The sequence below is a fragment of the Phocoena phocoena genome, chromosome 7 (assembly GCF_963924675.1).
Source record: "Phocoena phocoena chromosome 7, mPhoPho1.1, whole genome shotgun sequence".
Lineage (NCBI taxonomy): Eukaryota > Metazoa > Chordata > Mammalia > Artiodactyla > Phocoenidae > Phocoena > Phocoena phocoena.
In genome coordinates, this window is record NC_089225.1 from 41,349,854 (window position 1) to 41,494,032 (window position 144,179).

General features: G+C 37.0%; 1 protein-coding gene across 4 annotated transcripts; it reads right to left on the reverse strand.

The window, feature by feature from the left end:
* Positions 1-23,610: 23,610 nt before the first annotated feature.
* Positions 23,611-108,182, reverse strand: ACVR1C (activin A receptor type 1C). Of its 4 annotated transcripts, XM_065880360.1 has the most exons (10): positions 70,038-70,055; positions 68,821-68,827; positions 62,598-62,828; positions 41,529-41,768; positions 36,548-36,778; positions 33,792-33,959; positions 32,297-32,453; positions 30,198-30,322; positions 27,925-28,055; positions 23,611-23,736 (listed from the first exon to the last, which is right to left on the reverse strand). In XM_065880360.1, the coding sequence occupies exons 3-10, from the start codon at positions 62,749-62,751 to the stop codon at positions 23,611-23,613; spliced, it is 1,332 nt and encodes a 443-aa protein (XP_065736432.1). In that variant the 5' UTR covers positions 62,752-62,828; positions 68,821-68,827; positions 70,038-70,055. The 4 variants fall into 4 exon arrangements, with proteins under 4 accessions (XP_065736432.1, XP_065736430.1, XP_065736431.1 ...); XM_065880358.1 differs by lacking the exons at positions 68,821-68,827; positions 70,038-70,055 and adding an exon at positions 107,876-108,182; XM_065880359.1 differs by lacking the exons at positions 41,529-41,768; positions 68,821-68,827; positions 70,038-70,055 and having other exon boundaries at positions 62,598-62,751.
* Positions 108,183-144,179: the final 35,997 nt, after the last annotated feature.

Consider the following 144,179-nt stretch of genomic DNA (forward strand, 5'->3'; position numbering starts at 1 on the left):
AGGAAGGATGTCAGGCACTTGCCACTCCAACCCCCAATTCCAGAGAAGAAAAACTTGTAACTGTCAGAAATAAGATGGAAGTGTCAAAAGTATATATAATTACCTACATTCATTTAGAATAATAATCAATGGTTTTGTTCTAGCGTTCTGTAAAAACTGCAAATTTCATAGCGATCTAAAACTAAAGATCCAAGTAACATAGGCATGCTAGAAAATATTATTTTCAAGCTATTTCTACAACGAAATTGAACATTGCAGAGACAATTTTGGAAATGCTTGCCTGCTTACAAGTAGTCTGTACCTCAAAGTTATTATTTGCCACCTCCCACCATCTGTCTATACTAACTCCTCAATATGAACAAATGATTGTGACGCCTTTGTGATCTCCCTCTCTCTCTCATTCCCTGTTCCTGCCCCCTTTAGTATAAACACGGCTTAATGAATTGTACCTGCCCAAAATTTTATTGTAGTTACTCTACTTGATTCAGTTTCAAAAGACCTAGTCCACAGAATAGACAAGCTTATTGATAAGTAATTTGAAAAACACATTTAATACATCAAAAACTTAAAAAATAAAAGTAGATGCTTCTGCTTCCATCCATGACAGACCATCTGGTGCTATAATTGCCATAAAGAGTTAAAAATCTGAAATGAATGAAATATATGCACAATATATATGTGAAATAGATATGCAAATATACTTGTGTAATATACAGTTGACCCTTGAACAACACTGGTTTGAACTGTGTGGCTTCATTAGATGAGGATTTTTTTCACTAGTAAATATTACAGGACTACACCATCTGTGGTTGTTGGAATCCCTGAATGCCAAACAGCAGATAGGGAGGAACTGCATATATGAAGGACTGATTATAAGTTATATGCGGATTTTCAACTGCATGAAAAGTTGGCACCCCTAACCCCAACATTGCTCAAGGGTCAACTATACATGCAGTATTATATATTTTATATTATATATAATATATTTACATATATATATTTCAGACATCCAACAATAGGAAGCACAGGATTATAATTGCTAAAATGAGGGAAACACATGAAACAGGCAGCCCCACCATTGCCCAGGATATTTTCCTAGAGGCACTTCCCAGAGGATTGTGAGGAGAGAGGAGGAGCCAAGCTCATTAAATTGAGGAGATGGAGTTTGGAGTTTGAGAAGGCTAAGATAACTCATACTGGCAGAACAGGAGGGAGCTTCACAGAGAAATAGCTTCAAATGTCTGCAGTGAGGTACCCTTGAGTCTTTTGCCAAATATAGTACAGTGCATGCTTAGGTGAATCTTAATGAGAAAAGTCAAAGAACAATTATCGAGAAGTTGTAAACTGAACAATTCCCAGAGCTCACACAGGACTGGGAAATGTTTGAGTACTGACCAGGCAGTGTATAGAGAGCTTACTGAAATCTGGGGCATTCAGTTGAAACCCCAGGAGGGTCACACCTTTGTTAATAGTGTTAAACTAGCCCTAGAGTTAGGCTACTTTAACAAAAGTAGCTAGATTAACAAAACAATCTTGAAAACAAGATTTGAAAGGATAAAACTATTCTCCAAGCCCCTTAAATGCCTTCTAAATCAAACTTCAACTCTCCTAAAAGGATGAGAGTAAAATCCAGACACTCACTAAATGTAGCCTTTACAATGTTCAGCTTCTAATAAAAAATTACTAGACATGCAAAGAGGAAGAAAAACATAATCTACAAACAAGAGAAAAAGCAGTTAAAAGAAATAGACCCAAAGGAAGACAAAGATTTTAAAACAGCTACTATAAATATGCTCAAGGACACATAAAAGTACACATGAAAATAGTGAGAAAAGAAAAGGTGTATAAAAAATCCAAACAATACTTCTAGAGCTGAAACAAGCATAATATCAGAAATGAAAATTTCACTAGAAAGGTATATAAGCAGATTGGAAAATGCAAAAGAAAGAGACAATAAACTTTAACTCATAAGCAATAGAAATGAATCAAACTGAAGCACAGAAAAGCAGCAGCAGAAAAAAGATGATTAGAACCTCAGCTACCAATGGAACAACATGAGGTTGTCTAACATAAACATACTTGAAGCCTCCTATTTGAAGAAGAAAGCAAAAAAAGATCATAATACAGAAGAAGACAAGAATTACCACTGACCTTTGTATCAGAAATAATGCAAACTAGAAGATAACACAACAACATCTTTAAAGTGCTGACAAACAAAACAAAGCAATTTAGATTTCTATGTCCAGTGAAAATATTCTTCAAAAATGAAAGGTATTTTCAGATTAACAAAAGCTGAGAGAACTTGGTGTTATATAAGAAATGTTAAAGGAAAACCTTCTGACTGAAGAAAATAACCTCAGATTAAAACTCAAATCTACACAAAGAAATCAAGAGCATCAGATATAGTAAATATGATGAAAAAATAGTGCTCATTTAAGGATTTTTCATTTATTTAAAACAAAACCGACCATTTAAAGTGAAAATTAAGTCAATATATTGTGAAATTATAACATACAGAGGAGTAAATTGTACAACAGTAAAAACACAAAGGAGGAAGAAAATGGATATATATTTTGTAAAATTCTTACATTATATGTAAACTGATATGACAGTATTTGAAGGAAGATTAGGATAAATTAATTAAGGTTGCATATTGTAAAACCTAAGTGATCCCTTTAAAAAAAAGAGATGTCGCTAAGTTATAGAGGAAATAAATTAGAACAGTAAAAGTAGTGAACTAGTTCAAAATAAAATAAGAAGAATAAAAGTAAAATTTAAAAAAGATGAGAAAACTACAAAAAAATAGCAAGGTAATAAATTAAAATTAAATATATTGATAATTATATTAAATATAAATGGTCTACACACTCCAATTTTGTAAAGTCAGAGGTTATCAGACTGGCTAAAAATGTAAGACCCAACTATATGCTGTCTACAAGAAATCCACTTTAAATACAATCTACAGGAAAGCTGCATTGGCTATATTAATATTATACAAAGCATATTTCAGAATAAGAATATTATGAGATTTTAAAAGAGATATCTCATAATAATAAAGGGATTCATTAACAAGAAGACATAAAACTAAATGTGAATGCACCTAAAACCAGCTTCAAGATACATAAACAAAAACCGACTGAGTGAAAGCAGAAACCAACAAATCCACAATTATATTTGGAGTTTTCAACATCTTTCTTTCAGTAACTGATAGAAAATAGAAATCAGATAGTTTAAAAAGACTTGAAAACTCTATCAAATAACGTGTCTTTGTTTACTATTATAGAACGCTATACACAAAACTACAGAATTCATATTGTTTTCAAGTGCACACAGAGTACTCACCAAGATAATCCATATTCCAGACCATAAAACTATACATTGAATAATAAGTTAAAAAGGATAGAAACCATTTGGAGTATGGACAACTCAGGACAAAACTATCAGTAAACTAGATTTGGGCTCAGAAGACTGATTCCACTAGCAAGGACAACATGTCATCTGCAAAGGGGGAATACTGCCAACTTCTGGAAAGATGTTCTTTTTTCCAAGAATCTATTGGTCAAAGTATATAGAACATGCTTATTCCTATTTGATAAGTAGAAAGAAGGAGAATGAGATTTTGCCCCCTATTTTTTATGACTTAGAGCCATCATACTTATGTTTTAGAACTATTGCTAATGTTATCTGAAAAGGAGGAAACATAAAGAGTAGAAATGAGCTAAAACAGTAGTGGCATAAAGATGAAGAGGAGGAATAGTCACACTAAGGAACTAGAAACAATAGGACTTGGTTACTGGGTGAAACAAGAGAATCATAGTCAAGAGCACAGGTTTGTCATGAAGCAAATGAGTTCATTTTGACAAAATATTTGTATCTAGTCTATATAAAGAACATTCACAACTCAACAATAAGAAAACAAACAACCGATTTTAAAATGGGCAAACTATTTTAACATACCTCCCAATATAGGAGTTAATACTCACAAGAAATGAAGCTAAATATCATTAGCCATCACAAAATTGCAATTTAAAATAACAAAGAGGGCTTCCCTGGTGGTGCAGTGGTTAAAAATCCACCTGCCAATGCAGGGGTTACGGGTTCAAGCTCTGGCCGGGGAAGATCCCACATGCTGCAGAACAACTAAGCCCGTGTGCCACAACTACTGAAGCCCGTGCGCCTAGAGCCCGTGCTCCGCAACAAGACAAGCCACTGCAATGAGAAGCCCGCGCACCGCAACGAAGAGTAGCCCCCGCTCACCACAACTAGAGAAAGCCCGTGCCCAGCAACGAAGACCCAATGCAGCCAAAAATAAAATAATTAAATTTTTAAAAATAACAAGGAGATACTACTGCATTGTCACTAGAAAGGCTAAAATGAAAAAGTTGGGAGCAACTATTACCTCATACATTGACAGTGAGAGTATAAAATGGTACAAATACTTTGGACAATGGTTTTCACTTATCATTTGATCCAGAAATTACACTCCTAGGTATTTACCCAAGAGAAATGAAAATACATATCCACAATAAAACTTTTGCATGAACGTTCATAGCAGACTTATTCATAATAGCTCCAAACTGGAAAACCCAAATGCCCAAAGGTAACTGGATAAACAAATTGTGATATGTTAATACAACAGAATTGTATCCAGCAATACAAAAGAACAAGCTGCAGATACATCTAACAACATGAACGATTCTCAAATACATTATGCTAAGCAGAGGAAGTCAGATACAAAAAGGACATTTGAGTCAAGTAACTGTAGCACATCAGAGTGGATACATCAGGAAGCAACTAAAAATTAGGACTGGATCTTAGAAGAGAAGTCTGGAACGAACATGTAGGTTTGTTAAAGAAAAAGAGCAGATGAGATCACCAAAAGGGAATTTTTAGGCTGAAAAGAACCAAAGCCAGAATCCTGGGTAAATATTAGCATTTTAGGGATACACAGAGAAAAGAAACTTTGTGGAGAACACTGAAAAAGAGAAAAAGAGGTAGTAGGAGGAGAACCAGAAGAAAATGATATTTCAGAAAATAAGGAAAAATAATTCTGGGAGAGGACATTCTGTGTCAAAGATCTTAGAAGGACTAAGAAAGAAAAGGGTAAAGTGTTTTCTGCACTAGGCTATATACGGTCATTCCTGAGCATAGAGAAGGATATTTTAGAGGAGCAATGAGAAAAAAGGTCTATTACAGTGGACTGAGGAATGGATGAGAGGGGAGATGGGGACAGAGAATATATCCTACAGAAGTTTGTTTCAGAAAGGAACGAAGAAATAAAGAAATAGCTACGTCTATGTATTTCTATGAATTTCTGTGAATGTAATCTTCCTACCTGATTATAAATTTGGGCTATTTAATAAGTACTCATCAGCAAATGGCTTCTCAGTAAGAGGTTCATGATATCACCCATGCATTTTCTGATAAAGGAAAAGCTGACTTAGAGAAAAGCACATTTTATAAACTAGTTCACATATTATATAAAAGCAAAGATCCAGATTGTGGTATAGAATTGAAAGTCTTGTTTTTGCTCTGTGAAGAAAACTAGGCTGTATTTCCTTGTTTCTGGTTCACTTGTATCTCATGATTGTGTCACCTTGTGTTTCTCCATTTGAAAATAAAAGGCAAACTCAGCAGTTCCTTTTTTCCTAAACTGCTTCAGTAACCAGCAGTTGCCACATTAAAAGCTTTAGCTGGAAGATTGTAAAAATAGTCTAATGCTTCCTAGCAGGTAACTACTTTTGAACAAACTCTCCTTTCAGGGATGTAGTGAGGTCAAATCAAATGGCCTAGGAAGGACAGGTTGTGAGAGAGAAGCGAGAGCTGGTTGAGATTCAAATGGCAAAAGTGCATTGTGCTTGGAATGTTTTGTGTAAATGTTAAACAGCACCCACATTTAACCACCTGCTTCTTGTTTAGAAGAGTTCAGATGAACAATTTCAAGCACAATTGAGTAACACTCAAAAGAAAATCAAGTGTAATTTCCTAAGTTGTTGAAGCAAGTGTTCTTCTATGAAATCACCATTAGTATTTCTAAACCGAATTTGATTATATTTGAAATTTACTGTACACAGTTCAGTGGCACCTGGAAATTTCTTCATGCATAGATAAAATTACAAGAAAGACTATTTAAGATGATTGTTTCTGTGTGTGTGTGTGTGTGTGTGTGTGTGTGTGTGTGTTTTAAAATACCCTGGGTCATATTTGTGATAAAACTAAATTACTAAAGATGAAATCTTTAATTATGTTTAATAATTTTTCATTTAATTTTTCTCTTCCTTGTGAATAAAATTTGCTTTTCTTTTAAGGCACAGTAAAAAGTAGGAAAAAAGTACCATATAAAGACACCTACATGACACCAACCGTACAGCTTATCTTGAAATTCTTCACCTGTCTGCTCTCTCTAAATATTGACCAATTAGGGAAGAAAGGTAATGGCAGGATTTTCAGGTTACTTTGATAAATCTCCTAAGAAGATAACTCTTTTACTGCCTTTATTAAATACCAACGTCCCATTATCTTTGCTGTTTTAAACACTTCAGTCTCCCTCCAAGGCAGAATCAAATTTAAATGTTGAACCTCATCAGACCCTCCATTCTAGTTCCGTGGTTACTCACTGCCATGAGCATTCCTGACTTTCCTACCAAGGACTTCTCTGTTTATTCCACTTATACAGATGGTTCCCAACTTACAGTATCAACTCAGTAATTTTCTTGCCTCTTACAGCTTAACTCATACTTCATTTCTTTGTCTTTGTTATCATTTTTTACCTGTACCCACACTCAGCCTTAATAATTTTCTTCCTTATGACATCTCTGTATTACTAGCTTCTAAGGCTAGACAGCAATTCATGCACATGCTTTGTCTTCCTTAATAGATTATCTTATTAAGTGCAGGAGCTTACTGGTTTCTTAGCACCACCTACAATGACTCTTATGATACTATGCAGCAGCAATATTTGACAAAGATTTGTTGACTAATATATGAGAGGAAAATAATTGTAACTTTTAATTATAGAAGCGATTGTAATTACAACATTGTTAGATATAGCATTAAAAAAACTATAGAAAAATGTTTCTCATTAAATAATTTTAAAGAAACTATTCAAATTAAAGTTTTCATAACCCTCCTTAACTGAACATACATTTATTTCCTCTAAAAGTCATAAAAGTCATCAATCTCTTCTAGAACATCCCATAAAACAGCCTTGATTTAGTAATTCCCTGATCTCCAGGAATCCATCCTAAGGGAAGGAAGGTAACTCTTCATTTGTTAAGTTCACTCATTAGGTAAATCATTTCATCAGCATGAATGTTCAACTTTTGCATACATTAGTGCTAAAAAATCAAATGTTAAAAAGTTATTACAAAATTAGAGCTGAGGATAAAATACTAACACTAGTGCTGCTGAAACTAAACCATTTGTTTTATTTATTGCATAGGTTTCACAACCTAGGTTGATGTAAAATAAATATATTTTGCCTTTCTCAACTCCAAGAAGAAGCTAATGATGAAGCCAGATGAGAACCTGATTTAATGATTGCTGAGCAAGAATATTTGGCTTGTAAATCTGGCTAGTACCCACTTAATGCAAGACGAGGACACATCAACAAAACTGCCCCCCAAATGGAAAAAAAATGAAGAAGCAAAAAATTTCAGAACCCACACCAAAAATAAAACCCACGCAGGGTTCTGCTTCTCTTATGCTAAGTCCTAGAAAAATCTTTGTAGGGTTGGAAATATAAACCAAACAACCTAATTTTCTCATAATGTCAGTCTGGAACAGCCACTATGAATTTGGCTAAACTATTCTTGACTGGGTTTTACTACCGACATTTCTGGGGGAGGGGGGAGTTAATGCATTCCATAAAGTATTACTCACTGTGCAAAACAATATATTAGTCTTAATGTTTTAAAACTACATCTTCAAAAAACACCCGATGGCGGAAGAGTAAGACGCAGAGATCACCTTCCTCCCCACAGATACACCAGAAATACATCTACACGTGGAACAACTCCTACAGAACACCTACCGAACGCTGGCAGAAGACCTCAGACCTCCCAAAAAGCAAGAAACCCCCCACGTTCGTGGGTAGAGCAAAAGAAAAAAGAATAAACAGAGACAAAAGGATAGGCACGTGACCTGCACCAGTGGGAGGGAGCTGTGCAGGAGGAAAGGTAGGAAGCCACTTCGCGGGCGGAGACTGCTGGTGGCGGAGGCGGAAAGCTTCGGAGCGGAGGAGAGCACAGCAACGGGGGTGCAGAGGGCAAAGCAGGGAGATTCCCGCACAGAGGATCAGGGCCGACCGGCACTCAGCAGCCCAAGAGGCTTGTCTGCTCACCCGCCGGAGCGGGCGTGGCTGGGAGTTAAGGCTTGGGATTCGGTCAGAGGCAGGGAGAGGACTGGGGTTGGCAGCGTGAACACAGCCTGCAGGGAGTTACTGCGCCACGGCTAGCCGGGAGGGAGTCCGGGGAAAACTCTGGACCTACCGAAGAGGCAAGAGACTTTTTCTTCCCTCTTTGTTTCCTGGTGCGCGAGGAGAGGGGATTAAGAGTGCTGCTAAAAGGAGCTCCAGAGGCAAGCGCGAGCCGCGGCTAAAAGCACGGACCCCAGAAACGGAAATGAGACGCTAAGGCAGCTGCTGCCGCCACCAGGAAGCCTGTGTGCGAGCACAAGTCACTATCCACATACCCCTTCCGGGGAGCCTGTGCAGCCCGACACTGCCAGGGTCCCGGGATCCAGGAACAACTTCCCCGGGAGAACGCACGGCGGGCCTCAGGCTGCTGCAACGTCACAGGCCTCTGCCAACTCAGGCCCGCCCCGCACTCCGTGCCCCTCCCTCCCCGCGGCCTGAGTGAGCCACAGCCCCCGAATCAGCGGCTCCTTTAACCCCGTCCTGTCTGAGCGAAGAACACACGCCCTCCGGTGACCTACACGCAGAGGCGGGGCCAAATCCAAAGCTGAACCCCTGGGAGCTGTGAGAACAAAGAAGAGAAAGGGAAATCTCTCCCAGCAGCCTCAGAAGCAGCGGATTAAAGCTCCACAATCAACTTAATGTACCCTGCATCTGTGGAATACATGAATAGACAACCATCATCCCAAATTGAGGAGGTGGACTTTGAGAGCAAGATTTATGATTTTTTCCCCTTTTCCTCTTTTTGTGAGTGTGTATGTGTATGCTTCTGGGTGAGATTTTGTCTGTATAGCTTTGCTTCCACCATTTGTCCTAGGGTTCTATCCGTCCGGGTTGTTTTCTTTTGTTTTGTTTTTTCCTTAATAATTACTTTTAATAACTTTAATATATTTTATCTTTATTTTATTTTACTTTATCTTCTTTCTTTTTTTCTTCCTTCCTTCCCCCCCTCCCTCCCTTCTTTCTTTCCTTCCTTCCTTCTTTCTTTCTTTCTTTCTTCTTCTACTAATTCTTTCTTTCTACTTTTTCTCCCTTTTATTCTGAGCCGTGTTGATGAAAGGCTCTTGGTGCTACAGCCAGGAGTCAGTGCTGTGCCTCTGAGGTGGGAGAGCCAACTTCAGGACACTGGTCCACAAGAGACCTCCAAGCTCCACATAATATCAAATGGTGAAAATCTCCCAGAGATCTCCATCTCAACACCAGCACCCAGCTTCACTCAACGACCAGCAAGCTACAGTGCTGGACACCCTATGCCAAATAACTAGCAAGACAGGAACACAACAACACCCATTAGCAGAGAGACTGCCTAAAATCATAATAAGGCCACAGACACCCCAAAACACACCACCAGACGTGGACCTGCCCATCAGAAAGACAAGATCCAGCCTCATCCACCAGAACACAGGCACTACTCCCCTCCACCAGGAAGCCTACACAACCCACTGAACCAACCTTAGCCACTGGGGATAGACACCAAAAACAACAGAAACTATGAACCTGCAGCCTGCAAAAAGGAGACCCCAAACACAGTAAGATAAGCAAAATGAGAAGACAGAAAAACACACAGCAGATGAAGGAGCAAGATAAAAACCCACCAGACCTAACAAATGAAGAGGAAATAGGCAGTCTACCTGAAAAAGAATTCAGAATAATGATAGTAAAGATGATCCAAAATCTTGGAAATAGAATAGACAAAATGCAAGAAACATTAACAAGAACGTAGAAGAACTAAAGATGAAACAAACAATGATGAACAAACACAATAAATGAAATTTAAAATACTCTAGATGGGATCAATAGCAGAATAACTGAGGCAGAAGAATGGATAAGTGACCTGGAAGATAAAATAGTGGAAATAACTACTGCAGAGCAGAATAAAGAAAAAAGAAAGAAAAGAACTGAGAACAGTCTCAGAGACCTCTGGGACAACATTAAATGCACCAACATTCGAATTATAGGGTTTCCAGAAGAAGAAGGAAAAAAGAAATGGACTGAGAAAATATTTGAAGAGATTATAGTTGAAAACTTCCCTAATATGGGAAAGGAAATAGTTAATCAAGTCCAGGAAGCACAGAGGGTCCCATACAGGATAAATCCAAGGATAAATACGCCAAGACACATATTAATCAAACTGTCAAAAATTAAATACAAAGAAAACATATTAAAAGCAGCAAGGGAAAAATGACAAATAACACACAAGGGAATCCCCATAAGGTTAACAGCTGATCTTTCAGCAGAAACTCTGCAAGCGAGAAGGGACTGGCAGGACATACTTAAAGTGATGAAGGAGAAAAACCTGCAACAAAGATTACTCTACCTAGCAAGGATCTCATTCAGATTTGATGGAGAAATTAAAACCTTTACAGACAAGCAAAAGCTGAGAGAGTTCAGCAACACCAAACCAGCTTTACAACAACTGCTAAAGGAACTTCTCTAGGCAAGAAACACAAGAGAAGGAAAACACCTACAATATCGAACCCAAAACAATTCAGAAAATGGGAATAGGAACATACATATCGATAATTACCTTAAATGTAAATGGACTAAATGCTCCCACCAAAAGACACAGATTGGCTGAATGGATACAGAAACAAGACCCATATATATGCTCTCTACAAGAGACCCACTTCAGACCTAGAGACACATACAGACTGAAAGTGAGTGGATGGAAAAAGATATTCCATGCAAATGGAAACCAAAAGGAAGCTGGAGTAGCAATTCTCATATCAGACAAAATAGACTTTAAAAAAAAGACTATTAGAAGAGACAAAGAAGGACACTACATAATGATCAAGGGGTCAGTCCAAGAAGAAGATATAACAATTGTAAATATTTATGCACCCAACATAGGAGCACCTCAATACATAAGGCAAATACTAACAGCCATAAAAGGGGAAATCGACAGTAACACATTCATAGTAGGGGACTTTAACACCCCACTTTCACCAATGGACAGATCATCCAAAATGAAAATAAATAAGGAAACACAAGCTTTAAATGATACATTAAACAAGATGGACTTAATTGATATTTGTAGGACATTCCATCCAAAAACAACAGAATGCACATTTTTCTCAAGTGCTAATGGAACATTCTCCAGGATAGATCATATCTTGGGTCACAAAACAAGCCTTGGTAAATTTAAGAAAATTGAAATTGTATCAAGTATGTTTTCCGACCACAGTGCTATGAGAGGAGATATCAATTACAGGAAAAGATCTGTAAAAAATACAAACACATGGAGGCTAAACAATACACTACTTAATAATGAAGTGATCACTAAGAAATCAAAGAGGAAATTAAAAAATACCTAGAAACAAATGACAATGGAGACATGACGACCCCAAACATATGGGATGCAGCAAAAACAGTTCTAAGAGGGAAGTTTATAGCAATACAATCCTACCTTAAGAAACAGGAAACATCTCAAATAAACAACCTAACCTTGCACCTAAAGCAATTAGAGAAATAAGAACAAAAAACCCCCAAAGTTAGCAGAAGGAAAGAAATCATAAAAATCAGATCAGAAATAAATGAAAAAGAAATGAATGAAACAATAGCAAAGATCAATAAAACTAAAAGCTGGTTCTTTGAGAAGATAAACAAAATTGATCAACCATTAGCCAGACTCATCAAGAAAACAAGGGAGAACAGTCAAATCAATAGAACTAGAAATGAAAAAGGAGAAGTAACAACTGACACTGCAGAAATAAAAAAGATCATGAGAGATTACTACAAGCAACTCTATGCCAATAAAATGGAAACCTGGAAGAAATGGACAAATTCTTAGAAATGCACAACATGCCAAAACTGAATCAGGAAGAAATAGAAAATATGAACAGACGAATCACAAGCACTGAAATTGAAACTGTGGTTTAATACTCTTCCAACAAACAAAAGCCCAGGACCAGTTGGATTCACAGGCAAATTCTATCAAACATTTAGAGAAGAGCTAACACCTATCCTTCTCAAACTCTTCCAAAATATAGCAGAGGGAGGAACACTCCCAAACTCATTCTACGAGGCCACCATCAGCTTGATACCAAGACCAGACAAGGATGTCACAAAGAAAGAAAACTACAGGCCAATATCACTGATGAACATAGACGTAAAAATCCTCAACAAAATACTAGCAAACAGAATCCAACAGCACATTAAAAGGATCATACACCATGATCAAGTGGGGTTTATTCCAGGAATGCAAGGATTCTTCAATATATGCAAATCAATCAATGTGATACAGCATATTCACAAATTGAAGGAGAAAAACCATAGGATCGTCTCAATAGATGCAGAGAAAGCTTTTGACAAAATTCAACACCCATTTTTGATAAAAACCCTGCAGAAAGTAGGCGTAGAGGGAACTTTCCTCAACATAATAAAGGCCATATATGACAAACCCACAGCCAACATTGTCCTCAGTGGTGAAAAACTGAAAGCATTTCCACTAAGATCAGGAACAAGACAAGCTTGCCCACTCTCACCACTCTTATTCAACATAGTTTTGGAAGTTTTAGCCACAGCAATCAGAGAAGAAAAGGAAATAAAAGGAATCCAAATCGGAAAAGAAGAAGTAAAGCTGTCACTGCTTGAAGATGACATGATACTATACATAGAGAATCCTAAAGATGCTACCAGAAAACTGCTAGAGCTAATCAATGAATTTGGTAAAGTAGCAGGATACAAAATTAAGGCACAGAAATCTCTGGCATTCCTATACACTAAAGATGAAAAATCTGAAAGTGAAATCAAGAAAACACTCCCATTTACCACTGCAACAAAAAGAATAAAATATCTAGGAATAAACCTACCTAAGGAGACAAAAGACCTGTATGCAGAAAATTATAAGACACTGATGAAAGAAATTAAAGATGATATAAATAGATGGAGAGGGGGCTTCCCTGGTGGCGCAGTGGTTGGGAGTCCACCTGCCGATGCAGGGGACACGGGTTCGTTCCCCGGTCTGGGAAGATCCCACATGCCACGGAGCGGCTGGGCCCATGAGCCAAGGCCACTGAGCCTGCGCGTCCGGAGCCTGTGCTCCACAATGGGAGAGGCCACAGTGGTGAGAGGCCCGCGTACCGCCAAAAAAAAATGGAGAGATATACCATGGTCTTGGATTGGAAGAATCAACATTGTGAAAATGACTCTACAACCCAAAGCAATCTACAGATTCAATGCAATCACTATCAAATGACCACTGGCTTTTTTCACAGAACTAGAACAAAAAATTTCACAATTTGTATGGAAACACAAAAGATCCTGAATAGCCAAAGCAATCTTGAGAACGAAAAATGGAGCTGAAGGAATCAGGCTCCCTAACTTCAGACTATACCACAAAGCTACAGTAATCAAGACAGTATGGTACTGGCACAAAAACAGAAAAATAGATCAATGGAACAGGATAGAAAGCCCAGAGATAAACCCACGCACATATGGTCACCTTATCTTTGATAAAGGAGGCAGGAACGTAGAGTGGAGAAAGGCCAGCCTCTTCAATAAGTGGTGCTGGGAAAACTGGACAGGTACATGTAAAAGTATGAGATTAGATCACTCCCTAACACCATACACAAAAATAAGTTCAAAATGGATTAAAGACCTAAATGTAAGGCCAGAAACTGTCAAACTCTTAGAGGGAAACATAGGCAGAACACTCTATGACATAAATCACAGCAAGATCCTTTTTGACCCACCTCCTAGAGAAATGGAAATAAAAACAAAAATAAACAAATGGGACCTAATGAAACTTAAAATCTTTTGCACAGCAAAGGAAACCATAAACAAGATGAAAAGACAACCCTCAGAATGCGAGACAATATTTGCAAATGAAGCAACTGACAAAGGATTAATCTCCAAAATTTACAAGCAGCTCATGCAGCTTAATAACAAAAAAACAAACAACCCAATCCATAAATGGGCAGAAGACCTAAATAGACATTTCTCCAAAGAAGATATACAGACTGCTAACAAACACATGAAAGAATGCTCAACATCATTAATCATTAGAGAAATGCAAATCAAAACTACAATGAGATCTCATCTCACACGAGTCAGAATGGCCATCATCAAAAAATCTAGAAACAATAAATGCTGGAGAGGGTGTGGAGAAAAGGGAACACTCTTGGACTGCTGGTGGAAATGTGAATTGGTACAGCCACTATGGAGAACAGTATAGAGGTTCCTTAAAATACTACAAATAGAACTACCATATGACCCAACAATCCCACTACTGGGCATATACCCTGAGAAAACCATAATTCAAAAAGAGTCATGTACCAAAATGTTCATTGCAGCTCTGTTTACAATAACCCAGAGGTGGAAACAACCTAAGTGTCCCTCATCAGATGAATGGATAAAGAAGATGTGGCACATATATACAATGGAATATTACTCAGCCATAAAAAGAAACGAAATTGAGCTATTTGTAATGAGGTGGATAGACCTAGAGTCTGTCATACAGAGTGAAGTCAGAAAGAGAAAGACAAATACCGTATGCTAACACATATATATGGAATTTAAGGGAAAAAAATGTCATGAAGAACCTAGGGGTAAGACAGGAATAAAGACACAGACCTACTAGAGAATGGACCTGAAGATATGGGGAGGGGGAAGGGTAAGCTGTGACAAAGCGAGAGAGAGGCATGGACATATATATACTACCAAATGTAAGGTAGACAGCTAGTGGGAAGCAGCAACATAGCACAGGGAGGTGAGCTCGGTGCTTTGTGACCGCCTGGAGGGGTGGGATAGGGAGGGTGGGAGGGAGGGAGACTCAAGAGGGAAGAGATATGGGAACATATGTATATGTATAACTGATTCACTTTGTTATAAAGCAGAAAGTAACACACCATTGTAAAGCAATTATACTCCAATAAAGATGTTTTTTAAAAAAACCTGTAATACAAAATTTCGTGTTTTAAGGTTCTTATTTCCAAGAGTCACACGTGCTACCAAGTGTTCTCTATCAAACAATTTGAGAGAGAAAAATGATAGCTTAAGGTAACCACTCAGGAATTAAATGTCCATCTAAAGTATGTGATGAATTGGGAGGTTTTGATTGACATATATACACTAATATGTATAAAATGGATAACTAATAAGAACATGCTGTATAAAAAATTTTTTAAATAAAAAATAAATTTAAAAAACCTACATCTTCAAACTTAGCTGAAATTACCCCTAATTCTAGTGCTCAAGGATTTAGTCACCATGGTTCTATATACTACAAGACACATGATATAATATAATGCCAGCTAATGCAGAATGCCATAAAGAAAAATAAAACAGACGGAGTGGATAGAATGACAAAGGGTGCTGCTCTAGAAAGGGTGGCAAGAAAGGCCTGTTTGGTGTGCTGGTTTTCGCACAGAAACTTAAGCCATACAAATGTCTAGAGAAGGAACAGGCAGAGGAAATAGAGCAAATCCCTTGGACAGGTATGTGTAGGGCAAGTTCAAGGAACAGCCAGATCAGGCATCTCCAGAACAGCTGGGGCTGGAGATAAGAGGATACCGGAAATAAAGGCAGAGAGGTTGTCAGAGTCCATATCCCCAAGGTGCTTGTAGACCTCGTGAGTGTTAGGCTTTTATTTTAAGTGTGAAGGAAGCCATTTTAGGCTTGAAAGCAGGACAACCCAGCTCAAATATTTTTCCTGTTACTCTACAGGAAAAATAAAACAAAGGCTATTGTCCTAAGTCTCATGTAGAGAAATAGCTGTTGAAGAAGCAAGTGTCACTTCTAGGAAGGAAGGAAGGAAAATTCCAGTGCCCATAGAGCCAGCATTTAAATTCCCAAAACCCCCTCCATATACTGCATGCAAATATAAATACAATTTTAAAATAATAGAACATAATTGTATAGAAACTGGAATATGACACTTTTTCTTTTTATTTAAAATAGAGCTCTATATGCTTCACAGAAACAAGTTCAAGGAGTGCTTAATTTATTATTTTTGCCACTTTACAAAACAATACTTTTTTGGAAAATGCATACATAAAAATATAACATTTAGGCAGATACCTATTTACATCTGGAGGCAACTGAAAGTTATGCAATAATATTTTTAAAAGCTTTAAAATAAATACTTTTATGACTTGCTTTTGGTAAAGTTAAACATTTGGTATGAAGGCTATCACTGAGTTCATACTAAATTCTAAAATACTGTTATTTTTAAACAAAATAAGTATACATATATTACTATAAAATGCATATTTCCACCGGCTAGAAATTAATGAAACCTCTGAATATCATTCATTTCTCTTTGGAATTTGGAATTCTCTTCAGCATCAATGATTAAATTGCAACTACTAAAATTTCCATCTACATATATTTTATACAATTTATTGCCTACTTCTCATTTTAAAACCTAATTTATTTCTTCATATTTCTTATATACATTCATTTGTGCCTGTCTGTTGAAAGGTAATATCTTTTTACATTCTTAAGAATTTCAGCTAGCCTACAATGTCTTCACAACAGTGATTCTTTTCACAGTAGTTCAAGAGTTCAAGGCATGCTTTGCAATGTCAAAATGCAATGGTTTTGACATTTGTAATATGTTCTTAGGTATAAGAAAAGTTACACTACCAAAAGAAAAGTATAATTAGTATTAGTACTTTGAAAGTCAATTCAAAATTACTTTTTTTGAGATCTGAATCTAATTTTCTGTTTTTAGGATATTTTAAAACCTGAAACACAGATTAAGTTTGAATAATTTTCTCCAGTCTAGGATCAGAAGAGTACAAAAGCTGAACACTAGTCATTGTGGAAATGAACTAGAATTTAGTATGTTGGCTAAAATAACCTTCCTTTATATAAAGAGAGAAAAGAGTTGGATTTTCAAAAATATTTAACTACTTGTATTTAGCCTACTGGAGGAAATGGAGATATCGGTAAATATCACTTTAATCCTGCATTAGTTAGAATTTAGGCACGTAATTGCCTTTTTAAAGGCAAAGTCAGCAAATAGGTTTGGGTGTGGAATTAAAAACTCAATGGAGATATCAAAATTAGGGTCCATGTGTCTTGCTACCTATTGTCTGGGTTGAAAAATTAAATCAACAAGATAAACATGCAATCTCTTTTGCTCTCTTGGGAATGTAGGATGAAAATCTAAAGTATTTTTTTTTCCAAGTTCTCAACTTGCAGATATCAGGAACCATTTTGAAGTTTTAGTTCTCATTTTCTGAAGATGTGTAAGCAGGCCCGCTTCTAAAGCTATATAAGCTAATACGGTGCTTTTCTGCAAACTATAAAAATATTTCTGCAATTGCAGGTTGGAGTTCAGCCCCTACCTACCCCTCACCTGAGAGGATTCTAGCAAAGCACACACCCAGCTGGATCTGGTGACACTCAGCATAAGGTTAATTTCCCTAATACAGTTGGATTCTTAGTGGCTATGCTAGTATTCATGTTCATGTAGCCCAGAGTAAAAATGTAGCAGTTAAAACTGTTAGTTATGGAGAGAAAAACTTCTTGTAGGATAACATTGACCAATGGTTAAAAAAAAATTAGTCATATCTGAAAATATTAAAATCTAGGATTAGATAGAGCTCATATTCTCCCAAATGTTGTATTAATCTACAACTTAATTAAGAAGTATCCTAGGGCTTCCCTGGTGGCGCAGTGGTTGAGCGTCCACCTGCCGATGCAGCGGACACGGGTTCGTGCCCCGGTCCGGGAAGATCCCACATGCCGCGGAGCAGCTGGGCCCGTGAGCCATGGCCGCTGAGCCTGCGCATCCGGAGCCTGTGCTCCACAACGGGAGAGGCCACAGCAGTGAGAGGCCCGCGTACCGTAAAAAAAAAAAAAAATCCTGGAAGTTATATTAATAGAGGGACTTTTTAAATGGGGATTATTACCTAACATCAATATAATATATTCCAAACCATATAGCATAATGGCTTACTTTTAAGACAGTCAAAGCAAAACAAAGCAATAGTATGAAATATAGCAGAAAGAAATTTAGCAATCACATTATGGGACATATATTTCACATTCTCTGTCCAATCTACGTCTTAGGTGGAATTTATCATTAAGGCAAAAGTAGACATCCCTTGTATGTTAGCTAAAAGCTAGAATATACCTAGACTGCTTAGTCTTTTTAAAACTTAAAAGAAAGTCTTCTCTGCCGTTAACAAATACACTCTTCATAATGCTAATGAAAAAGTACCAGAGAAGGCATGAGATGAAAGTTCTCATATGTGGATACGGGAAATTAAAATCTTGTTAAGAGGTTCAGTGTGTAGTAATCTGGACAGGAGCTAGAACACTAAAAGAACAGTGATTGGAATTGATGAAATCTGGCAAAGATATTTTTTAATGCACTGAAAGAATGTGAATGCCGAGGATGAACTAATGAGAAACTAGGAAAGAAGTAAGATAATGTGCTACTACACATGGTCCCACGTTCAACTACCAAATCGTCTTTCCCTCCCACTCCAGTGCATATAAAGAACAATCCTTATAGAAAGAAGTCATGAAGCATCTCTTGCACTACTTGCACTAAGAAATTCTGTATTCTCACAATTTCTAAATTTTATTCAGCACTCCAGTGGTCACCTACCTAGCTGGACAACTATTTTACAACTCTTCCTTAGATTATTTTAGTTTTACTCACTGATCTCACCATGAGTGAGCAGAATATTTTAGCAGAAATAAAAAGAGAAGAGGGATTGGATCATCACCATTAAATGGCATGTTAGTTTACATTCAACGTAGGTGTAGGTGGATGCTAATTATTTTTTAATTAGTAAATGTTGGATGTGGCAGGGCAGTGTGGTAGGTGTCACCACTGGTTTCTCACATTAGTTCTGCTAATAATTAGCGGTCATTTAATCTCTGATCTTCAGTTTCTTCATCTAACAAAATATGGGAATTGAATTATAAAATCTCTTACATCCTTTACAGTTCCCAAATACTGGGTTTGGTTTTTGTCTGTGACACCACTAAACTAATTTAGACCACCAAGGGATTCTCCCTTTATTAGAAGGCTAAACAGTAAAATGATTAAGGTAAATAGTAGCTAGTTTGTTTTTTTTTTTAATTAGAGACTAAAGATAATTTTGGGAGACAGGGAATATTTTAAAAGGAGGTGAGAAAAATAATGAAGCATAAAAGAAAAGCTAGAGGGAGAAAAGAAAGCCAAATACCTGAAAATTTGTATTAAAACACTTTGAAAAATTGTCTATACTATAGAAATTCTATTTAATATTAACATTTTAATGAAATTTTTGTATTCCAACTGACATTTTTTCCGTTTAGAAGAAGCCCTCAGGAGCAAAGGGATTACTGTCGTCACTAAATAATGCATCCAGTCCATGTAGGTATTAGCTTGTGGAGGGAGCTAATACAAAACATTATCAAACACAGAAGAATATGTTTCACAAAAGAAAAAATATTTAGAATCTCTTCAGAAACCACAATGACACCATTTTAAGATACTAATTCTTAAACATTTCCAAATAACTTAAAATGTTGTACTTGTAAATTTATTTAAAGGAACAATTATTGAAGACATCAACTGCCTTCGCTCATTTGCTATTTTTACTTTCTTAATTTCCTGGTGGGAAATAAAATGTCCAGACTTTAAATAAATTTTTGTAAATGAATTACATTTCCGTATTTATTTTAAATAATTAATCAGAAACTATTCCCTGCTAAGTAATTTTAAGTTGAACTTTATATAATGGCAAATGTGAGCTCCCTGCCTTCAGATGATTTGCTAAGTAGTTTCCCTGGTACTTTTGCGTAAATTCTAAGACAGCCCTGAGTTTCCTCTGCCCCAATAAGTCACATGGTGGCAAAAATCCAGCATAGTAGAAGTAGTTTTCTTTTGTTTTATTTAATAATTCTACTAAGGTAGAAATATTACAAATAATAAATTTTTATGGAACGTCTAACCTAGTGAATCTATTGTAGATTTTCATTTTAAAATAAAAGCTGATTTTGAAGTCTTCAGACACTGCAATCAGGTTACTATTTTCATATAATCATGGAAATTTAAAATGCAAAGTTAATTGAAAGTATAAAGATGAGAAGCAAGTGCTATACCTAAAATAGTGCACGACACAGTCATGTTTCACTTAACTTTCAAGTCAGAACATAAATTAAGAATTCTAGATGTGACATGCCAAATATTTTAGACAGAAAGAAAGCACACAACAGAATCTGTACCAATTACACACTTAAATGCGTAGCTTATAAGGCAACAAGTTCATGCTGAAATATTGACAACAAATGATGTTTCCCTTAGTTTAAGGAAGTGATGCTGCATATAAATCCCATCACCACTTTATACAGTACTGAAATTTCATAAATAGCATTTTCCCAAGCTTCACGTTATACCCAAAGCCAAAATATTTGAAAGGAGCAAAGAACACTGACACTTTGAGCCTAAGAAGAATATTTTTTGCTTGTAACACAATTCAAAAGAAATAAATATTACACAATGACTCCATTAAAAAGAAATAATGAAGTTTAACAGCATAGGTTATATACAGTAAATTTGCCTAATGCTCTAAACTGTATCATATTTCTGTAAATGAGCATTTTCTATTTATAATCATTCTGAAAGTTAAGGAAAAATTTAAACTTTTAACTTTTTCTTATAATTTATGTTAACCTACCCTCTTTCTTTAAAAATGCATTTGGAAATTGAAATATAAGACTATTCATTTAGGAGTTATAGCTAACAAACACAAAAACAAGAAAAATATCTCAAAATGTACAGATTTCTCTACAGTGGAAGTTGACTCAATAAAAATATGGAATTATATTTGGACACCTTCAAATAGATTATAAAACATAATGTCAAGGAAAATGGGAGATTATAAAACACCTTCTCACAAAAATTAAATAAGTATATTCACCCATCATATGTGAATAAAAGAGGAAATATTACTCTTGCTTTTATGAAACTATAGTACAATCATAGTAAATAAATAATTTCATTCTCATATATGCAGAAACAATCTATGAGAAACCAAGGTAACAAGCACAAGCAAGATTACTCCTTCACAGAATCTCTTTTTAGAATTCTTTCCCATATGCACTTTAAAAAATTGATTACATAATTCAGATTGTCTCGAATAACCAATAAAGATACTTCCTACATGTGCTGCAAATTGAGAGCAATTTTTGAAACCCACGGTCATATAGAATTCAAGACATCCTCCCATTTGTCAACTTACTTCCCCTACACACCCACATCCCTGTTCCCATTCCCAAATTAGACTTTAAAATCCCTGAGGGCAGAACCTATCCACCTTTTAATTTCCCTGTTGAACCCAAAATTGTGGCAAGGAAGATATGCAGTGCCCCACATTTTTTAATGAATGGATAATTGCATGAATGAGAATGAAGGTCTATGTAAACCACAGCTGTCAGATTTTTGCCTTTGATATCTCACCCTAGTCAAATGAAGATGGGTTTAGTAACACATTTCCATAGTGGAATGAAGTGTAATCACTAGATTGTGCTCTATGTGATAATACACAGGTATATCCTTTAGAACATTGTTACCCAAGTCGTGCTTTGTAGAAACTAAAATGTGGGCTAGTAAAAGGTTTCCCGTTTTTTATAAAAGAGTTCCATTGGTCAAATAATTTGGAAAATCCAGTTAAAGAAATTCAAGTAACATTTTTTTACTGCTAGACTCCTCAAAGCACATAATATACTAATATGCGGTATCACTTTCTAAAAATCTATCAAAGAACACTTTTGGTCTCTGATCATCTCAGAAGAGCATTCTAAGGAACAGAGTTTAGGAAACAATGTTTTAGAACAATAAACAACACCATGTTAAATCTTCCTTCACCAAAGCAGAATTACAGATTTGAAGGAAATATTTAATGTTCCATGTATTATTCAGAATGCATCACTTTTGTCTCCACAGGAAATAGAATAAAAGCAAAATTATCATGAGCCTTCTGTACCCATTGCTCATTTTGAAAGGGTAAGGGAATATCTCTTTACTGATAACCCTTGCTTGGGTTTGGTTATCATATTTCATTTAAGAGTTTTCTTAATTTTTCCTCAAAATATCCCCTAGTAGCCTCTTCCTTTTCCATTCTTCTCTTTCTAAATGTATATGTACAAAAGTAGTAGGGACCTCTGCAATACATCTTAAAGACATCTCTGACAATTTATGACCTTATGACTGATTAATGTCTGGAAGTATTCAGAGAACATTAAAACTCATCTGACAAATAGGGTGACTATGGAATTTCTATGAGGAAAATGTCAGTGGATATTGTCCTGAGAGTTCATACAGATCCATTATGATTCTGCAAAATAACTTAATTTGTCTTCCGTTTGACTAAACCACAAATTCCATCATGAAAGATGTTGTTTCTCCATAGGGAGAAAAAATGCTATGGGAATTAAAGGGAAAGTAGGAAGCTAGCTAACAATCATGTGGATTATCATAAGATTTGGACCTAGTGCCAGCTCTATCACTAGCTATGTGACTTTGGGACATCTGTCAATGTCTCAAGGTGTCAGGTGTCTCGTTTGAAAATAAGAGAAAGTAACAACCTTGTGACTTCCCAACTGTTTGCCTCAGGGGCTGCTGTGGTGGTGGATTATGAAGAGGAGAACAGGGAAGGAGAAACCAAGGAAGTGATCTGATCTCCCTTCCATCTTCCACCTGAGCAGTACTACTTTTACATGTTTTGTATACTAAAGTTCAGAGAAATATTTAATTTTTAAAAGATCCCGTTTAAAGAGAAAACCACAGATTCTATGATCTAAAGTTTTGTTTAGATATAACATCCTCCAGGCCACATTTTTAATAAACGTGTTTTCATCTCAGGAGAAAACAATGGGCTTTTATATTTTCTTTTCTATTCATTCATGTGCTCCTGATTCAAGTAAAATAAAACCTTAATAACTTTCATTATTTCATATAGCTTATTTTACACTTTTGTAATATGTTTCTTAAATAAAAAGATGAGTTGATGTGTTGCTTTTCAAAATAAAATTAAAGACAACATGGGGAGTGGATGAAGTCAACTCCAGCCCATACTTGACTTTAGTTATTTTTTTCATGGTGCCTTTGGGCACTTAAATACTGCACTGCATTATCTTTGAGGTAGAACAACAGCAACGATGACAAAACAAAGGCCAAAAAATTCACATAAAAAGGAAAAATGAGAAAGAAAGATGTGAGAGGTTTCTTTTTAACACAGTTCTCATCATCAGGCTTTGCAGTCTTCTTTGACACAAAGTTGAGAAATAGTCTTCTTAATCCGGAGGGCGGTTAGGCGGGCTGCCCCATTGGCATACCAACACTCGCGCATTATTCTCCCCATGACTCGGAGTGCCTTTAAGAGAGAAAATATCAAAGTCTTTAGCACAAAACACAGTACGAGAGAAGAAAAGCCACAAACACAGGAATCGATGCTAAGCTCTGATACAGAAATAGTAAACTTAAATCAATATGAGAAGGAGATCAGGGCCAAATCACTTCAAAAATCCTGTCAAGAGTGTCTCCTCTAAGACAAGGAACAGGGCATCTCCCCCCAGACACAGACCAGGCGTCTCCACTCAGACAAGGACCAGAGCATCTCCCCTCAGACGCGGCCCAGAGCATCAACCCTCAGGCAAGGACCGTGCCTTCTCCTCCCAGACAGAGACAAGGGTGACTTCTCTCAGAAAAAGACCAGAGCATCTCCTCTCAGAGACCAGGGTGACTTCTCTCAGAAAGGGACCAGGGTATTTCCCCACTGACAGAGACCAGGTCATCTCCCCTCAGAGGGACCAGAGCATCTCCCCACAGAAAGAGACCAAGGTGACTTCTCTCAGAAAAAGACTAGAGTGTCCCTTCTCAGAGACCAGGACATCTACCCTCAGACCAGGACTAGGACATTTCCTCTCAGAAAGGGACCAGACTGTCTCCCCTCAGACAAGGACTAAGGCATCTCCCCTGAGAGGGACCAGAGTGTCTCCCCATGGACAGAGACAAAGGTGACTTCTCTCAGAAAAAGACCGGGCTCTCCCCTCAAACAGAGAAAAAAGTTTCTCCCCTCAGACAGAGACCAGGTCAACTTCTAGCATAGAAAGACCAGGGCTCTCCCCTCAGACAGAGCCCAGGCCATCTCCCCTCAAACAGAGATCAGGGCACCTCCTCTCCTAGGGAGACCAGGGTGTCTTCTCTCAGACAGGCCAGGTGTCTCCTCTCAGAAAGGGGCCAGGCGAGATGATCTCCTCTGGCTTCAGGCAGAGGCACAGGGCCCACTGATCTGCTAGATGATTTGAAGCCATCATTTGTGGACCTTGAAGGTAGCTATAGGAGATGATAGGGAGCCTTTGCTCAGTGGCATTTTGGTTTATGAAATTACACTATCATTTTTAAGGTCATGTTTGATTAGCATAATGTGAAATGATGGACCAGTTTCATTTGTTTTAGTCTTTTCTGTTTAGTGATTAGTTGTTTATTTGTCTTCCACCTACTCTGTTGAATGTAATTTTAGGAAAGAGAATATGGCCACCTTACACAACATCCTTTTAGAGTAAGTGAAATCAATTGAATAGCTTTATCTTCTTGAGATGATCAATAATTTTGAAACAATTAATCTTTTATGCATTTTATGTATGCATTTTATGAAAATTTTCCTCTTCTTTCAAGCTGCATGAAAATAAAATGCTTTCAATTAAGAAATTATATATGTTATGTATAAAAAAGCTAACAATTTCTGCCCTTGGGCTTTCAGAATATGTAAACTTTCTTTAAAATCTTTGTAGTGGAATTAAAATATTTTTTAAAATCCTGTCAAAACACAGATATTAATCCTATAGAGGGAGGCTATTAATCCTCTTTTAATTGAAAATTCTGGGAATATGGTAGAATGACACTATCTCTTAAAATATTCTAAGAAAGGGCATGAAAGACAAAAATGGATAAGGGATGGGTTGGAAATTCCCTGTGTTGCTCTGGATGGTAAGTACACACATATACATTTTTTTTTAAGTCATCCAACTATATACTAAGATTTATTCGTTTTATCATATGTAAATCATGCCACAATAAAATAATGATCTAAATACTAATATCAAAAATTTTGAATTAAAAAAAATCAGTATAAGTGAACTGGTAAATAAATAAGATAAATACTCAGAGGGGAAAACAATGAGAATGCATGAATCCAGAGAGGTATAAGAAATCACTGAAGCAAGGCATTGCTCTGATGGCATTTGCTGATCTCACAGTCTAGAATTTCAGAATTGATGGACCATATGTGAAAGACAGGAAATACAGCCCAAAGCACACAGAAGGTGTCAGATCAAGACATTTACAAAGTCCAGACTGTAAGGATGAATTGGTCTTAGAAGGAACTTTGTGAAGAAAATTGTCTAAATCTTTGATCTTGGTAAAGAAAAAAATCAAACCTTAGCCTTAAAACATTGCAGTAAGCCTGAGCTCTGAAAATTCACAAGAAGATGAGGAAATAAAGTATCATAAGCAAGAGTTAGTCAAAACAACAAACAGGAAAATCAACCTATCAAAACATTAGATGCTAGAATTAAATGATATAAAATATTTTAAAAATAAAGTACATTTTAAAGAGAAAAGTCTAAACATAAGTAAAAAGCAAAAGTATATTTAAAACAGAACAAATAAATGGCATTTTTCACAGAATCAGAACAAAAAACAAAGAAAATTTTAAAAAGAAAACAAAAACCCCAAAACAAACAATAAAAAACAAAACTAATATAAAAAAAAGGTGTCAAAGGTAAGACATGCAAAGTTTTAAGGGGCAAAACTATCATAACTTTCACACAACATTATACTGGAAATCCTAGAAACTGCCAATAAGAAAGGTATGAGTCCCCGGACTCTCATTATTTGGGGATATGATCATCTATGTAGGTACCCCAAAAGAATCTATAGTTTTATACCCTAAAGAAATAATTTTTACACACACACACAGCAGTATTGTTTTAAAAGAAACTAAAAATCACACATGTGACAATCAACAGTAGAGTGAAAAAAAGAAATTAGATACATACAATGGAATACTACACAGATATGAAAATAAACAGATTATAGCTACACATATATAAGGTAAAGTAAAAAAAATTAAGAAGAATATCTATAGTGTCATTAATATATTTCACAAATAAACAAAAGTTAGCCATATACACGTACATATATATATATATATATATGTATGGCTAAATTTTAAAGCAAAGCAAGGCAATAATAAAATGATTAGTTATAATAGTAGCCTCTCAGAGGGGTGAGGAATCTTCAAAGGTACTGGAAGTGTTCTATTTTTTAAACTTGGTCATGAATTCTATTATCTTTACATATAATTTTACATATATGTTAATATCCTCTCATATGCATGAAATGGTTAATATCAGAAAAAATTTTAATTTAATTTCAATTTGCTTATAAATGCCTCAAATTCTCTTTTCAAATGAGCATATAGGTAAGCTATCTACACAAAATAGAAATATCAGGACATAAATCTTGCCTTAAATAGGAAATGAGTTGAGCAAAACATGAAGGAGAGGAAAAATGAGGAAAAACGTAACAGTATAAGATATGACATATGACAGAGCCAAAACTAAAAGATGTCACCAAAAAAATCGCCTCAAGCATTACATTTAAATATGGCAGAAGACAAACAGTCATAATTGGGATGGGGGAGATTAAAGCATTAAAATAGTTGTGGAACTAGTTAGATGATTTATAGTCTTTCCTCCACCTTCCCTTTTACTTCCTGTGGGAGCTAGAGAAGTCTCTCTCTTCACACAGGCAGAACAAGCATTGCAATATGTCTGCTCTATGATGGTTACTACATGCGTGGTACAAGATGAGGAGATAAACAACAATGGTCCCTGCCATGGGGAAGCTTTTCTGATGGAAGAGAATAAACTCAAACTTCAGCAAGTTAGGGATTAGGAATAATTTATTGACTCTAAGGATGACTGAAATTGTAATACTCTGTGTAGCACAGACATCGACTACGCACCGAATATGCCTGTGTTCCCGACATTCCCAGCTCCCTTCCAGCTGGATGGGACTGTGTGGCTCGTTCTGGTCTATGAACCATGAGTGGAAATGAAATGTGTCACTTGAGCCAAAGTATTAGAGAGCCAGTGTGCGACCCTCCAGCTCCTCTCTTCTCCTGACCTAGACCTCTGGAAACTATGCGTTTAGATAGCAGCATCGCAAGATCAAAGTCACCTGGATTACTGAATCACCACAGGGAGCACAGATTCCAATGAAAGCTGCCCAACCTATAGGGGACTTGGCATAGCAAGAAATAAAGTCTTGTGTGAAGTCACTGGGATGTCAAGGTTGTTCCTGCCACATAACTTAGCCTTATGATACTGACAGCTAAAGGGAATGAAATCCTTCTGAAGCTTATATGAAGACATATACCTACATACATGAAATGAATTGGATGCCTAGATAAAGAGGACTATGGCCTCTGAAAATCCACCCTGATACTTACCTCAAAATTATAATGGGAAAAATATACATAAGAACATAGCCTTACTTCACAGCTTTGCCACTGGTTCGGAATACTTGGTCGGAACTTCTGGTCACAGACAACCTTCCTCATTTCCTCTATTGAGGGATCTGAAGGCACCATGTCATAATAAGGCAACTGGTAGTCCTCAACAATTCCTATAAAAAAGTTACGTAATAAATTTCCCAGTGTGAATAATAAACAAAGATGTTTACTTCAAGATAATACCAATTAAGTTTTCTAGGCACTAGTGGTACCCTGGAAAACTGGAAAATCAGGCTTATTAAAATTAGGTATCATTGTAAAACCAAAGATATAAGTTTAAAGCACTAAGTTGAATAGTTATATAAGTTTATGAAATTTTATACTATGAAAATTTATATAATTTTAATAATTAAACAAGTTATATGAGACGAAAGTATATGTAAGTACTGTATAAAATATATAATTTTATATAATTATACATATATAATTTTATATAAAATATGTTACATTTACATAACTTAATTATAAACATATAATTTTATATTATGAAAATTATGTAAATTTTGATTTTTGTAAAATGCCGTTGTGCAGTACAGAAGTAATATCTAATTACAAAATTTACAGCAAGACTCACTGATCTGTGAATGACGTATATTTCTCCATGAATGAAGTATATTTCTCCTTTTCAAAACACAATAGCTTTCTCTTTTTGAAAATTGTTAGGCAATCTTTTAAGAGCTGAGTTTTTTACACTTGGATTTTACAGCTACTAGATCTGAGAATGTTCCAGAGAAATGGCCAAAGGTATTTGAAGATGAACAGTTCAACGTGAAGGTTAATATTTAAAGAGTCTCAAATAATAGACAAAGATTTGACTTTAATTATCAGAATGTTACCTGAGTTCAAGAATTTCCTTACAGAATCAACTGAATTAAACTATAGTTCTTTTAATTTAAATATTTAAGATTGGCATAATTTAGAAAATGAAATTCAAATCATGTTAACTAAATTACCATTTCAACTGTTGAAGAAAACTTAAGGACAAAAATCTAAAAGCAAATCTAGACAAATATCAGTATGAAATTAAAAAAAATAATAACATGTTTGAATCTTGCTATTTACCAAGCACCTTCCTAAGCCTTTTACATGTTTTAACTAATTATTCCTCAAAAGCACTGACTAAAGAAAGTACCATATTATCCCATTTTTACAGAATCAGGAAACTGAGGCACAAAGAGTGTCATGAATTTTCTCAAGGTCACATAGCTAGTAAGTGGCAGATCTGGAACTCGATCCCAGGCTTGGGGATTCCAGTGTCCATGTTCTGTTTCTGCACCACTCTAAGTCTATTGCTTCTGTGAATAGTTTCATCTTCCTGAATATTTTATTATCTAACCTAGGAATAAAAGGGGGAAAGCATGTTTTCTCATTCAAATATAATTTTAAACTTTTAAGCTTTTCATTTTTTTAAATATGAGATTTATGTAAGGCAAAATGACATCAATACAAAATGCAAAAACTGACAGTGGTTTAATAATGACAGTTCTTTCATTGAATGTTTACTATGAGCAGGCTCTATACAAAAAGCTTCACGTGAATTAATTGAATTAGTCCATTAAATCCTTAAAGCCCAAGAGGTCAGTTTTATTATCTTCGTTTTACAGATGAGGAAAGTGAGACCATATAACTCACCTAAAGTCAGACATTCAGGAAGTTGCTAAACCAAGGTTTAGGACTAAGTCTGTCTCACTTGAAACTGAAAAATCTAAATCATTTTCTACCAGGATTTAACTTTTCTCCACTGATGAAACAACTTCATCAGACTGCATTTACAGGGTTTCATCTTCCCAAATTCTTCCTCTCATTATTAATCTCTAAACTGCTGGGAGCAGTAGAGTCAGGAAGTTAGTTTTTGCTTACCTCTGTCCTCCACTTTAATCCCCACACATACATCATTACCGGAAAGAAATGAACAAGAAAAGCCAGAGAACCAGAAGACTTCAATTTAAGTCCTGCGGCCTTGGCAAGTCATTTAGCTTCCTTGGGTTTAATTTCTGATATAAAATAGGAATACAGCTCAAAGAAGAAAATTTTCAAGTGCTTTGCAAAGTATTATTATGGAAATCAGAATTATCAGGAGAACTAAGCGGTAATCACAACCTAAAATCTCCATTCTGTTCAAAATGCTCCACTTTTGCCACTGGAAAGATATCGCCAAAAGGTAATCTCTTAAATATTTAGAAATGATTCAATATAGTGCATTGAAGTAGCACATCAAGGAAAGGCAGACACAAAGAATATTTCCAAAATCTTACCTCCAACTGAACACCTCCGGGCTATTTCCCAGTAAACCAGACCAACAGAATAGATGTCAGCTCGTTTGAAGGACTCAAAGATATTCACATTTATTGTATCATCAAGCATTTCAGGAGCCATGTACCTTCAAAAACATGCACACTTCAGATTCTGTGTATGATTTTATAGCAGTCCAGTAACACACAATGTTAATAAATCCTGATATACAATATGTTAAGGCAGTTTACATCAAATCTACAGGTTGATCTGAGCCACTATAATAGAATAAAATTAAGTATGATGCTAACTGGACTTCCCTGGTGACACAGTGGTTTAGACTCCGTGTTCCCAATGCAGGGGGCCAGGGTTCACTAAGTGTGATGCTAACTGTAAGTTTTTTGTAGGAGTCCTTTATAAGATTAAGAAAGTTTCCTTTCATTTCTAGTTTGTTGGGAGTGTTTATCAATAATGGAGATTAAATTTATTTAAATGTTTTTACTGCATCTATTGACATAATTGTGTGTTTTATTTATTTATAAATTTATTTAATTATTGAACGATAATTTTTAAAATATTTTAAATAGAACTAGAGATCATCCTAGTGTTAAAGCCTGTGGGCCAGGAGCCAAATACTTGGAAAGCACTCAATAGGAAAGATGGAACTCAATTCCCCGTAGTTTGTAGCCAAGAAAGCTCCTTGAGGGCAAGGAGTATGTTCTATTCATCATGGTGGGCCCAGTGCTCCAACACAGTGCTCAGCATCATTCCACAAATACCTGCTCTGAATGAACAATGTTATTATACATTGGCTCCAAAACATATATTCATATTATATATTGGCTCCAATAAAATTACAGCCTTGCTTGAATAGGACTAAATAAAAAATTCTACAGTCCCTGGGACCTGACTGAGCCTAGCTGTCTTAGGGATATTTCGAGGATTTCTCAGAATATTGAGGTGAGGATGCAACACTCTCCCCAATATTTTAAAAGCTTTAGATTCTCTGAAGGAATCCAGCATCCCAGACTTCCCTGACGGACAAGTTAAAACTTGCTTTTTAAAGGGAAAAAAGAAGAGGTCCCTTAGGGCTGCCCAGTCTGAATAAATTGTCCTGAAGTGTTTCTGGGGCCCCATTAAAGTCTCCCAGGGAACAAAGTGAAGGACTCAGAGGGACTGGCCTGGAATCTCAAATATGGCTTATAGGCTAACTATACCAGCTTAGAAATTCTCTACTCTCAAGGGCCTTTAACAACTCCAGGAAAGTGTTTTGGTTATTTCTGATTTCAAGGTCAAGAAACCTGGAATTATGCCAAAGTAGCACAGATCCTGAAATTCAAATGAAAGGAAACAGAAGTATGCTGGCCATATGGCCACAGTCTGGCTATAATAAGAAAACACCAGGAATCCCATTACTAATGGGTCTGTCCTGACATACGTGTGGTATGCTCTATATAAATCATGCTTGTTCTTAACTTTCAGAGATTCTGTTCCTTGAAAGTGGGAATTGTGTCCAAACTCATATTACCTTAATACACATCAACTGGGCAGACTTACGGATAAGTACAACTATAGGTAAATATGTTACATAATATTTTTAAATATTGAGAGAATATTATATATATATATATATCACCTATATTATATAGATATATATATTATATCACCTACCTAGTTCAGTGTATTGATTCTATATCTGTTGTTAGGACCTGAATGTATAGAACTAGCCCTGAGTTTCAGTTCATTTACGAGGTATTGAAGTATTGATATAAAGGCTTTGGAGGAGCTATACACTGCTAACATTTTTTTCCTCCTCTCTGTAGGAAAACTATTCTCAGATGTGGCACGCTAAAAATAATATATCACCATCACTTCCACCATTCCTTTCCACTGGACTCGCCACACAAATAGCTACTTCCTATATGACCAAATGCCAACTCTTCTTGCTTTATAACCATTGTGCCACTGATTTCTCGGTGACCCAGAGAAGACTTCTTGCTTTCTTGGGCCTAATGGTTTCCCACTTTGGATTTGCACCCACCTCCCTGTACACATATCCCAGGCATTCATGTTTATGGGGCAGTCATAAGTCTCAGTATGCTACCAAAGTAAGTTATCTTACCTTTTGGTTCCTACTTTAGGATTCTGAGGTATGTCAATAGTGTTCAGTATTGAATCATGCTTCACAGCCAACCCTAAGTCTGCTATGGCACAAGTTTCACATTTTTTCACTAAGATATTCTTTGATTTTATATCTCGATGAGCAATAGCAGGTTTACCTAGGAAGCATAAGGTAAACATATTCACTTTTTTCATTACTGGAGATTGAACCTCTCTGAAAGGAGTCATCTTGAAGACTTGGCTCAAATGTTATCTTCTAAGAAAGGTCTTCCCTGACCCCCATTCTACATTCCAAGTCATTCTCCATCAGACTATCCCATTTTGTCTTCTTCATAGCCCTTATCACTATCTAAATTATCTTACTCATTCATATGCATTATCTGTCCCTCCCAACTAGACTGTAGGCTACATAAGGGCAGTGGCTATGTCTTACTCATCACCATGCCTCCAATGCTTAGAACACTAGGTGACATTTAGTAACCACTAGTAAATATTTGCTGAATAAGTAGGGAAAGTATTAGCATTGCTACGTCCACATAAGAACACAGCAAATATTCTCTTACAAAACATGTTTCAAACTTCTACTACCCTACACCGGCAGTTCTCAAATGGGGCCCAAAGATCCCTGGGGGTCCTTAAGGCTCTTTTCCAACTACATATCTGTGTGATGTCACATTTTCTTCACATACTTCAACCAAAAACAACATACTGGGACAGACTGAATGAAGAACAGGTATGAAAATCCAGACATTAAGGAGATTTGCAAAAGTGTAAAATGGCATTATTTTAGCTAGATTGGCTTTTGCACTACAAAAATTATGTAACTTTTAAAAATTATGTTATTTATTTTAATATTTAATTGGTTAATTATTATACTTTAAGTAAATTAATACATACTTTAAAATTTCTCAATTTTAGTTTCTAATATAGTAAATATTAATAGATATAACCCACATATACAAACTTTTGGGGTCCTCAATAATCTTTAAGAGTTTAAAGGGATCATGAATCCAAATCTGAGAAGCACTACAGTGACTAGACTGACTTTCTAGAGTCAATTCTCTATTAACTCAATAAACAGACGAGACAGTGTGTATTATTTGGAGTTCAAGTACATGATATATAAGTATTTTTTTAAGGTCAGAATAACTCTTTCTAATTATTTTAATTATCAAAGGTAAACAGTTAAATCATTTGTATTCTCTGAAAATAGAGCATTTGCCACTAAAGCAAGATCTCTCAGGTACATATTGTAAATAGCAAAGATAGAGCCACTAGGAATAAAAATATTATTATGGATAGTATACAAAATGACAAGTATGTAGATGAGAGTTGGCTATATCATGACAAAACCTTCAGCTTTATAAAATACCTTTAGTGTTTCTTTACATTTGATAATTGTTTGTAATAAACTAAAACACAGCTGAACACTAAAATACTTAGTGTTTCTTATCCTCATATTCAAGGAGAAAAAAAATTAGAAAGAAAATACATACCTTGTGTACCAACAATCTCCATATGAAGGTGGGCCAGACCACTAGCTATTGAAAGTGCCAGTTTGATCATTCCAGCCACTGTCACTATGTTTCTATTCAAATAGTCATATAAGGAGCCCTGTTCATGATATTCAGAGACAAGCCAAAGTTGAGTCCAAGTTCCATTATCTAACAGGAAAAAGTTATTTTGTTGCTGTAAGTTTATGTTGAGAAAGAAGCCAAAAGCTTTTAACAAATGTCAGTGTTTAAAGCAAATCTGTGTTGTTAACAAAGCAAAGTTAACTCCTTCTGTGATAATACTTACAGTCCAAGTTGGTAGGGTGAAAATTCTCAACGAATTCCTACTGATATATTAGAACCTGTTACGTGTACCCACCATCGCTATAGGAAGCTGTGAGGCAGTGATTCTACCAACTGAACTACTCCTTTCTTATTCCCTCTGTATCAATACCTGCTGGTATTATGGCAACCACATTATGGCAGAAACTACTGAGAGATGCATTTAGGCTCAGCGTTGTGTTATAAATTATTCTTGAGCTTTTAAGAAAGATTGTACCAATAAAAAACAGAAATATAACAAATTTACACAAAGTATTATTACTATCACAAAAGCTCTAACATTCCAAGGATGGTCATACTATTCATATTTCAAAATATGAAATTTATGATTTCCCTCAAAGCTTAATATAAGTGCCAAACACAATTACTAGACCTCTTCAAATAATTTACCTTATTTAACCAAAGCTAATCCAGTTTATAAAAGATTTTTAGCAGACGAGAAATTAGCCTAAAATTTCTCTAGGTATTAGAGTCCCTAGACTTAGCTTTAGCTTTCAGAATCAGATGTCTACAATAGCCCTGGGAAGTCCTGACCAGTTTTGATCCTCAGTGAAAGGGAACTATAATTAAAGAACATTTGCTAAGGAATTTTTGTACCTAGTGCTTTATGTGCAAGAGCTCCTGGTTATCCAAGTATTTAATTTCCAAATCCAGGTAGTGATAACATTTCCTAGGAATGCAAAAATCAACATAACATGATAAAGTTCACTAATAAACTGACCACATATAAAACTAACACTTACACCTCTCTCCCTGCTTAACACCAGTGGCTATCTTTGCCCTCTCGTATCAATGTCTTTGTCAGACAGTTGACTAAAGAGTGAAACTGTAAATGTTGCAAAAGATATAGAAATGCATGAAAATGAAAGTGACGTTACAGACCACTTGGAATCAAAGCCACTAACAAGTAAGCCATTGACACAGGTAGACCAGTTAAACTGAAGAAGAGACAATCAAGGGTGATCTTTGCTGTGCATATTGTTTTATAATCCAATAGATGTCATGATTAAATTAGCTCTATCAGGATGATCCATATAACTGCAGTCATTACTGCTTTCATAACATTGCGAATGAAGCTAACCAGTAGATAGTTTAGCTCAATGTTACGAAGAAAAAGTAAAAGTTCTTAACAGCTTAATAAGAAATGTTTCATTTTCAATAGTATAGTTAAGAATTTGGAAAGAACCTTTTCCTTTTTTAAGCTCAGTTTCTCCCTGGCTTGACTTGGCTTTATTCAGTTTCTCCCTGGCAAATCAGAAAAGACAGATCATCAGCAAACATAACTACGGCCAAAATGTATAATAGCACTAAACTTCTCTTTGGCCATCTAATTAATCATAAATACTTTCATGATCAAGTTTATATTAAATAGAAATAACCATAGATTTTAAATTTTCCTAGGTAATGGTAGGTTTCTGATAGCCACAGATAATTTGTGGCTAGATAGATGTTATAATCTCCACCTCTCCCAAGTTCTTCATGAGTATAACTGATACAAATAAAAAAATAATTGACTGGATCAAGTTTTGCTCACCTTTGTTCCCTGTTTCCCTTTAAGGGAACTGTTGCACAGCTAAATGAGTAAAAGCTATGCAAAAAGAAGAAAGAGAGCATAGGTAATCCACAAACTCTATTATCTAGTTCCTGATTACTGGGCATATGCACAAAATTTTATGACTATTGATTTAAATACCAAAAAGTTGATGGTCTGCTTATTCTACAAATCTCATAAAGCAGTGTTATTTGGGGTTGTTAATGTTAAACCTCACGATATAAACCATACTCAAAGTACATTAATTTCACTAAAATTATCTTGTTTGCCACCCTTCTAATAATGTTCATAGAAAACTAGAGTCCTGGAGTTGAGGTCTGTTGTACAGATGAAAGTATAGTCCTAACAAAGATGAATATTCAACTATCATTCATTGGTATCTTTGTACCAGTTATCAAAATATTGAAATATTTCTATCCTGTTTAACTAACAGCTGCTATTCAAAACGTCCAATGGTATTCCTTTGTCCTAGACACCCAAAGCAACTCCTGAACCCTCAAGATGCCTCCAGATCTTTTTATGACCCAGCAACTAAAGGGATAAAACCTAGCATGGCAGGGTTCTCCCAAAACTCTGCTCCAGTTGAAGCTTCTGTTCTGGTTGGTTAGCTCCTGTGCCATACCAGTCATCAAATATTTTAAATATCAAGCTGGCTATAGTGTCATCATGACTTCATATCACTCGTCTGCCCTGCTTTATTTTACATTTATTGCACATTTATCTGTGGAGAAGAGGAAAGCATTTTCTTTCCTCAAAAAAGAAATCAGACTTTTACGTAGATTTTATTAAAACAAAGAGATTATTTATTCTCCTCTGATAGTAGACATAATATCTTATTTGCTGGACCCAATTAGACTGAAAATACCTTTGTTGTCAGCAGCAATGAAACCAAGGATGTTTTCATGTCTCAGCATAACGGTCTGATAAATTTCTGCCTCTCGAAACCAAGATCTTTCATCTCTAGAGGAGAATATTTTCACAGCCACATCTTCCCCGCACCATCTTCCGTGCCAGACCTCACCAAATCTACCTTTTCCTACTATTTCCTGAAGTACAATCGTCCTTGCAATTGTTCTTTGAACCAACAGAGGCAGACCTAACCAAAGAAAAGATGAAATTGATGATTAAAACCAAGTAATTGCCAGAAAATAACCGTCATGATGACCATTATTTTCACATAAAAAAGCAAACATTTAACCACTTTAGTAATTTTACTGATTTCGAAGAAATAAGCACCATTATACCAAACTTTAATTTAGTCCAAGCATGCTCAAAAAGTACTCCAAATTCTTACTATGATTTCTCTTCTCACATTCACAAATAAAAATTTCTTGAATATAGCCTGCCACTGCAGATATCTAATTTTCCAAAATTGTTGCAAATCTCTCTGATTTGCACATTGAAGCCAGTCAGTTTGCTAAATACACAAAGGTTAAAAAGCATAAGCAGTTAGCCTCTAAAATAAAATATATGATTCCTAGTACAACAGAGAATGCTTTATGAATTTTTTAAAAAACCAAGTTAAAACTGGAAAGTGAAGAATCGAATTCAATGATGAAGTGAGGCAGTCATGTTACACTGAAAGCAAGGTACAGTCATAGAAAATATCAAATGGATATTTTCTGTGGAATAAAAGAAAGTCAAAGAAAATATATTCTGAATGTATGTAAAATGTTTAGGTTCTTTTGAACCAATAGCTTTACCTCTAGAACTCTATTCTAAAGATTTAATGAAAAATGCAGAAAATTTTATATCAAGATATTTAATACATTATTACTTATAGAAAAAGTAAGGAAAAGTGTCTGATAATAGAAAAATTGTTAAGTACAGTGCAGAGGTTGAGACCACAGATAAGAAAGGCTTGGGTTCAGATTTCATCTGTGCCACATGGTAATCATGGGCAAATTATTGAACTTCTCTGAGCGTCAGCTTCCTTGCCTGAAAACCTGTGGGCAATAATATTACCTATATCATAGGGATACTTTGAGAATTAATAAGCATGGTAAGCACCTAGCACGGTATCTGGCCTATTACATGCTCAATAATGGTTTGGCGCTTAACATTATGTCTAAGGATGGATTACTTAGAGCCAAAAATAATGATGCTGTTTATGAAGAGTTATTTCTTAATGACATAGGAAAGTACTTCTGCTATAATAAAAACCATACCTTGTTAAATGAAAAAATACTTTTGTTAAAGACAAATAGCATAGCAAATTCTATCCATCTAAATAAGTGTATCTAGCTATTGAAAATATTCACGGGAAAAAGACTGAAAAGAATATATGCTAAATGCTATGATGGGTATTTCTATTTAGTGGAATCGGGGTGAAGTAAATTGTGATATTCTCCTTTCTAATTCTTTACATTTGCTTAATGTCCACAATAGTCCATAAATATTTATTACTCTTATAATTAGAAGGAAAATAGCTAAAGAGGTCACAGTATAATTTATTTGGGAAAGTCATGTTTAGTTGTCATTGTACTCAGATGGCTGGGAAACCCTTATAGCAACAACCCTGTAAGCTCCTGTAGGCTTCGACCTCTACTCCTGAAATGAGCCAGTTTATTCAGATGTTCTCATGTTCATGAGAACCACCCACCATGACTAAATAAGCACAGACTATAAATTTGCTATTATGGATCTCAACAATTAGTCACAAAGCCTCACAGCCAGAAAGTTCTTCTGAGATCATCTGGTTCAACTTTATCATTTAGAGATGAGAAAATTGGGGCTGTGTGGTAGTCAAAAACTTGCCCAGGAATAAGTGGAAGTCAGACCTACAACTAAAACACTGTTTTTCAATCCAAATTCTTATGCTGTCACCATTCAGTGGATATGACTACAGTCCTCCCCAGCTGGAAAGATTTCTAGCAGCAAACTATCCAGGATATTTTTGTAAGCCATGGTCAGTTTCACTACTTGCCACACAATGGAAGTTGTACTAACAATTATTAAGCCAAAGTACAATTTCAATCTCTCTCTTCCCTCCCCTCATCTTGCACACACAAACTCACAAAAGCATCACCACGACCAATCACAACAACGATGACAACGACAACAATACCAACAATACAACAACAACAATTGGCTAGAGAACTAGATAAGCCAATGTTTTCAAACTGCAAATCGATTAGACACATAATCAATGCCTCAGGCTGGGGACAAAGAAGGATTTCATCTAAGGTACTCAGCACAGCAATTAAGTTGAGGCAGTAAAACAATGAAAATTGCTTCAGCATCTTTCAAAGCAACCACCAAAAATAAGCTGAGTAATTTTTGTGTTACACACTTAGAGATTTCCTTTGAAGACATATGGACTTTGGCTCTCCCTGCTATGTTACTCTTTTTTACCAGGGGCTGTAAAAGCTGATGCCTGACTTATGGAAATGTCACCATCTATCAGTAGTGTTATATCACGACAGGAAAGCAGAAACCTACCAAGCCTCTTAGAAGTCACTTGAGACACCATGATCTCTCAAAGACCACCCAGTCAAACACTAGTCCATTTTCCTCTCTTGTGAACATTATATCTCTTCGTAATCTGTCCCTGACCAGGTCGGGATATGCTTCATAATTTTTGTCTCTCAACATCTGACAAAGCTGCTTCTTGCTTAAGGTCGCTGTCCAGGGAAGAGAAGCAGAGGAGAAGCAGAACTCCTGATTTCCTTCCTATGGGTGGTGAGCTTTTGTGACAGAAGCCTTGCTACACATGGACCCGTTCTCCCTGATGATCAAAGGCAGTATGGCCATCCATTACTGTTAGCCAGTGGTCACTGGCAAACATATGCAGCTGGCTTTGGAGAAAAGTGCCTAGAACTATTTTAAGTTGATCATTAAAGAAATCATCCATGCTTGGGTATATTCACGGCTTTCTTTTAAGAAAGAACTTAGAATAATCTAAAGAGGAAAGGGTCCAGCAGTCAATAAGTCCAGATTTAGGTTTCAAGATGCACAAAAATACCAAAAAACTTAACGTTAATTTTAGATTTTATGCCCTGGCTCACAACTGCTTTCTTAAACTAAATATCCAGTCTCCAGTTATAAAATCTTCATTACTTTTATTTGAAAGGGAAATCCTTGGTCAATCTTAAGTATAGTCAAGAAGTAGCTCCAAAACACATATTTCTGCCTTATCTCTTCATACGAACTGAAAGGTTTGGTGGGGATTAAATAGATGGTTATTTAATCACTTGAACCTTTTAATAAATTGTATAAGGTTTCAAGGAATTTGGCACAAATCAGAGTTTTCTGTGCCTATATTCTGAGCCTAGAACATTGCCAGGGCTCAGGAAGTTAGGGAGCAGTGGCCCCCAAAAGGTAACACTCAAGGAAGGAAAGAGTATTAAATCCTAGTAAGTTTTACTTCTAAAGAAAAAATGTCAACTTTCTATCCAACAATTTAATCTGGATTTCAGTTTTATAAACTTCGCAGTTTGGAGATACTCTTTCCAGTATTCCTCCTTTGAAAACATGCCACCTGATTTGTGCAGTGATGTTGTAAACATTGAGGCTTTGGTCAGTGAGCAAGCGATCTTGCCCCCAAAAGCAGCCAACTATCTGGGTTTTCTGGATGACATAAGTAGGCCTCTCTTTCCTTTCTTTTTTGTTTTTTTGTTTTTTTTGCGGTACGCGGGCCTCTCACTGTTGCGGCCTCTCCCGTTGCAGAGCACAGGCTCCGGATGAGCAGGCTCAGCGGCCATGGCTCACGGGCCCAGCCGCTCCGCGGCATATGGGATCTTCCCAGACCGGGGCACGAACCCGTGTCCCCTGCATCTCAACCACTGCGCCACCAGGGAATCCCTAGGCCTCTCTTTTCTGATAAATACTTTTGAGTCCAAAGCTGCTTCTTGTTAAATATGGATGCCCACATAGATGCTACCAACCCTCTGTCATCTGCCCTTGTTAATTGTGCCTGCCTGGACACTCCCAAAGGCCATGGGCAAGGGAGTTCCTCAAAATCTGTTTGGGGTAATCATCCTTAATGATCTTTCCAAAGCAAGATGGGATGCAGGGGTGACTGAAATGACTCAATTAGTCTTACCCTCGTTCATGCTTCTGCAACACCACATGCTGACAGGATTTCTGGAATTATACATGAAAGTTGGGAGTCCTCTGCCATTTTAGGGAGTTTGTTATTACGGGATGTGGGTTGGGGGTCAACGCTCTTCTGTCACCGGAAACTCAAAAAGCCCTCAGATGCTTTGTGCTATGAGAAAGGCTCATTTAAGCCATAATACAGCCTGGTATTTTGAACTGCTTCATCAGGGGTTCTGAAGTTCCATTAAAGAGGGAAAGAGTTGTCATATAACCTTAGGAGCACAAGCCAGCCCAGGAATGCTGCGCTGTTCCCTTTCATCTTCCGTTTCTATGCTTCAAGATCACATTCTTGATCCCAGGGGTTGCCTACCGATTCCAAAGACCTTTCTAATCACAAGCAAAGAACGCTACTTTGCATAACTAATATGCTTTCCCCAGAACTCAACTGCTTAAGCCCCGTAACTATTTTGTGCCCACGAAACATGACCAAGACGGCAACCATGATTATTACTAACCATAATGTGGGAGAGGGCAGAGAAAAAAAACTCTTTCTGGCTTCAGAAATAAATACTGAAGGCATGTGAAAATGAGAATCTGAACACCTAAAGGCACAAAAAGCAATTCATTCTTTAGGCCAGGACAGTTTTTACTCTTCATCAAATCCTGAAAGGAGTTTCCATGCCAGAATGTACCATATCAAGCATTTTAAACAATGGAATTAAGAATATTTGGGCCCTTTCTTGTTAAAATGGGTGTTACTTTTAAGTAGAGTTTTTCTTACTGAAAAATGAACAATAGGCACATACCAGAGCCAGAGCCAGAGGCAGTCACATCATAAATCAGATCTTTTAGAGTTTTCCCAGCATTGACCAGATTGCACTCAGAAAGGGGCTCCTCCACGTTTGGTCTCTTTTTCTTTCTGTAGGTGCACAGTCGACCTTGGCATGCCCATACTGTCAGCAGTGAAGCTATGGACAGGAGGCAAACTGGCACAGTAATAATAATGGTCAGCTCCATGGATCCGAGTTTTGGGGCATTTGGTGATGCTGTAATCAAGAAAAGAAAGAACATGACCATATGTTAACCCACGTTAAGTATTTTAGAAATTGGAAATGCGATCACCAAAATTTTACATCTATAATGCACAGCTACACAGTATGCACTCATGTTAGTTGGTGAAGACTCTCTGCGATAAAAGCAAAGGCGGGGAAAGGGAGTTGAGGCGAGGATGCAGTTGCAGTTCCGTTCTGCTAGGTGACAATGGAAGACAGAATTAGGATCGTGGAAAGCACTAGCACCTGCGATCCTTTTTAAAACCTCCAAACCATTTGACATTTTATTACTATTTTCCCCCCATTTTTCAGCAATCCATACTTAAGGCACATTCATTCTTTTAGCCACAGATAATTACTGAGCTCTTGCAATATGCTGCCACTATTCCAGGTGATGGAGATATAGCAGTGAGTGAGAGAGCCCAGATCCTTGCTCTGTGGTGCTTATGTTCTCATACAACCACAGATGGGTATGTAATACAAAAGCAAGAGATCATAAGTGCTATGAAGAAAAAGAAAACAGAACAAAGAGACAAAGTGATGGTGGGACACTACTTTAGAGAGACTGGTCACAGAAGGCCACTCTGAGGAGGGGGCAGGGAGCTACAAGAGAAGTATCTCAGGGAAGCATGTTCCCAGCAGAAGGAAAGCAAGTGCAAGGTGCCCTAAGGTGGAGACCTACTTGGAGTGTTCAGGAACAATCTTTGCCTCAAGTGCAGTAAATGAGGAGAAAGGTAGAAGGAAATGGGGTCAGGGAGGTCAAAAAGAAAAAGATCATGTGGGGTCTTGAAGGCTAAAAGAACTGTGAATTTTATTCCGGGTGGAAGCTGGCACAGGGTTCTGAACAGACAAAAGATAGGATCTAACTTATATCTTGAGTGACCGCTGTGTGAACAGACACTAGGGGCACAAAGTAAAAGCTAAGAAACCAATTACAATGTATCTGGTATTTTCATGGTAAGCATTTTTGCTGCAAATATTTTTGCTGAATAACTACTTGGCCATAAGGCAATTCTGCTGTAAAAGATAAAATAACAAAAAATAAAAGTGACATTAAAAAGGAAACAATGGGGCTTCCCTGGTGGCGCAGTGGTTGAGAGTCCGCCTGCCGATGCAGGGGACACGGGTTCGTGCCCCCGTCCGGGAAGATCCCACATGCCGCGGAGCAGCTGGGCCCGTGAGCCATGGCCGCGGAGCCTGCGCATCCGGAGCCTGTGCTCCGCAACGGGAGAGGCCACAACAGTGAGAGGCCCACATACCGCAAAAAAAAAGGAAACAATGAAACAGTGAAAAATGAATAACAAAATTTAAAAGACTTTATAGTGAAATACAAAACATTTGAATACATTTAAAATGTGTAAGAGCTTCATGGTGATACTGCATAAATAACTAATTTTATTTAATGAGTTGTACCTAAGCACTTGTCTTCCAAGTCTTTCGTTCATAGTATTTTATACCTTTGGTTTTTGCTTGTTGATTCGTCTCCTCATTCAGCATCACACCTTTTTGCTAAAATTTATTCCTTAATTAAGAGAGGTATCAGTTTCCAAATGCTAGGGTGCATACTTGCAACTGAGCTTTGTATTGCTTTACGAAAGCTTCTATGCTGTTGTTTGTTCTTGGCAAATTGTCACACGTCTACTGATAGACATTCCAAAGTTGCATAGGAAATGTGGGTTCAACTCTGCACCTTCAAATCACCGAAGGATTTGCAAACCAATATGTTATCATTTTCTAGTATTGTATGCAATCTGGCTTTACATTCTCTTATTTCACACTTCCAGTAATTTATTACCGTCTTTTCTATCAAGTCAATATAATTGTTATCATCCAGTATTTTAAGATCGCCACATCTACTCATCACTGTAGAGACCATTATGAGGGCTAAGATTTATCTAATATAAAAATAGGAGTACTCCATCAATGCAGAAATGAAACCAAACTGTCAACCAGTTATTTCATCTTTCGTGGCAAAATTACCTTACGGCCAATTAGTTATATGGCAAAAACTGTTTGCTGCAAAAATGTTTGCGGCAAGGATGTTTACCTGGAAAATACCTACAACCCAATTAGAAGCCTGATGCAATAATGCAGGCAGAGATGATGGTTTTGGCTGACAACTCTATCTAAAATAGTACTTCCTTCTCACTCCCCGTTTACTCTCTATACCCTTGTCCTGTTTTATTTAACTTCCTGGATCTTATCACCACCTGGCACATCATAGATTCACTTATTTATTATCTGATTTCTTCCAAAAAACATATGCTAGTTCTTAATGAGAGGAAGAATTAAGTCACCCCTCAGACTTCCTTCTTGGTAATGACAACCCAGGAGAGCTTATTACACTAAATGTACTTGAATTTTACTTACAACATGTTAACCAGAATATGTGAACATAATTTGAAAACAAATATTATTTAATTCTAAAGGAAAAAGAATCAAATTCCTCAAAGGCGTGTTCATAAAAGTTTCACTATAAGCCTAAAAATAGTAGTCTATCTACTACCAATGAGTAAAATATTTAAAACTGTTAAGTGAACTTTGGAAACAAACATATTTCATGCTCTTCTACTTTGCCAGGTGAATTTTGGCAGATCACCAACTTTCCTTCTCCTGAGTGTTGCAGGATTCCTCTGAAATCATTAGAAGTTGTACAGGTGCATATGAGGACAGCTTGGCCTTGAGTGTTCTTAGGACAAGGTGCTACAAGAGATCTCAGACTTGCTTTGAATGAGAAATCATTAACCATGGAAGTTGCACTTCTGAAGTTTGCTGTTATAAAAAAGTTTTATAATCCACTTCATAATAACCTTTCAAATCTACATTTCAAGTTGCATCCATATTTTTATATCCTCACAAAGGTATTCCAGGAATTCTAAGAAAGCCACAGAATGTACTTAACCATTTGCAACTTACATAAACATGTACCTAAACATGTTTTTAAAAATAAAACTCCACTATTGGATACATTTATATGGCTAAATTTTATTTTGATACATGTTATTAGGAACTATCAATATAAACATTACTGTTAAAAAGCTTATTGATTGTCTTCATTTTAGTAAAGCTCTATTAAGCAGAGCTCAGATCATCACTATGGCAACCAATAAAGAGGTGAAAGGTCAGCAAGCCTGAAAACTGAATAATATCTATAAAAGTGCATGGCTCTGGTGATGGCTACTGCTCTCACGGATGTTTATTACAGATGGGCAATGTTTCTACTTTTGTGAACAATTTACTGAAAGGAGTTAGTAAGAAAAAAACGATGACTCGGCTAGAAAAAGGCTAGCAACACCATCCAGAAAGAGCTCCTTAAGCACTGAGCGACTTTTAAGGCAAACATTTGTAAAACTATTTTCTAAACCAAATGTTGATTGTAATCTCTACAGGAGACAAATGAAGAAAACTGTGGTCTACACCCAATAAGTCATGGTAGAAAAAGACAGTAGTGCAGTTAAGAATACATTTTAATAAGTTATCTCGGATGAAAATATTAATTTTCCCAACAGATTTTACATTCTTGTTTGTTTGTTTTGTTTGTTTGTTTTTGTTTTTGTTTTTACGGTATACGGGCCTCTCACCGTTGTGGCCTCTCCCGTTGCGGAGCACAGGCTCTGGACGCGCAGGCTCAGCGGCCATAGCTCACAGGCCTAGCCGCTCCGCGGCATGTGGGATCTTCCCGGACGGGGGCACGAACCCGTGTCCCCTGCATCGGCAGGCAGACTCTCAACCACTGCGCCACCAGGGAAGCCCCAGATTTTACATTCTTGATCATAGGAAAACTCTTTTCTTTGTTTTTTGCTTTTCAAAATATTTTTTCCATTTCTATAATTTTATTTTATTTATTTTTATTTTTTTGTCTGCATTGGGTCTTCATTGCTGTGCACAGGCTTTCTCTAGTTGCAGCAAGCAGGGGCTACTCTTAATTGTGGTGCGCGGGCTTCTCATTGCAGTGGCTACTCTTGTTGCAGAGCAGGGCTCTAGGCATGCGGGTTTCAGGAGTTGCAGCATGTGTGCTCAGTAGTTGTGGCTCGCAGGCTCTAGAGCACAGGCTTAGTAGTTGTGGCGCACGGGCTTAGTTGCTCCGTGGCATGTGGGATCTTCCTGGACCAGGGATCAAACCCGTGTCCCCTACATTGGCAGGCGGATTCTTAACCACTGCACTGCCAGGGAAGTCCCAGGAGAACTTTTATTATTTGATAATTTCCAAATTTTGAGGCCATGTCAACTGAGGTGATTTCTCCATGGAATAAGCAGCTCCATGGTGGCATATGCTAATCCCAAAAGTGAGGTCTGGGAGTGCTGCATTGCTAACTAGTTATTTCACTCTCTAGTAAATTAAATAGAAGAGGTTGGGAAAAAAGAGACAAACACTAGCCCACATGGATGAGAGTCTAGCTTACAAAAGTCTCCCCTATATAAGTTCTGCAGTCCATTAAACCAAGATGATGCAGGGGAAGGAGGTATTAACAAGCCAGGAAGAAGGGAATGTATGAGGTGGAAGATTCTGTGCAGCTGGAGGGAATCATACAAAAGGCAAAAGATTGTAAGAAGGTAAGAACAAAAAAAGGGAGAGGAAAAAAGGAGGAAGAAGGAGGGAGGAAGGAAGGAAGAAAAAAGGAAAGAAAGGAGAAAATTTTTTAAAACTATTTTTGTGAATTTGCAGCTTTTCCTAGAGACAGGAGTGGAACTGGTGATTGTGAAATCAGTGGTGGTTACTCCTGCCCAAATAAAGTTCAGAACCAGTTTAGATGCCTCAGCTTCTCCCAGGACAGTTCCTGTTACTTCCTCGCCACCTCCTATTTCTGGCTTTAGGGAGGCAAACTTCTCAAGATGAAAAGAAAAAGATGAGAAAATGTGGGCATGATCTCCATGTTTCTTCCCCTGCTGACCTTTTCTCTTTCTTTACTAAAAGTATGAAAAATTATTGATGTTTATGAGATTTATATGACCTTCATATTAATTAATTTGTATTTCTTTAGTATATGCTAATAGGAGGAGATGCCTTAGAACTGAGGAGAGATGTGGACTTGATCGGTGCCTTCAAATAACACAAAAATCCTGTAGTATATTTGTGTTCAACTTAAAGGTATATTTCTTCACTGTATTTGAATGGCATTAAACTGACTAGAAACTGATATATTACAATGGAGCCATGTACAGAAAATGAGGACATAGTGACTGAAAAGATATATACTGGCTGGACAGCTGTTTAAAAACAAATCTGAGCAAAGAAAACAGAGGTCTTCATCCAGACGAAGTGAATTTTTACGAACCATTTCAAGGTTAGTGCTTCCTTCCCAAAAGTTGCTATAGCAAGTAGCTACATAAATTTAAGAGGGTCCAAAGCACCCCTAAAGAAACCACAAACTAATTTAGCATTGAACCACTCCTATTCCTTTTATCAAAAGTTTTCCCCAAGCGAAAAGATGCTATTATTGCAAGGTTGAATCCATGAATGTATAAATATCAAGTCTTCAACTGCCTCCCTACCACCCGCCCGCCCCCCGCCCACCCCAGGAAAAGGGAAGCATTTGTTTCTCCAGCTTGTGGCTTTGAAATGTTCTCAGAATAAAGCAACCAAAAAGACAGTGTTGCTCGAGATGCTTTCTGATAGGTCGGTTTCTGTCCTGGCACCAGAAGAAATGCCACTAGGAACAACTGAATGACATGGTGATGTTCAGTCCATCTACCACCCTATAAACTTCTATGACCTCTGACTTCAGTTAAAGAGCTTTTTGTTGCGTTCACAGGTTTCTGGGGGGAAAGTGTGGAAATAATACGTGCAGCTGAAACAGAAAAAAGAAATACATTACCTCTAAGATATTCAAAGCTACCTTGCTAATTAGCTCAACAGGAATGGTTTCTTTTGTCAAAAACAGAGTGACATGTTAAGCTATGGGAAATCTCCCAAGTCTTCTCCTTTACCTGCCACTTCAAAGCACCCAGAAATATGGGTACCGTTATCTCAAACATTTGCCTGATGGTAATGAAAATACATTTCTAATTGATTTCCTGTTGCTTTACTAAATTGGTTCAAAACCTGGAACCAAATGGATTGGTGTGTATAATACTGCACTGAGAACAACTCTCTGGGATGGGGAGCAGAGAGTGGAGCAGAGTCCACATCTTTGTGGAATTTAAAATCTACTAAGGAATACATGACCCATCTAGGGTACAATTCCAAAGCAATTTGGCTGGTAAAAATACGGAGAAAACTTTATGTAGGAGCGAGAGATGTGGCAGATAAGAAAAAGATCATGATGAAGAGTTCCATTCGTGATGAATCAGTCTAGTATAAAGAATATGTAACTAAAACTTTACATGTGTGAAGCACACACATGGGATGTAGAAAGGGTCCAAGGAGTTAAGTCACAAGTGCAGTTTTATCTGTCTAACATTTCCAAGTAATTCTTTACTCCTGATTACAGGGAGCCCTCCACCACCACCCACGAGAGCTTGTCCTAGCCTCCTACTTCAGTGACCCTTATATTTATAAATGTCACCAGGAAAAATGCAGTTAGAAGTTAATTTGGTTAGATCCCTCCAACATGCTTCACTATAGGGGAAAGCAAATGGTCCCCCTTCTTCACAGAGTGAGAATAATCATGTCAAACAGGTTGTTTCTGATCAACATGAACCTCAAGTACTGAACAATGGCAGAATATTTTCTAATCTAGAGATTCAACTGAGCCATGACAGTGACAGAAATAACATGAGAATTACTTCTGCCTTTTAACCATATCAGATGAGGTATTGATGGGCCATTCCGTCATTCAGTGCTCAATCTATAAATGGCTACTACTATACAAGGTCTACATCTGGCCTGAGTTCATGCATATGTAACAGGCAGAGAGCACCACACATCAAAATATTTCCTGGCTAGTTCCCCTTGTGCTGCCAGTTTTCTGGGAGGAACACTGAGAAGCCTCAAATCTTCTTTTGTCCACCAGCACCTGAATTTTAAAATAACAATGATTTTATATATTAAGGAAATAAGAATGTTAGATTGAAGAGTATAATCTTTGGCATAAGGGGTAGGAAGAACTCTGACTCAAACAGAGGTGAGATTAATACAATGTAGGAAGAATTCAAAGCGGCTTTGCAGTTTTTCTTAATTTTAGGGCACGCACCAGAGATCAGTTTCTTAATCTGTCATCAAAGCACATATTCTTTTTTAAATTTATTTAATTTTTTATTTTATATTGGAGTAGAGTTGATTTACCATGTTGTGTTAGTTTCAGGTGTACAGCAAAGTGATTTAGTTATACATACTCATATATCTATTCTTTTTCAGATTCTTTTCCCATACAGGTTATTACAGAGTATTGAGTAGAGTTCCCTGTGCTATACAGTAGGTCTTTGTTGATTATCTATTTTATATATAGTAGTGTGTATTCTTGAATGATACATATCTATAAAGAAATTAGATAGTAATTACCCAAAGAATACTTTAATTTTTTTTTAAGCCAAACTTTTACTTAAGAAAAATGAAAGTTCCTTGGAAGAAGCACCCTATCTCATAGCTGAGGGCGTTGTTCAAAGAAGGCACTTAAAAATATTGGTGACAAGGAAAAGTTACACTTCTCTGTCCTAAAGTTCATGCTAATAGAATTTCTCCCTCAGCTAACACATTCACACAAAGCAGCTTGTCCATTTGGAAAAGACTGACATGAGATAATGATATTTTGACCCAGTTCAACATCCTGTATACGATAATCACCTGAACAATATTTCAGTAAACAGGTAATAGTATTTATGTAACTGAGAAGAGTAGGGCTTACATAGTGTAAAATCCTCAATTTAGAATTGGTTATAAATTTACTTTCAATTTCCTATTAATCCCTATGAACAAAATTTCATAATTAAAACCAGTGTACTTGTTCCTTGAGACAAGAAATGCTTCCTATATTAAACATTTAAAGTACAAGTTTGACTTTTTGTATGCTTATATTTCATAGACTTTTCAAAATGTAAAAATCATAGCATCTTTCAGCTTATGGGGAAAAAAACTCCCTGTCTGGCACACCTGTCAGGTGTGTGGGGAATCCTCAGAGAATGAGCTACAAATGGATTTGTTCATGTGGTGGCAGAACAATTCCACAAGGGGTCCCATGAGTATTTCTCAGCATGTTGATATCACCTTACAGTGCCTAGAGCAATAAATTTACATTTAAAATAGAAAACCATAAAAGTTGAGACAACAATGGATTTTTTAAAGGGATTAAGATAGCAAGACTTTTCAGCTCCCCAAAGAATAATATTCACTACCTGAGTCTGCAAATGTTTATAATTATAGAACGCTTTAAAATGATTAATGTTGATAAATTCAATTCTAATGTTTTCACATTTGATCTTCCTTCAAATGTAATCCTTCAGTTTGCCTTAAAGTCTAACTTAGACATGTGCCTAACAATATACATTGTTCATCTACCCTAGCTGATATAAATAATAAATTGTTCTTTTTTTCTTTACACAATTGAGAACAGGAAGGTGAAAACTGTACTGAGGTTAATTAGGAAAGTACCCACATTTTAATGTTGTGCATGTATTTTCTTTATTGAAACTAATTATTTGAATTAGTCAAAAATACAATAGTATTAAAATAGTGTATTGAACTCCAAAAGGAAAAATCAGAAATTATTATTACACTTACCCTTTCAGTCACTGTATGTTTTGGTAGCAAAATGGGAACAAAGATACCCAGAACTTGAATGTTTTTGTTGAATACTCTATTTCCATATGAAGGGTGGTAATTAGTGCACGCATAAACTAAATAGCAGTTCCTATAAAAATTAACCCTATAAATAAGAGGCTTCTCTAGCCCAGGTTTCCTGACCTTACCCTCGATGAATTTTCATAGACAATTTTAGAATGTCCTTGATGCTATTTGACATCACCACTATTTCTCTGAGCATGTCTCTGATGTCACCTAGAGTCACCAGAAATCATTTGTTACAAATCACAATGCAACCCACTATGAAAGAAACAAGCAACAAAATGTGATTCCTTCACATAGGAAAGACATGTTTTAATAATAAGAAAGTCAGACATAAAATTATATTAAACAGAATAACTCAACTATATTAAAATAGAAAATATACTAAACTACTGATTGTAGGAACTCTAGGCCAGTGGATATAAGTTCAATAGGTATTGAATGAGTGAATGAATGAACAAGGAAAGCTCATGCCCAATAAGGAAATCAGTCACTTCTGCTTCAGCCAACTTCAAGAATGCCAAATCTTCTGATTTTTTCAAGATAAGCCAGATGTCTGGATTTTTATACTGACTCAATGTTTAACATTATAAAGAAACTCACTCTTTTCTCCAAGAAACTATGTAGATCAAATGAAACCTGTCTGTGGGTCAGGTACAACCAATAAGCAGGTAGAACTCTCAATGACTTGTTTTGCTGTTTCTATGTTCATTAGAATTAGATTTAGCTACTAATGACAGAGGAAACTATACAGAAGTTTCATTTTCTCTTTCACGTAAAAGAAATTTGAAGATGGACAGTCCAATGTCAGCAGGTTGGTTCCATGTAGTTTTTGGTCAGGGTCCTTTCATCTCCCTTGTTTCCATCCCTATCATGTAGTCCAAGGCAGCTGCTAAACTCCATCCTTTACATCCAGGCAGCATGATGGAGGATGGCATATAAGGTGCCAGTTCTGTTTTAAATGAGTCTTCTCAGAAGTTCTCCAAAACACTGCCAGTCAACTCATTAGCCACAACTTACGCCACCCCTACCAGTAAGAGTAGCTGAAAATACTGTCAGTTGGAAGGAGAGCCATACACCTAGCTAAGTCTAGGTTCTGCTACTAAATGGGTATTGGAGGAAACTAGATGTCTTTGAAACATTTATAGTCTTAGCAAACTTTGATCCATTAGATTTTTTCATTAGAAAAAGAACACATTTGCAACAAAACAAACAGTATAAAAATTTATAAAGAAAGAATTAAATAATGTCCTCAGCCGGTTAGCTCTCCGATATCAACTCCGGATGTTAAGAGAATGTGTAATTTTCATAAATTTACCCGTACTCAAAAGTTACTTTGGGAGTTCCCTGGTGGTGCAGCTGTTAAGACTCTGTGTTTCTAATGCACGGGGTGCGGGTTTGATCTTTGGTCGGGGAGCTAAGATCCCTCGTGCCGCGCGGTGTGGCCAAAAGAAGTTACTTTGAAACTTGATGTTTTGTTTTCCTTTTGTTGTGAAATATAATAAATATACAGAAAAGTGCATACAACATATACACTGAGGATAAAAATAATTATAAACCCCCATGGATCACCAGCCCCCTTACCCACTACCTGTTCCCCCACTCGGAGATACCCAACATGATCATATCCTTTCCCAACCTCCAGGGTAATCATTATCCTGATTTGGCAAATAATCATTTCTCCTTGTACTGTGCTTCCCAGAATCCCTTTTCCTGTATTGTTACAGGTTAAAGTTGGGATACTTACATATATGCTCATAAATGAGAATGGCTTGTAATTTCTTTTTTACATACTGTCTTTGTTGGGTTTTGATATCAAGGTTATGCATAAAATAGGTTAAGGAGTGTTTCCTCTTTGTCCATGTTTTGGAAGAGTTTGTGTAACAGTTATCTGTTCCTGGAAATTTAGCAGAATTTTGTGGTAGAACGTCTTGGGCTTTGAAATTTTCCTTACAGATACGTCATAAGACTATTATAATTTACATTATAATTTTCTAAAAATTAGGTTGCTCATAAATCATGTTGTTTCAACCTTATGTAGTCTCACTGGTTTTTTAAAAAAATCTACTTATTCTATCAATTACCAAGACAGTGGTGAATCTCCTTCTGAGATCATGGACTTCTTTATTTCTCCTTACAGATCTGTAAATATTTTCTTTATTTTTGAAGCCATATTCTTTTTTCTTTTTTTTTTTTTTGGCTGCATTGGGTCTTTGTTGCCACACACGGGCTTTCTCTAGTTGCGGCGAGTGGGGACTACTATTCCTCGTGGTGTGCAGGCTTCTCATTGTGGTGGCTTCTCTTGTTGCAGAGCATGGGCTCTAGGCACATGGGCTTCAGTAGTTGCAGCACGCAGGCTTAGTAGTTGTGGCACGCGGGCCCTAGATCATGCGGGCTTCAGTAGTTTGGCGCATGGGCTCAGTAGTTGTGGCTCACAGGCTCTAGAGTGCAGGTTCAGTAGCTGTGGTGCACAGGCTTAGTTGCTCCATGTCACGTGGGGTCTTCCTGGACCAGGGATCAAACCTGTGTCCCCTGCATTGGCAGGTGTATTTTTAACCACCGTGCCACCAGGAAAGTCTGAGACCATATTCTTAAGTACACAGAAATTTAAATTTATTAAGAATCCCTGGTAGGGACTTTCCCTGGTGGTCCAGTGGTAAAGAATCTGCCTTGCAATGCAGGGGACACAGGTTTGATCCCTGGTGAGGGAACTAAGATCCCACATGCTGCGGGGCAACTAAGCCCGCGTGCCACAACTACTGAGCTCACGCACCTCAACTAGAGAGGCTGTGTGCCGCAAACTACAGAGCCCACACACTCTGGAACCCTTGTGCCACAGAGCCCATGCACCACAACTAGAGAAGAGAAAACCTGCATGCCACAACTGGAGAGAAGCCTGTGTGCCACAGTGAGGAGCGCACGCACCACAACGAAAGATCCTGTATGCCTCAGTGAAGATCCTGTGTACCACAACTTAGAGCTGATGCAGCCAAAAATAAATTTAAAAAAAAGAATCCCTGGTAAATTGAAACTTTAATCATTAAAAAGTGAACTTTTTAACTCTAGTAATTTTTTTTCATTGAAGTTAATTTTGCCTGCTAGTAATATGTCAACATTTTTATTAATGTAATATACGCATGGTATATGTAAAAGCACATATCAAACCTTCTTATACTTTCCTCTATTTGTCACCCTCTCTTCCATATTTTCCATTATGTATTTTCTTTATTACTGAATACAAAATAGTTTCTTCGGACCCATATTTCAGATCCCTAATTCTCTCTTCAGTTGTTGTTATACAAATTGTTGTTAAACCTATACATTAAGTTTCTAATTTTTGTTATTGTATCTTTAATTTTAAAAAAGTTTTTTTCAATATTGTTCAAATCTGCTAGGTCATTGTTTTATAATTTCCTATTCTCTAACAAATGTTTTCAAATTTGCCTTTTGTTTCTTTAATCATAGAATAGCTACTCTATAATTATTGTCTGATAATTCCAATATATGAAACTTTGTGCTCCCTTCTATTGGCTCACGCTCATGCTGTTCTGAACCCCTGTAAGCTTGGAGTGCTTGTTCTTCATTATGTACTTCTCATGTCCTTGAAAAAGTGTTTGTTGTGTCTCTTTGAGACCTAATATTAAAGTGCCTTTCTCCAGAGAGTTGGAACTTTCTTCTGGCAGGCAACTGGGGACACTATTAGTCTGGGTATACTTTTAAAAAGTTTTTCTTCTGGAGAGTACCACTCAGACAATGGAAACTCAGGTTTAAAATCCAGGTGATGGCTATGCTATGTCCACAGCTTCTCAAGAATAAGGTTTTTGGTTTGTTTTAAAGTTGTTGCTTTTCATTATTTCATTTTTTCCCCTGCTCCGCTTAGTAATAAACCCAAACCTCCTCCCTGGGGTTAGAAGGAGATGTATTTACGTCTGGTTTAAACTTGCAATAAGGAAAGAGACCTTTGATAATTCTGCTAAACATGGCAGTTTCTATTAGACGACCCAATCTGAGCAAATCATGATTTTTTACTTTTGTCTTCCGTGAATCTTGAGATTGTTAATAGCAAAACCCAACATTTCCCTTGTTAGAAAAAGCAGATACACATGAGGAAAAAAATGTACCAGATAAGAGTATCAGAAAGTTAGATAATAACGTCTTGAACAATAATGGTGTTCACCAATTCACATAAAAAGAAAACTGGAAGTAGGCTGTTGACACTGTTGAGTCTCTTTGTTAACAAATCATAGAAAGAACCTACTTCCAGATTTCTTGTCATGCTGAGGCTGTGAACTCCCTCACTAGTTAAGATATTATCTAAGTTTCTGATACTTTTAGTTGAAAACATCCTCCTTTACCTTTTACCAATCCAGTGGGTGGAAAATAATAGTATGTTGTTTTAATTTGCATCTCCCCAGCTATTAGTTTTGTTGAACATCTTTTCAATACTTGACCACTTTGAAGATTCTCTTCTGTAAAATTTCCATGTGTGTTTTTGGCCCATTTTTTCATTTAGCACCCCCTCTCCTTCTCTCTCTTTCCACTCTCTCCCTTGCCATGTACACAGGCATGTACACATGCACACACACACAGAGGCTCTTTATCTTTTAAATAGTTATTTTTTTTCTAGTCATATATGCTACAAATATTTCTATCCCATATTTCATTATCTTGGTTTTATTTATGTTATCTTTTATTATTCATTTTTATTTTAGTTTGCATGTAGTCAATTATATCTGTCTTTTCCTTTTACAGCAATTGGATTTCCTGTCTTACTTAAAAACAGCTTCCATACTGTAAAGTCATAAAAACCCTTTTTTTTCCTAAATTTTCCTCTGACATTTAAATTGTTTTATGTTTCACAATTAGATATTTAATCAAGCTGTAATTTATTTTTGTATATGGTATGACACTGTGGTACAGCCCTGTTTTCTTCCAGATGGATAGATAATTATGCCAGCATCATTTCAAAAATAAACCATCCTGGAGTTTCCGCTTCTGCCAAGTTACACTTTAGATGTCCACAGAGCCCTTCTTAGTACAGCACACACAAAAATGCTGAATAAAATATAAATATAAAACTCTTTTTTCTATTATATGATTAACCTGGTAGGAAAATAAATGAATTGCTCAGCAACCAAAAATAAAATGCAAATCCCAGGAGGTATCTGAGCACTGGGACTGCCATTTACCCTGGAGGCATCTGCCAGTTCTTGGTAGTTCAGTGCGTAGTTTATCAGATTGTATAACAAGATCAGGAAATAAAACATGGTTCCTGAAATTGTGAAAGGTCAGAACAGAGATCCTGGTATAAATCAGTCAAATATGAATGGCATTACATTGAAAATAAAACAAAATAGAAAATTTCTGCAGAGAGAGACAGGGTGTATATTCATCTATTTGTCTGTCTCAACCTTGACTTTGGGTAGAGCAAAAAAAAAAAAAAAAAAACAACCTCTCTGAGAGGTCCTCACCATAAGTGTACATCTATATAGGCAGGCTTAGAGCCAGAATTCATGCTATATGTTGGCCAAAAATACCTAATCAAAACACTGAATGGGTTGGAGTTGGTAGCACTTCCAGATACCTGGCAGCAGCTAATATAAATCTCCTCTGGAGGAACATATTTTAAATACAGGCATCAAAAGTTTCCTCCAGATATGATTCTCAAAACATGAACTCACAATCAAAATTAAAAAACACTCAAGGAAAGTAACCACCCAGAATATGAGTCAGCAGATTCAAACTCATAGAAGCTGTAGATATTATTAATTAATTATCAGAGACTCAAATATTAGAAAATATAGGGAAAACAGTTTAAGAAGCTTGAAGAATAGATACAGAAGGCCCAACTTACACAAAATCAGTAAAGAAACTGTGAGAACTTATTAGGGGGCTCACAGACAGAACCCATTACAGGGACACACACCCCAAACATCTTTTGGAACATTTTCCAAAAGAATGGAACTTTTTCACTTATTATTTGTTTGTTTACCCTGAAAACAATCCCCCTCCCCATCCTCCACCCCAAAAGTACACACTAATTTGGGTAAATATAAGTCCTTTTTTTATTGAAATGGAAATGCTCTTGAAGAGCTAAGAAAACATCATTTATTTTTGAGGTGAATTTTTCCCACCAAAGTGGCTTCTCTCCTAATTTCAGAGGAAGCTGTGAGTGGTCAATCTGCATGAGTTACTGTGCAGGAAATTTACTGAAGCCTGAGAGTACTAGATCTAAAGTCACTGGAGTCAGGGCAAGACAAGTAGAATCCAGAAAGGTGGGCAGATATTTTTGGAGTTTAAAAGATCTATTTTTATCTGGTCTAGAAATAAACAGTAATAAGAAATTAGGTTACACTACATAAAATACATATGTTTCTCTTGCTTAACTGATTTGCATAGCATATATTAATTGTAATATTTAAATATTCAGTATGTTCATATAATGAAAATAACATTTACTATTAGTAGAGACATGAGCTCCAAGCACTAGTCAAATACTTGCCTGTTTTTGGAAATGGTTTTCGACTTTCAAGTTTACTTAGAAAAAAGCCCTCTAAATATTTGTGATAATAGTTGAACTTGGAAGGTCACTCCAGTGACATCAAAGATATCTACTACAATAAGCTTCAGGGAAACGAGCAATTTTTCTAATGTTATATTTCTACTAAACTATAAAATTACTTCTATCAAAAAAATTAACTCCTGAAAATTAAACCCACATGCAATGTGAATCAAGGAAGTACTTTTTTTTAAAGGCAAGTGATCAAATTTAATGTGATCTAAATCAAATCCTGCTTACAATGATCTGAATTAATTCAACTTTAATCCAATTTAGTATTATAAATGAATGGGTAAGAAGGTTTTAAAAGGCCACTTAAAAGAAAAACATTGTAAGTTAAAATAGTAACCAGATTCTTAATAGTTTGTTGAGCTAGTTAATTAAAATAATAAATGTCCTTGCTGCATTTAAAATTACCGCATTTTAAATATCAACTAAAGCAGTCTCTCTTAAACTGTAAATATGTAAACAACTTATGGGGTCTGATCAGCATTTTTACTTAATGAAAGAGCACAGAGTACCTTGTACATTTTATGGGTAAGAATATTTTGTGAAACTCTTGTTTCAGATGTGGGTTGGGGGAAATTATATAAAATGTGTTTCTTTCTGTGTGCCACAATGGAAAGCTGTATGAAAGCCGCTAGTCTAAGGTTTTAAGAATTAGAATCAAACGCGTAAGAGGATTTTTAGGAGGGCAAGAGTTTGTGCCTACAGATCTCCAGTTGCTGAGTTACTAGGACACCATCAGGGAGAGGAAGTGGGGAGAAAAAAAGTCATGAGATGTATTCAAGGTAGGATGTTTGTCACAAAGAAACAAAGCAAGAGCCCAATCATCACAAACAGGACCTAAGGACAGAAAAGAGCCAGCTGAAACATGACATGAGTGGGTTACTGTACCTACATGAAGACATTTATCCAGAAATGACACCACAATCTGGGGTGATGAATGAAAGAGCCAAAAGGGAAGGATCCACTTAGCTTTCAGCTGAAACTGAAAAGGGAAGTCCCAGAGTTTCTCCAACCTGTTCTGGTCACCTCTCAACCTTTTCTTCTATCATTTTACCCATGAATGTGATGCAGAGGATTAAGTACTGTGGAAATATCACACTGTCTACCTACTTTTCAGAGTGCTTTTATATATTTCATATACATGTGATCACATTTGAAATTGATAAATTCCTACTAGGCAGAGCAGGGGATATCAATCACACTCACCTGATGACACAAAAACAGCAGAGTTCTTGGCACTGGCTATATCACAGCTCAGCCTAGAGGTTCCCAACTCCTCTCCAACAGCTGCTGTTCCAAACACAGCTAATAACCATTCAGTGCTGCCTCACAGAGAGAACAACCTAACACAAGATGACTGCATATGCAATCCTACTCAATTCAATGTCAATTTACCATACCCATGTCACTAAACGAAACAAATTTTTAGTTTATGTAAAGAAATTTGATATCAATTAAATGTCACATAACATTTTTTGTAGACATATTAATTAACTGGCTAGATAATACATACCTTCCCTGTTATAAGTAATCTTTGAAAGCCAATTAAGATAATCCATCATATCAGTAGACTAAAGCAGAAAAGTAATGTTATAATCGCAATAAATCCATGAAAATACTTGGAAAATGTTAATATTCATTCATGATTTTAAAAATGACTTTCCCAAAACTAGCAATAAAAGCAAATTTCCTCAGTTGATAACAGGGATCTACAAAAAAAACTTCATATTTAATGGTAAAAGAGTGAGTGCACTCCTCCTAGAACCAGGAAAAAGGCAAGGATCTTTAACCACGCCTACTCATCATTGTATTAGTGATCCTAGCCAGTGCAAAAATAACAAGAAAAAGAAATAAAATGTATAGAGATCAGAATGGAAGATGTAAAACTGCCTGTACTCACAGATTATTCTGTATGTAGAAAATGCCAAAGAACTTTTTAAAAAGCTATTAGAACTAATATGCTATTTTCACAAGCTTACAGGATATAAGGTCAATATACAAAATTAATTTTATTTTCATATACTGGCAGTTAACATTTAGAAATTGATATATTAAAAATACCATTTATAGTAGCATCTAAAAACATGCAATACTTAGGGACAAATTCAAGGAAATATGTATAAGACCTGTTTTCTGATAGCTACAATACACTAAGAGTAACTGAAGAAAAACTAAATAAATGGAAAAACATACTATGTTCATGGATCAAAAGAGTTAATATTATTAACATGACTATTTTCTCCAAATAATCCATATTCAACTCAATCTAATAAAAATTTCATCATCATATTTTTGTGAAAATTGTCAAACCAATTCCAAAAGTTAAATGGAAATTCAAAGGACTTAGAATAGCCAAATCAATTTTGAAAAAGAACAAAGTTGGAGGGGTCATACGACCTGATTTTAATACTTACTATAAGGCTACAATAATCAAGAAAGTTTGATAGTGACATAAGTATAGACATATAGAGGCCAGAAATATACCCACATATACATGGTCACTTTATTTTAATTCAAAGGGTCAAAGTAATTGAAAGGATAGATTTTTCCACAGATGATGCTAGGAACAACTTCATATACATGTGGAAAAAATAAAACTCCACCTAACCTCACATAATAACAAAAATTAAATTTAAATTGAACATAGAACTAAATGTAAAAGCTGAAATGTTAAAATTTCTACAAGAAAACATAAAAGAAAATATTTATGACCTTTGGATAGATAAAGACTTCTCAGGACATGAAATATGTGAACCATTAATAATTTTTAAAAAAGATAAAATATACTTCATCAAATTTTGATCTTCTACTCTGCAAAGGACACCTTCAAGGAAGCAAAATGTCAATCCACAGAATGAGAGAAAATAGGCATGATATACATATCTGATAAAGGACTTGTATTCAGAATATATAAAGAACTCTTAAATTCAACCATAAGAAGATAACCCAGTTTTTTTAATATGCAAAGTATTTGACACTTTATAAAGAAAGAAACACAAATGTCCAATGTGTGCAAGAAAAAAATAATTTATCATCATTAGTCATTAGGGAAATGCAAATTAAAACCACAATGAAATACCACTATACAATCACTTGAATGGCCAAAATTAAAAAGACTGATTATACCAAGTGCTGACAAAAATATGGATCAAATGGAACTATCATACATTTCTGCTGGGGATACAAAATGGTATAAGCAGTGTGAAAACTATTTGGGAGATTAGATTTATAAATTAAACATATAGTTATTATTTGACCATTCAATTCCACTCTTAGGTATTTTCTCAAGAGAAAGGTAACATATCTCCAAAGACTTGTACTCAATTGTTCAGTGCAGCTTTGTTAATAACAGCCCCAAAATGAAAACAACCTGAATACCCATTGTGGATGAAAGCGTAAAAATAACAAAACATACAGTGGGATATTACCCAGCAGTAAAAAGGAAACAAGCTGCTGATATACCCAACTTCATGAATAAATCTCAAAAACATGCTGAGTGAAAGAAGCCAAGTGCAAAATTATATCTTCCATAGGACTCCTTTTATGTGAAACTCCAGTAAAAATTAATCTACAGCTATTAGAAAATAGATCAGTCTCCCAGCCCTGGTGAAAGTGGCGATTGACTGAGAACATTTTGAGGTAATGGAAATGTTGTGGCAGTTACACAAATGTATGTGTCAAGACACACCAAACTGTGCACTTAAGATGTGTGCATTTCATTATATCCAAATTATACCTCAATAAAATTGATTTTTAAAAAAGAAGGTCTGGTTCCCAAGTGGACTTGAGGTAGAACATAGGCATCTCAGTAGTTAGAGTTTAGAGTTGGGCTGGGAAGGACCCACATCCTAGCTGCGCTAAGCACCTTTAATTTGCCCAACTGCGTGTGAACCATTTTGTCCTCCAAGACCTTTTGTTGCAGTCAAAGTACTGTCTTGTACCCGTACTGACTGGCAGAACATGGTCTTATGGATAATTCTTTATTAAGAAGACACATTAAAGAGGTCATTGCCACAGCCTAATATGGAGACTTTCCTTCCCCTCCTTAATCTTTTGGATCTTGTTATGGGAAGACCAGCGTCAAATATAGGGGACCTTCATTTTAGGGTTCTCTGGTCCACCAAAACCAGGGGAGAATATATAAGGAAAGAAAAATTCAGGTATCAGAATAGATACCAGATCACTATCAAACCAAGGAAGTCTATGGAATCTGAGACAAAATAACTGTGGTCTAAAATCAAAGACTCCTAGTAGCTTTGGGGGATGAAATATGCCAAGTATGACTTCTGAGGTCGTAACATATAGCATAATGCTTCAGAGTAGTGTTTCTCAAAGAATGGGACAAGTATTAGGGGTGGTTCATGAAATGATTTTTAAGGGTTCTTGAGATTAATTGGAGTGGTAAACCAACATGATACTAAATAACATTGAATCATACAAGAATTTCTCCTCTAGTTCTCTTAGTTTTTCTGATTATGTATCAAAAGGACTCATTTCATGTTAGTATGTCTTTAACACCACTGTCTTCTCTTTTAAACAAAAAGAAAATACAAAATACCTAACTGTAATGCAGTCAGTACATTTGTTTGTTTATTTACGTAGTTACCTTTTATTTATGGCAAGTAAATTGGTTTTTCATTTGTAGAAGTAATGTCAAGTTTTTGCATAAAGTAAATGTTCTCCAGTAAAAAAGGGGGAGAGCAGTTAATTTATTAAAAATAATAATAGGTTAAAAATACTATATTAGAATATGGTGATATATGAACATCTGAGATTGGATAACAGTACATGTAAATGTTCATTTGTGAGGAAGATATGTATTTGTGTATAGATATTAACGTACTAAAGAAAATCTACAAGCAGGACATTTTCATGTCATAAATTAATTTTTAATTTGAATTACTTGCCCCTTACTAGCCCCCAAAATTTCAGACTCCAGATTATTGATAAAAGGCCAGATTAAGATTTTTGTACCTTGTAAATTAGGATAAAACTCCATGAAATTGGGGGAAAGGCAAGAATATATTTGCACAATAATGAAGGGTCAAATTCCATTCTATCTGTCTTTTGTTAATGAGTGCTCTCACTTGAGTGTGGGCAAAGAAGATATGCAGAAGTTACCTATGAAAAAAAGATTCTGTCTCCATAAAAGCTGGCAATCTACTATTTTTGTTTTGCTCTTTTTTCTCTTCTTTTTTCTTGGTATACACTTTAATTTCTTTCCTTTAAGAGAATCCATAAAAATTTATATTTTACTTTAGGTTCATTAATCACTTCAAAAAATACAACTCATGTGTACAGATTTCTTCAACATTGTTATGCTGTTGTCAATGTTTTGACAGTCTTGTGCAATTTTTAAAAAATCAATCTCAACTAGGCTCTAGAGAATTTTACCAAAAACAAAAAAAGGGAGAGAGAGAACTGTAAAACAGATTTTCTTATTTAAATAAACATAAAACAGTTTGATTTCTATCATGTGTATATAACTTTCCAAGAGTACAATTAAATTTGGCATAAACAAAGATAAACCCTTTACCTGTCGGAAGGTGCAGAGTTATGTTGTTGCAAAAATCTGTGAAGCAGCATTCCGTTTTGGTAACATTGTTGGAACTGTGACAGAAGACTTGCGCATTTAATTCTGGGAGAGAGACACAGGACTTGATCACCTGTTCCTTTCCGTTGGTTAACATAACGGAAGCCCAACACGCTCCTTCTGTTTGGCAGGTAAAGTTTGAGGAGTCACACAAAAGACAAACACACTTCAAACCTGGAAAAGGTAAGGCAAAAAGCTTTAGGAAGCTATAATGCAAATTTATTTCATAATACTTAAATAGCGAAATTCAATCTTTATGAAGATTGAGAGAGGGTTTAAATAGTACTAGATAGACACACATGCTAAAGCTGTTACTCCCTCTCGGCAATGTGTTTTATCAAAAGGGTTGCCCAATCATCATTTACTATTGCTTATATTTTTACAAGCAATTTATCCAGTTGCTACTATATTTTGAAACAATTTTCTAATCCATGGTGTAAATCCCTCCTTTTTAAGCTCAACCAGCTCTTTCCTAAATCAATAGCTCCTATGAAATGCTAGGATACAGTAACACAGCAACCTAGGGGCGCTGTCCAGCATCACTTGTAGAACATAAGTGTTGTTACAGGAGCTGAGTAACTGTACAGTCCAGTGTATTCTGTTCATTTACAATTTCTCCTTTAAACTGTTAAGTGAATGTGCTAAACACAAACCTAACCATAGATATTTACAGCTTTAAAAAATAGTGTGACTCTTCACATTTATATTCTGTGATTCTTTAACATTATTGTATTGTCACAGTTACCTTTAAGGCATTGATGAGCCATTATACTTCCCCCTCTTCACTAAAGAATACATCTCAGAATGAGAGTCATTTGAACATAGACCATGACCTTCAGGCAATTTTCTTTAATCAACACATCTATTCAGTAGAGCAAAACAGATCAATCATAGAATTTAATATATTCGTATCAATAAAACTTTCAAAAATTAGACTTTGCTAAATTAATCTGTTTTCTTCTCAAGTTTTCTCAACATTCCCTACTTAATAAACACACATATACACACACACCCCACGTTAACTCACATGTTCAAAGTGGTAGAGCACTTCTGTTCTAACGTTAAATATCTGTCATCACGTCAACCACTGGAATAATCCAGTGGTTGTGAGTAATTTATTCAAATTTTATTTAAATTATTTTTCAATAGAACAATGCTGAATAAGCCTTTTGTATCATTACTTTAATGAAGGTTTTGTTAAATTGTAACAGCACCCTGCAATTTCTGAACGTCCAACATTTTTCCATACAATCATTTTTTTCTCAAATTAAAGTCTTTAAATTGCTAATTACTCAAATTGGAGCTGATTTTATACCTGTAAAATATTTGATACAGAAATGGCCATTTTTATACTCAACTTCAAATACCAATGTAAGCAATATAGATAATATTCCTATATAACTGCATGTGTAAGAAAGAACAAACCACATAGTGATCAATAGAAATTATCTCTTCTTTTGATAATTGTTCTTGAACAGCAAAATACCATCCCTACAAACATTTTTATTACTACATGCTAAGGGACTTACAATCATGAAATAAAATACCATTTTTTAATCAACACTGGATCAAGTATAATAGCTTACTCTTCTATTTATATTCTAGTGGTTATCAATATAAATAAATATAATCTTTTGTTGATATTAATGTGCTATGGTAGAACCTAATAAGGTAGACTGATTGGGACTCAGTAGAGCTAGATATATAAAATCTAGGTAATTTGGAAATGTTTTAAGTCACTCTCCTTGCATAAAAGAGAGCTCATATAATAAAGATCCATCCACCCAGGCATCTTCTGACAGTGGAACCTCCCTCTCTCCAGCATCTTCTGATTCAAATCTGACAAAAGCCTTCAAATCCTGGTAATAATCTTGGCTATTACTTAGCTCCTCTGTGCTTCCACACCCTTATATGAAAGGTGAGATATACCTCCTCACGGTGTCATTATGGAGAATAAAATAGTTAATCTACATAAAGTCCTAAGAATAATGCCTGGCTCATAGGAATTACTATGTAAATATTAGTGACTCTGTCTTCTTTTACTGGAGGAGTTAAAGCTGGTGGTCCTATGAAACAATCAAAATACATTTGTAATCCATAAAGAAAGACTGAATGAACTAATGTGCACAGACCATTTAAAAAGCATAACAAAGAGTGTTTTTCCTATGTTTTCCTCTAAGAGTTTTACAGTGTCCAGTCTTAAACTTAGGTCTTTAATCCATTTTGAGCTTATTTTTGTGTATGGTGTTAGCTAGTGTTATAATTTCATTTTTTACATGCAGCTGTCCAGTTTTCCCAGAGCCACTTATTGAAGAGGCTGTCCTTTCTCCATTGTATATTCTTGCTTCCTTTGTCATAAATTAGGTGACCATATGTGTGTGGGTTTATCTCTGGACTTAAAACTCTTAGAGGAAAACATAGGAAAAACACTCTTTGACATAAACCACAGCAAGATCTTTTTTGACCCACCTCCTAGAGTAATGAAAATAGAAACAAAAATAAACAAATGGGACCTAATGAAACTGAAAAGCTTTTGCACAGCAAAGGAAACCATAAACAAGATGAAAAGACAACCCTCAGAATGGGAGAAACTATTTGCAAATGAAGCAATGGACAAAGGATTAATCTCTAAAATATACAAACAGCTCATGGAGCTCAATATCAAAAAAACAAACAACCCAATTAAAAAATGGCCAGAAGACCTAAATAGACATTTCACCAAAGAAGACATACAGTTGGCCAAGAGGCACATGAAAAGATGCTCAATATCACTAATTGTTACAGAAATGCAAATCAAAACTACAATAAGGTATCACCTCACATGGGTCAGAATGGCCATCATCAAAAAATCTACAAACAATAAATGCTGGAGAGGGTGTGGAGAAAAGGGAATCCTTTTGCACTGTTGGTGGGAATGTAAATTGATACAGCCACTATGGAGAAGAGTATGGAGGTTCCTTAAAAAACTAAAAATAGAACTACCATATGACCCAGCTATCCCACTACTGGGCATATACCCTGAGAAAACCATAATTAAAAATGACACATGTATCCAATGTTCATTGCAACACTATTTACAATAGCCAGGACATGGAAACAACCTAAATGTCCAATGATAGATGAATGGATAACGAAGATGTGGTACATATATACAATGGAATATTACTCAGCCATATGAAGGAACGAAATTGGGTCTTTGGAGAGATGTGGATGGACCTAGAGTCTGTCATACAGTGAAGTAAGCCAGAAAGAGAAAAACAAATACCAGATATTAATGCATATATGTGGAATCTAGAAAAATGGTACAGATGAACCTATTTGCAGGGCAGGAATAGAGACGTAGACGTAGAGAATGGACAAGTGGACACAGTGGGGGAAGGGGAGGGTGGGACGAACTGGGAGATTAGGATTGACATATATACACTACCTTACATAAAACAGATAGCTAACAGAAACATGCTATAAAGAACAGGAAGCTCAGCTTGGTGCTCTGTGACGACCTAGATGGGTGGGATGGGGGAGGTGGTGGGAGGGAGATCCAAGAGGGAGGGGATATAGGTATACATATAGCTGATTCACTTCATTGTACAGCAGAAACTGACACAATATTGTAAAGCAATTATACTCCAATAAAGAATAAAAATAAAAAGCATAACAAAGAAATTCATCTCTTTCTGCATGGCTGAGTGAGTTGAATGCTCTTATTCTTTTAATGGTCCAGGCTAGATCCCCAGTGGTCACAAAGAAGGGTGGTCTTGTGATAGTACAGATAAAGATTTCAGGAAAAGACCAAGTTTCCAGTCCTGGCTCTGTCACTCACTTGTTGATTGGCTTTGGAGAAGATATTTAACCTTATAGGGCTTCAGTGCCTTCCTCTGAAAAATGGAAAATTAACCAGGGGAAGGGCAGTGGGTCTAGAAATCCTGAAGTCTCATAGAGTGCCAACATTTTACAATTTTATGAATTTACAACTTAAGGAAATTTACAATTTAAAAATACGGAAAATTCTTTTACAATTAAAAAACCTACCCCACTATGGTTATTCTTCAGTCTCATATTTTAAGGGGCTGAAGTTGGGAAGAATAACTGTCCTGATACATAGTCTCAAACCATTTGTTACTAGACTCTTCATCAGAGTCTCCTTGAATTTTCTATTTCCATGAGAAGCCTAGCCTGGAAATCAAGGCAAGTAACTAAGGGATATGGGTCCAATGAGTGGAGACAACCATAAAGTACTCAATAACTAAACATATGTTAGTTTCATGTGTGCTTAATGTTGCGTATAATTCCCAGTGCAACCGTGGGAATTAGTTGCCACTCTCTCCATTTTACAGATAATGAAATGAGGCTCAAAAAGATCAAGTGACTGAATTTATGTGGCAGTCATCAGACTACTCAAACAATGTTGTCTCTATCCTACCAAAGCTGATATGAAAAAAAAAAAAAAAAAGATGGGTACAGAAACCATCCTCACACCTCACCAGTTTCTAGCAATGGTGAATAAAATATAACTTATTATAAACTTTATATTTTATATACAAGAAAATATTTTATTTTAAGAATAAAATTTAATTCTAATACAGCAAAAAGACATTAATAATTACTTAACAATGGACAATTGATATTTTCATCTTTATTGTCCTAATTATCTTTTTAAACAAATTCTGCCTACATATTTTCTGAGGAGACAAGTGGTCAAATAAAAGTCAATATCCTGTGCCTAACATCTAGTATAAATAACCTTACCTTTCAGTTTGTTTAAGTTTTGTATTAAGTGTAAGTTTCTAAGTACATAATCTGATACTTTCTCTTGGAAGCATTACTAGCTCCCTATAAAAATGATTACAGGGCTTCCCTGGTGGCGCAGTGGTTGAGAGTCCACCTGCCAGTGCAGGGGACACGGGTTCGTGCCCCGGTCCGGGAAGATCCCACATGCCGCGGAGCGGCTGGCCCGTGAGCCATGGCCGCTGAGCCTGTGCTCCGCAACGGGAGAGGCCACGACAGTGAGAGGCCTGTGTACTGCAAAAAAAAAAAAAAAAAAAAACCTCCTTCAATTTAAAGTAAAAGGTACCAATCAGAAGAATAATACAGACCAAAGTGATACAGTTAAGACATAGTAAGTGAGACATTTACTTTAAATCTTGCATGATGGAAAACACTGACAAAACTGAGGATTTGTTGATGATAATGGCTTCAAACAATTGCTAAATGTCCTCATTTATTCCAGGTCAATTGGCTGTACTGTAGCACTGACAGAGAACAAACAGCAAACTAAAACGAACCTAAGATGTATATCTAAGACACAACCTACAAACATATTCAGTCTTGCACATAGTGGATTGGTGGGAAATTAAAAATGCAAGACTGAACATAGATCCCTAGTGTTACCAATTAAAACATAGGTTGCCATTAGAGACGAGACATGTATTCATATTTTGTGTTTTTAAAAAAATTATGTTATTGAGTCAATTACACTAGAATATTCTATGACAGGATAAAACTGGTTGTTAGCAGACAACAGGTCAGACTTACATTTCTTTATTTTATACTTTCCCATTATACTGTACTTGAGTCATATGGAAAGGGATAGCAAATGAAGTTGAAGAAGGAGGTAATTACCCGTAATAAGGAGGTCTATTAGATTTTCCCCACAAGGAAGATTGCACTTTTCTTGTGTCTCCTCCTACCCTTTTAATTATCCTCTGCTTCCCCCTTTTTGCCAATTAGTCTATAAAAGCCAAGACATCTGTTACCCACAAGACATCTGTTACCCACATGAAACCAAAGGATGTGCATATTTCTAATCAACCAGAAAATAAATGTTCATCCATATTTACATGTGGTGGCAAGCACACCCTGGTGTCTAGAAATGTAAAGACCATAAGACTACAAAAAAGAACCAAATGTATCACTTGTGTTTGTGTGCTATTCTTACTAATATTTGGTTGGGAAATATTAGTGTTTTGAATTAGATACTATTTTCATTAAACTGGTTTCCTACATTTGGGGGTTATATGCTAAAACATTTATTAGCCAGTGCCTTACATAAATTTCTGACACATACCTTTTCCTCTTTTCCAGAAATTAGGTGATTCAATTTCCCTAATTTGGGAGCAGGACATAAAATCAAAATATTTTTTTAATTCAGAAAACTCTCAGGTTTGACCTGCTGCCTTTCATCACTTGCAGACTTCTGAGTTAAAAAAAGAACAATTCAAGCTCATCAGTGTGCTGAATATGAAAAGGACAGCAACAGGATAGGAGCCGGGACAACTGGCACTACTGTCTGTGAAGTAAAGCTAGACAGGGCAATGGAAATTCTTTGACCCTTTGTATTCCTTTTCAAAATTTTATTTTCTTGTCATATGGTCATTTCAAAACATTTTCCTTTCTTAATGGTAAGGAAAAATAGAATAGAAAAAGAAAGTAGCTTTAATAAAATATGGACAGAGGACCTTAAGATGGCAGAGGAGTAAGATGTGGAGATCACCTGCCTCCCCACAAATACATCAAAAATACATCTAGGGCTTCCCTGGCGGCGCAGTGGTTGAGAGTCCACCTGTCGATGCAGGGAACACGGGTTTGTGCCCCGGTCTGGGAAGATCCCACGTGCCATGGAGCGGCTGGGCCCGTGAGCCATGGCCGCTGAGCCTGCGCGTCCGGAGCCTGTGCTCCGCAATGGGAGAGGCCACAACAGTGAGAGGCCCGTGTACCGCAAAAAAAAAAACAAACATCTACATGTGGAACAACTCTTACAGAAAACCTACTGAATGCTGGCAGAAGACCTCAGACCGCCCCAAAGGCAAGAAACTCCCCACGTATCTGGGTAGGGCAAAAGAAAAAAAGTAAAAACAGAGACAAAAGAATAGGGATGGGACCTGCACCTCTGGGAGGCAGCTGTGAAGGAGGAAAAGTTTCCACACACTAGGAAGCCCCTTCACTGATGGAGACGGGCTGGGGCGGGGTGGGAGGAACCTTCAGAGCCATGGAGGAGAGCGCAGCAGCAGGGGTGCAGAGAGCAAAGCAGAGAAATTCCCTCACAGAGGATCGGTGCCGACCAGCACTCATCAGCCTGAGACGCTTGTCTGCTCACCCACGGGGGAGGGTGGGGGCTGGGAGCTGAGGTTCAGGCTTTGGAGGTCAGATCTCAGGGAGAGGTTGGGATCTCTGGGGTTGGCTGCATGAACACAACCTGAAGGGGGCTAGTGCACCACAGCTAGCTGGGAGGGAGTCAGGGAAAAAGTCTGGAACTGCCTAAGAGTCAAGAGAACATTGTTTCGGAGTGCGTGAGGAGAAGGGATTCAGAGTACCACCTAAAAGAGCTCCAGAGACGGCCATGAGCCACAGCCATCAGTGCAGACACCAGAGATGGGCATAAAACACTAAGGCTGCTGCTGCAGCCACCAAGAATCCTGTATGCAAACACAGGTCACTATCCACACCTCCCCTCCCAGGAGCCTGTGCAGCCTGCCACTGCCAGGGTACCATAATCCAGGGAGAACTTCCCCAGGAGAACGCATGGTGCGCCTCAGGCTGCTGCAAGGTCACGCTGGCCTCTGCCACTGCAGGCTCGCCCCACATTCAGTACCTCTCCCTTCCCAAGGCCTGACTGAGCCAGAGCCCCTGAATCAGACACTCCTTTAACACCCTCCTGTCTGGGCAAAGAACAGATGCCATCAGGCGACCTACATGCAGAGGCAGGGCCAAATCCAAAGCTGAACCCCGGGAGCTGTGCGAAAAAAGAAGAGAAAGGGAAATCTCTACCAGCAGCCTCAGGAGCAGTGGATCAAATCTCCACAATCGACTTGTTGTACCCTGCATCTGTGGAATATCTGAATAGACAATGAATCATCCCAAAATTGAGGTGGTGGACTTTGGGATCAACTGTAGACTTCGGGTTTGGTTTCTGCATCTAATTTGTTTCTGGTTTTATGTTTATCTTAGTTAAGTATTTAGAGCTTATTATCATTGATAGATTCTTTTATTGATTTGGTTGCTCTCTTTCTTTCTTTTTATATATATATATTTTTTCTTTCCCTTTTCTTCTTTTTGTGACTGTGTATGTGTATGCTTCTTTGTGTGATTTTGTCTGTATAGGATTGCTTTTACCATTTGTCCTAGGGTTTTGTCAGTCTGTTTTTCTTTTTAGTATAGTTTTTAGCACTTGTTATCATTGGTGGATTTGTTTATCGGTTTGGTTGCTCTCTTCTTTTATTTTTAGTTTTTTTATTTTAATAACTTTATTTATTTTTCTTTCTTTCTTTTCTACCTTTTATTCTGAGCCGTGCGGCTGACAGGGTCTTCATGCTCCAGCCGGGTGTCATGCCTGAGCCCCTGAGGTGAGAGAGCCTAGTTCAGGACATTGGTCCACCAGAGACCTCCAGACCCCATGTTATACCAATTGGCGAGAGCTCTCCCAGAGATCCCTGCCTCAACGCTAAGACCCAGCTCCACTCAATGACAAGCAAGCTACAGTGCTGGACATGCCATGACAAACAACTAGCAAGACAGGAACACAACCCCACCCATTAGCAGAGAGGCGGCCTAAAATCATAGTAAGTTCACAAACATTCCAAAACACGCCACCAGGTGCAGTCCTGCCCACCAGAAAGACAAGATCCAGCCTCATCCACCAGAACACAGGCACCAGTACCCTCCACCAGGAAGCCTACACAAACCACTTAACCAAACTTAGCCAATGGGGGAAGACACCAAAAACAATGGGAACTGTGAAACTGCAGCCTGTGAAAAGGAGACCCCAAACACAGTAAATTAAGCAAAATGAGAAGACAGAGAAATACACAGTACATGAAGGAGCAAGGGGTACACTTACCAGGCCAAACAAATGAAGAGAAATAGGCTGTCTACCTGAAAAAGAATTCAGAGTATGGATAGTAAAGATGATCCAAAATCTTGGAAATAGAATAAATACAAGAAACGTTTAACAAGGACCTAGAAGAACGAAAGAGCAAACAACAATTATGAATTGTTTTTAATGAATTGTTTTAAATGAAATTAAAAATTCTCCAGAAAAAATCAAGAGCAGAAAAACGGAGGCAGAAGAACGGATAAGTGACCTAGAAGATAAAATAGTGGAAATAACTAACAAAGAGAAGAATAAAGAAAAAAGAATGAAAAGAATTGAGGACAGTCTCAGAGACCTCTAGGACATTAAACTCACCAATATTTGAATTATAGGGGTCCCAGAAGAGGAATAGAAAAAGAAAGAGTCTGAGAAAATATTTGAGGAGATTATACTTGAAAACTTCCCTAAAATGGGAAAGGAAATGGTCAATCAAGTCCAGGAAGTGCAGAGAGTCCCATACACGATAAATACAAGGAGAAACATGCCAAGACACATATTAATCAAACTATTGGGCTTCCCTGGTGGCGCAGTGGTTGAGAGTCCACCTGCCGATGCAGGGGATGCGGGTTCGTGCCCCGGTCGAGGAAGACCCCACATGCCGTGGAGCAGCTGGGCCCGTGAGCCATGGCCGCTGAGCCTGCGCGTCTGGACCCTGTGCTCCAGAATGGGAAAAGCCACAACAGTGAGAGGCCCACGTACCACAAAACAAAACAAAACAAACAAACAAAAAAAACTATCAAAAATTAGATACAAAGAAAACATATTAAAAGCAGCAATAGAAAAGGAACAAATGACATACAAGGGGCTCTCCATAAGATTAACAGCTGATCTTTCAGCAGAAACTCTGCAAGCCAGAAGGGACTGGCAGGACATATTTAAAGTGATGAAGGGGAAAAACCTACAACCAAGAATACTCTACCCAGTAAGGATCTCATTCAGATTCAACAGAGAAATTAAAACCTTTACAGAGAAGCAAAGGCTAATAGAATTCAGCACCAACAAACCAGCTTTGACAAAAACGCTGAAGGAACTTCTCTAGGCAGGAAACAGAGACTTACAAAAACAAACCCAAACCAATTAAGAAAATGGTAATAGGAACACACATATTGATAATTACCTTAAATATGTAAATGGATTAAATGCTACAACCAAAAGACATAAACTGGCTGAATAGATACAAAACAAGACACATATATATGCTGTCTACAAGTGACCCAAGTCAGACCTAGAGACACATACAGACTGAAAGTGAGGGGATGGAAAAAGGTATTCCATGCAAATGGAAATCAAAAGAAAGCTGGAGTAGCAATTCTCATATCAGACAAAATAGACTTTAAAATAAAGACTATTACAAGGGACAAAGAAGGACACTGCATAATGATCAAGGGATCAATCCAAGAAGAATATATAACAATTGTAAATATTTATGCACCCAACAAAGGAGCACCTCAATACATACGGCAAATGCTAACAGCCATAAAAGAGGAAATTGACAGCAACACAATCATAGTAGAGGACTTTAACACCCCACTTTCACCAATGGACAGATCATCCAAATTGAAAATAAATAAGGAAACACAAGCTTTAAATGACACATTAAACAAGATGGACTTAATTCATATTTATAGGACATTCCATCCAAAAAAAACCAGAATACACTTTCTCCTCAAGTGCTTATGGAACATTCTCCAGGAGAGACCATATCTTGGGTCACAAATCAAGCCTTGGTTAATTTAAGAAAATTGAAATCATATCAAGTATCTTTTCTGACCACAACACTATGAGACTAGATAGCAATTATAGGAAATAAACCTGCAAAAACTACAAACACATGGAGGCTAAACAAGACACTACTTAATAACCAAGAGATCACTGAAGAAATAGAAGAGGAAATCAAAAAATACCTAAAACAAATGACAACGAAAACACGACAACCCAAAACCTATGGGATGCAGCAAAAACAGTTCTAAGAGAGAAGTTTATAGCAATACAATCTTACCTCAAGAAACAAGAAACATCTCAAATAAACAACCTAACCTTACACCTAAAGCAATTAGAGAAAGAAGAACAAAAATACCCCAAAGTCAGCAGAAGGAAAGAAATCATAAAGATCAGATCAGAAATAAATGAAAACAAAATGAAGGAAACAATAGGAAAGATCAATAAAACTAAAAGCTGGTTCTCTGAGAAGATAAACAAAATTGATAAACCATTAGCCAGACTCATCAAGAAAAAAAGGGAGAAGACTCAAATCAATAGAACTAGAAATGAATAAGGGGAAGTAACAACTGACATTGCAGAAATACAAAGGATAATGAGAGGTTACTACAAGCAACTCTATGCCAATAAAATGGACAACCTGGAAGAAATGAACAAATTCTTAGAAAGCACAACCTTCCAAGGCTGAACCAGGAAGAAATGGAAAATATAAACAGACCAATCACAAGCACTGAAATTGAGACTCTGATTAAAAATCTTCCAACAAACAAAAGCCCAGGACCAGATGGGTTCACAGGCAAATTCTATCAAACAGTTAGAGAAGAGCTAACATCTATCTTTCTCAAACTCTTCTAAAATATAGCAGAGGGAAGAACACTCCCAAACTCATTCTACAAGGCCACCATCACCCTGATACCAAAACCAGACAAAGATGCCACAAAAAAAGAAAACTACAGGCCAATATCACTGATGAACATAGATGCAAAAACCCTTAACAAAATGCTAGCAAACAGAATCCAACAGCACATTAAAAGGACCATACACCATGATTAAGTGGAGTTTATCCCAGGAATGCAAGGATTTTTCAACATATGCAAATCAGTCAATGTGATACACCATATTAACAAATTGAAGGAGAAACACCACATGATCATCTCAATAGATGCAGAAAAAGATTTTGACAAAATTCAACACCCATTTATGACAAAAACCCTCTGGAAAGGGGGTTTACCTCAACGTAATAAAGATCATGTTGACAAACCCACAGCCAACATCATTCTCAATGGTGAAAAACTGAAACCATTTCCACTATGATCAGGAACAAGACAAGGTTGCCCACTCTCACCACTATTATTTAAAATAGTTTTGGAAGTTTTAGCCACAGTAATCAGAGAAGAAAAAGAAATAAAAGTAATCCAAATCAGAAGTGAAGAAGTAAAACTGTCACTGTTTGCAGATGACATGATACTATACATAGAGAATCCTAAAGATGCTACCAGAAAACCATTAGAGCTAATTAATGAATGTGGTAAAGTAGCAGGATACAAAATTAATGCACAGAAATCTCTTGCATTCCTATACACTAATGATGAAAACTCTGAAAGAGAAATTAAGGAAACACTCCCATTTACCACTGCAACAAAAAGAATAAAATATCTAGGAATAAACCTACCTAAGGAGACAAAAGACCTGTATGCAGAAAACTATAAGACACTGATGAAAGAAATTGAAGGTGATACAAACAGATGGAGAGATATACCATGTTCTTGGATTGGAGGATTCAACATTGTGAAAATTACTATACTACCCAAAGCAATCTACAGATTCAATGCAATCCTTATCAAACTACCAATGGCATTTTTCAGAGAACTAGAACAAAAAAATTCACAATTTGTATGGAAACACAGAAGACCCCGAATAGCCAAAGCAATCTTGAGAAAGAAAAATGGAGCTGGAGGAATCAGATTCCTGGACTTCAGACTATACTGCAAAGCTACAGTAATCAAGACAGTATGGTATTGGCACAAAAGCAGAAATATAGATCAGTGGAACAGGGTAGAAAGCTCAGAGATAAACCCACACATATATGTTTACCTTATCTTTGATAAAGGAGGCAGGAATATACTGTGGAGAAAAGACAGCCTCTTCAATAAGTGGTGCTGGGAAAACTGGACAGCTACATGTAAGAGAATGAAATTAGAACACTCCCTAACACCCTATACAAAAATAAACTCAGAATGGATTAAAGACCTAAATGTTATGCCAGGCACTATAAAAACTCTTAGAAGAAAACATAGGCAGAACACTCTATGACATAAACCACAGCAAGATCCTTTTTGACCCACCTCCTAGAGGAATGGAAATAAAAACAAAAATAAACAAATGGGACCTAATGAAACTTAAAAGCTTTTTCACAGCAAAGGAAACCATAAACAAGATGAAAAGACAACCCTGAGAATGGGAGAAAATATTTGCAAACGAAGCAACCAACAAAGAATTAATCTCCAAAATATACAAGCAGCTCATGCAGCTCAATATCAAAAAAACAAACAACCCAATCCAAAAATGGTCAGAGGACCTAAGCAGACATTTCTCCAAAGAAGATATACAGACTGCCAGCAAACACATGAAAGAATGCTCAACATCACTAATCATTAGAAAAATGCAAATCAAAACTACAATGAGATATTATCTCACACCAGTCAGAATGGCCATCATCAAAAAAATCTACAAACAATAAATGCTGGAGAGGGTGTGGAGAAAAGGGCACCCTACTGCACTGTTGGTAGGAATGTAAATCAATACAGCCACTATGGAGAACAGTATGGAGGTTCCTTAAAAAACTAAAAGTAGAACTACCATACAACCCAGCAATCCCACTACTGGGCATATACCCTGAGAAAACCATAATTCAGAGTCATGTACCACAATGTTCATTGCAGCACTATTTACAATAGCCAGGACATGGAAGCAACCTAAGTTTCAATTGATAAATGAATGGATAAAGAAGATATGGCACATATATACAATGGAATATTACTCAGCCACAAAAAGAAATGAAACTAAGTTATTTGTATTGAGGTGGATGGACCTAGAGTCTGTCATACAGAGTGAAGTAAGTCAGAAAGACAAAAACAAATACTGTATGCTAACAGATATATATGGAATCTAAAAAAAAAATAATGGTTCTGATGAACCTAGAGGCAGGACAGGAATAAAGATGTAGAGAATGGACTTGAGGACACAGGGAGGGGGAAGGGTAAGCTGGGATGAAGTGAGAGAGTGGCATTGACATATATACACTACCAAATGTAAAATAGATAGCTACTGGGAAGCAGCTGCATAGCACAGGGAGATCAGCTCACTGCTTTGTGACCACCTAGAGGGGTGGGATATGGAGGGTGGGAGGGAGATGCAAGAGGGAGGGGTTACGGGGATATATGAATACATATAGCTGATTCACTTTGTTATACAGCAGAAACTAACAACAACCTTGTAAAGCAATTATACTACAATAAAGATGCTAAGTAAAGAAATAAAATATGGGCAATATAAAAGCAAACTTTTTGGCTAAATGAGCTTTAAGCAGAAATTCAACTTCTAGAAATTATATTTGCCTGGCTGTATCCAAAGAAATTCATAACTCCTAAAATATAGGAATGTATACCCAGCACAACGGAAAACCATTCTTTGTGCAAGTGGCAATTGTATTCCCTGTTCCAGGAGGCCTCATCCTCATGGCTGAGAAGGAGCAGAACCACCCTAACAGGAGGGATGCTATCTAGGTGAACCACTTTCACTTCCAGTTGTAGAACTCAATTTTGGAAAAGTCCAGCACATCTTGAATTCTAATATTAGCCATTCTGAATGTCCTCAATCCAAAAGCAGCACTAAATTGACTTCCCTGGTGTCCAGTGGTAAAGAATCCGCCTTCCAGTGCAAGGGACGCGGGTTCAATCCCTGGTCGGGGAACTGAGATCCCACATGCCAAGGGGCAACTAAGCCCACGTGCCACAACTACCGAGCTCACGCACCTCAATGAGAGAGCCGCATGCCGCAAACTACAGAGACCACGCGCCCTGAAGCCTGAGCCACAACTAGAGAGAAGCCCGCGTGCCACAACGAACAGCCCACATGGCAGTGAAAGATCCCGCACGTTTCAGCGAAGACCCTGCATGCTGCAAGTAAGACCCGACTCAGCCAAAATCAATCAGTAAATAAAATAGAATAAAATAAATAAATATTAAAAAAATAAAGCAGCACTAAATGAAACCTGAGGTTTCAGCCCCTTTACCATAAACCACCTAAGACTTCAGACAAATTTCTCAACCTCTCCGCATCTTAGACTCCTCATCCAATGTATCATAAGGTCAGGAAGTAGATTCGATTTCTAAAGACCCCTCCAATTTTATAGCCCTCTTCTGCTCTGAGCTCAGGTCACAATTCTCAATATAAGTAATTTTTGGGTTACCCTATCTATCATAGATAGAGAGCTGGGGTTAGAAATATGAAAACCCAGTGAAGGACAGGTTTGTACCTCCAAATCCACACACATATTTCAGTGGGTGAGTGGATCCTACATGTTTGTAATCCAACAAAACTTCTCCAGTTAATATTAAAGATGATTTATCTTGCTCTATATTTATCATATGAGAATCTAATGTTCTTTTCGATGTCAGCATGATATTTTGGGGAAGTAGAGGAAAGTTCAAAGCCTCTCTGAATTGATCTTGACATCCAAACTCTTGACTAATCCCTAAATCACAGTATATACATGATTACAACTTTAGATCTTGACTGGAGTCATGTAAGGAAGAAAAGGACTGATGCTGCTTGGGGTCTCCCATCTCAAAGCATCATGTCAAAGAAAAGGCTGTTCCTAATCACAGGACGCATGTCTTCTGCTACCCTCCCATATACTTCTTATTGAATTTGATAAGTTTTCTTATGTTGGCAGCCTAAGTGGTTCCTTATCAAACTGTTCCTTCAAGTCCTGAGATTTTGTATTGTTTTCTGCCTAGGAGAAGAGTGAATCTAAATGGATTCCAATTATATTTAGGATAAAACAAAATCCACAATCATTATTATGACCTAAGAGCCTAGTAAGTCTGGATTCTTCTCAATCCTTGAACCTCATTTCTTATAACTAAGCCTCCTGGACACACCGGTCTCCTTGTTATAGTTCTAAATAACAAGTTCTTTCCCACATTATTGTCTTTGCTCAGACTGGTCCCTTTGCCTGTCATGCTCTTCCTTTCCTTCTAATTCTTTAGATCTCAGCTCAAACATCACCACCTCAGAGAAATCTTCACAGACTCCTCTTGCCAGACCATCTGCTCTCCACCTTTTCTGGTACTTAACTGCAATCTGTAATTAGCTTATTTATTATATCAGTCTCACCAGAATGAAAACTTCATGAAGACAGGGATCTTTTCCTGCCTTATCTACCATCATATTTCCCAACAACTAGAAGAGGGTATGGCATATGATAAAAACCCAATGAGCAAGTATTAAATTAAAAATTGTAGAAAACTGCAAAGTACGAAGAATATAAGATAGCTAAATTCATAACACAACTCAAAACCCTATAATATTCTCATTGTGGTATATTTTCTTCTAGTTTTTCCCGTAAGAGTTTTTCACAGGTGAATTCTACCTATAAACACAATTTTAAGTGCTGCTTTTTAAGTCTGTCAGCATTATATCATGAGCTTTATAATATCTTCTTTATGGTAACTCGATGGTATTGATAGACCTATTATTAATGTAAATGGATGGCATATAGCATTTCCTTACTTTTAGGCGTTTCAGTTGTTTCTAATTTTTGCAATTAAATAACACTGTTGAACATCTTTGTGGATTAATTTTTAACCAAATTTAATTTCCTAATCTAGAGCCCGCAGAATTACAACATCTGACATTCTTGATAGAATTGTCAAACAGCCTTCCAGAAAAGTTGTACTAATTAAGATTTCCATTGGCCCTTATGAAAGTACCTATTTCACAATACATTTTTCAGCATTAGATATTCTCACTAAAAACTTAATAATATGACAGATGGAAGTTGCATCTCATTTTAATCTGCTTTTCCCTCCTAATGGGGTTGAAATTTTTTTTAATATTTCCTCTGGATTTTCTCTTAGGTGAATTTTTTGTCCATGCCGTTTATCTCTTGGATAAATCTTAAAACTTCTCAGTTTAAAAGAGCTGTCTATAAAGATAGAAATCCTTTGTCATATGTGTCACATATAACCTTTCTCACTTTCATTTTATTTGCTTTTTTCCTAATGTACCATCTTCATTGTTTTGAAAAAAATATATATTTCCTCTGGATTACCAGTCTTTTACTTGGCACTTTCCTCCTTTGCCTTCAAGCTTGAAAACTCTCCCATCCAGATGTTTTCTAAATGTTCAATATTTTATTCCACCTAATGATTTTTTATACACTAACCATTAAATTCATGTGGAATTTGATTGTGGTATGAAAAAATACATAAATCTTTTTTTGTTTATTTTTAAAATTTATTTATTTATTTATTTTTGGCTGCATTGGGTCTTCGTTGCTGCATACAGGCTTTCTCTAGTTGTGGAGAGCAGGAGTTACTCTTCGTTGCAGTGCACAGGCTTCTCATTGCAGTGGCTTCTCTTGTTGCGGAGCATGGGCTCTAGCCATGCGGGCTTCAGTAGTTGTGGCATGTGGGCTCAGTAGTTGTGGCTCGTGGGCTCCAGAGTGCAGGCTCAGTAGTTGTGGCACATGGGCTTAGTTGCAGCGCGGCATGTGGGATCTTCCTGGACCAGGGCTCGAACCCATGTCCCCTGCATTGGCAGGCAGATTCTTAACCACTGTGCCACCAGGGAAGGTGATAAGTGAATTATTTTATGCCAAGTTCCCAGATGTTAAAAATGGTTTTTAAATCATTATTAAAAGAATATTGCAATTTTTAAGAATTTGTATCAGGGAAGTGTAATCAAAACCACAAGAAGATATCATCTTATACCTGTTAGAATGGCTATTATCAAAAAAAAAAAGAAAAAGGGGGCTTCCCAGGTGGCCCAGTGGTTGAGAGTCCACCTGCCGATGCAGGGGACACGGGTTCGTGCCCCGGTCCGGGAAAATCCCACGTGCCGCAGAGCGGCTGGGCCCGTGAGCCATGGCCACTGAGCCTGCATGTCCGGAGCCTGTGCTCCACAACGGGAGAGGTCACAATAGTGAGAGGCCCGCGTACTGCAAAAAAAAAAAAAAAAAAAGAAAAAGAAAGAAGGAAAGAACAAACAAGTGAGGTGGTGAGGATGTGCAGAAAAGGGAAACCTTGTACACTGTTCATGGGGATATAAATTGGTGCAGCCACTCTGGAAAACAGTATGGAGGTCCCTAAAAAAATTTTAAATAGAACTATCATATAATCAGCAATTCTACTTCTGAATATTTATTCACAGAAAACAAAAACACAAACTTGAAAAGGTATATGAACATTATATATGTAAATAATGTCCACTGCAACATTATTTACAATTGCCAAGATATGGAACCTAAGTGTCCATCAACAGATGAATAGATAAAGAAAATATGGTATACACACACACACACAAAACACACACACACTGGAATATTATTCAGCCATAAAAAGGGATGAAGTCTTGCCATTTGTGACAATATGTCTGGACCTTGATGGCAATGTCTGGACCTTGATGGCATCATGACAAGTGAAATAAGTCAGACAGAGAAAGACAAACATCATATGATTTCACTTATATGTAGAATCTGAAAATAAAAATCTTGTGATAGTATATGGTGATAAATATAAACTAGACTTTAACAAAAAGGATATTGTACGAGTTAGGGTTTTCCAAAGATACAGAACCAGTAGGATGTGTACACACACACACACGTGTATGTGTATATATATATATATATATATCTATACATCTGTACCTACAGAGAGAAAGAGAAATTTATTCTAAGGAATTGGTCACTGGATTGTAGAGGTTAACAATTCCAAATCTGCAGGATAGGCCAGGAGAATGGAGACCTAGGGAAGAGTTGATGTTGCAACTCAAGTCTAAAAATGGTTTGGAGGCAGAATTCCTTCTTCTGGGAACTTAATTTTCCTCAAAAGGTCTTTAACTGATATGATGAGGCCCACCCAATTATGGAGGGTAATCTGTTTTACTCTAAGACTATTGATTTAAATGTTAATCTCATCTTAAGAATAACTTCACAACAAAATCCACACTGGTGATCAAAAACTGGGTACCATGGCCTTGTCTAGTTGACTCATAAAATTAACCATCACAAGTATTTATTATGTGTCAAACACCATGGTAAGAGCTAAGGAAAGGAGGTAGGGAGGAAAGCAAAAAGGTCATTTCCTAAAGAAATTGCAGTGTTAAAGGACAGTACTATAATGTGGAAAACGGAGCCAGAGATGTGTACACAGTGTATCAGGACACAGAGGCTGAGTACTGCTTAATTCAGCTGGGGAGGGGGCAGGGGTGGATAGGGAATGTTCCTTTGAGGCGAGTCTTGAGAAGCACAATTGTTCTTCACCATCCCCAGTCTCCTCCCCTCCCCCATTCAGAGTACCAGTCCCACCCCACACTCTCAGCAGTCCTCAAAGACCCTCCAGCCAGCCCCACCAGCCTGGGGAAAGCATGGCAGTCCTCACCTACTGGACAGTGGGGAAATAGCTCCTGTTATGGGGCTGAAATATACGGGCACTAACTTGTCCCCACTTTGCCAATATATTCTTGTCACACCCATTCCCCAGATGGAACTACATTCCCAGTCCAAGCATCTCAGTGTCCCAGGCACCACCCTCCCAAGGGCCCCTCGACTCTTCTGGCACTGACTGGGAAGGTGCAGTCACCTTCCCTGGAGTTGCAGGTTGGGGCTCAGAGCCCTCCCCCAGTACAGGGCCTGGGGACTTCCACCTCCTCTTCACCTGAACGGTTTGCAGGTCCTCCCTCAGGTTGCCCGGATCCCCAGGATGTCAGCCGGGCTTTGGCATGAGTGAATTCCGGACCCAGTCAGCTCCGGCTGGCTTCACCCCCTGCCTGCCCAGAGAGAGTCTCACTCCAGAGATGCCTTCCCAGTGATCCCAGGTACCATCTAATGGCAGCATAGAGAGGACGCGGGCTACGTTTTACAGAATAATCTCCACTCCCGAGTAGTGTTTCTCAAGCCTTTTTTTTAAAAATAAATTTATTTATTTATTTTTGGCTGCGTTAGGTCTTTGTTGCTGCGCATGGGCTTTCTCTAGTTGTGGCGAGAGGGGGCTACTCTTTGTTGCGGTATGCAGGCTTCTCATTGTGGTGGCTTCTCTTGCTACAGAGCACAGGCTCTAGGTGCGTGGGCTTCAGTAGTTGTGGCACACGGTCTCTAGAGTGCAGGCTCAGTAGTTGTGGCACATGGGCTTAGTTGCTCACGGCATGTGGGATCTTCCTGGACCAGGGCTTGAACCCGTGTCCCCTGCACTGGCAGGCGGACTCTCAACCACTGTGCCACCAGGCAAGTCCCTCTCAAGCATTTTTAAAACCCGTATTTCTTTTAACTAAACATAAAAATCTGACACCCTTAGTTTTCTATTATTTGACATTGGAAATAAAATGAATAAAAGAAAAATAGATAATTAAGTCTTTAATACTTATTATTTGCATATTCATTTAGATCCCATTGCCCATAGAGCTGCTATGTTGATGTTCACATAAAATCACACTTGATAGTAATGGTTACCAGATTTGGGGATATCACCCACCTGTAAAATTTCAAAAATAATTTTGGGACTCAGTCAAGGGTTGAACTAAATAATCAAGGGTTGAACTAAACTTTTGCTTTCCCAAGGAAGAACATGATAAAAAGAAAAAAAAGCACACTCTATTACCGTCATTTCCAAAAAGAAAGGGAATTATAATACCAATGAAGTAAGGAAGGACATAAATCCCAGGTTTAAGGACAGACCTTAATAAGATCAAGGATATCTTTTAAAATTTTCAGATGTTGTAAAACATAATTGTATTTTATCATGTTACATTTCTTTTGTCTTTTTCTGATACAGATTGTTCATCTGGGGATGAACTGTGCATCAGAAAGTGGAACTTGAGTGTTCAACCTGTTCCTGTACTTTGTTTTGTTCATTATCAATGGCCACAATCCACATAGAAATGTTCTCTTAAATGCAAGAGGCAACCATCCACAGTGCTATTTTTATTCAATATGGAATGTTCCAAAAAACTGAATAAAGCTGAATAATAAAAGCCACGCACGCCAAGCTACAAAGAAAGCTAATAGTGGGAGACAGCACAGTGTTTGACTAACAAGGGACTTCTTTTGTTCAGAAAACAGACTGCTGGGCCTTCTGGGCTCAACTCAATGAGCTCAGTCTAGGCAAATTCTCACCTGCCAAAGATTCACTTTGTAAATGCTTCCACCAGTATTGGGGCACAGATATTAACACTGTATTTAATCAACCTGTACTTTTAGGTCTATTTTATTGAACTTGGAGGAAGGTATTTTTAAAAATTATTACAGACCTGCGTTCAATATACTGCTTCTCAAATCTGTGATTTACTTGAGGATGAGCTCTTAATCAGGAACACACTGTACAATTTTAATATTGTTTCCATGAGAAAATATTACAAATTATAACCACCTCCTGAAGGATATGATTTCCAGCAATATCTTGTAGTGATGAGCACAGGTTGCTACTCTGTTGCACGGAGAAATGAACCTAGGTAAAGAAAAGAACGGCCCAGGAGTTCTGATTCAGTTCAGTGTATTTTGGAGGCAGGGTGTTAATCCTAGTTCTAGTAACATGGCCTTTGAGACTTCTGCGACCGCAACTGATCCATCCAAGAAAGAATTCAATTAGATGACCTCTAATGTCCTTCCCAGTTCTAAAGATCTATGACTCCAAGAGGTGAATGCATAGATGATCACCATGCAGTATGAGACAGAGCAATGTGAGTGACTGCATACCCAGAGAACAAAGAAGTCATTGTCCTAGAATCTTAGTTCTCGAAGAAACCTGTTCAGGAGACTATTGCATCGTTCTGCTGAAGACTGAAGTGTATAATCAGAGTTCATACTTTGGAAGTCCACTGAGTCATAGAAAGCTAGTGTTGTCTTTTCAATCTCTATGAAGTAGAGAAGATAGAAACCAAGTGGGAGAGGATCACAGAGAATTTGGTGATGAAAGGAGAATACGAACGTGTGAAATATTTCATCTATTTATAAAAAATGGAACAAAATACAGAAAGTTGATACAAAGATAAACTTTTAAAAGCTAAGGAGGTTCTGACTTATTTAAAGGAGGCAATTAAAGTAATCAATAAAGAAAAATGTAACTAATAATTAATAGTCAAACAACAGGACTAAAAGAATACACAGAAAAAGAGACAAAATGGTAGCAAGTTTAGAATGAAAGTGGCAAATAAAATTGAAAAATTAAAGTCTTCAGCGTTCTTAAGGGCTCACTTGTCAGAAATTTTTATCACAATCCACAGTTCTTCATTTCTATGATCAGATATGGTAAGGAATAGATAATTCTCAATCTAGAAATAAAAGGAAACTATACAAAGTAAGAACCTGCTCTAACTAAAAATAGAGTGGCAAGTGAAGAGTTGAAAGGGGAAGAGGAGGGCAAGTGATTTAAAAGGAAAATTTTCTCTAAGGCTGATCCCACTGGGCCTCTTTCCAACACTGACCCCAAAACTCAAAGGTTTAGCTTGGATACTGTGAAGAACTTACATTGTACAAGCATGAAATGGGCAGCATTACCTTCCTCTATTCAAAGAAGATGGGTAGGAGTGGGAGCGGATGAGTGGGAGATGACATTTTTAAATTCATAATTTTTAAAATATATGTAATTCTCAGACCTCTAGGGATTATCACAGCTGCTATAGAAGGTAGGTTACATGGCTTTCCCTGGAATTATGTCTTCCTTTTGTTTATCAAAGCATTATTAAACAAAATAACTGCTTGCTTTTTTCAGCTACGCAAATATATTTCAAGACATAAAAGTGAAGAAATATAAGAAATTAGAGGACCTCAGAAACCTCAAAGAATTCATATTAAGCCAAAAGAAAAGGAAAGTCTAAGGCAGGTCGTCCTGAGTTTTGCTGCTACAGTCGTGATAAGTCAGTATAAAACAGTACAAAACAAAAAACTGTAGCAAAATAATAAAAACAACCCTTATCTTTCTAGCTCTGTTCATTTAAGTTTAACATTGTGGGAATTCAGCAAGGTGTAGGGAAAGTATCCTGTGCTTCAGAAGACTTCACATCTGTAGCTGAAATCCTGAGCCACTGCTTAGACCAGCTGCACGGCCCAGGAAGTTTCTTCACCTCTCTAAACGTGACTATGCACTGGGGAAGCAGGGATAATAATTCCAATCTCACAAGGTTTTTGTGATTAAAAGAGATATTTTATATAAAACATTTGACACACAGAGGTTAAAACAAAAAACCTAAACATTAAGTTCCTGCTGTCATAAGTTATAAGCTGTTCAGAGCTCAACATTCAAAGCCCAAACCATACTCCCTGAATATAACTATGAGTGTTTCTGACAACTCTTTCTGGCTTTGATTAATTTTTTCTTTGGTAGTGAAACTGCACCACTAAGGTGATAAAATCAGCAGCTGTAACTCGAAATAGACTTTTTTTGTCTTACGAAAACCCCAAAGCTTTGACATCTGAGCATGATCAAAGAGTAGAAGTATCTAGAATGTTAACTCTCATATTGGTTGCTACACTTATTTTTTTCCCACATATCAATCAATGATTTCTTGAGTTTGACAAATAAATTTGAAAATGACAAATATGTCAATAGAAAAATGAACAAAGAAGATGAACAGAGAAAGAAAAACTTTCAATAAACATGAAAAGCTTTAATCTCATTAATAATCAAAACAGGAAATTAATACAAAGACATAATTTTTATTTAAAATTATTTTGTAAATTATAACAACCAGAAATGACAAGAGGGGATCAATTAATTTCACCTTTACACACAGTTGATGGAGTATCATTTGGTACAAACTTTTGGGAGTACAATCTGACATATCTGTCTCAAGAGTCCTAAAAATGTTTATGATCTTTGCGGTTGCATTTCCACTTCCTCTATATGAAATAATCAAAAAACCAAAATTTTATTTAAAATTTCCATTGCGGAATTATTATTCACAAAAGTGAAAAATGGAAATAACCTAAATATCCCCAAATCAAAATGTTTAAATAAATTTTGATAATACATATGACAGCATAATACTCTGTTTTTAATAATATTTAATTAGAGTAGCTCACTATAGATATTAAATGAAAAGTAGAGTCATAAAACATCTAGGATATGATCTTAATTTACATAGAAATAAAGATTAGGAGGAAATAAAACAAAATAGTAATAGTGGTTATCTCTGAGGTATCAAACTAAAGATGATTTTTACATTTTACAACACTTTTCCCTAATTTCCTATAATGAACACATATTAATGCTATGATCAGAAACTAACAAAAAAGTTTTGTTAAAATCACTTTTTGCTCTGTTAAAATATTTAGTTCATAGGGAGTGCGTGAGGATATCATAGGGATATCTTCAGTCAGCTCTTCTGCCTATGCCTTTAAAATAACACTGATGGCAGAGTCTGGTATTCACCCACACGTGTGCTGCCATGTTACCCCATTGCTTACAGAAACTCTATTTTCAAGTCCAAAAATTGTAATTTGTGCTCTGAAAATAGGCTAGCATATTTGAAAGCAGGGCTATCCCTGAAAATTCAGATATATGAATATCACATAATGACTCCCACTCTACACTGGAATCTTACCTTATCTCGAGGACATAAACCAACACACTAGCGTAGTCTGATGATCTTTCTACAACATTTCCTCTCATCTTTTAATTTGTCTTAGAAGAGTGTCAAAACTGGCATGGTGACTTTCTCTGACTGTGTAGAAGACAATCAAGAAAATGCTGACTGCCCACTATGTGCATGACACTGTATTAAACAAGGGGTACCTCTAACCTGACTCAGCAAAATAAGGTTTGTTAATGCATTAATGGGTCTGTGTATAGACTGCAGATGTAAGCAAAATTCTCCATAAGCAAGCTTAATGCTATAGTAAACCAACAAAAAGAGCCAAAGCAGCCCATAAGTGCTCTCTTGTAGGTGATAAATGACCTTTCAAGTTGAACCAAATGCTTTCACCTAAAAAAGCAGGTGAGCAATGCCACATTTACAACGGGCTTTATCTGTGTATGGATAACAACCCTCAGTTGCAATTTCCTTTGCTAAGAGAAGAAATCACTACTCCCTGCTAATGAATGAAACACAGCCTTATGTACCCTAATTTGATTTCATTTCTGTCTACCTTATGCCATTTTACAGACTGAAGATGATACACACAAAAAAACATTTTAATATGTACAGACATCCCTTTACTTACATGGAAGTTATATAACAAAAGTAAATCAATAACTTGTAATTTTTAATTTGTTTAATCAATGTTACAAATGCACATGATAAAAAAAAAAGTAGTATAGGAAGAATTAAAATGAAAAGAATCTGTCCAGTCTCACTTCCCAGAGGCACCCATTTTAAACTATTTTTGTTCTTGTTTTTAGGATACTGTCTTAGGGCATTAACTCTAAAAATAGAGTGCTGTTCTTGATTAACCAATTTGAACAACTATCTGCTGACTTCCTGATTTATATAAGACTCCCTAGTTCATACACATGCATTCTAATTTGGGAAGTAGGGTCCAGTTTATTGAGGTGTAATTTACATATGGTAACATTCATCCTTTTTAGTATACAGTTTTATGAGTTTTGACAACTGCAGTTCAAATTTCCCCCCAAATTCCCTATACAGCTTGTTAGACAACTCCTCCTGCTACCCCAGCCCATAGCAAACAATGATGTTTTCTGTTATACATTTGCCTTCTCTAGAATGTCAAATGAATGTTGCCTTTTGATTCTGGCTTCTGCCATTTGCCTGAAGGCATTTGAGATTCATTCATGTTGTTGCATACAACAAAAGTTCATTGAATGAGGATGGACCTAGAGATTATCATACTAAGTGGAGTAAGTCAGAGAGAGAAAGACAAATATCATATGATATCACTTGTAGGCAGAATCAAAAAAATATGATACAAATGAAGTTATTTACAAAACAGAAATTGAGTCACAGATGTAGAAAACAAACTTATGGTTACCGGGGGGAAAGAGGGTGGGAGGGATAAATTAGGAGATTGGGATTGACATATACACACTATTATGTATAAAATAGATAACTAATAAGGACCTCCTGTATAGCACAGGGAACACTACTCAATACTCTATAATGACCTATGTGGGAAAAGGATCTAAAACTGTATGTATAACTGATTCACTTTGCTGTACAGCAGAAACTAACACAACATTGTAAATCAACTATACTCCAAAAAAATTTAAAAAAAAATTTTTTAAGTTCATTGAATGAATGCTCAAGAGTTTGTTGATCCATTCACTAGTTAAAGGACGTATTTCCCAAGTTTTTGCTGATTTGGAACAAGTCTGTAATAAACATTAATATACAGATTTTTATATGAAATGTTTCATTTCTCTTCTCTAAATATCTAGGAGTGGGATTAGTACATTTTACAGAAAGTGTATGTTTAACTTTATAGAAAGTTACCAGTGTTTTTCTTTTTCTTTCTTTTTTTTTTACCAGTGTTTTTCAAAGTGGCTGTACCATTTATATTCCCACTGGTAATGTATGAGAGTTCTAGGTATTTAGCCTTCCTGACAGCACTTGGTATTTTTATCTTGTTTTTTGTTTTATTTTGTTTTTTTCACCACTGGAACAGGTGTGTGGCGGCATGTTGTGGTTTTAATGAGCGTTTCCTCATTTTTTGGTGTGCTTATTTCCATTCAGATATCTTCCCTATGCCTGTTCTGGTCTTTTGCCCACTTCTTATTGGGTTCTTTGTTTCCTTGTTATTGAGTCCTGAGAATTCTTCATATATTCTGATTCAAGTACTTTATCAAATATGTGTCTTGCAAATATTATCTCCCATCTTTCAGCTTGTCTTTTCATTCTCTTAGCAGCACCTTTCAAGGAACAAAAGTTTTAAATTTTGATAAAGTCCAATTTATCAATATTTTCTTTTATGGATCATGGTTTTGGTGCTCTCATCTAAAAAATGTTGCCTAACCCAAGATCACAAGATTTTCTTCTATGTTTTCTATTAGAAGTTTTTATAGTTTTAGATGTTATTTTTACATTTATTACCTATTCTGACTTAACAATTATAACCATGTCAGTCATGTTTTGAGGTTCTTTTTTCTCTTTCTTTGCCTATTTTTCTAGCATCATTTGTTGAAAAGATTGTCCTTTCTCTATTGAGTTGCCTTTATACTTTTGTAAAAAATCAATTAATCATAAGGTGTGGATCTATTTCTCATTTCTTTATTCTATTCCATTAACCAATATTCCTCTCTCCTTTTGCCAGTAATGCACTGTCTTAATTATTGTAGATTTATAAGCCTTGAATCAGGCATTGTGAGATTCCAACTTTGTTCTTCTTTTTCAAAACTGATTGGTTCTTTTAGCTCATTTGCCTTTCCATATATGGTAATTTTTTTTTAAAGTTTGGTGAATTCTGCAAAAATCCCTGCTGGAATTTTGATTGGGATGTTGACTGTGATTACACTGAATCTATAGACTTATTTGTAGATAGCTGACTTATTAACAACATTGAGCCTTCAATTCTGTGAATATAGTATATCATTCCATTTATTTAGGTCTTTGAATCTTTCAACTGTGTTTTACAGTTTCCAAAATACAGATTTTCCACATATTTTGTTAGATTGACACCTAAATATTACATGGATTTTTAAATGCTACTGTGAATGGTTCCCTTTTTCCAATTTCTAATTTTTCATTGCTACTACATAAAAAGACAATTGATTTTTTATACTAACTGTGTATCATGCAACCTTGAACTTGAACAAGAACTTATTGGTTCTAATAATTTTTTGGAGATTCTTTAGTATTTTCTACATATAAGATCAAATCATCTGTGAATAAAGAAATTTTTGTTTATTCCTGTCTAATCCATATGACTTTTATACAGTTTTCTTATCTTAATGCATTGGCTAGGACTTTACATTTGGTATTTATTAGAAGTAGTAAGAACAGACATCCTTGCCTTGTTCCCACACTTAGTGAGACGCATCCAGTCTTTCACAGCTAAGTACAATGTTAGCTATAAGTTTTCTGAAAAAGCTCTTTCTCATGTTAAGCAAGTTCACCTTCTATTCTTAGTTTGATGAGAGTTTTTACTACACTTTTTTTTTTTTTTTTTTTTGGCGGTATGCGGGACTCTCACTGCTGTGGCCTCTCCCGTTGCGGAGCACAGGCTCCGGACGCGCAGGCTCAGCGGCCATGGCTCATGGGCCCAGCCGCTCTGCGGCATGTGGGATCTTCCCGGACTGGGGCACGAACCCGTGTCCCCTGCATCAGCAGGCGGACTCTCAACCACTGCGCCACCAGGGAAGCCCGAGAGTTTTTATTATAGACGTGAGTGCTGTCATCTGGGTTTTGTGCATCTATTGATATTGTCATATTTTTATTTTCTTTGGGCTACTGAAATGGTGAATTGTAATATCAGATTTCTGAATGTTGAAAGCCTTGTATACCCAGGTAAAACCCCACTTGATCATGATGTATTACCCTGTTATTATATTGTTGGATTCAATTTGATATTTTGTTGAAGTTTTTGCATCTCTATGAGAGATACTGGTCTGTAGGTTTTTTTCATTGAGATGTCTTTACCTAGTTTTGGTCTCAGTGTAATGCTGGTCTTATAAAACGAACTGAAAAGTGTTCACTCTACTTCCATATTCTGAAAGAATTTGTGGAAATAGACATTATTCTTCTTAAAATGTTTTATAGAATTCGCCAGTTAAGCCATCTGGGACTGGATACTTCTTTGATAAAAGTTTTCAAGCTTTAAGCTATGAAATAAATCCCTCTGACTATTCAGTTACTTCTTGAGTAAACTTGGTAGTTTGTACTTTTTAAGAAATGTGTTCATAACCCTCCTACACTGTTGGTGGGAATGCAAGTTGGTACAGCCACTATGGAGAACAGTATGGAGATTCCTTAAAAACACTATCGATAAAAATAGAGATATTATCATATGATCCAGCTGGATCCATATGATCCAGAAGTCTCACTCCTGGGCATATAACCAGAGAAAACCATAATTCAAAAGGATACATGCACCCCAGTGTTCATTGCAGCACTATTTACAATAGCCAGGACATGGAAGCAACCTAAATGTTCATTGATGGAGGAATGGATAAAGAAGATGTGGTACATATATATACAATGGACTATTACTCAGCCATAAAAAAGAATGAAATAATGCCATTTGTAGTGAGGTGGATGGACCTAGAGTCTGTCAGTGAAGTGAAGTCAGTCAGACAGAGAAAGACAAATATCATATGATATCACTTATATGTGGAATCAAAAAATGGTACAAATGAACCTATTTCCAAAGCAGAAATTGAGTCATGGATGTAGAAAACAAACTTATGGTTACCAAGGGGGAAAAGTGGGAAGGGATAAATTGGGAGATTGGAATTGGCATATACAGACTAGTACATATAAAACAGATAACTAATAAAAACCTAGTGTACAGCACAGGGAGCTCTACTCAATACTCTGTAATGACCTATATGGGAAAAGACTCTAAAAAAGAATGGATATATACATATGTATAACTAATTCACTTTGCTGTACAGCAGAAATTAACACAACATTATAAATCAACTATACTCCAATAAAAAAATAATTAAAAAAAGAAATGTGTTCATTTATCTAAATATCCTAATTATGAGCATAAAAATGTTTGAAATATTCCCTTATTTTTATGTATGTACGGTCTATAGTGATGTCGTCTTTCACTTCTGACATTGGTAATTTGTGTATTGCCCTTTTCCTTGGTAAATCTAGACAGAGGTAAACCAATTTTAGTACTCTTTAAAAACAAAAAAGTTTTTGGTTTCCTTGATTTTCTTTAATGTTTTTTCTATTTTCAACTTCCTTGGCTTCTCTTCTTACCTTTATTTCCTTCCTTCTGTTTGCTTTATTTGCTGTTCCTATAAATTTCACTCTAATCACTGCTTTGGGTATAGCCCACAGTTTTTGATATGTTGTGTTTTCATTTCCTTCCATTAAAAATATTATCTAATTTTTCTTTTGACTTTTACTTTGATCCATAAGTATTTAGAAGTTTATTGCTTAATTTCCAAATATTTGGGGATTTTCCAGGTAGGCTCCTGTTGTTGATTTCTAGTTTACTTCCATTATGTTCAAAGAAAATACCCTGTATATTTTAAGTTCTTTTAAATTTATTGGGTTTGTTCTATGACCCACAATCGATCTATGTGGATTAACATTCTATGTGCACTATAAAATGATGTAAATTCTGTTGTTGATAGGAATGTTACACAAATGTCAATTAAGTCAAGTTGGTTAAAAGTATTTTTCAGATCTTATATATTCTTACTAATTTTTGGTCTGCTTATTTTATCAATTATGAGAGAGGAGTGTTGAAGACTCAAAATTTAATTATGGATTTGTCTTTTCTCCTTTCAGTTCTATAAATTGTTGTTACACGAATTTTGAAGCTCTGTATTTAGGTGCATACGCATTTAAGATTATCATATCTTCTTGGTTAGTTATCTCCTTTATCATTATGGAACATCCCTTTCAACATTCCATTTTCTGAAGTCAATTTTGTTATTAAGATAGTCACTCCAGTTTTCTTATGATTATTGTTTGCATGGTACCACTTTTCTCATTCTTTTACATTTAACCTATTTGTGTCTTTATAGTTAAAGTGCATTTCTCATATTGACGGTGAGTTTTTTATAGCCAGCATATAGTTAGTTCTTGTTTGTTTTTTCAATTTGATAGTCTCATCTTTTTAATTACTGTATTTAAACCACTTGCATTTAATATAATTATTGATATGGTTGAATTAAAATCTACCATCTTGCTAGTTTCTTTCTATTTGTCCCATATATGTTTGGTGCCTTTGCCATTTTGTCATCATGTTTTGGGATTTAAAATTTTTCATTTTATTTTATGTACATTATTGGTTTCTTATTTATACCTTAATATTTTAATTTACACTTTACTATTTTAGGCATTGCCCTTGATTGTAAAATATACATATTTAATTAATTATAGTATAACTTCAAATAATACTATATAACCCTTCACATATAAGAAACTTAACAATTGTATATTCCCATTTCCTCCTTCCCATCCTTTGTGCTGAAGCTGTCATACATTTTATCCATACATATGCTATAAACTCACAGAGAATTGCTATTATTTTTGTTTCAGAGAGTCAATCATCTTTTAGAGTGCTTAAAGTTAAGGAAAAATTTATTTTATATTTATCTTCATTTTAGCCATTTCCAGAGATCTTTACTTCACTCTGTGGATACAAGTCTCTGATGTTGTATTCATTCTGTCTGAAAAAGTTGCTTTAACATTTCCTGTAGTGCAGGTCTTGTGGTAATAAATTCTCAGTTTTTATTTGTCTGAAAATGTCTGTTTCTCCTTCATTTAAAAAGATAACTTTATGTGGTATGGAATACTGAGTTGACAGTTTTATACTGTACTTTAAAGTTGTCACTTTATTGTTTTCTGATTTGCATAGCTTCTGATGAGACATCTGCTTTAATTCTTAACTTTGTTCCTTTGTATGTTATAGGTCTATTTTATTTGGGCTTCCTTCAAGATTTACTCTGTATCTTTGAATCTGATCAATTTGTGTATGATATGTCTAATAGTGTGGGGTTTGGAAGGAGAGATATTTATCCTGCTTGGGCTTCTTTAAGTCTCTGTGATTGATGATTTGATGTCTTTCATTATATTTGGAAAATTATTCATCAATCTCTTCAAATATTTCTTCTATCCCATTCTCTTTTCCACCTGATTCCATTTACACATATGTTATGCCACTTGATATTGTATTACACCTCTTGGATGCCCTGTTTTTGTTCTTTTCATTCTTCCATCTTTACCTCCTGACACCTTTCACTTTTGTGTAATGACTTTATAATAGTAAAATTACATAATTATAAGGTAATTTCTATTGTTCCATCTTCAAGTTCATGATTCTTTCTTCGGCTGTGTTAAGTCTACTGATAAGCACATCAAGAACATTCTTCCTCTCATGTTTCACATCTAGCATTTCCATTTGACATTTTCTTACACTCTATCTTTCTGCTAAAATGCCACGTCTGTTCATGCATATTTTTTTTCTCATCAGGCATACCCTAACATGGTGCCTTATTTCTAATAAACATAAAATCAGGAAACAGAAGCAAAACAAATGAAATAAACCACCTAATCAGTTTTAAAAGATAAAAATGGGCTCCAGGATAGAGTAGAATCTAGGACAACAGTATTTTAGAAAATAAAATTGAAAAAAATAAATGCCAAAAGCACACAGTAAATGAAGCCTGTTTCAAAGCAAAAAGACTAAATTAAAAATAAAAACTTTCAGGCACTTCAGGGAGCACAAGAAGCATGTATTAAGCTGAGCAAGTTGTGAATAGGGAGGAATTCAACACCTGTTTGGGAAGCCTTTTCCATTTAGGACTCATAAACCAAGCTCTGTCATTTAAGCTTTAATCCTTTGAAAAAACAAGCCTTTATCAATAAAGGTGCCTCACTCTGTCAATTTTCTTTCACTTGGGATGGCACTCAGAGTGCAAATGATGTTCATGCATATTTTTCACCTTTTCCACACAGCTTTTAATCACAGTTATTTTTAATTCCCTGTATGATAGTTCCAATATCTGCATCACATCTAAACCAGGTTCTACTGAGTGCCCTGTCTCTGGACAGTAAGGTTTTTTCCTTGATTATTTGTGTTTCTAATAATTTTTGGTTGATGTCAAATATAATCATACTATTGGTAAATGTAATCATATTATTATAGGGTCTTTACATTAAAGTAGGAGATGTCATGGGATAAAGAGGGGAGTAAAGTAGGAAGAATGAAGTGTCAGGTATAGAGTGAAGTATGAAATAGTACAATATTGACTCAAAGTAAACATTAAGTTAAGAAAGAATACAGTTAGGTCTAGAGTAACCTAATTTATTATTATTAATTTTAGGTTACTCTAGATACACGAAAAATAACAATAATTAAAACAGAGTGTAAATAAATCCATAAAGGAAATAAATGGAATATGCCCCAAAAATGATCAAACAAAAAGAAGGCAAAAGAGAAGAAACAGAGGAACAATAGAAAGAGAGACAAATAGCAAGATGGTAGGCTTAAATCCATATCAATTATTACACTAAATGTTAATGGGCTGGCCATTTAATTTGATGCAATATCTGCACCAAATTAAATGCAGATATTGTCATATCGTTAAAGGATAAAAATCAAGAACCAACTGAACATTATATACAAAGGGTGCACTTCAAATATAAAGATACAGATGGGTTGTAAGTAAAAGGATGGGGAAAATATACATGCAAATATGAAGCATGGTTATAATAATATCAGAGAGAATAGACTCAAGACAAGGAGTATCACTGAGATGAAGAGAGAGACTTTATAGTAATTAAATAGTCATTGCATCAGGTAGACAGACAACTCTAAATGTGTATGTGTCTAATAAGAGAGTTTCAAAACACATGAAATAAAAACCGACAGAAATAAAGGGAGAGAGAGACAAATCCACAAGTACAGTAGGAGATTATTAACACTCCCCTCTCAGTAAAAATGTGATGATGTGAACAACACTATCAACAAACTTTACCTAATTGGCATTTACAAAGCAACACACTCAGCAGCCAAAACTAATCTACAGTGAAAAAAATAAGAACAGCAAATGCTTTTGGGAGTATGGCATTGAGAAATGACTGGGTAAAGACATGAGTAAACTCATTGTGGTGACGTTTAACATTAACATCTTGAAGATTAAGTGACTGCATTTCTCAACACCAAGAATGCACACATAAGACTTGTGAATGTCATTATATGTAAATGTTTCATCAAAAGAGGATAGTGTTGTGTTTGCAAGTGTTAGCAAATATTGAACTTGTGTAATAACATGCATGCTGAGGTACTTAGAGAATAGTGTACTGCTATTTGTAATTTATTTTAAAATGCATCAAAAATAATATGTATTAATGAATAGAGAGATAAATGGATGTATATGGACAAAGCAAATATAATCTAGTTGGTGAATGTATCAGTAGTAACTATGAAATTCTTTCAATTCCAGTGTATGAAAAGCTTAATAATAAAATTTTGAGAAAAATGAAAATAAAAGCTTTTCCAGAAAACAAAAATAGATTAGAAATGGATAAAGAAGATGTGGTATACATATACAATGGAATATTACTCAGCCATAAAAAGGAACAAAATAATTTTGCAGCAACATGGATGGATCTAGAGATTGCCATATGAAGTGAAGTAAGTCAGACAGAGAAAGACAAATATCATATGATATCACTTATATGTGTAATCTAAAATAAAATGGTACAAATGAACTTATTTACAAAACAGAAGTTGAGTCAAAGATGTAGAAAACTAACATATAGTTACCAGAGGGGAAAGGGGAGGGAGGAACAAACTGAGAGATTGGGATTGACATATACACACTACTATATATAAAATAGGTAACTAATAAGGACCTACTGTATAGCACAGGGAACTCTACTCAATACTCTGCCATGACCTATATGGGAAAAGAATCTAAAAAGAGTGAATATATATATACACATGTATAACTGATTCAATTTGCTGTAGAGCAGAAACTAACACATTATTATCTACTCCAATAAAATAAAATAAAATAAATGTATTGTCATCAGAACTGAGCTACAAGAAATGTTAAAAGAAGTTCTTCAGGCTGAAAGAAAGTGACACCAGTTGTAAATTCAGATCCACACAAAATAATGAAGAGCAATAAATGGAAATGATAAATAGGTGGGTAAACGCAAAATACCACATTCATTTTTTTCTTCTATTTTTTTGGGGCTGCGTTGGGTCTTTGTTGCTGCGTGTGGGCTTTCTCTAGTTGTGGCAAGCAGGGGCTACTCTTCATTGTGGTGTGCAGGCTTCTCATTGCTTCTCTTGTTGCGGAGCACAGGCTCTAGGCGCACGGGCTTCAGTAGTTGTAGCACATGGGCTCAGTAGTTGCGGCATGCGGTCTCTAAGGCACCCGGGCTACAGTAGTTGTGGTGTGAGGGCTCAGTAGTTGTGGTTCACAGGCTCTAGAGCTCAGGCTCAGTAGTTTTAATGCACGGGCTTAGTTGCCCAGTGGCATGTGGGATCTTCCTGGACCAGGGATCGAACCTGTGTCCCCTGCATTGGCAGGCAGATACTTAACCACTGCACCAAGAGGGAAGCCCCCACATTCATTTTTTAATTCACTTAAAGGTAATTACATCAACTATATTTCAATGGAAAAGTTAATAAAACTAAAAACAAATAAATAAATAAAATATTTAAAGCCAAAATAATAACTTGTCCCATGGTTTATAAAATATTTAGAAGTAAAATATATGAGATTAATAGCACAAAGGACAAGAAGACAGAAATGGAAGAATATGATAATAATGTTCTTAGATTAAACTCTGATAATTTAAAGATGGATATTATAAATCTTGCAGTAATCACTAAAAACAAAGAGATGTAGCTTATAAACTAGTATTAGAAATAATATAAGGGCTTCCCTGGTGGCGCAGTGGTTGAGAGTCTGCCTCCTAATGCAGGGGACGCGGGTTTGAGCCCTGGTCTGGGAAGATCCCACATGCTGCTGAGCAACTGGGCCTGTGAGACACAATTACTGTGCCTGCGTGCCTGGAGCCTGTGCTCCGCAACAAGAGAGGCTGCGATAGTGAGAGGCCCACGCACCGCGATGAAGAGTGGCCCCCGCTTGCCACAACTAGAGAAAGCCCTCGCACAGAAACGAAGACCCAACACAGCCATTAATTAATTAATTAATTAATTTTAAAAAAAGAAATAATATAGAATACTAACATTTAGTCAATTAAATGAAAGCAAAAAAAGGAAGAAAGAGAAGGAGAGATATAAACATAATAAGATGACAGATTTAAACATAACCACATTGATAAATGCATTAAATGTATATGGTCTAAACATTACATTTAAAAGACAAGTATGGAAGACTGGATGAAAAACAATACCTAACCATTTGCTCTCTTCAAGTAGCCATCTATACACATACATAAACACACACATACATATATACATATGAATATATTATGTATATGTACATGTATAAATGTATGTATTTACACATAAAGTTAAAAATATGAGGATGGGAAATCTATAACATGCAGACATTCAGAACAAGATAGCTGGAATAGCTATATTAATAGTAAAAAAGGATAGATATACAAATATTAATCATAGCTGGGATGGCTATATTAATTTTGACAGAGTAGACTTTAAAGCAAAGAATACTGCCAGTGATAAAGAAAGACATGTCATGATAATAAATATTACCAGGGATAAAGCAAGTGGTTTCCTAATGCTGAATATACATCAAGAGGACATAATAATCTTAATGTGTATATACCCATTAACAAACTTTTCAAATACATAAAGCAAAAATTGGAAAAACTAAAAAGAAGAATAGCTGAATTCAAATGTAAGTTGAAGATGTCAACCATCCTCTCTCAGTGATTGATAAAATAAGAAGACAGAATATCAGTAAAGATATAGATGACCTGAATAACATGTGAAGCAACTTGACTTGAATAACATTTATAGAACACTCCACCCTACAACAACAGAATACGTATTATTTTCAAGTGCACGTGGTACATTCACCAGGTCAGACACATGCTAGGTTCTGAAACAAATAAAAATGAAATTTAAAAAACTGGAATCACACAGCTGATGTATTTTCAACCCCAATGGATTTAAATTAGAAGTCAATAACAAAATGATCTGGAAATTCCCAAAATATTTGGAAATTAACCAACAGATATCTAAATAACCCACAGGTCCCAGAAAAATCACAAAAACTAGAAAATATTTTGAACTCAATGGAAACAAAAACACAGTACAGCACAATTTATGGATGAGCTGAAGCAGTTGCTGAGAAGGAAATTTAGAGCTTTAAATGCTTATAGCAGAAAAGAAGGAAGGTCTTAAGTGAATGACTTAAGAAAGAGTCAGCAAACTATGGCCCACTGGCTGTCCCACTTGTAAATAAAATTCTATTGAAACACAGCAACACCTATTTATGTACTGTCTATGCCTGCTTTTATACTACAATGGCAGAATTAAGTAGCTGCAGCAGAGACTGTAGGGTCCATAAGACTAAAATATGTACTATCTGACCCTATAAGAAAAAGTTTGTCAACTCTTGATCTAAGGTACCAACTTAAGAAGATAGAATAAAAAAGAATAAATTCAAAGTAAGTAGAGAAAAGAAACAGTGATAAGAGCAGAAAACAACTGAAGGAAAAAAACAACAAAGAAAATCAATAAAACCAAAAGTTTTTTATTTGAAGGAAATCAATAAAATCGATAAACCTCCAGCTAGACTGATCAAGGGAAAAAGAAAGAATATTCAAATTCTCAATGTCAAGAATATAAGAAGGGACAGCACTACAAATACTATAGGTATTAAAAAGGTGATAAGGAAATATTATGAAAAACTATGATAAAGACAATATCCAAAAGAGAGTTCAGGAAAACTAACTCTAAAGGAGCATCTCATCTTGATTTGTCACAGTAACTCTCAATCCTTTTAAAGAGGTCCAGCTGTTTTAACAAAGTCAACTTTCTTCTATGTGCAAAAAAGCAATGCCTTTTAATATAATATAGCTAATATATCTAGAGAACAGCTGTATCTAGAGAACAGCTATAAAAGGGAGAGAGGTTCATTCAACTATGCATTTATTATTCTGTAAGGAATCTTCTGCTAATCATATAATTATTCTTTTTTCAGTGTTTCAAATTTAGAGTGTATTGTCTATTTCCTGGAAATACACACTCTTGATTCCAAGTGGAATTTGAGTGAGAATGCAGTCTCACTATGATTTTAGAGAGGAAAAGGTTCACAGTGTAGATCTTTACTCTTGAAGAGAAATAACGGGAATGGAAAGAAGGAAAAAACACATTTCTAGGGGATCAGGCCAGGAAAATGTCATCAGATAAAGTTATGAGATGTGATGAGTTAATATTCTTTAATATATTTTGGCTCTGTTTGAAAACAATCTGGCTCCTGAAAGCTGTGTTAATCTGGATTACCACCCTCTGAGTTAACATCTCTAAGATAAGCATGCACTTATGAAACTAAACATTTTGCGTTAAAATGATGATTGTCCAGATCCTGATGGATTAGAATTTTTTCTAATCTGGTTTTTGACCAAAGTATTAATTCAATCATGGCACTGAATGAAAAATGTATAAGGAACTTAATCAGCATACAGAGATGTAGCATCTATCTCTGTCATTTTACCTTAGCATGAGACAAGAATGATAAAACAGATTAGAAGAAAATATATGTGTTTCACTTTCAAAATTAGAGAACCTAATCATTTTCTTGATGTGAAAAGTTTAATGAAAAAGTAGACTGATCTAATTTGGGATGCTTAAGTCACTGGCAAATTTAAATTGTTTTAAAAAAACTAATAAGCCAAGCTCTTGAGTCATACGGAATGATTCACCCATGAATTCTTGAGGGGATTAATTTAAAACAGTTCCGAAGAAACAGCATCTTCACATACCTACTCTAAAAAAACAGAAGAGAACAACAGAAAAGGGAAGTTATTCTAGAGGAGAAAAAGGGAAGCATCAGGACAGAATAGAACCTTGTTAGCCTGGTTGGCCAATCAGAGCAGATGAATTCAAGAGCCACATGATAAGGCAAAAGTGAAAAATAATGGAGTATTGGCTGCTATGAAAATAAAGTCTTCCTTGTCTCTTTCACACTCCTACTCACCTCCTCCCTCTCTTTTACTTGTTGCTGGATCCCTAAGTGAGAGGAGTAGTGATCTGTATTGTTCAGGTTCCAGGGAACCGAGAGACCCACGCGCTTCAGGGATCCAGCTTTCAAAGAACATGAAAGGCACAGGGCTCATGGTCCTGTCCCCTACTTCTTTTCATAGCAAGCGTGGGAAGTTTAGGACCTGCTTCCTCATAGAAGAGAACCAGCCACCTAACTCCACAGACACTCCACCTTTCCCCACTTAGCAGTCACCCCTGAGATTATGGCCTAGAACTCCTGTCAGAGCTGCCATGAAGGTTGAACTACCATGAGCTACTGGAGATAGAGGTCCCCTGCTTTGTCACTCTGGCTTCATCCATGCATTGCAAGACCTTTTGTTGGTAGCGTAGTGTCAGGATCCAGGATTCTGACTTATCACAACCTCCCTTTCTTTATCCTAGGCTATTTAGTTGTTCAAAGTTTAGAAAAAGGGAGAATATTAGAGTTCTGCCATGCAATTTGTGGCCAAAGTACCAGGCAACAAAAAAAAAAAGTCACTTTGCCTTATTTTCCCTCCCTTTTCTAGATGCCCCCCTTAGTAAGCCATCTTAGACTGGAGGAGAGGCACAGCTGAACCAAGACAGTATTTAGGTATTCCTAGGTCCCTTAACAAAAGAGTAATTTCTTTTTTTTATTATTATTATATTTACTTTTTAACAGCTTTATTGAGATAAGATAATATGCCATACAATTTGTCAAAGTACGTAATTTGGTAGCTTTAGTACATTCATATAGTTGTGCATCTATCTGGAATTTCTATATCATTTATGAACATATCTCAATATTATCCCAATTTTTTAAAATAAATTTATTTATTTATTTTTGGCTGCGTTGGGTCTTTGTTGCTGCACACGGGCTTTCTCTAGCTGCGGCGAGCGGGGGCTACTTTTTGTTGCGGTGTGCGGGCTTCTCATTGCGGTGGCTTCTCTTGTTGCAGAGCACGGGCTCTAGGCACGCAGGCTTCAGTAGTTGTGGCACGTGGGCTCAGTAGTTGTGGCTCACGGGCTGTAGAGCACAGGCTCAGTAGTTGTGGCGCCCGGGCTTAGTTGCTCCGTGGCATGTGGGATCTTCCCAGACCAGGGCTCGAATCCGTGATCCCTGCACTGACAGGCGGATTCTTAACCACTATGCCACCAGGGAAGTCCTATCCCAATTTCTTAAACAATGTAAAGATAAACCTTGAGATTTTTAGTATTTGCTGTGAAAAATTTTAAACATGAAATCCCAATCGATAAAAAATCCAGAAAAAGATATAAAAGATAAGGAATGAAAAATACACACTCTGTGCTTAGAACTTTTCCTTTTTTTCCTATTTAGTTCTGTTTTCCATTTATATCTGAAAATTAATCCTATTGTTTATTTATTAAAACAAACTCTTTATATTCATGTGAACATATCTGTTTGAGTTTTTAATGATCCATGCCTACAGTTCACTTATAGGACACTTTTCCCCTGCAAACCTCAAAATGAAGCCAATGCTAATTATTTGGTAGCAGGTCGAGACTCAGCTAGAGCAGGAACTAAACATCCTCTGGCTGATATTTATGTATCCCAGTCCCTCTCCTGAAGGACTCAAGATCATTCTTTTAGGAAGATGCTCTGGAACCATAAACTGTCAGATTATCAGGTCCTGTGTGACTCTAGTTGTTCTCCTCTCTTCTAACCTTTCCTTATTTACAATAAGAGATGCAAGTTCTGCCAAGAAAAATACAACAACCTGGATCTCAGCTGCTGCCTAGAAGTTTTTTTAAAGAGAAACACATGAATGTTTATTCAAAAGGAAAACACAGTTGGCCCTCTGTAGCCACAGGTTCCGCATCTGCAGATATAACCAACCAACTCCAGAGAATTCCAAAAAAGCAAAAGTTGAATTTGCCATGCACTGGTAACTCTTTACATAGGTTTTACATTATATTTACAACTATTTATATAGTGTTTACACGGTATTGAGTATTATAAGTAATCTAGATGATTTAAAGTACAATACATGGGAGGGTGTACGTAGATCATATGTAAATACTACACCGTTTTACATAAGGGACTTGAGCATCCTCAAGTTTCAAATTTCAGTATCCCGGGGGTCCTGGAACCAGTCCCCCTGTACTCTAAAAATGCATTTGAAAGCAACAATCACATTCAAAAGACCATAACTTTGGGCAAGACCAACTGCTTTCACATAACAATAAATCATTTGCAGAGAGTCTAGAGAGTATTGTTTCTTTTTCACACATCCTTTTATGTTAAGGTACTCATGTAAGATTAGGAAAGGCTGGGTATCCCCCTCTGTTGACTCAGAAGGACATTCAGTGCCAAGACTTGGAAGTGATCTATTCAGAGATACACATGGGGATGGCAGCAAAGCTAGAACAGAAGTTTTAAGAGATGAGAACTAGAAAATAAGTGTATTCTCTAATGCAAGAGCTGGGAATACATATATCTGAAGCAGTTCATCTCACCACGATATTTATTTAATGTTGGGCTGCCAGATAAAAGTACAGAATACCCAGTTAAACTAGAATTAAACAGCAATTAATTTTTAATATATATATGCCCCATGTCATATTTGTAACCTACTTATACTAAAAAATTATTTGTTGTTTATCTGAAATTCAATTTAACTGGGCATGCTGTGATTCACTAAATCTGTGACTGTATTTAATGTGTCTTTTAAAATTATCTAAAGGGAGTTCCCCGGTGGTTAAGAATCCACCTGCCAATGCAGGGGACATGCGTTTGATCCCTGGTCCAGGAAGATTCCACATGCCGCAGAGCAACTAAGCCTGTGCGCCACAACTACTGAGCCTGTGCTCTAGAGCCTGTGAGCTACAACCACTGAGCCCATGAGCCACAACTACTGAAGCCCACACGCCCAGAGCCCGTGTCTGCAACAAGAGAAGCCACCACAATGAGAAGCCCGCGCACCACAACGAAGAGTAGCCCCCACTCACTACAACTAGATAAAGCCCACACCCAGCAATGAAGACCCAATGCAGTCAAATAAATAAATTATATTTTAAAATAAGTAAATAAATAAAATTATCTGTAAATGCCCTTGGCTTTAGATTTTTAATCTTCAGGTCAGACTGAACTCCAGACTCATAAAACCAATTGCTCACATGACATCTCCACCCCAGTACCTATGAGACATTTAACACTCAACATACCCAAAACTGAGCTCCAGCTCTCCTCCACCATGCCCCACCTCTCCCCAGGCCTGCTCCACCTGCAGTCAGCCTCATCTTACTTAATGGTCTATTCGTCTATTGCTTGGGTCAAAATTTTGTGTCATCCTTTGTTCCTCTCTTACTCTCACACCTCAAATCCTGTATTTTTGCGTCATTGTAGAAAACCGGAGGAACTCTCTATTTTATACTTCTGTAAGTTTGAGGCTAGAAAACAGGTTCAGGCAGTACAATCAATGAAGAAATATGTTCCCAAGGACTTCTGCACAGAGTTTCTCCTAGTCCAAAGAAGTCTCTTTTTTGGAACCAGGGAGCCTCTTGCTACACTTGTGTCAATCAACCAATAAATGACCATGCTTAAAGAAGGGCAAAGGTACCATCTTTTGCATTATAAACTCAGTCCAAGGCTTTCACTTTTACTTCCAGCACAGTTTAAAATGTATAGTAGGAACTGCTAACTGCTGTTAAGTGGGGGAAAAAAAACACCTCACTACCTGAAACCCCTATCCCACTCTGGTTATTAAATGAAACAGTTATCTTTTCACCTATAGAGTAACAGCATCTAGCTTTCTGGACTCTTAATAATCCTTTCTATCCAGAAGACAAAGGAGTTTCATGAAATTAGTAGAAAATATACAATGTGTAAATCTGTATAATGTCCAAGTCCAGCTTCAAATTTGAGAACTCCAGGGCATTTTCTGGCAATTCTTTGTTTAATACACATGATAAATGTTGTGAGGTCATGTCAGGTCTTTCTTATCAACATCAATGAACCCAGAAACTAGATAATTAGAGCAACACAGAGCAGCCTAATTTTTTTAGCCAGTCCAGACCAATAAATAGTTTCTCTAAGTTTCCACCAGACCAGCGGTTACCCTCTGAGATTTTCACCAAGGAGCAATGATTTCTACTCTGCTGTCAAGGCTTGACATACCTAAGGTGCTAGAGATGCTGGGGAAGAACAGCCAAAGCAAAAAGGGTTTATTCGTTCATCAATAACTTCAGATATTTAAGGTCCTAGGCTTGGTGCTCAACAAAGCCAAGTTGGAAAGTAGTGTTTTCTGTCATGTGGTTTTGCTATGTCACTGTCAATAGCAACTTCTCATATAACATGTCAACAATGGCACGTACATCTCCAAAACACGGTAAATATGATTAACAATGCAATTTGTAAAAGTGACCAGGTCAAGGGCTTCCCTGGTGGCGCAGTGGTTGAGAGTCCGCCTGCCGATGCAGGGGACACGGGTTCGTGCCCCGGTCCGGGAAGATTCCACATGCTGCGGAGTGGCTGGGCCCGTGAGCCATGGCCGCTGAGCCTGCGCGTCCGGAGCCTGTGCTCCGCAATGGGAGAGGCCACAACAGTGAGAGGCCCACGTAACACAAAAAAAAAAAAAAAAAAAAAGTGACCAGGTCAAAGATAATGAAGGTAGCCACATGAGAAAACAATTTAAAAGATTAAATAAATAAATAACCTTGACTCCCTCTATCAAATAATCAAAGATTTGTATAAAAAAATAAGAATCAAAAATGTAGATTGCAATATACTTTTTTTTTCCTGTGGGACACAAAGAGGAGTAAAATTTCTTAAACAGGTTTCAGAATGATTGCATTCTACATAGAAAAGTTCATTGTTAAAGTTCAATTTTGATAAGTACTTCTCTACTGCATTGCCACATTATTTCCATATCAGGCATTTTTCTTAGCCTTCAAATTTTAAGGAAACAATCAAATTTGAATGGATGATCTATTGCACATTTCAATGTCAAAAGTTTCCATGCCTTTTTAAGAACATAGCAGGCAGGGCATGTGTTTCCTATGTTGCTATGCCCAGAGTCTCTGAAATCTTCTAAAGATTCTGTCATATAACAAAATATACCTTTCAAGCTAGATAAAAAATAATTGAGTCTATTTTTTTAAATGTCTGCAACAAAGCTATTAGCTCCCTGAAATAAAAAGGTTTGTACAGATAGCCTGCAGAGGCAACTTCACAGGTGTCCAGTTAAAACTGTGATCTCCAGAAGACTTTGTGTATGTAAATTCTATTAAGTCATCAAGAGCACTTTGAGTATTCCAAGTTAGTGGAGTTTCTGCCCATTTCTCATAAAGACCTTCCCATAGTCATTTTTCTTCCCAGTGATGAATTTACTAACTCTGAATGCAAATACTTCCCTTTATCCCATCATCTTCCTGACAAGTCTCTGGGTAACTGCTTCCTAAAAGGCTGTGCCTTTTCAAAGATAACTGAAATGTTTTCATCCTAATATTGTATCAACCGATCACTTCCAACAATCAAATTTTCATTTGAATATTGTATTTGGTGAGTCTCTCAGACCATCTAAAACACTGAATCTGCACGTGACAGCAATCATACTATTCAAAACATTCTCGTGCACATGTCACTATGAGGAAAACGACCTACCCTGGAGTATAGCTATTAATGTCAAACAGACTGTCATCGGAGAAAACAAAAATGCATCAAAATCAGCTTCAGACAAAGTACAGCCCTACGGAAAAACACCAGGTTTTTATGTGCAAATGTCTTAAATGTCTGATTGACATGTTTAAAGAATGAGTTAGCAAGGAATCTGCTCCTGGTCTCTCTCCATAACCCAGAATAATGTGATAATGAAAAGAATTTTAGAGTTAAAGGGCTTTTCATCATAGCACACTACATGCATTTGCCCCAGTTTCTAGTAAACATTATGAAGAAATGTTTAATTTCTAGCTTGGGCCGAGGGCTCTATTTAGCCTATCAAAGCACAGACCTGTCATAAACGCTGGGACTCTTGCCAGAAATTTTTTTTCCTGCAGCTCTTAGTAAAGATCATACCTCGAAAGCATTGTGCCTTGCAAACCACGCAGATTTAAGCTCCCACTCCCGCCTACAGAGCTTGGCACCAGCGGCTTTTGAGGTATCCCTCATCTCCTAAAACTCTGACTGAATCGCCACCACCACTCCCCACTCTCCCACCACCACCGTGTCGTCATCCTTGCTTAGCTCTCAGGAGCTCAGCACGGAGCGTCCCCCAAGCCCCTGAAGAGTGAACTCACGGTGCCACCCAACTCCCAGCCCTGCACACACCCACAAACACTCCCTCCGCTACAATCTGCCCCCAAATGTGTCACCCACCTCACCCCTAATCCCATACCCCAACGTCCCTGGAGCTCTTCCCCGCTCCTGGTGGCTTCATCCCCAACACACCTGTCTACCCCGCTGGCCGACTTCAGGCGCCCATGCTGCGCCCTATCCCGCGCCCCCTCAATCTAACTGGCGCTTCGCACTCCGCCCCGAGGAAGGTCAGTTCGCTCGGAGCACCTTCTTTCCCCACCCCTTGCCCACCCGCAGACCGCCCCCGACGCCCACCCTCACGGGCGCGGAGAAAGGGTCGCTTTTAGTACCTGCCGAGAGCGCGGCGGCCGCGACGAGCAGCAGGAGAGCCTGGCGAAGCGCGGCGCGGAACGCTCGGGTCATGGCCACCAGGCGCCGCGCCTGGGCTGCGAGGCCCCGGAGCCGAACGCGACGGCCGGGGCAGCGCGGGCCGCTTTGAAGTTCCCGGGGCGCAGGAGGGAAGCACTGCCCGACACCCTTTTGAAGTGCGCGGTTGGCTCTAATCAGCGCGGGCGCCCCCCTCCCCTGCCTCCCCCATCCCTCGCCCCCGCGGCTGGTGGTGCGCGGCGCTCCAGCCACTGGCCCCGGCAGCCCGGCTGGCAGGGGGGCGGGGGGGCGACAGAGCCCGCCCCTGCCGCGCCTCCGCCCCCTGGGCCCTCCGGCAGCCGCACGGGGCCCCGCTGCCCGGCTGGCGGGCAAGGGCGGCCCGCAGGAGAAGCAGTGAGATCGCAGAGAGGTGGGGGCGGGAGGGGGCCCAGGGGGAGGCAAAGAAAGCAGGTGGGATGACGCGGAGTCCCCAAGACTGGATACGCTGAGAAGGGCGTCGGGACAGGAGGGAAAGCCCTACTGAGACTTCAGGAAGACTTAAACCCTGCAGCAGTTGCTTCCTGTTGCTCCGCTCTACAGTCTCCTACAGAAGATCCACGCGTCCAGGTCTCGACACTCATTTGTTGTCCAGTGCCCTGAAGGTTTTCTAACTAGACTGAGCCCTGAAACATCCTGGGTATTCCTCCTGGCTCCTCACTCCGCCACTTCCTGGCTGTGCGCGCGTCTGTGGAAGGGCGCCCTCTCTGTCCAGCCCTGGAAATAACCAGGTGCCTCACTTCCTAGGCTACCTATAGTTTTGGCTTAACAAACTGCACCTCTAATCTGATGCCTTCAAGTGACCCCCCCCCCCATGAATGGCGACCGAAGCTGGACTACCTGCACCAGGTGATGTGGTCTTCTGCAACGTGTAATCCAGGTTTAGAAGGAAGTAGAGGACCCGTCCTATGCAAAATACTTAGCAAGTACAATTTCAGCAGTTGAAAAACTGAGGGGCGGGTTGGAATCATACACAAGCTTTAAGGGGAGGCGAAGAATGATTGAAAGTACTGCACTAGACACTTTGAGTATTGTTTAAATCCCTGGGGCTTATCAAATGAGTGTGCTTCCCATGTGGATTGCGTTTGAAAATATAAGGGCAGCATTACCAATTAATAGAAATTAGCCTAAATTTAATCCAGGTATGTAGCTTGTACATTAAAGTGAATGGAATTATTTTTTTAAAGTTTTATTGGAGTATAGTTGATTTACAATGTTGTGTTAGTTTCAGGTGTACAGCAAAGTGAATCAGTTATACATATACATATATCCACTCTGTTTTAGATTCTTTTCCCATATAAGCCATTACAGAGTATTCAGTAGAGTTTCCTGTGCTATACAGTAGCTCCTTATTAGTTATCTATTTTATATATAGTAGCATGTGTATGTCAATCTGAATGGGATTATTTTAAACTGAACAACACAAAAAGCCAAGAATCCAGTGCTGGTGTTATTGCTGCTGTTAGGGGCCTCTTTGAAAAGTGATTGTCATATAAATGAATTACTTTGGAGTAGAGATATTACTTGCTTCTTCACCTACTTTAGCTCTAAATAGCACATCTATGGAAGACCTATGGTGAAATGCTGTATGCAGTTGACTTAATCAAAGAGTCACAGTATTGGGGGTGGGATATTTGTCGGACTTTGATGCATGAATAGTGACAGTCTTGAGGATCTCACCCCCACCCCCACCACCTTGTATGAATCAAAACATTCCTAAGCATAAAAAGACTTTGTTCTCATTTCATTCTGGATCCAAGCAAACAAATAAATCAAAAAAGATGGAGATCTGGGACAAGCCTGAGCCCTTCCAGACACCCACAAAACAGATGCTTTTTTTAAAAAAAGAAAAGAAAATGCTAGAACACATTATATTTTGGCTGACTTGGCTTGCTCATTATTTGGTAACTATACCCTAGATGGTGATCTACCATTGGATCATGAGACTTGGAGCCTAAAGAGCAGGGCCTGCTTCCTCAAAAGTAAGTGGAACTTCGTTCCTCCCTATTTCTCAGAACCACGACAGGATTAAAAAGGGTAGTGAATGTGAACATACTGTCAAACCAAGGCATTATGCTAATGTCAGGTATTTACCCTCCACGTATTTATTTTTTCTCTTGAATACAGTAAGCAATTTCCCTGCAAGTTGGAAAGCTCTCATCTTCTAAGAAAGCAAGGTTATTATCCCAAGAAGTCTGATATTGAATAACTTCAATATTCTAAATAAATTCAACACTTTCCTCTTAGTCTATTGGTGCATTGTCTGCTATGTTGTCCACCAGCCACATGTGAGTAGTGAGCACTTGAACTGTGTCTAGTCCAAATTGACATGTGCTGTAAGTATAAAATGCATTCTGGGGCTTCCCTGGTGGCGCAGTGGTTGAGAGTCCACCTGCCGATGCAGGGGACACGGGTTCATACCCCGGTCTGGGAAGATCCCACATGCCGCGGAGTGGCTGGGCCCGTGAGCCATGGCCACTGAGCCTGCGCGTCCGGAGCCTGTGCTCCGCAACGGGAGAGGCCACAACAGTGAGAGGCCTGCGTAACGCAAAAAAAAAAAAAAAAAAAAAAAAAAAAAAAGCATGCTGGATTTCAAAGACTTATTACAAAATAAGAATGTAAAATATATCATTAATAATATTATATTGCTTACATGTTGAAATGATAATATTTTGGATACACTGGGTCAAATAAAATATGCTACTAAAATTAATTTCACCTCTTCCTTTTTACTTTTTAATATAGCTATTAGAAAATTTTAAATTATATGTGTGGCTCGCATTCTATTTCTATTGGACAATGCTGGTCTAATGAATCCTCCTCAAATGGCAAAAGATCATTACCTTTGTCTTAAGCACAGTATAAAAAAGCCAAGTGTTGTTAAGTACCTTGCCAGACAACATGTGGCCAGCCAATGAAGGAAGCAGCAACTCTTGATATCTTGGTGCAAAGTTCTGTGATGCAACAAAAAAAGGTTAATAAGTCAAAATCTAAATACTTAACTTGTAGGATTATATTAAACTACATCTCCAAATACCATTTCCCTCTGTCCTAAGTTCATGTCTTCTTCCAACATCAGTTCTATGGCAGCTTTGAAGTAACAAGTTAACCACTCAGCATGTATTGAGTTCCAATGGCTGGCAAAGTATATTCTTAGGCAACTATAAATATTTCTGATAGGCTTGAAGAAAAGAGCTTCACCCTTATAATGTGTCCCAATTTTTACTTAAAAGAGTATACTTTATTTGTACACACACACATAAATGCACCTATGGAAATTAATCCAGTTTTAATCCAATATCTTTAAAAATGAACTATTATTAAGAAAATACTCCTTGGAGCATAGTGAGTGACTCCTGTTACTTAATATAAGCAGCACAAATGCATTGTTCAAGGTATGATATAATATAGTACATCTTTCATACTTTTGTACATAACAGAAAAAAATTTACATGTGAAATTTTTAAAAATTTCACTGGAAAGACATTTACATGCAAGTATGTTTCTAAAGATTTAAGGTTCCCCCCACCCTTAATCATCTATTTGTACATATTCATTACCATAGCAACATTACATCATGACTCCTGGATTCTCATCATCAAAGGAAAACAAAAACAACAAATAATTGAGGAGTTCATAACCCATCAGCAAAACAGACTTCGGGTGAGTAAACCTTACATAACCAGGGAAACAGGTATAAACTGTAAAGATTTGGTGCCTTTGCAGAATAACATTCCAAATGAATAAGGCAAGTAAATGTGTAATAACTGAACTTTGAAAATGACTATTGGTTGGGTGTGGTTGTTTAGGATTTTTTTTATCGTACAGGTTTCTTTTATTATTATCCTTTCCAGAATCATGAATGCCATGCATCTTAATTTCTCATTTCATCTTGGAACATGAACTTGTCATGGAACAAGCATATGGTGAGGAGGCATACTATGATAATTTGCTATATACTGTCAAGGTCTAATCTTTTCTCATTTTACTGCGCTTTTCCTTCCCTAAACTCACATTCTCTCTAAAGAAGTGCATGACACACTCATCTTCACTCATCTCATCTCTTAATCCCAGAAAGTTTTACATTGGGAAATTTTAGTTTCACTTTGGTTCTTCTTCTTCTCTTGTCTGTTGTTCATTCTATCCCATGAAAATAGTCATGTGTTTTAGGAACTTTGTTGAGATTCTACAATATATACCTTCAAAGTGTCTATACCTCATGAGACAGCTCAGGTCTCATAAAAAAGAAAAATAATGACCCCGCTCTGTGGACATGGATAATGGGGGGATATCAAACAGTTTCTTAGCTCGACTGCCACTGCTAAAAGCTTAATATCTTTGTAAAGTATTCACACTAGGTGTTTTCACCACCTTCCAAAATGACTGCACCCCCTTCACTGATTTTTGTATGCTTTTAATACTATTAATATGGTCTTTCAGCAAACTCAAACTTTGTCTGTTTTCTCTTCCACTGGCTAATGTCAGTGTGCTAAGCTGATTAGGTGCATTCAATACAGGCTCTATCTATAAAAGGCAGGTCAGAGATTCAGTTCCAAGTAAGCAAGCCTCCACCACTTGGATCATTTCCTTAAAATGGGCCTGTAATTATACTCTACCAGAGTGAGGTTACAAGGAGGTAAGAGAGTTAGATGACTCAGTACAAATGCATCTCTTCCTGAGTAAATCACTCAAAAAGGACAGTTATTTTTAACCCCAGACAAATACCCTGTTTCTTTCCCCCTTATCACTTCCCTCTGTTTCATCTTTTACATCCAGTTAATCAGCAGTTTCTATGGATTCTAACTTTTATTAAAAATCTCTCAAATTTTTTCACTTCTTTCCATCTCACTGCGACCATCCTACCGCAAATCATCATCTTCTTTTACTTGAAATGTCAAAAATGCCTCCTAACTGGTCCCCCTTCCTTGAGATTCACTCCTCTCCGATCTATTCTCATGGACTCTTCAGCCAGAAGGATCTTTTTATAGCACAAATGTGTTCATGTAACAGAATGCTACCTAAGACGTATTGCTAGTTCTAACACTGGCAGTTCTGACATTGGCAACTGAAATTAACTTGGCACATAATAAGCACCCAGGGGGACTGGCCTTTGAAGTGCTCTGCCCTGTCCCCCAATGGGCACAGACAGTGCATCTGACGCCATCAACACCCTGAGGCCGGACGGTGGATGATTCCGCTAGGATCTCTCCTGCTGCTGCATCTGAACACTAGCTGTGGCTTTCTTCACCCTAACTGTAACTTCAAGGAAGGCTTGGGAACAGAGCATCAGGTTTTTAAAAATATTTATTTATTTATTTACTTTTGGCTGTAAAACATAAAATGCACAAAGTAAAAAAGATTGCCAATGACAAAAGCCCAAAAATAGTTATCAGAAGTACTCACTTTCTATCCCCTAAGAGTGAGACGCTTGTTCCTAAACTGAGACATCAGGGATTTTTCTATAACCTAACAAGACAAGAAACCAAAAAGAACAATGATAGAAAGCATTACTGCCCAAAGCTCCAGAGAAGTAAACTTGAGAGTGATGCAAAGGATGCTGGGAGATCTCAAAAATAATCCAAACTCAATTACTTCCTGTTGGATTGTCTATGTGACCCAGTAGCTTTTACTAACCTGCTGCCAAGTAGGGTGCTTATCTTGTGATAGGACCCCACATGTGTCCTGCTCTTAGAGGTTCATAATAAGTCATTATCAACCCACTCATTTCCTTTAAGGTGACTCCTACATTAGGATTATCAAACATACAGCAAACCATGACATTTTGGAAGATGAGGTACATTATTTTCTTGGTGTGCCCCTTCTCCTTATCTATTGTATAGAGATGTAAAATACACTGATACTTCTATTTATGAATTCTCTGGAAACCAGACTCTTAAGAAACTGCTGTGGTTGACAGAAAAAGTCATCCAATACTTGGTCCATCACTGAAAAACAAGTTGGCTCACAGCTTATCTCTTCCCACTCTGGGCAAAAGGACTCCACCAGTTGAAAGTAAATTAGCCTCACTCCAAGAAAAGAGGCAAAGTAAACCCAGCTGGTCTTTGTTATTTCTAGCCTCTCTTATTCCTCTTTTGCCCCCTCTGTCCTACACAAAGGGCTCCTAATCTTCCACCCATTCCTCCCATTCAAACAAGAAACGTTCTGAAATTGTATGGTTATTGGCTGATAAATTATATTTCAGAATGAACAAAATTCTATCAGGCTAGTATATAGCTGTGTATTTGTATATTGTGCCTTTAAGGGTTTTTTTTTTTGAAGAAGAAGAAAATTTTTTTCTTACATGACTTTCAGAAAACAGCAATGATTAGCGGGAAATCTGAGGGCTATGGAGAAACTTACGAGAAAGAAGAATCTAAAGGTATTCCTCTAAAGAGTCCAGAACTTTGCTCAATAACTCAAGTCTAATACCTTCTGAGGTTTCAATGGAGAGAATATTGTCATGTAGGCAAGAGGTTGATGGATAAACAACTCAGTAATCAACTCTGCCACCACCACGTGGGCCCAGAGAGTGGGGACATGGGGACATAAATAGAAGAAAAATTCACGTGTAATACTACAGCTTGATGTGGAACACAATTGCTCTCTAAATTCCTAGTCCTGGAGTTGATGCAAGGCTGGAGGAGTGAAACAAACTCCACTTGAAGCTCAGATATAATAACAAGGGAAACCAAACCAGATAGGAACATACAACCAGGCAACATAGTTCATAAAGTATTATTTGTTCATGTTCTTTCCTGTGGTCTCCTAGAGAGGCGTTTCTCCCCTCAGCTCCAGACTCATTTCCCTGTGGCCTGTTCGGCAGAGGCCATCTTATTTAGGGGGAGGCTGACCCCAGAAAGCAACAGACATTCCCTCTTGCCTTTCTAAAGCCCACCTGCTAAATGTTCATTCTTTTCTGAGAATCCTCCTCTTCACCACATCATTGACTCCAGTAATATCCAACTCTTTAAAGTGAGACCACTTACTCTCCTTCCCCCCACATAGGTGTGACCTTACCACTTCACAGGAGAACCATATCAGAATCCAAAGCACCAAAAGCACCAAAAGAGATACACATTCAGGTGCACACACATGTGCACACACACAGAGTAGCAAGGACCCAATTCACTGCAGCACCATACGTATCTCTTTGTGGGTCACTGACAGTCAAGTCTGCAATCAAAAGCACCAAATATGAATTTCATTTCGCTGAAGAGGGTGGCCTGTCCCATTACCCTGCTGCAGCTATCTATTTAGAGATCAAGCTCAGACTATACCAGAGAGGCAGAGAAGTGGACAACAGGTTGTCATCTGTTTCTTCAAGGTCCTGGAAGACCTTGAAGCCATGATGTCCTTAGGATAAACAAACTGGATAACAGGACTTTGTCGTACTCTTTCATAAATCTCAAAGGTCAAAGTATCTGATAGCACATGGCATAGAAGCAGATGGAAAACTTGCTATGTTGTATCTTGATTTAATTTAGATGGCTCCTACAAAGCCCCAAAGTTTCACTTCAGTTTTAAGTTTTATGGGCAATTAATACATCTTCAGCATGTATATCAAAGCACTACTGCTAAGAGCCTTTTCTTCGTTCATTCCATAGATGGAGTGACAGTTATGTGATGGAAATGGTTTCTTGACACTTGAGTCAAATACACCTAGATCCCAGCATCTCCTTTGTTAACAAATGGTAATATACCAGAAGATACATTTGGTCCTGTTATTTCCCAAAAGTGGACTTATTTTGTTGAAACCTTTGAATTATTGCCATCTCTGCCATTTGATAACTGTGTAACTATGGTCAAGTTATCCTTTGGGTCTCTGTTCTTTTCTCATGAATTCTCACTGAGCAATTGTGAGAATTACACTAGAATTAGTATCACTTGATGATCTAAAGCCATTCTACACTGTAAGCACTCAGTCAATGTATATGTCCATCCTCTTCTTTCCTAGTTTTTACTAAAAATTGTGTCTAAAATTGACTTCTTCCCAAAGGAAATAGGAATAGTTAGTAGCATTGATGTTTAATAATTTCCACAAGGTAAAAATCATATAACTATTTAGAGTGGCATTTTGTACCTAACTCACAAGGTGTTTCACCACTTGTTACTTAATCCACCCAATACCTGCTTTGTGCAAGGCACTAATTTCAGACACTGGGTATACAGTGTAAAAAAAAAATGTCATCTACTTTTGTGAAATGTATGTCAAACAAAAGAAAAAGATATTAAAAACTAGTTACAGAATTAATTAAATTGTGATAAGTATTAGAAAGGGCAAATATAGGGTACTCTAAAAATTACAGTGGGTTGAATCTGTCAGAAGTAGCAAGGAAAGTTTCTGTTAGGATGTGTATTGAGCAGAGTTTGAAAGTAGAATAGAAATTAGTTAGGGGTTGAGTGCTTGCATGTGTGTGTGTGTGTGTGTGTGTGTGTGTGTGTGTGTATGAAAGACTCAAGGCAAGTAGGCACTTGGTTTTAGAGAAATCCGAATGCTAGAGATGAGTCTGAAGATGTATTCAGATCAGGTGGGCACCTTTTAGGCAACATTAAGGATTTGGATCCTAATTTTTAAAGTAATGGGGAGTCACTGGAAGTTTTCAATAAAGGGAATGGCAGGAGCAGATTGAAATGTTAAAATATCACTCCAGCTTCTAATGCAGAGAATGGGCTGTACCTAGGCAGGAGTGAAATCTAGGTCACTAGCCAGGAGGATTGCTCAGTCATCTGGCCGAAGAAAGACTCTTGGCAGGAACAAATTTTGACAAAGGAAATAGAAAAAAGAGCAGTTTGTTGAAAGAGGAGGGGGAGACAGGAAAGGAGAGGAATGATTCAAGGTATCCCTCAGCGTTCTGATGCCTGCCCTGGGTGGGCCATTCACTCAGAGAGGGAACACTGAGAAGAGTCAGGTTGGATTTACATATATACACTACTATATATTAAATAGATAACCAACAAGAACCTGCTGTATAGCACAGGGACTATACTCAATATTTTGTAATAACCTATAAGGGAAAAGAATCTGAAAAAGTATATTTTATATATATATATGTATGCATAACTGAATCACTTTGTTGTACATCTAAAACTAACACAACATTGTAAATCAACTATACTTAAAAAGAAGGGTCAGGTTGAATGTGTATGAATTCCACTTCAGATACTGAGTTCGAAATGATGAGACATGTGTTAGAGCTGAGGAACCAGTAGTGAGATATGTAAGTGTAGGGTTTATAAGATTGATCTTGGTGAGAAGCAAAAATTTGAGAGTTCTCTTGGTATGCAAGGCAGTGGAAAAGATTTTCTGTATACATTTTTTTCAGAACAGACACCCACTGTAGCTGTCTTAACGTTTTTCCTGATTTTTTACAGTTTCCCAGCAGAGTTCATAATTGGTTCAACCTGACCTAAAATGTTTTCAAGAATCATGCTCTATGGCACCAAGGTTTAGACTCTTAACCAATTACTTGTTTTAACTGATTAAGAAAATCCAAAGTTCTTTCTTGAGCCAAATGTTAACTCTATGCATAAATACCAGCATATTAGCTAACGCCTGAGCTGGTGTGTTGATCTTTTCACTGGGCTAGACTTCACATTCAGGTACTCAAGTATACACAACCGGAAGAGAACTTTGCCCCTTCAAATCTGGGTTTAAACCATGTGGCTTTATTAGATTCACAACACAAAATAGCTACAATACAGCTACTTCTCAGAAAATCCAGTCGTGAATGAAAGAAATCCATTTTTGCCTGAGAAAATATTTGTAGGGGAGGAGGGAAGCAAGATATGGTCCTCTGCTAAGTTAATCAGTAAGAAAAGTGTTTGTCATTGAAGGCATTTGTATTATTTTAATCTGCTATTTTGCCCTAACTGGGGATCATTTCCTTGAAAATGATCTTTGTCGGTTAAGGCATTAAAGAACAAACATTTGCAAGGTCTTAAAGCTCTGCCTCTTTTTAGGCATGAAGTGATAGAAAAGGAAGAAGGAGGAAAACTTAAGTTTTTAATTTATATTCCTCAGTGTTCCATAAAGAATTTCAGACGCTTTACAAGAATTCATGGAATGGAGACACTGCTTTAGGAAAGATCCCTTGTGTTCCCCATACTTGCTGCAAGTAATAAATCCTTCTCCCGCCAAAAACAAAAATTCATGGAATGAAATATATATATTTATTTACACACACACACAAAACAAGGGAAAATACAAATCAGAGTAGATGACTATAACTGAGGGTGAGATAAAATTCAAGTATGCAAGCCAAAGACCCCTCCAGAAGTACTAAAGTTGGATTGCAGATTCGAGTCTGAAATTTTGGCTTTTGCGTAAAGGGATACACCATTACTTTCTTTATTATGCATAAGGAAGGTATATTCTCTCTTCTAAAAGTAATTTGTTGGTTGAGGTTTCGTTTAGAAGACACTGGAGGTATTTTTAAACATTTTAAATATTTAAAATATTTGAGTATATTTAAAATATACTCAAAAATATTCCTAAAGCAAATGCAGTCGTAGATTTTATATATCTATTTCTGGCAGTATTCTTCAATTCAAGACCAGGGCATTATTCCAAAAACAACTCAATAACAGCAATTCTGTGAGATGACAGAAGTGGAGAGAAGACGATCAATGTGGCCCAAATATGTGGCTCTATGATGGCCTAACTTAATCCACAGCTAAAATCTGACAGAGCTAGATGACTGACTCTTTACTGTTTTAGATGAGGTATCCTAAGGGAATCTGCTTAAAGCTATCGGTCTCCAGAAAAACACACATTGCACACACACGCACACAATGTATAAATTCAGAAGGTTCACTAATCTTTTAGAGCCCAGGTTGGAATATGGGATCTCAAGTGCCCATAAAAAAATTCTATAAAAAAATTAGAGGTATTATGAAGGAGTGTTTAAGATTACATGCACTGGCACCACACGGACCTCAGTTTGATTCCAGGCTCTGCCACTTGCTAGCCGTAGAGCTTTAAGCAAGCTATTTAAGTTCTCTAAGCCTCAGTTTTCTCATCTATAAAATGGGGTCCATAATATTATTTAATTCATAGGGTAAAGGTGAGGATTAAATGAGGTAATGCATATAAAGGGCTTAGCACAATGTCCTTACCACAGTAAGGACTTAATTAATAGTAACTATTAGTTATTATTAGCTTAATTAATAATTGAAGGTATTATTATTTGTTACATTGTTTATATTTCCCTAGACGACCAAGAACATTAGAGAAGTGGTGATCAAACAACAAAAAACTATGCTTATATGTAAATGTAAACAATTTCTCTAGGAAGGGTATATAAAACCTTTTGTCAGATTTTCAGTGAAGTCCATGGGTGGAAAACATAAAGACCACGGAAAAAAAGCAAACACGTGTTGGCTCTGTTCTCTGTGAAAGTACTGACTCACAGCCATGGTTCCGCACTCAACATTTTGAGAGGACACTCACCAGCTCAGGGCAAATATTTATCTCATATGTTGATTCTCTAAGAGACAATAGTGGCCTCATGGGTCACTAAATGTCACTAAGCTCTTTTAGTGATCTGATTCTATTTCGGGACACTCCATCGTTGACCTTAACTCTCCTGACCCATCTCTTAGATCCTTGGATGTATCAAAGATACATTAACCTAAGAAGCGAGAGAAAACCTCCCAAGTAAGTTACTGAGCTATGCAAAATTACTTTAAAATCTCTCCCAAAATGCCAGCAGTCATCACTGCTTCCCTGTTTTTGGCTGTTTCCTCCTTTTCCATTTTCTCAGTTATTTCACCCAATGCTGCTACTGTTCTTTTTTTTTTTTTGCCTAACCCAGACCCCCTTTTTAAAGCTAACGTTTCCAATAAGAATATTCTTTTTTGCTTGACCAAACAATCAGGATACATCTCTAAATCTTAACTCTTCTCCACAGTGTTTATTGCATCTTGCTCAAAGATTTGTTTGTTGCTAGACATAAAACATGATTTATATTATCCTTTTCCCAATTCAGAACCATTCTGAACACTTTTGTCTCCTTTCACACAACCAAGAATTCACTATATTGACATGAAAATTTAAAAGCTTTAAGAATTGGAAACCTTCCAGAAGCCTTGCAGAATTAAGGTTAAAGATGAGACCTGTGCATCTGGGGAGCAATGAGCTTTGTTTTCTGAAGCTCTGCCTTGATAATATGTTTATACATTATGTGACTCAAATAAAAGCCATCTGCAGCTCTTGCCTTTGCTATTTTATCTTGGTTTCAGTATCACGATTTCTGTTTTCTGAATTTTTTATCTCAAGGAATTATTTAATATTAGGACAATATCCTCACTGCAAACAAATCAGGCCCCTTATGAGTATCTACGATAAAGAAAAGATGCATATAGTGCTTACTATATGCTAGGGGCATGCTCTGAGCCTGTCATACATTATATCATATTATTTTTATTGCACTCTTGTGAGGACAGCTGCCTTTCGCATTCTATAGGTGAGAGGGACTAAGACAGTGTTTAAGTGACTTCCTTGCTCATTGAATGTAAAGTTTTGATTTTTTAACTCAAGTTTGAATGACTCTAAAGCCCTTGTTTCTCTGACTAATCAAGAGGGATCCAATTAATTTCATCAGAAACAACAAAAGGACTTTATGAAATTACGTATTTGAGCCCCTGAAGCTTCTAATTCAGTAGATCTAGGTAGAACTTGGAAAACTGGTAAGGACTTGATCAATCGTATCTGTTGTTCGTTATTAGTTATGCTGTTTCGGTTTTTCTAATAAGACCAAGAACATTAGAGAAGGGAGTATTAATATTCAAAGCACTGTGTGAATATGTAAATGTGCATCTCTCTGAGAAGTGTTCCATAACCTTGATCAGATTCTCAATGAGGCCCTTGAACCAAGAAAGTTAAGAACCACTGGATAGAGGCAAACACAAGCGAGTTTGTTCCATTTTTTTTAATGAGGGTTTCTATTCACACCTGAGCACGTTTTATTCACCTTTCAAGAATACCAGCGTGCTCAGGGCAGGCGTGTTTATTTCATACGGTGTTACTCTAAACTCTATAGGTCACAAAATATCTCAAAGCTTTTTTATTGCTCAAATTAAAAATACCTTGGACCATTCCACCTTTCATACTAACACCTCTTCATCTATCCCACAAGTCCTTGGAATTTCTCAAGTCTATGTGATTCAGCTTCATAGCCAGGTTTGGGAACAACTATTATTTCCTGAGACTCTTGGTGTAACAATAATCCTATTTATTAACTAAAACCTCTTTATTAACTAGCACCAGTTGGTGGCCTGAAATAATAAAAGTTTCCCTAAATACGTATCATATTTGCATAGATACTAGAGCAGTTTTTAAGTGGTATGTATCTTATTACCACAGCTAAATTCACGTTAGTTATTACTTCTGCACACCTTTATCCTCCAAGCTGTTTACGAACATGAATGCCTGATCATCAGGAATGCCATCGTGGTGTGAGATAACACTCATCATCCTAGCACTAGGATCTATTCTTCAAATTGATTTCTAGAGGTGATGAGGCACACACCTTTGGTTACTGCCCCATTGCTCATTATCCCCTTCCTTCTGATTTGTTGGTTGCAATGTGTCCAGCCCTGTGGACTAAATTATCATTGGCCTAAGTCACTCCCCTTTGTTCTGTGGTAGGAATATGACACAGTTCTTACTCATTAACAAAAGAATTGGACGTGGGCAGTCTCAGCATTGGTTTGGTAGATCACATTGTCATAAAGAACCAAGGTACCATGCCAGCCTCAACTCTGCACAGGTAACATATATCCCCTTTTTTTAAAGGATTTAGGTTCCTACGATATACTGATCTAAATCTATAGTTAAGCATTATTGTTTTCAATAAAAACACAATGATTTCTGTCAACTTCAATATTGGGATTATCAAAAAACTTTTGATGCTATATATTAAAACAGATTAATTTAAAAATAATATATATTAAAAACATATCCATTAAAACCATCTGTTAAAAACTGATTATTCGATTATATATATGATCAAACTAATCAGTTTCCAGTGAGCATGGCTAACATTAAATAATGTCTTGAAGCCTTGATAGAGGATATTGTAGGCAAGGCAAGAAAATGGATGCCAGACATTACATTGAATAGAACATTCTAGACAAAGCTGAACTGATGAGCAATTGGTTGTTCCACTGCAATGGTAAAATATTTTTGGTTTCTTTAGATTAGTGAGAATCCTGTAGAATTGACTTAAAAATAAGAACTTGAACATTATGTAATGCTACAGACCATGTTTAAAAGAATAATTTATTGACACTATTCACTATGATTATGGCTCAAATGATGGTCATGATTGTATCAAGGACTCCCGAATGCTCGCCATTTTACAAGCACGTTGTCATTGAGAGGACACAGCCAGACATGTTTCCCTCCAACTCACCTTGGATGACTTTTTTTAAACCACCGAAGCAAACTTGACTTGAAATGTATTCAGTGGCTTATGTAAATGTTTTGCATAATATATTACATGTGAGAAAAAGAATTTGTCTATTCATCTAGTCCAAATTTCTGTCATTTTGTTTTGTTTTTGCTTAAGAATGCTTTCCCTTTACCTTGCACGCACTTTTAAAGGCTCCAGCAAAAAGCCCTCATTGCTTAGCCCTCTTGCTAAGTATTAGGTGTTTGGGGGGCAAGGCCAGTGCCAAAACTGGTAAAAATGTAGTCTGCCATAGTAGAGGATTAATTAAACTGTTAACGTAACTGGAATGAAAGTCAGAAAACTTGGGTTCTTCTTCTGGTTCTTTCACTAACTACTAAGTATTTTAGGGGCCAACTACAACAAGTAACATGTAGTTAGTGCTTGCAACATGATCAGAATTTTACCAAGCATAAAAAAGGGGTTTTCTCATTGAAACAACATATTATCCCTCTTAGGGACTTAATATTATTGGCCTCATCCTCGCATCAAAAAAAGTGAAGCTCAGAATTTACAGTTAAGTTCCCATAGCTAGGAAGTGGTGAACCAGGATTTGAATCCTGACAGTATGATTCCAGAAATTAAGCTTAACCATATAGGCTTCTCTCCTCTCCTAACCTCATTTTCCTCTTGTGTATACTTACAAGAGAAATATATTAATAAGATAATTTCTAAGGCGCTTCTACGCTTCAACATTTTTTAACATCTATGTTTAAGCAAGATAAGATTCAGCAAGAAAGATATGTCTCCAATACAAATATATATAATATAAGGCTATCCACAGTAAAAATGGCTAAGTTCAATTTAATAAACATTAATTCAGCACTACAGATATATCAGATGTAGTTTAGTTATGTAATTGATGATACATTGTGTGTTTATACATATATGAATAAAATATTCAAGATGGGAAAGCTTCAAGTTTGGGAAAGAAATGTCAAGTGTATGCTGATGGTTTTAATAATATGAAACAAATACTATGATGGAGATATTCTTAGGACACTCATATGAGGAAGTACAAGGCACTTAACCCATCCTGAAATAAAGGGGGAGGGAGAAGAAGTCAGAAAAATCCTCCTCTGGAAGAATATGTCCAAGCTGAGCCCTACCCAGGGAGTAGAGTCAGCCAGAAAGGGAGGGCGTAAGGGACGGAAAGTGCAGGAGCAGAGCCACAGAGCAGTGAAACAGAACGACACATATGGGAAGCAACAAATACTTTGTTACTGGAGATTCACATATGAGGCAGGATATAGTAGATGATGAGACCAGAGAAGAAGGTGAGGCCACATCATGGAGCTATTCAAATATTATTTTTAAAAGGATAGATCCTAACCAATTGGTCATGGTCAGCAAAGAAACTGCACATGTACCGCATTTCTCCCTGTCTATGCCCAAGGTAGACATCACTAACAGATCATCAATCTCCCCACTGAACCTGGTCACACTCAGACAGTTCTCCTCAAATCAGTGTCCTGGGCAACTACCATTAATAGATTGCAATTTGCATTCAAGATGGATTTCATCTGCTATTCCAATTGTAGCTGATAGGCAGCTATTCAAAAGCTCTTGTTGGGCAAGCTGTATACAGTTAATAGAGGAACTTGTTAAAAATGTAATTACAAGTTTAGTACACTGAATGGGGCCTGATAGTCTGGACTTTTAATAACTTCCATAGAGAATCCTTTTGCACTGCCATGTTTGGGAACACATGATGCAGAGCGTTCAGGACAAAAAGAATGACATGAATCCAGAGTTGCAAAGTGGTGGCCCACAAGCTAAATTTGGTTTTCATATGTTTTACAGGGCTGGCTAAGTGATTTTTACACATTATATTTTGTATTTATAGTTTATATTTCCCTATATTTAATAACCACATAAACTCAGAATTTTTTTTTTTTTGGCTTCTCCTTAAAAATTAGAAAATCTGCAGCACTGGACTTCCATTCCAACATGATAACAACCAGCTGGAACTGAACGAAGCTGCCTCTTTGGATGGGGCGTGCACTTACTATTTTGTCACAGTCCTCTTCATTCCCTGCTACTACAGATGAATATCACTGCTGTTTACCATGGTGCTTTCACTCTTGCTTTGCTTATGCAGATAGTGTGTACAGACAAGAGGAAAGTGAAATCTTTTTTGGACCTCTGTCTTTGTCAAAAGCAGGAAAACAAATGACAGACCAAAAAGGCCATTCTTAGAGGGAGAAAATTCATGAATATGAGGGCATCAAGCTTTTTCTCATGAAATTTCAAGAAAAATTATGTTCTTATGCAATGGCTTTGCCAAACAACTGTAAGTCAGTTTCACAATTTTAATGATATCAGGGAAATTTCATTCTGCCACCGTTTTTCTTATATGTTAAAGAGCAAAAGTTCAGTAGGATTGCAGCAGAGAAAGAAAGCCCATCCCAGAATGTGACACTACTTGCTGCAGTGCAGAATTTAGTATGATGGGGCTGGGTTCAGTTTGTCAGCAAAATCACCTCATTAGAGCCGGCACCAGCTCTAACAAGGACTTCGGCCTTATCTTAAAACGTGTGCTGCTGGCAAACCAGTCCTAAATTTAGTGGTTTGTGAGCAATCCTGCTATACACCCTGATTATTTGTGATCTCACAATTGGTTTTCCAACTGTATTCTGAAACTATAAATCATCTTAGGTGAGATTTTAGAAGAAACTATTCCATTAAACTTTGCAGCAAGCAGTACTGTGTAAGGATAACCATGATGTCGTTTTTGTTAAGTTTCAGATACACAAGTACTTGAATACATTCTAGTCATAAACCTTTAAACCACAGAGAGATATAGAGAATAAAAAGTGAAAATCTCCCATACTCTCTCCCCTACCTCTCCACCTCCCTCTCCTCAGAGGATCCCACTTTCCTTAACAGGCACTCTAAACTAACCTCTATGTATGACTTTTCCAGACATTCTTCTACATAGCTATATACACTATATATAATTTTGTCTGGAGGATTTCTTATCACTTCTGGAATCACACTATACATTTTGTTCTGCAACTTGCATTTTCATACAGCAGTATGTTTGGGAAACCGTTCCTTATTAGAATTTACCACATGATTTTTAACCATTGTATAGCATTCCAGACCAACCAATCTTCTTTTGATGGATATTTAGATTGTTTGTATATTTTTTTATGATGTGGCAATTAATTCTCTTAATCCTATATCTTAGTGCACACATGTATGTACAAAAGATGTCTAGAAGTGGCATTTGCCGATTCAAAGTGAATGTATAATTTTTTAGGTACTCCCAAACTATATTCTACCTGCAATGTACCTATATGCTATTACAAATATTTTAAATGTTTGTCTATCTAAAGGCAAAAATATATCTGTTTGAATTTGCATTTGAACATTTTTCACATGTTTATTAATCATTTGTAATTTCTTGAATTTCTATTAGGTTGTTTTTTCCCATCTTAATTGGCATGAAATTTTTAGATACTAAGGCTGATATCATTTTATGCCCATATGTTGCAAAAAATTTTTGTCAGGTTGACAATTGTCTTTTGACTTTAATTTTGACATCTATTGCACAGAAATTCTGAACTTTTAAATATTAAAATCAGTTGATGCTTTCCTTTATTTGTGAATCCCAGGAAAATTTTACCTCTTTCAGGGTTATAAATATACTATTCTTCTCTATTTTCTCTTTTTTTTTTTTTGGTTGCCCTGGGTCTTCATTGTGACGTGCGGGCTTCTGTCTAGTTTCAGCATGAGGGCTTCTCTAGTTGTGGTGCATGGGCTCAGTAGTTGTGGCGCGTGGGCTTCTCTCTAGTTGCAGTGTGTGGGCTTAGTTGTCCCGCTGCATGTGGGATCTTAGTTCCCTGACCAGGAGTCGAACCCATGTCCCCTGCATTGGAGGGCGGATTCTTAATCACTGGACCAGGAGGGAAGTCCCTCTTCTCTATTTTCTATACCGGTTACTCACCAGGCCTACTGGCCTGGGTTTGAATCTCATAATTAGATGAATGTGGGTTTTCAGCCTTCTTGAAAAGCTTGTTGGGCAAGCCAGGTTCTTCAGGGCCCATGTGGCAATGTGCAGTCGACAATTAGGAGACCTACTTTTCCATATAATCCAGCTCTAAAATCGTGTGGCTCTGGGAGTGTGGCATGTTTAGAGACACTACCTTAAACAATGACATTCCCACTATGTTTACCTGTGGCATCACTTGGGCTCTCTCTAGATCAGCAAAGGAAGCTATCACAATTGGGGTTCTACCCAGCAAACTGACTTTAATGATAATAACAATAATAACATTATTATTATTAATAATCATATTAATATGTTGATGATGATAATCATTCCAAATATTGCCAGCTAGGTGTATCAGGATGACATGTATCATCTCATTTAATATTCCCAGTAATCTTATGATGTAAGTCTTATTACTGCTATGACCTTCAGCAACTACTCACATTTTCTGAAGATGCCACAGCTAGTAAATAGCAGAACCAGATTTCAAATCAAAATCTGTCTGATTCCAGAAGCTATAGTTATAGCCAAGAAATTATCCTGCCTCATATCAGATGGTTCATGAAATAACCCCTATGAGAATATCCAAAACACAACTGAAGGACAATAACACAGTGGCTGAGGTCCTCAAGTCTAGTTAAGTAGGGGTTTGTGTCATGTAAGTTGGACATTAAATCATATGAGTAAATTTGAAACTTGATATGGATTTCTGGATGGACATAAGATCTAAATGTGAAAAAATATTAATCTGTAGAAGTTCTAAAAAGATCAAGTGATTTTGTTAAACAACTTGGAACATGACATGAACTTTCTAATTATCAAATAAAACTCAGGCAGTCGCTGTGCAGTCTCTCGGGCCATAGGGGCAGGAACATGTCTCCACCCTGGCTGACCAAGACGGACAATGGGAGTGGCTGGGAAGTCCAAGATCAAGGTGCTGGCAGATTCAGTGTCTGGCCGCGCCATGCAGCATGCGGGATCTTAGTTCCCCAACCAGGGATCGAATCCTTGCCCCCTGCACTGGGAGCACCCAGTCTTAACCACTGGACTGCCAGGGAAGTCCCTATTTTAGCTTACTAAAAAATATATCTTGGATGCTGCACCAGCTCGCCAGACGCACGAACTTCGAATTTCGGCATGCCGTGCTGCCAGCCGCAGGTGAAGGGCCGTATGCCTGTTATGCTGGAACTACGCTACAGGATTTGTGGACTTCTACAAAGGCACTCTCATCCTTCGGTCTAACTCTGTGTTCTCCAGGGACTCCCAGACCACGCTGAAGGATGAGAGCCAGTTTACCAGGCACTGCAGGGTCCACAGCCAGGACCAAGGACAGAAAGGTTGGAGAAAAGAAAGATTCCCAAAGATATCCATCCTCTGTGTCCTCTGTTAGGTCTGAGATATGTTCCTTTCAATCAACACCAGTGTGGATGTATCTTGTCACTATAGAAACCATCTGCTTTCAGATCTTAGTTCCCTAACGGGGGATTGAACCTGGGCCATGGTAGTGAAAGAGCTGAGTCTTGACCACCGGACTAACATGAAGTTCCCAAGCTGTGTGGCTGATAGGGACTTAGTGCTCTGGGCAGGTGTCACGCCAGTGCCTCTGAGGTAGGAGAGCCAAGTTTAGGACGTTGGTCCACCAGAGACCTCCCGGCTCAACATAATATCAAACGTAAAAGCTCTCCCAGAGATCTCCATCTCAACACTAAGACCCAGCTCCACTCAACGACCAACAAGCTACAGTGCTGGACACCCTATGCTAAACAACTAGCAAGACAGGAACACAGCCCCACCCATTAGCAGAGAGGCTGCCTGAAATCATAAAAAGGTCACAGACACCCCAAAACACACCACAGGATGCAGTCCTGGCCACCAGAAAAACAAGATCCAACGTCATCCACCAGAACACAGGCATTAGTCCCCTCCACCAGGAAGCTTACACAACCCACTGAACCAAACTTAGTCACTAGAGACAGGCACCAAAACAATGGGAATTACGAACCTGCAGCCAGCAAAAAGGAGACCCCCAAACACAGTAAGTTAAGCAAAATGAGAAGACAGAGAAGCACACAGCAGATGAAGGAGCAAGGTAAAAACCCACCAGACCAAACAAATGAAGAGGAAATAGGCAGTCTACCTGAAAAAGAATTCAGAGTAATGATAGTAAAGATGATCCACAATCTTGGAAATAGAACAGACAAAATGCAAGAAATGATTAACAAGGGCCTAGAAGAACTAAAGAGCAAACAAACAATGATGAACAACACAATAAATGAAATTTAAAATTCTCTACAAGGAATCAATAGCAGAATAATTGAGAAAGAAGAATGGATAAGTGACTTGCAAGATAAAATAGTAGAAATAACTACTACAGAGCAGAATAAAGAAAAAAGAATGAAAAGAACTGAGGACAGTCTCAGAGACCTCTGGGACAACACTAAATGCCCAAACATTCGAATTATAGGGGTCCCAGAAGAGAAAGAGAAATGAAAAGGGAGTAAGAAAATATTTGAAGAGATTATACTTGAAAACTTCCCTAATATGGGAAAGGAAACAGTTAATCAAGTCCAGGAGGCACAGAGAGTCCCATACAGGATAAATCCAAAGAGAAACATACCAAGACACATATTAATCAAACTACCAAAAATTAAATACAAAGAAAAAATATTAAAAGCAGCAACAGAAAAACAACAAATAACACACAAGGGAATCCCCATAAGGTTAACAGCTGATCTTTCAGCAGAAACTCTGCAAGCCAGAAGGAAGTGACAGGACATATTTAAAATGATGAAAGGGAAAAACCTACAACGAAGATTACTCTACCCAGCAAGGATCTCATTCAGATTCAATGGAGAAATTAAAACCTTTACAGAGAAGCAAAACCTAAAAGAATTCAGCACCACCAAACCAGCTTTACAACAAATGCTAAAGGAACTTCTCTAGGCAGCAAACACAAGAGATGGAAAAGACCTACAATAACAAACCCAAAACAATTAAGAAAATGGTGATAGGAACATATATATCAATAACTATCTTATATATAAATGGATTAAGTGCTCTAACCAAAAGACATAGACTGGCTGAATGGATACAAAAACAAGACACGTATATATGCTGTCTACAAGACACCCACTTCAGACTTAGGGACATATACAGATTGAAAGTGAGGGGATGGAAAAAGATATTCCATGCAAATGGAAATCAAAAAAAAGCTGGAGTAGCAATTCTCATATCAGACACAATAGAATTTAAAATAAAGACTATTACAAGAGACACAGAAGGACACTACATAATGATCAAGAGATCAATCCAAGAGGAAGATATAACAATTGTAAATATTTATGTACCCATAGGAGCACCTCAATACATAAAGCAAATACTAACAGCCATAAGAGGGGAAATTGACAGTAACACAATCATAGTAGGGGACTTTAACACCCCACTATCACCAATGGACAGATCATCCAAAATGAAAATAAATAAGGAAACACAAGCTTTAAATGATACATTAAACAAGATGGACTTAATTGATATTTATAGGACATTCCAACCAAAAACGACAGAATACAATTTCTTCTCAAGTGCTCATGGAACATTCTCCAGGATAGATCATATCTTGGGTCACAAATCAATCCTTAGCAAATTTAAGAAAATTGAAATCATATCAAGTATCTTTTCTGACCACAACACTATGAGACTATATATCAATTACAGGAAAAAATCTGTACAAAACACAACCACATGGAGGCTAAACAATACACTACTAAAAAACCAAGAGATCACTGAAGAAATCAAAGAGGAAATCAAAAAATACCTAGAAACAAATGACAATGAAAACACACGACCCAAAACCTATAGGATGCAGCAAAAGCAGTTCTAAGAGGGCAGTTTATAGCAATACAATCTTACCTCAAGACACAAGAAACATCTCAAATAAACAACCTAACCTTACACTTAAAGCAATTAGAGAATGAAGAACAATAAAAGCCAAAGTTAGCAGAAGGAAAGAAATCATAATGATCAGATGAGAAATAAATGGAAAAGAAATGAAGGAAACAATACCAAAGCTCAATAAAACTAAAAGTTGGTTCTTTGAGAAGACAAACAAAATTGACAAACCATTAGCCAGACTCATCAAGAAAAAAGGGGAGAAGACTCAAATCAACAGAATTAGAAATGAAAAAGGAAATGTAACAACTGACACTGCAGAAATACAAGGATCATGAGAGATTACTACGAGCAACTATATGCCAATAAAATGGACAACCTGGAAGAAATGGACAAATTCTTAGAAATGCACAACCTTCTGAGACTAAACCAGGAAGAAATAGAAAATAGGAACAGACCAATCACAAGCACTGAAATTGAAACTGTGATTAAAAATCTTCCAACAAACAAAAGCCCAGGACCAGAAGGCTTCACAGGCAAATTCTACCAAACATTTAGAGAAGAGCTAGCACCTATCCTTCTCAAACTCTTCCAAAATATAGCAGAGGAAGTACCACTCCCAAACTCATTCTACAAGGCCACCATCACCCTGATACCAAAACCAGACAAAGATGTCACAAAGAAAGAAAACTACAGGCCAATATCACTTATGAACATAGACGTAAAAATCCTCAACAAAATACTAGCTAACAGAATCCAACAGTACATTAAAAGGATCATACACCATGATCAAGTGGGGTTTATCCCAAGAATGCAAGGATTCTTCAATATATGCAGATCAATTTGATACACCATATTAATAAATTGAAGGAAAAAAACCATATGATCATATCAATAGATGTAGAAAAAGCTTTCAACAAAATTGAACACCCATTTATGATAAAAACCCTCCAGAAAGTAAGCATAGAGGGAACTTACCTCAACATAATAAAGGACATATATGACAAACCCACAGCCAACATCGTTCTCAATGGTGAAAAACTGAAATCATTTTCACTAAGATCAGGAACAAGACAAGGTTGCCCACTCTCACCACTATTATTCAACAATTCAACATAGTTTTGGAATTTTTAACCACAGCCATCAAAGAAGAAAAAGAAATAAAAGGAATCCAAATTGGAAAAGAAGTAGTAAAGCTGTCACTGTTTGCAGATGACATGATATTATATATACAGAGTCCTAAAGATGTTACCAGGAAACTACTAGAGCTAATCAATGAATTTGGTAAAGTAGCAGGATAAAAAATTAATGCACAGAAATCTCTTGCATTCCTATAACTAATGTTGAAAAATCTGAAAGAGAAATTAAGGAAACACTCCCATTTACCACTGCAACAAAAGGAATAAAATACCTAGGAATAAACCTACCTAAAGACACAAAAGACCTGTATGCAGAAAACTATAAATCACTGCTGAAAGAAATGAAAGATGATACAAACAGATGGAGAGATATACCACATTCTTGGATTGGAAGAATCAACATTGTGAAAATGATTATACTACCCAAAGCAATCTACAGATTCAATGCAATCCCTATCAAACTACCAATGGCATTTTTCACAGAACTAGAACAAAAAATTTCACAATTTGTATGGAAGCACAAAATACCCCGAATAGTCAAAGCCATCTTGAGAAAGAAAAACGGAGCTGGAGGAATCAGGCTCCCTGACTTCAGACTATACTACAAAGCTATAGTAATCAAGACAGTATGATACTGGCACAAAAACAGAAATATAGATCAATGGAACAGGATAGAAAGCCCAGAGATAAACCCACACACATATGGTCACCTTATTTTTGATAAAGGAAGCAAGAATATACAATGGAAAAAGACAGCCTCTTCAATAAGTGATGCTGGGAAAACTGGACAGCTACATGTAAAAGAATGAAATTAGAACATTCCCTAACACCATATACAAAAATAGACTCAAAACGGATTGAAGACCTAAATGTAAGGCCAGACACTATAAAACTCTTAGAGGAAAACATAGGCAGAACACTCCATGACATAAATCACAGCAAGATCCTTTTTGACCCACCTCCTAGAGGAATGGAAATAAAAACAAAAATAAACAAATGGGACCTAATGAAACTTAAAAGCTTTGCACAGCAAAGGAAACCATAAACAAGACGAAAAGACAACCCTCAGAATGGGAGAAAATATTTGCAGATGAAGCAACTGACAAAGAATTAATCTCCAAACTTTACAAGCAGCTCATGCAGCTCAATATCAAAAAGACAAACAACCCAATGCAAAAATGGGCAGAAGACCTAAATAGACATTTCTCCAAAGAAGATATACAGATTGACAACAAACACGTGAAAGGATGCTCAACATCACTAATCATTAGAGAAATACAAATCAAAACTACAATGAGGTATCACCTCATACCATTCAGAATGGCCATCACCAAAAAATTTACAACCAATAAATGCTGGAGAGGGTGTGGAGCAAAGGGAATCCTCTTGCACTGTTGGTAGGAATGTAAATTGATACAGTCACTATGGAGAACAGTATGGAAGTTCCTTAGAAAACTAAAAATAGAACTACCATACGACCCAGCAATCCCACTACTGGGCATATACCCTGAGAAAAACATAGAAAGAGTCATGTACCACAATGTTCATTGCAGCCCTATTTACAATAGCCAGGACATGGAAGCAACCTAAGTGTCCTCTGACAGATGAATGGATAAAGAAGATGTGGCACATATATACAAGGGAATATTACTGATCCATAAAAAGAAACAAATTGAGTTATTTGTAGTGAGGTGAATCGACCTAGAGTCTGTCATACAGAGTGATGTAAGTCAGAAAGAGAAAAACAAACACTGTATGCTAACACATATATATGGAATCTAAAAAAAAAAAAATGGTTTGGACGAAACTAGGGGCAGGATGGGAATAAAGACGCAGACATAGAGAATGGACTTGAGGACAGGGGGAGGGGAAAGGGTAAGCTGGGGTGAAGTGAGAGAGTGGCATGGACTTACATATACTACCAAATGTAAAATAGATAGCTAGTGGGAAGCAGCTGCATAGCGTAGGGAGATCAGCTCAGTGCTTTGTGACCACCTAGAGGGGTGGGATAGGGAGGGTGGGAGGGAGACACAAGAGGGAGGAGATATGGAGGTATATGTATATGTATAGCTTATTCACTTTGTTATAAAGCAGAAACTGGCACACCATTGTAAAGCAATTAATCTCCATAAAAGATGTTAAAAAAACACTCAGAAACCACTAAAAATAGATGATAAATTCTACTACATAAAAATAAAAACTTTCTGCATTGCAATAATGACCAAAAGTCAAATGACAAATGATAATTTTGGGGAGGAGAGGGTGGGAATTTGCAACCAACACCACTATTAGACAACCAATAGCCTTAAATGTAACGAGTTCACGTAACTCAATAAGAAAAATCTAAGAATCAGATTGGGGGAAATGGAAGATAAATATTAATAGAAAAGATAATACAAATGATTATTAAATATATGAATTATTGTTCACCCTCACTGATACTTTTTAAAAATAGTAAACAGGGAATTCCCTGGCAGTCCAGTGGTTAGGACTCTGTGCTCTCATTACCACCGGCTCAAGTTCGATCCCTGGTCAGGGAACTAAAATCCCACAAGCTGCATGGCTGGCAAAAAAAAAAAAAGTAGTAAACAAAATCATAATGAGGTTACATTTTCATCTACCATTTTGGCCATGATGAGAGAGAGAGAAAGAGAAACTACGTTGGACAGAGTTGAAGGGAAAATACATTATGTAAAATGAATTATGAAAATGTATATTTCTTATACATTGTTGGTTGAAAAGTATGTTGATACAATCTCTCTACAAAGGAGGCTTGCAATTTTAACTTTTTCAAAATAAAATTGCTCATATTCTTTGATCCAACAATTCCGCACTTAAGTATGATGGTACAGATATACAATCACCTGGGTGAAAATTGTATACATATAAAGATATTCACTTTATTGTAATAGCAAAGATAGGAAACAACTTAATAAGGGACTACTTAACATTTAATAAGATGAATAAATTACACTAATCCATATAAGGGAATACTTCAGCATCAATAAAAAGAAATAAGCAGCTTCAACAGACCGATCTATTATGAATTTGAAAATCAAGATAATGAGAACCTACTGTATCGCACAGGGAACTCTACTCAATGGTCTGTAGTGACCTAAATGGGAAGGAAATTAAAAAAGGAGGGGATATAGGTATATGTACAGCTGATTCACTTTCCTGTACAACAGAAACCAATACAACATTGTAAAGCAACTATACTCCAATAAAAATTTTTTTAAAGCAAGGTATAGAAGAGTATATAGATTATGATAGCATATATGGAGAAAAATTTTGTACACACACACACACACACACACACACACATACACAGAAAATCTCTGGAAGGATTCACAAGAAAAGGAAGGAAACTGAGTAGTTGGGAAATAGTAGTAGGAGAGAGACTGATTTTTCATCATATACTCATGTTTACCTTTTGAACTTTGAATCAAGAATAAATTTTACTTATTAAAATTGTAATGATTAATGTTATTGGGACATTTACAGGGATATCTTCAACAGGAAGCTTTTTTATAGAAAAAATGTTGAAGGTAACCTCAATATCTATCAACAAGGAAATAATTTTTTAAAAGGCAATGCATGGAATAATGTACTGCTGTTAAAAAACTTAATCTTTACACATAGTTTTTCACTTTTAAGATTAAAAAACATTACCATACAATAAGTCCCAGTGCCTATAAAACAAAGACTACATATGTGTACGTATATGCACATATTTAGATGTGTTTGTGAAGGAGAGCCTCGAATTTTACACTCTATAACTACCTGAAAAATAGAGGCTAGTGGTAGGTAATCACTCTCATTTTTTATTCATCTCTGTGTTGTTTGAATTGTACAGGGTCATGTGTTACATTTATCATAAATATATACTCTTTACATTTAGATAATTAAACAATTATCCATATAATTAAAGTCATTGAGACCTTATTTGTATTTAGAAAATGGAGAAGTCAGGGCCCTGTTGGTTATATATATATTATCATTTTATAATATATATTATTGTTTTATTATTTTAATTTTATTATTACTTTATTATTTTTCTGGGTTTCCTGGACATGCATATTTTCTCCTTTTTTGTTAATTTGTAGACAATTTTTTAAATGACATGTATATTTTTTACTTAATATATGCAATATACGCAAACCTTAGGAAGAGTATGTAAAATAAATATTTACTTGTTTACCATATGTTAAGGTTTATATGCTGAAATTAACCTACAATCAACATTTAGACCTCAATGAAAAGGAAAAGTACTTGATTAGGTTAAAAACAGCAACAACTGGGATTTCACATTAAGAAAACAGCCTCAATTCTAACTCTGAATTTTTTACTGTTTATTTATTCCTTTGAAGCTCTGTGTCAGATGGTCTGGTGAGCCATAGGAAAATAACCCCGCTTAGCTCATGAATCATAAACAGTTACTGCAAATAGTTATTAATGCAGCTTCTGAAGGCATCTGCTTTACCCCAAGGGAATATTTTACCCATAAGTTTGAGTCTTGCTCAAAAGCAAAATAGGTAGATTGATGTCCTGCTTATAAATGAAGCTGTCTCATAATGAAGTCCTTTGGGTACTTCATAATCCAAATTCCTTACCACAAAGAAGGTTTAAAATTAATTCAATTTCATACAGAAATCTGTTCTGTAATTAATACAGTTTATAAGAAGAATCATGTTCTATAGTTTTCATAATTAAATACAATTGAGTACCCCAAAATACTAGACCTTCACTTTCAGATTTTTTAGAATGCCAGCTATTAATTTGCAGAAAGCATGCTTTCCATTTTTCTTCAGTGTATTTGAATCTTTAGTTGTATTTAACAGATATTAACCAACAATGAGTTTTGCATTTTCAGAAGAAGTCACTTATCTTGCATATGCCTAAAGAACTACTCCTGGATAGTTATGAAATTCTCCAAGGACAGAAGAAGGCAAATCAAATCCCGTTCAAACCTACTCAAGTATTGTTCAACTTTATTCTAGGGATGTGGTTATTTAACTTCATTGTTTTAGATATGAGAAATGTATACTATGTGTTTTTACAATATAACTCAACGTGACTCATTTGTGAATGATATTACAGAGAATGGGTATAAGAAAACTGGACTTTACAACCCTTCATAATTAAGGGCACTGGTGATAAAAATCGCTTCCCTAAAAGGCTAAAGATGGTTAATATTCTATGCCTTCCATGAAATATCCAGGTTACCAGGACCTCACAGGTAGCAATGAGTATAAAAATATTCCAAGAATCCTATTTTAATCAATAGACTAAGTCTCCATTCTTACCAAACATTTTATTTATGGAAGAGCAAAGTGCTTTTGTTTCTATATTTTTCCCCTTATGAAGTGGAAATTCTGGTGAAGATTGTAGTACCTCGAAGATAAGGGCAAAGTACAGTATTAGAAAGATCCCTGTACCAGAAATCAGGAAATGTGAGTACTAATCAAAGCTCTGCCGAGAATTGCCGAGAATTGCTCTGCCGAGAATTGCCCAGTTCACAGCGGTCCTTAGCTTCTCAGTTTGCAAAATAAGGGGTTAAATTAAAATTTCCCTAAGGTCTCACTAGGCCTAAAGCATAATAGAATAACGTTTAAAAGACTGTCCTCAATGATATATACTAGTTGTATAAATTTGGGCCAATTACTCTTTGTGCCTTGGAAATCAGGATAGTAATAATATCTACTTCATTGGATTATTGGGAGATATCAATGAGTTAATATGCTTAACTCATTAGAAGAGCTTAACATCTTCTCAATAATAATAAGGGCAGTGATGAAGATGCTGATGGTGGTGGTGGTGGTGGTGATGGTGATGATGATGATTTTATGAACTGAACATTATGAAAGAAAAAGGTAAGGGAAAAATATTTGGATCATCTGTAAACTGTATAAAATTCTAGAAAATACAAATGTGATTATACAGAGTAGTCAAAGAGAAATTCAGCCGAGGAACTTTGTAATGTAAGTCTCATCTATGTTTATCACTTTTAAGGCCACTTGTGTCTTAGACACTTAATCACTGGATAAATAAACCCCCAATTCTATTAATTGTTTTAAATACAAAATTACATTAAATTTAAATATCTGATTTCAAGAAGAAGCACTGAAAAAGAATCAAATATAAGTTTTTTCATTAGACATAGAGATTCTTTGAGAGTGATACCAAGTCTATTATTCCTTGCCTTGTTCTTATCTAGTGGTATCCCTCATACTATGCTTCTCTTACCATCCTGACTCAGAGACAGATGTTTCTCAGTCATTTGGTCATAAAATGTTAACCTTTAAAGAGTGGGCAACTTATCAAAACAAGTTATAAAAACATGAGACTAGCCTGTAGAACATGTAAACACGAGTCAAGAGATCTGTGTTGTATTTCTGGCTCTCCCCATTTTTGTCTTACTCTGCTACCTTGGTCAAGATTCTGCATTACTCTGTGTTCACCTACATAATTCTTACAAGTGACAAGAACACTACACATCCCTTTCCTACACTATTCAAAGAAAAACAAGAATTTATATTTGATATCTCACCTTCAGTTTCAAAGATCCACTTTTCCTTAGGTAACTAACATATTATAATTCTTCAAAATGACAAAATGAAGTCCTCCTGGTACCCTTTTTCACTTCTTCTTTTTCCCTCTCAAGAACAGAGTCATCATCAGATACTATTTATAAATCCACTCTCAGAAATATTTAGTCACGTACTCAAAAAAAAAAGACTTCACAAGTCAACAAAGTAACTCATGTACCACCTGGAAATGGAAGTTCTTAAGCCAAGATCCATAATCACATTACCAAGATGGCTAGCAATTTTGTCCCTGAATGTAGTGTGGCCATTGGTTTCCTTTTGCCTCGTAGGGCCTCCTTTCTTATTAGAGTAGCTGTTCCCTGGAGAAGCCTAGTCTAGTGACTGACAACATGATGCAACTTAGGCAAGACTCCAGGAAATACTGTTTTGCCAAAAGATGGTGAAACTCTAGCTTGATGTTTTCCACTTCAAGTCCATGTGAAACTGTGTGGGGGTGTAAGACTAAAAGCCACTCTCATTGAGTTTGCAGAAACTCGGCAGTTAATGATTGACTGGGGCTATCAACACACAAGAGCCATGCACACCAACCAATGAAAAATGAGAGGGAATGGAGCAAAAGGGTAAAGGATGAAGTTACTCTCAGTAAAAGGTATGGTGGTTTTGAAAACAGACAAACTCAGTCATGCGCTTCATGGGAAAGCCAAATCAAATGTGTTTGTTTTAAACTCTTTTAAATACACTTTCTGCACTATCTCCCAGTTCCAGTGGATAAAATCAGCCTTCAGCAAAATTATTAGTAAGTTTTTTGGGGGTAATCTAATCTCTTCTTTTGTTCAGCCAATGCCCAAAGATAAACAAGTTTCTTTTTTAACGTACTATAAGCTGCAAGCAGATATCCAATTGTGTTAAAATTCTGTGTGAGATAAGAATAAACTGGTTGAAAGTGAGGGCCTGGATTGTTTTCTTGCAAATAAAGCACATGAGCTTTAGTAAATAGACTCAGTGGCTTCTATTTTGGATACTCAAAGGTTTATTTCTATGTATTGGAGAAATGGTATTTTTCAAAATTTGAGATTCTTCAGTTAGCTGTCGTTGCTAATGAGCACATTTGTCATTGCCTTACAGTTGTGCAGTCATCTCCATGTCTGTCATGTCTGTCATGAGGTGTAAACATTCAGGGCAAAGGCTCTGCCTAAGCCAATTCACACAGGTCCTACTCAGCACGAGCCATATAGCAACTACACTCTTAAAGCCAAGCAAAAGCAATAAAAGAGATTCAAAACAACAACTCAAATTTGTTGAAAAATGAAATCCATATCTTCCCATTCGGTATTGGGTCCCCTTGAGGGCAAAAACAGTGACTCATTTACCTTTGTATCGCCGACACTGTGTACAGCGCCTAGCACATTGTATATTAGTTACCTTAGTCATTACTTATGGACAATGAATTAATAAAGGAGGACTTTTTACCCACTTATAACCCAATGCAGCATGGTGTAATGGCTAGGATACTCACCCTCTGAGACTCTGTTTCCTCATCAGTAAATGGAGTAAATATATTTAATCCCACAAGGTAATTGGAAGGAGTAACTGAAAAACCATGTGCTGACGTAGGACCTGGCCCAGAGCAGGTACCATTTGCTGAACTAGAAACTTAGAAACTTTTAAAATCAATTAATAAACAAGGAAAGACATGAATTCTACTTATTCAAAGAGTCTATTTGGATCAGAACAGCCTGTCTCAAGAAGAGGAGGTGGTCTTTCCCCTGACATGGGGAATATTTAGTCCTCATTCCCTAGATATGGAGATTGCATTTATAACAGCAAAGGATTTGATGAGAAAAACTTGCCATAGTTCAGAATCTTAAATCCATTTGTATGGTCTCTGGGCTCCAGGGTCACTGAGTCATTCAAGGGTACTGGGAGCACAACTGACATTTAGGTCTGTAAACCCTCTTGGACCAGCATCCTCAACCCTGCCCAGCTGAAAGCCTGCTTCAATGAATCTATACAACCAGCAATATTGGAGTATCTAAATCTCTTCTGTTTCTCTTTTTTTCTTTTAGACACAATTTTTATTTTAACTGACTCATTTGAATCTGCATCAGGGAAATGGTAAGGTCAGATAAAGAAAACAATATCAAAATCAATCAAATTTATTAATGACTAGCTATCGAAATGAGTGCAGTAAGGTCAGAAATAGATGACGTTAAAAGCATGGTTTCTAAACCAACCCTGTCCCATGCTACAGTGCTGAATTGAGAGTGATTAGGACTATTCTTCTCAGATTCCAAAATATACAAAGTGTACTTTTTCCAAATTAATAAGCTAATAAATTTAGAGTGTTCTTTTCTCTTCGACCAAAGGATCTGAATCCAAGGTTAGTGAAATAAAAATCTTGGGCAAAGCAACAGCCACAAAAACAGGCAAACCAAACAAACTTCTTGTGTGTTCCTCACTGTGACAAAATGTTACAGTGATGAAGTTGATGAGGAGATTTATTCAATTTCCCAGGTTGACACTAGAACCGCCCAGTTACCACAACAAAAGAGCACTCTCTGTCCGTGACTCCAGATTTTATTTTGAATTGTTTGGGGAGGGAAAACACATCTTTTGCTCTAAAGAGGAACACCATGTGCTATTGGAGACATTCATTGCCTTGCCACTAAATAACTCACAGAATATTCTACAGCTTTCACTGGTATTCATATAAAAGCATTGTTTGATAGCAATCAACCTATTTCTCTTGTTGGAACAGGCACTGCCACGCTGTCTCACAGCTCAATATGATCCTTACAGGGTTCCAGGAATTATCCCCAGCGTGAGGTCTCAAGAGCAACAGAAAAATAGCCGTTTTTCACGTGACATTTTTTTCATTTTAGAGCCACCAAAACACATTTTGGATAACAAATAACTTTAAAAAAATTCACCTTGCCTCTCTCCCTCAAAGCTATTAGTACCAACTACAGACACGGGGGAAAAGAAATCAGAAACAGTGAGAGAGACGTAGAGAGAGTGGGTATTTTTGTCATTGCAATAAAATGGAGCACTGAGGCGTGTAATAAAACAGCAGCTGCTTCTCACCAGCACCACTAATCCCCCAGAGCCGCTCTTGGATTCAAAAAATGCTCAGGGTTGGCCTCCTTCAAAGTCAAAATATGTGGCTACTGAATAGTGTGATTTGAGAAATGCTTGGAGTTCCTCTGGCTCCAAAATATTCACCTTATCAGTTTCCATAGTTTTAAGATTCCACTGTTGAGGTTTTATTCCTTGAGCTTCTGAAGTACGGCATGTTAGCATAAGGATACTCCTGAAACCTGTAAACGTTAGGCCACCATCTAAACTTGCTGCATGTCTTAGAGGCAATGTCTTCTCAAGAGTGAGTTCTTTGAGGGTTCTCCTCAGTCTCCAGAGGAACCTAGATAAGTGCTCTCCAAATTTGATGTACACATAAATCACCTGGAAATCATGTTAAAATACAGTTTCTGACTCAGTGGGTCTGGGGTTGGGCCCAAGATTTCTATATTCATAGTAAGTTTTTGGATGCAATTGTCTCTGATTCACAGACCACACTTGGAAGCAGCAAGCTCCTAGATTCTTCCCAAGGTGTCCCAGATTGGGGCACAAGGCCAGGGGTCAGCAAGGTTTTATTGTAAAGGGCCAAATTGTAAATATTTTAAGTTTTGTGGGCTACAGGGTCTTTGTTGGAACCATTCATGTTTGCCATCATAGCAAGAAAGTATCCACAGACAGAATTTAAGTGAATAGGCATGACTGTGTTCCAATAAAACTTTATTTACAAAAACAGGCAGCAGGCCAGATTTGGCCTACTGGCCGTGGTTTCCAGACCCCTGCTCTACCCACGCTTAATCAAGGAAAAGAAAAATGTGTTCAGAATACAACCAAGAGAGCAACCAGTTAGCAAAACTCTGAATATCCTCATGGAAAATTTAGAATCCCTTTCAGAAGCTTAGCCTCGTGCCCTAGATGGACAGGACCTGAGAAGCGGATGTGCAAGAACACCAAGTCACCTACCACTTTACAGTTGTACATACAACATGCCTTGTGCTCATTTTGAGTTTTCCCTAGCAGAATAAGGGACCTAGGTGTGGAAAAGGAGCAAGGCAAGTTTATATCCTGTGAGCTCATGCCTCAACCACCAGTCTTTTGTTGACACAGGTGAAATCACACTTAAAAAATTTTTTTTGGCAGCCAGAAAGAGAAAAAATATTCCTGAAGGGCACTGCGAAGTCCATTGTACCTCACTTCACAGTGACACAGATGGCCCTGCCCCTTGTTTTGCTATTAAACCACTTATACATCCCCACTCCACACTTGAGAGCCTAGATGTGTTGATACTCTCCTAGGCATTCTCATATATCCAAATTCACTCATCAAATATTTACAAAGCATCTATTTTGTAAATGGGATAGCTGTAACTCCTGGGGAAAATGTGAACAAAACAGACATGATCCCCACCATAGAGTTTATGGTACAGTGGTGGCTTCGGACATATATATACATAATTGAGCTTCAATGTGCTAAGGACCATGAGGGCAAGAATACTGGTGCTCCGAGTGATGGCAAGACAGACATGCAACTGAACTAAGCTGCAACCTAAAGAATGAAGAGTATTGAAAGAAGATGAAAAGGGGCCCAGGAGAAGAGAAGTATGGGCAATAGTCTGGAAGATAAAGAGTGTGTGTCAGGAGAATGGAAAGGCATTTAATGAGACAGACGGAGAATTTAAGGAGGAAATGGTGAGAGATAAGACTAGAGATATATGCAAAACCCAAATAATGAAAAGTCTTATAAATAGGATGAACTTACAATCTATCAACCAACCAGGACACATTTGTGAGTGAAACACTGTTAATAATTATGCTGAAATAGCAAGCGAAAACTGAAGCTATTCCAGGAAAGTGGGTCATATGGTCAGCCTACTTATAAACCATATGAAGGAGATAGATGTGTATACAGAAGGCAATGAGAAGCTGTTAAATATTTAGGGCAAGTGGTGATATGACCAGATTTGTGTCTCACAACAATCGTTCTGGCTGCATTATAGCAAGGAGAGTGGAGCCTGGCACTGAAAGTGATTGCATTAATTTTAATGCACCCTTGTGTTAGGAGAACATTCTAAGATTCCAGAATCTCAGTCCTGACTAAGAGAGAGCTACCACTCTGTAAAGATCAGTCCTGACACTCAGATGCAGGAGTCTCCAACAGACTTGTATTTTAGTCCCATTTTTGCTAATTACTAACTGGTATGGTTCATCAATTACATTCAGATGTGTGGGGGTTTTTCCCCATCACCAAGCAATTCCAAACACCAGCTGGGTGTCCTACAATTCAACTCAATTCTGACACTATCTACTGGAGATAGCATCAGATCCCACAGGTTAAGGGCTCAGTCCTACAAGACTGCCACCCCCCTTCAAATGTCAATCCTAAATCCAGGTTGTCACCTGTGCTTCTGACCCACTGGCTGTAGACTGGTGGTTCCAATGATCCCTACCTTGGGTTTGATTAATTTGCTAGGAAGGCTCACAGAACTCAGAAAAACATTTTACTCACTAGATTACTGGCTTATTATAAAAGGATATACATCAGGACAGCCATATGGAAGACAAGGTACAAGGAAAAGGTGTAGAGATTCCATGCTCTCTCTGGGCCTGCATCTTCATGTCTTCCCCCACTCAGAAGCTCTCCAAACCTGTATTTTGGGTTTTTATGGAAGCTTCACTACATAGGCATGATTGATTAAATCACTGTACATTGGTGATAGAATTCAATCTCCAGCCCCTCTCTCCTTCCAGGTGACAGAACGTGTGTGGGCAGGTAGGAGGTGGACTGAAATTTTCAAACTTCTAACCACATGGTTAACTCCCCTGGCAACCTGCCCCATCCTCAGGTGCTTTCCAAAAGTCACCACTTTCACATAACAAAAGCCACTTTTATTGCTCTCATCACAGGAAATTCGAAAGATTTTGGGAGCTCTGTATCAGGAGTGGGGATGAAGACCAAATATATATTTCTTATTGTAAATCACAATATAACACTGTATGTGACCTCAAGAAAGTTGATTAACTTAATTGTGCCATTTGTTAAATGGGTATAATAGGACCTATCTGCTAGGATTGTGTGAACATTAGAAATTGTTCATATAGAGTGCTTAACACAAAGACACACTATACGATGCTAACAGT

What these genes read in the sequence shown, in the direction of transcription:
- ACVR1C (XM_065880358.1), bottom strand. Translation starts at nt 107,948, where the DNA reads ATGACCCGAGCGTTCCGCGCCGCGCTTCGCCAGGCTCTCCTGCTGCTC. An exon ending in AACTCTGCACCTTCCGACAG is followed by an intron (nt 41,769 to 62,597) that starts GTAAAGGGTTTA and finishes TCTTGATTACAG; the next exon opens with CATCACCAAATGCCCCAAAA. An exon ending in CCGGAGGTGTTCAGTTGGAG is followed by an intron (nt 28,056 to 30,197) that starts GTAAGATTTTGG and finishes ACTTTTTTATAG; the next exon opens with GAATTGTTGAGGACTACCAG.